Source organism: Elaeis guineensis, chromosome 13, assembly GCF_000442705.2.
Source record: "Elaeis guineensis isolate ETL-2024a chromosome 13, EG11, whole genome shotgun sequence".
NCBI classification, from domain to species: Eukaryota; Viridiplantae; Streptophyta; class Magnoliopsida; order Arecales; family Arecaceae; genus Elaeis; species Elaeis guineensis.
This window is the reverse complement of record NC_026005.2, coordinates 8607957-8752135: the sequence shown is the minus strand read 5'-3', so window position 1 is coordinate 8752135 and position 144179 is coordinate 8607957. Positions and strand designations below refer to the sequence as shown.

The 144179-nt window shown below is 38.0% G+C and overlaps 8 protein-coding genes and 1 long non-coding RNA gene across 16 annotated transcripts; 4 read left to right on the top strand and 5 right to left on the bottom strand.

Annotated features, from left to right (window-relative positions):
- Window positions 1–808: 808 nt before the first annotated feature.
- Window positions 809–9466, top strand: LOC140853354 (uncharacterized). The gene is made up of 3 exons (XR_012136353.1): window positions 809–974; window positions 1042–1151; window positions 9147–9466. It is a non-coding gene; the product is annotated as an uncharacterized lncRNA (long non-coding RNA).
- A 4769-nt stretch (window positions 9467–14235) lies between these two features.
- Window positions 14236–15176, bottom strand: LOC105056518 (nuclear transcription factor Y subunit B-1). The gene has a single exon (XM_010938736.4). It carries the CDS (start codon window positions 15127–15129, stop codon window positions 14419–14421), a length of 711 nt encoding a protein of 236 aa, XP_010937038.1. The 5' UTR covers window positions 15130–15176; the 3' UTR covers window positions 14236–14418.
- A 7500-nt stretch (window positions 15177–22676) lies between these two features.
- Window positions 22677–45233, top strand: LOC105056726 (putative MYST-like histone acetyltransferase 1). The gene is made up of 9 exons (XM_073247180.1): window positions 22677–22971; window positions 23989–24065; window positions 24434–24487; window positions 29687–29896; window positions 33068–33136; window positions 33523–33684; window positions 41842–41935; window positions 42851–42993; window positions 44655–45233. Exons 1-9 carry the CDS (start codon window positions 22743–22745, stop codon window positions 44865–44867), a joined length of 1251 nt encoding a protein of 416 aa, XP_073103281.1. The 5' UTR covers window positions 22677–22742; the 3' UTR covers window positions 44868–45233.
- Window positions 45234–54850: 9617 nt separating this feature from the next.
- Window positions 54851–66299, top strand: LOC105056517 (LRR receptor kinase BAK1). The gene is made up of 11 exons (XM_010938735.4): window positions 54851–55170; window positions 56736–56868; window positions 56972–57043; window positions 60296–60439; window positions 62855–62926; window positions 63042–63113; window positions 63205–63314; window positions 63780–63914; window positions 63990–64331; window positions 64674–65068; window positions 65818–66299. Exons 1-11 carry the CDS (start codon window positions 55092–55094, stop codon window positions 66130–66132), a joined length of 1869 nt encoding a protein of 622 aa, XP_010937037.1. The 5' UTR covers window positions 54851–55091; the 3' UTR covers window positions 66133–66299.
- Window positions 66300–67557: 1258 nt separating this feature from the next.
- LOC105056516 (protein ACTIVITY OF BC1 COMPLEX KINASE 8, chloroplastic) lies at window positions 67558–83271 on the bottom strand. 3 transcript variants are annotated; one of them, XM_010938732.3, is made up of 21 exons: window positions 82655–83270; window positions 82290–82425; window positions 80473–80639; window positions 80030–80150; window positions 79771–79871; window positions 76977–77075; window positions 76401–76511; window positions 76207–76286; window positions 75989–76058; window positions 75338–75411; window positions 75152–75221; window positions 71923–72011; window positions 71720–71844; window positions 71450–71530; window positions 71305–71365; window positions 71126–71180; window positions 70934–71032; window positions 70745–70834; window positions 68441–68500; window positions 68184–68333; window positions 67558–67795 (listed from the first exon to the last, which is right to left on the bottom strand). In XM_010938732.3, exons 1-20 carry the CDS (start codon window positions 83135–83137, stop codon window positions 68217–68219), a joined length of 2289 nt encoding a protein of 762 aa, XP_010937034.1. In that variant the 5' UTR covers window positions 83138–83270; the 3' UTR covers window positions 67558–67795; window positions 68184–68216. The 3 variants fall into 3 exon arrangements, with proteins under 3 accessions (XP_010937034.1, XP_010937033.1, XP_073104185.1); XM_010938731.4 differs by having other exon boundaries at window positions 67558–67762; XM_073248084.1 differs by lacking the exon at window positions 68441–68500 and having other exon boundaries at window positions 67558–67762; window positions 82655–83271.
- Window positions 83272–85172: 1901 nt separating this feature from the next.
- Window positions 85173–91142, top strand: LOC105056515 (CRS2-associated factor 1, mitochondrial). 4 transcript variants are annotated; one of them, XR_833856.3, is made up of 6 exons: window positions 85173–85813; window positions 87050–87177; window positions 89008–89233; window positions 89319–89446; window positions 90159–90251; window positions 90390–90564. XR_833856.3 is itself a non-coding variant. In XM_010938730.3 (5 exons), the coding sequence occupies exons 1-4, from the start codon at window positions 85243–85245 to the stop codon at window positions 89456–89458; spliced, it is 1065 nt and encodes a 354-aa protein (XP_010937032.1). In that variant the 5' UTR covers window positions 85173–85242; the 3' UTR covers window positions 89459–89462; window positions 90390–90527. The 4 variants fall into 4 exon arrangements, 3 of the variants coding, with proteins under 3 accessions (XP_010937032.1, XP_029123801.1, XP_010937031.1); XM_010938730.3 differs by lacking the exon at window positions 90159–90251 and having other exon boundaries at window positions 89319–89462; window positions 90390–90527; XM_029267968.2 differs by lacking the exon at window positions 90159–90251 and having other exon boundaries at window positions 89319–89507; window positions 90390–90519.
- Window positions 91143–99335: 8193 nt separating this feature from the next.
- LOC105056514 (uncharacterized) lies at window positions 99336–105542 on the bottom strand. Its single transcript, XM_010938728.3, has 6 exons — window positions 105270–105542; window positions 104664–104796; window positions 104340–104443; window positions 100903–101074; window positions 100671–100811; window positions 99336–100591 (listed from the first exon to the last, which is right to left on the bottom strand). The coding sequence occupies exons 1-6, from the start codon at window positions 105317–105319 to the stop codon at window positions 99542–99544; spliced, it is 1650 nt and encodes a 549-aa protein (XP_010937030.1). The 5' UTR covers window positions 105320–105542; the 3' UTR covers window positions 99336–99541.
- An 8811-nt stretch (window positions 105543–114353) lies between these two features.
- Window positions 114354–115868, bottom strand: LOC105056513 (transcription termination factor MTERF8, chloroplastic). Its single transcript, XM_010938727.4, has one exon. It carries the CDS (start codon window positions 115711–115713, stop codon window positions 114562–114564), a length of 1152 nt encoding a protein of 383 aa, XP_010937029.1. The 5' UTR covers window positions 115714–115868; the 3' UTR covers window positions 114354–114561.
- A 239-nt stretch (window positions 115869–116107) lies between these two features.
- LOC105056512 (transcription termination factor MTERF8, chloroplastic) lies at window positions 116108–123121 on the bottom strand. Of its 3 annotated transcripts, none has more exons than XR_012136302.1 (2): window positions 121799–123121; window positions 116108–118288 (listed from the first exon to the last, which is right to left on the bottom strand). XR_012136302.1 is itself a non-coding variant. In XM_010938725.4 (1 exon), the coding sequence occupies exon 1, from the start codon at window positions 123000–123002 to the stop codon at window positions 121851–121853; it is 1152 nt and encodes a 383-aa protein (XP_010937027.1). In that variant the 5' UTR covers window positions 123003–123120; the 3' UTR covers window positions 121644–121850. The 3 variants fall into 3 exon arrangements, 1 of the variants encoding a protein (XP_010937027.1); XR_012136303.1 differs by lacking the exon at window positions 116108–118288 and adding an exon at window positions 118332–118350; XM_010938725.4 differs by lacking the exon at window positions 116108–118288 and having other exon boundaries at window positions 121644–123120.
- Window positions 123122–144179: the final 21058 nt, after the last annotated feature.

The following is a 144179-nucleotide window of genomic DNA, read 5'->3' as shown; positions in this document are numbered from 1 at the left end:
ATGGATGATGTTGGCCATAGACTTAGCTATCGAATTATTTTTCATCTTAGTTTATCGGCAGCAGTGGAGCAATATTCATTGTTCAATATAGGGCAAGATAGTACAATTTGAGTTATATCGGGTGAGAGACAGTGAAGGAGTAGGTGAAGGTGTGAGTAGTAGTGAGGGTGAAGAGGAGTTGCTGCCGACATCAACAACTAAGATGAGGGCATATTCGAGGGAGTGGTGGCGTGATGAAAGGGAGGAGAGAGAGAAATTTCATGGAGAGAACAAAATTTGCAAGGACGGATAATTTGGCAGCTATTTGGTGAATATCATTGGTGGAGTTAGAGAGCAAATGAGAGGAAGGATGATGTTGACCCAAATTAAAGTTGAAAAGGATGAAATGGTATCTAAGTAACTTGCATTCACATGCACGGTGATGAAAGTCGAGGCGTTTACATGCAAGTTGTATTTCTATGAAACCCATGCCAGTTGCATTCACATGCACGTAAATAGAGGTTTGGCGGACGGGACATCTTCGCCGTCTGGTAACTTGCAACTTATTTTTAGTGGATAAAACTTTTATAACCGGATCGGCCATGAAAAAATTTACAGTCAGTCCGTCGTTGCTTACCACATCTTCGAATCATATCACGAACGCCTACGCACATATATTAAAATATTAAAAAAATAAAAATAAATAAATTTTAAAAATATTTAAATAATTTTGATAAACATCATATAATTTTTTAAAATTTATCTTTCCATATTTTTTTAAAATTTTAACGCATGCTGGCAGACAAATTTATCTATTCCTATTTTTTTAGGATTTTACCGCGTGCAGCGTGCTTTAGAGATGTGGCAAGCAGTGACGATTCGATCATAATTTTTTCTATGATCGGTCGGAGCATAGAAGATTTATCTATTTTTAATATATTATGGTCCGCGGCAAATCATCTCTCAAATCCACCCTACAGCGTATCTATTTTTAGGTAATTTCCTCTTTTATTTTTTAATAGTCTCCTATAATCTGGTTTCACGTAACATGTGTTACTTTAGTGACAGAGTCTCGTGGACTTCATTTGAACTCAATTGTCTCTGTGAGGTTGCTCTGGGAATCATCTGCGTTGATAGTCTTCGATGGAGTTGTCACGAAGGCTTCGACTCAGGTATAGTTCGTACTTGCTTTGGGGATTCATTGGTATGATCTATATATAAATAAAATTTAAACTCTTATTATCTGATCTAATTTGGATGCCTTGTGATACATCTGTTGAGCTTGTATTTTTTAACTAGCTTTAATTGTTTCTTTAATTGCTAAATAAAATATCAGGCTTCGTCGGTTTGTTACGGTGGCATGGGCATGATTTGTGTCATGCATCATTTGTGTTATGCATAAGACTTTTTTTGACTTTTATCTATATGCTTAGCACTCTGAAGCAAGAGGAAGCATTGGTTAGAATTAATTATTCTATCACGGTGTCTTTGGACCATCTAATAAAATATCATCATACTATCCAGTGAGATTAAAAAAAATCCAATTTTTGATTAATCACGGTTAACTGTGTATTTACTTCTATTCATACTTTTTAACTAAGTGAGAAGTTTTAAAATTTTGAATCACCAAATGAGATGATGATATTGTATTGAATGGTCCAAAATCTACATAGTTGAATAGTTTTAACCAATATTTTTTCCTAAAATAGTGGATACGCATATCTCATGGCAACAGCTAATCTTTAGCATTCACAATTTTATGGTAGATAAAGAATAGTTATCATACACGCATGAGCGCACTCCTAAACTAAAACAATATAAATAGAAGGTAATAAATTTTTTTTTGATAAAGAAGACACTAAATTATTATTTATACTTTATATTTTTAGGTAAAATAAATGCACTATGACAGAAAAAATTATTTACGATATAAAAAAAAATATCGCAAATACTAAATTTTTATTGTAAATACTAATTTGCGACAAAAATTGCGTTGCTAATACTTGATCGCTAAAAATAGGGTCGCAGATAATATTTTACAATGAAAATAAAATTTTCATCGCTAATAGTCAATTATTGATGATTAAATATTTACATTATATTTTTTTATTTTTTAAATTATTTGTGACAAAAAAAATTTCATCGCAGATAATTTATTTTATGACGAAAATGTATTTCCATCGTAAATAAGATTATTTACGATGAAAATTTGTTCATCACAAATAATTTAATAAATAAATTTAATATTTTTTAAAAAATAAAATAAATCACTTTTTTGCATCGAAAAATTTTATCATAAATATTTTCATCGAAAAAAATATTTGTAATGATAATATTCCATCATAAATAATTTTAAAAAATAAATTATTTGCAACAAAATATTTTTGTTGCAAATAAAATTATTTGCGATACATATTACGTCGCAAATAATTATGTTGCTAATAAAAATTTAATTTTTTTTGAAATATAATATATATATATATATTAATTTATATTTTTAATATTTTATATTAATAATCTATAAAATTAAAATAAATAATTCACACAATAAAGCCACAAATAAATTTGATAATTTTATTATATTAAAATATAATTATAAAAAAATAAATTTAATAATTATAATAAATTTAAAATAAAAATATAAAAATATAAAAATAAGTCATTGACTGTCAAGCATCAGCATCTGGAGAAAGAAAATGGATGGAGGAGCTCGGATCGGCTTGCTGCTACCTCATCAGCTTCATTATATACTCCATCTATGCCATCTGCTCCATTATCTGCCTCATCAGCTGTTGATCCTCATCAATCTGCTATCGATCCTCAGTAGTCTGTTTCTGTATCTCAACCAATCGAGCATTGCAGGCAGCATAGACGTCTATCCTGGATGAGTGTGAGGATGGAGGAGCTCTGTCCCATACCCTAGCCTCCTAACACAACAGGATCTCGTACTAAGCACCTAATCACAAATCTCATCATTTGTGGATGTAGTCGAGCCCTCAGGGATCGACTGGATCTAATCCCTATCATATGATCTTGAAAATTAAAATTATACCTATTCTAAGTTTGTATTGAAAATCAAAATGTCAATAAAAAAATAGTTGGAAAAACTTATATAAAGCTCCTGGCTCCTCGCCGTCTACTCTAACCATCGTTGGTGGGTTCGTTGGTAGATTTCGATCCTACCAAAAAGCTCGCCAATCTCTATATCTCTCTATAATTTAAAAATAATTAATAATTTTTTTTTAAATAGTTAAAGATAAAATATGCTAAATAGAAATTACTTATCATCTGCTCTATATGGCAAGCGAATGACCTCGAACCCCCACAATGCGTGATGGTCTGTCTCGCCCAATTGACGATATTTTGGCCACATCGATCCTATATAGTTAACAGTCAAATTAGTAAGTAACTAACTGGATTTAAAAATAAATGATTCAATTATTAAACTCTAAAAAAAAATTTGGATGCTTAATCTGATATGCCAGATCCTCATATTTGCAGCATATGATAGTCCAGTCCTCGATATTGATGCTGTCATATGGCTATTGCCGCACCGCCTCCATCCCCTAGTCCTGCACTATAGCATACTAGTGGCGATGAATGCGATGCCAGTAATTCTTGAAGCGCGAGCATAGATGATCATCCACAGCTCATCGCACGTAATCGTGCTCAAAATCAACAAAATCAAATATAGCCTGTCAATAACAAATATTATAAGAATATAGTGCTAATTAAATATTTTATTAAATATTATTTTACTTATAAGTGGCTATAGAAGACCTCCTTCTGAGCCGGTGTAACATGACGTCAATCGAAGAGTGTCACAGGGATATGGCTGCGGCATATGATGCCTAGCTCAGTCTGCTATGGCTTGCACCATCTCATAATGGGTGTGGTGTAGTCCGATGGAATCTCGATATGGAGACGCTGTCCTTCATGCTCGCATCTCCAACACTTTAAGGTGAGGTTCTTCGATGGATCTTGTCCTTGCCTCACCATCTGCACTGAATGGTCTAAAACAACAATGAATAAATCATTAGTATGATAGCTATCTATAAACTTAATAGATACAATTGAAATCAAATTACATTATATAAAAAATATTAAAATATCACTTGGACCCACCTCTGCAACACCCTCTGGGGGAAGGCTCCTCAAGAGGAGGCTGGAAACTCGAACGTGGTCGTCTCCCTCCTGGTGCCATACTTGCAATACTTAAATCATGCATATAACTAACTTGACATATAAATGAATGTAATAATGAACAATAAAATTTCGAACATGCTCTTGGTATTCAAGCAAGAAAGCATCCCTAGTATTCATCCAACTTTTGTTGATATCCATCTGATAATAAAAAAAATTATTAACAATAAAGAAAATATCCCTGGCATTCATCCAAATCGAAACCCAAACAGGATCTCGAACCAGATCATAGACCAGATCCCGACCCAGATTTCGATCTGGATCCTGGACTGAATCTTGATCCAGATTTGGATCGGATTTCGAACTAAATTCCGATCCAATTCCTGATCTGGATGATCAATTGATCAATGTACATAATTCATCCAACTTTTGTCGATATCCGTCTGACAATAAAAAATAATGCTTAATGAGTCCTAACTCCACCAACTCCTTCCCAATTGGTGTGGCCCTATTCCTTTCAAAAATACATCACTTTTATTATTGCCACAGTTTTGTTCTTTGTTTCATATCCGAAGAAAATTCGACAGCATCTCCCTACAATTCTCCAAGTATACGATATAGATGGATCATATTTTAAATACATCTAATATGTACCTGGAGAATAAATGAGATAACTGCGACAATTTTTCACAATAGAATAAAGAACATTGTGACAATAATAAAAAATTGATGCATTTTTGAACTGCCCAAATGAGACATTCAAGAGCCGTTCACAGAGTCCATTTTGGGGACCCTATGACTGACTCTTGAACAGAAGTCTAAGGTTAAATCAATGCATGCATTAAATCATTATCATGCATTTCTCTATGAAAATAGAGAGATGTAGCTGGATCCGACTCAGACCCCGATTTGGATTCTAATCCAAATCTGGATCCCAACTTGGATCCTGATCGGATTTCGATATGAATTCTGATTGGATCCGATCCGGATCATGATTCGGATCTGAACTAGATCCCGATCAAGATCTCGGATCGAATCCGAGTCGATCCAGATTGGATCCCAGTTAAACAAGTAAAAGCATAACAAGCAAAAGTAAAAGTATTAAATTATTATGATAATTAAATATAGAGACTAAACAAGCAAAATCATTAAATTATAGTAAGCAAAAGTATTAAATTATTTTTTTAGAATAATATTTTATCATTATTTTAAAAAGCTAACTATTTTTGTTAAAAAAATAATTTATTTTAAAATATTTTAAAATATTTTATTTGATTTTATTTATCATTACTATTTTTTAATTGTTATTATTATTATTATTTTTATTACTAAATTATTATTATTATTTTTCTTTCCTCCCACCAACCACTGCCCCTTGCCCCATCACCATTGCCCCCCCACCCCCCGCAGCACCCCTCCGCCTCCCACCCCCCACGGCCCCCACCCCTCGATCCTTCGCCCCACCCCGCATCACCCCCACCCCTTTGGCCCACCTCCGCCCTGTCCCTGACCCACCTCCGTGTGACCAGCCTCCCTGCTTCGCCCCTTGGCCCACCTCCCACCTCTGCGTTGGGTACAAAAAAAAAAGCCCCCGCAGCTCCGCCCAAAACCCCCACCTCCGTCGGTTCCTTCCTCCCCGACCCATCCCCAGGTGTGACCCATCCCCAGGTGTGAACCATCCTTGCCAAACACCCCCCCTCCTGTGACCCACCCTCGCCAAACCCCCCCTCCTTCGGCCCCAGCGTGATCCACCCCAGTCAAAAACCCCCCCTCCCTCTCCGGGCCCCTGCCCTCACGAAACCCCCCTCCCTCTCTGGCCCTCTGCCCTCACAAAACCCCCCTCCTCCGGCCCTGGCATGACCCATCCCCGCTAAACACCCCCCTCCGGCCTGGCATTACCCATCCTCACCAAAAATCCCCCTCCCTCTCCGACCCCTTGCACTCACGAAACCCCCCCTCCTCCGGCCCCGTGTGACCAACCCCCCACCCCTTCCTTCTCCGTGAAGCCAACAAAAAAAAAGGTTGACCTTAAAAGTTAGCATGTTTCCATCGATGGCAGCGCCATCATCGACGACGATGGTGGCATCGACAGCAGCGGAGGGGGGGAGGGGGGCTTGCTTGCTGGTGGAGAGGGTTTCACGGGAGAGGGAGAGGGTTTCAAGAGAGAGAGAGAGGGTTTTGGCATTTCGCGGGAGAACGAGTGGCAGACGAAAGTGACCGACGGTATTTATTTTAATGTACTTTTAGCGACGTAAATTTTTCGTTGCTAATAAAATTAGTAGCAATGCAAAACTTATTTCTACTGCTAATAATTTCTACCAATTTCTTTTTTTGTTTTTAAAAAATATTTTCATCAAAAAAAATTTAACCAAAAAATATTCATAAAAAAAGATATTTACAATAAAAAATAAATTTACACCGTAAATACCTATTATTTGCGACAGAACTTACATTTCCATCGCAAATAATTTTCGTCAAATTTTTTTCTACCTAAAAATTCTTTCCTTTAAAAAAATTAACCAAAAAAATATTTTATAAAAAATTTATTTACGATCGAATATAATGTCTTTTTTTATTTTTCTCTGAAGATGATATAATTTTAAAATTTAAAGCTTATTTTCACCATTCATTATCTAAATAATTATTGTTAAAGTATCGTTATAAAAGACCACCTCGATCCGATAGCTCTAGCTATGTCGATCAATAAAATTCGATTTCGACAGTCACGAACGATCGTATGATGAGCTGATAGATAGAGACCACCAATAAATCTAAAAATTTACAACAATAATCTCGATGATATTTGCAGCATAGGATCAAAATTTTACTTCAATCGGACATCATTATCATAGTCAATTTAGCACGGAATGATTTGAGCCGTTAAATAAAAAATGAATGATCAAAAGGTCAATTGGTGTCCGATTATAAGGTAAGTTTTTAGATAAATAATCTTTACTACTACTTTGATCATTTATACGGTGGTGATCGTAAAATTCAAACCACACGTATATGAACCATCCAAAACTTTATGTCTCTTGATATTTATTCTTAAAGTTTTTAAGTAGTTATACTTATGCTTTTCTAGGATCTACTTAATATGGATGGTTCATATATGCGTAGTTTGGATTTTACGATCACTACTGTATAGATGATTAAAATTATAATAAAGATCATTTATCTAAAAAATTACCTTATAATCGAACGCCGTTTGATCTTTTCATCACTCATTTTTCATTTAACGGTCCAAATCATTCCGTACTAAATTAACCAAGATAATGATGCTTGATTGAAGTAAAATTTTGATCGTATGCTATAAATATCATCGAGATCATCGTTATAAATTTTTGGATCCATCGGTGGTCTCTATCTATCAAATCGTCATACAGTCGTTCACGATTATCAAAATCAAATTTTAAAATTATATCATATTCAGAAAAAAATAAAAAAATAATTATATTCGATTGTAAAATATATCTGCGATCGATTTTTTGATCGTAAAAAATAAAAAAAATTATGATCAAAAAATCGATCATAAAATATATAAATTATTTTTTTAATTTATAAAATATTTTCATCATAAAACTTCTCCTATTTATTTTTTTAATTTTTGATTTTTTAATAATTATTTGCGACAGAAATTTGTGTCGCAAATAACTGAATATTTGTGATAAAAAATTTATTTTGCAGCGCAAATATTGAATTATTTATGATGCAATAGTTTCATCATAAATAATCTGCTATTTATTTTTTTTTAAATTTTTATTTCATCGATTATTTGTGATAGAACTTTGCTTCGCAAATAATAGAATATTTGCGATGCAAAATCAATTTTGCATTGCAAATAATAATTATTTGTGATGCCAAATAATCCATCAAAATGATCTACTATTTATTTTTTTAAAATTTTTAATTTTTATTGGTTATTTACGATAAAAAATTTATTTCGTAAATAATCAAATATTTATGATGAAAATTAATTTTGCATTGCAAATAATTATTATGTGCGATGCAAAATATGTACGTTGCAAATAATCTGCTATTTATTTTTTGAAATTTTTTTTTTATTTTTGTCAGTTATTTGTGACACAAATTTTTCAGCACAAATAATTAATATTTACGGTACAAAATTAATATTGCATCGCAAATACTTTTTATTTACGATGAAAATTTTTTTCTATTGTAAATAATATATTATTTATATTAAAAATATTTTTATATCATAAATAAAATTATTTGCAATGAAAATAGTTGCATCGTAAAAAAATCTATTGTAAAAATTTTATTTTTTTATAATAATGTACTGATAGAAAAAATTAGTAATTTTGAAATACAACTCAAATGTTAAAATAGGAGCAATGAGAATAAATTAGAGTGGAACTACAATATTTTTTTTTTTTTTTGAAGAATTAAAAGTGGAACTACAATCTCACACACAACAAAATTTAGTGGAACAACAAAAAATAAATGGAAATAAAAAATTTAGTGGCACAATAAATGATGGTTTACTTGCAAAATACAGAAATTGATGTAAAAAATACAAATATAATCATCCTGAAACGAGGAAGCTAAAATAATCTAAAAGAAAGTAAGCATCGGATACAATAAATTCAAGAGAAAGAAACATGAATTAAGGTACAAACAAAAATGACTCGGAGATGCAGTCTACAAGACCGATCATATATAGCTTTCAGATTTAATTCATCCTTGTCATGGAAATCAATCTTTTAATTGAACTAATCAGTCTATTACAGCCATCTAGTGTTAAAAACTTCACAAAATAGAAGAAGTACAGCTCCGGCGAGATCCAGACTTTTGTCAGTGGAGGAGTACTCATGACTTCCCATCAACAATAGGATTCAACGGCCAAAGGTTCCAGTACCACCATATAGCTCCTTTTCTTTTATACATCCACATATACCTTCTTTTTTTTTTTTTTTTTTCTGATCTTGTTTACCTTCAAGCATCCACAATTTCTTGTTTAATAGACTTATTCTAGATAGTGATCCTTCGGTTGCTTGTAACAGGTCAAGGGGCTCTAAGGAAGAGACTTTACTAGAAGCATGCTAAAGAAATGTTTTTGCTCTACTGATTCTATGTTTCAATCATGAGCCGATATCTACCAAAAGGCAAATTATGGAATCTTAAGACTGCAGAGCATAATTTTGTAGAATAAGTTGATAGGTCATCCAACACCTGGTAAGCATAATTCATCCACTTGTTCATCATAGATTTGCCAATTTCTCTTGGGGTCAAATTTGTTTCTTTGATCAGCTTTATTCTTTCTTCATGATATCTAACATGTACATTTGTCTCCTTTAGCCTATTAAAGTCTAACATTTGTGCTAGTAATAGAGAATTCCTACAAACTTTGGCCGTAGAAGATCCCTTTAGCAATATTATTCAATAAGATTGAGAAAAATAGTATCATACTAAAGAAAATACTACTATACTAAAGGTAGCGAATCCTCTGGAGCTAAGTTATTTATTATTATGACCTAAGTTACTATGGTAAATCCATTCTATGATAAACTCATAGACTTTCAAAGTAACAAAAGAAGAAAATATTTTTAAACAAGAACAAAAAATTTGAAATATAACCTCTCTTGAAAAAAATGAGCTTGAGGACATGATGTGAGATTTCGGCCGGATCTCTTAGGCTATGTTTGATTGCAGAATAAATTTTGAAAAAATAAGTTATTCAGATAAGTTTGGTGGAATACCGCTATTCCGTGGAAAAAGAGGTTTGTGTATTTGGTTGGATAGTTATGTATAGCATTATTTTATCATGATGTTGTTTAGTTGAAGGATTAAGCTGAGAGAATAAATGGTGGTTTTCTGTTGTATGAACAAAAATAACCTTTCTCAATATGAAAAATTTGATAAGAATTATGGTTTTGGGGTTTGGGATATTAATAACTTCTCTATCCCCCCTATCGTGCCTTACGTTCATTCAATAGATCCCCCGCTCCCTGCTTGTATGAGTAAAGCAAGATAGTTCGGACATGTACATAAAAAAAAGATAACCAACAAATATGAAATATATATAAAAAAAAAATTGCATTCCCATAACAAAGTTAATATTACATTATAAATATATTGCAAATACAAATAACAAGTTCATAATGAGGTCATAGATTCTATATGTCATACTATGCATGCAGATCTCACTTGCTTGTTAATGTGAATGACGACTCGTCTCTGCGATAATTAGTGAGTCAGGTCCATCGTTTGACTGGCAGTTAGCCTTACAAAATAAATAAATAAATAAATAAATTGATGATTTTGGTAATACAAATAATTAATCTATGTTTTGATATGGTAACGTCTTGATCGCATCCACATCGTGCCACCTACCGAATTGTCTAGCCATGGTGCATGACTAAACTAACATTCACTGTCGGTGGTGGATGACTAAACTAGCATTTGCAATGAAGAATAGATATCCATACTTTGTGCCTGAATGATAATGAAAGCAAATTAAAAAATCAAAGCATGAAAAATTTGTTTAAAATTAATTATATGAAAGTTCAAACTATAAAAATATTGTCATCGATTATTTTCCATGTGATGCATGCGATGCCAAGTACAAAAAAAAAAAAAAATCACAACAATGCCATATACATTCCCTATAACAACCCAGAACCTTATCCAATTGAATTTCTCGGTCCTGTATAAATATCCAAAATTTTTTCAATGAATAACCAATATAAAAATAAATACATGTCTCATATGCTCCCTCTAAGTCCCGACATCGTTCATAAACATCATGATCGGTCTGTGACCTGCCCAATGAATCCATACTGCATTATCTCCTAGTCCATATGAGTTATGGGTTAGATATACTTTTATATCATTTGTAATAACCTAAAACATCGCTCAAAAAGGCTAGCTGAAAAGTATTATTTAGGTTCTTTGGCCATGTATGAGTATCCAAGATCTTTCCAATGAATAACTGATGTAGGACTAAGTACATACCCATATAGATCCTTACATTTGTGGCCTGGCATAGTCTTCAAAGACCGGCATTAATCGGTATGCCATCATCACCTCACGAATGCTGGTGCAATAGTTGCCTTTTGGCCATTCACTTGTATTTGAAATATTTTAACAAAAAAATCACAGGAAAGTAAAGAGCAAAATCAAGATCTACACCCCTCTCACAACATGTACGTGAGTAATTAATCAAGAACATCATGCACGTAGGTATAAGATACAAGTGGCCAACTACTGATATAACACGTGGCAAATTATGTTGCTAAGAAATGTTGCTCAATCACCAAGCAGCATCCATCAACAACAACCACAAAGAGCCTCTATCGGATATGTTATGGGCATTGGAGGAAGCCATCCTCAAAAGCATAAAGACCACAAATGTATAGTGCCCAAATATGATAGTCAAATCATCCACTATATGTCTCGTTTCCACCATAAAAATCTACTTCGTGTAGATAATAGCTCACTTCTTATCTTAGTGATGGAGGAAAGTTCAAGGGAATAAATAAATGAGATGGAAGTAGGAACCCAATGCATAATGCTGGACAAAGGGAGGCCGTTGGTCAATAAATTGGGGAGTCACTAAGCCGGACCGGCTTGTTGGTAGTCGTCGAGAATCTTACGAGGGCCTCAAAGCCGTTGCGGCCGGGAACTGTATCACAAGAGGAAGAGGGTTTGGTTCTTTGGAAAGTGATGCTCCCAACTCCAGGGCAACTAATTGGGGTGAAGAACTGATCTAGATTGGTGTGGAAGGGCACGCTACCTAAAATAGATTAATTGTGGCTTAAGATCCAGAATAGGCACTAAACACATAAAAAAATATATATACATATATATATATATAAATAATTGCAAGAAAAAAAATAATTGTGAAAGAAAAAATTTGGATGAGAAAAAAATAAATTTATTTAAAAAATAGGCTAAAACTGTCCAAAGATTTATTATGAAAGTGTCTTTATATGTAAAAATAATTTTTCTTTTTTTTTTCTCTCGCACTCTTTTCTACATTCTTCGATACACAACAAAGACATGAAAGATTCATTTAAATAGAGCATCACATGAATGGGATGTTTGACTCGTACCTGAATTTAAAAAATAAAAAATCTATTGAAAAAAGCACAAACTCAAAGCTAAATAGAATAATTTTAGAAATACAGTCCTATTTGAAATAGAACACAAATAATTAAGTAGAATTTTAACATCAATCATTATAATTAACTAAAAATGAAATCTTAATTGGAATAGGACTCAGTAATGAATCTCAACAATTAGTTCACTTGCAATCGCAGGGGGAATTGACAGGATCCTGAATTTAGTATGGGAGCATCAATGCATGAGAATGGGCATCAAAATTTGGAAAAAATTGATGCTCGCAGTCCTTATGAGTGGCCAATCAAGACATAATCAAATCGGACTGGCTCACCAACAATCCAAGGGCATAGGAGGTGAAGGGCTGAGAAGATTTGAGGAAGACAATGGCTGAGAAAGGCAAAGGATCCAAAGCTCCCAAGCCTAAAGGGCTTGCAGATCAGGATGTCAAGGTACTAAATCAGTTAGTTAGGGGTCGGCTGTGACCTAGGATGGACTCCACATTGATGAGGCAACAACCATACTGGAGATAGAAGTCGGGTTTTGGGAGATCCAAGCTCCCAACCTTGCAAAAGTTGCAAATTGGGGCAACACTAAGCTGGATTAGCCCGCCAGTAGTCGGGTCTAATTATTACTTGGACCAAGTCCAATGTACCACGCCAAATCCCACGGTGGATAACACGCCACATCACCCCATGCATTTCACCAATTCCCGATTGCGCATTATCCACCGTGCATCTGCTCCAAGATTTACGCCGTTCCACTTGGACTTGGTCCATGCAATAATTTCTATAACTAGCATCAAAGCACAAGGGCCGGAAAGCGTAGAGGGCGTGGGAGAGGCTCAAAGGAAGCGGGGAAAAGAAAGGAACTGGCAGAATAACGAGGGCTCGATAACCAGGGGGCATATATAGCTATTCCTATCCCCTTTTCTCTTTCCCTATAGAATTTTCTATTACCCCTGACATGGAGTATAATACATATCAAAGAATAGTTTATTCCGTCCTCAAATATATATATATATATATATATATGTTTGTATGTAGGTATGTATATGTTTATATTTATATTTGGCAAGAATAAGATGAAGTCGGTCCCTCATTCCACCTTTATTTCATCTACCAAAAACACAACTTTAGATGAGATTCTTACAATAATAATGAGTCGACTTCATGTGGTCCAGTGCTCTACCACCTGACAGCCAAAGAAAACCCATGATTTGATTTCTCCAAGTCTTCTGGTAAGTGTGGTATGGGCACCAAAATCCTTGGAGGGGAACATGGTCAGCTGGAGACAGGTTATATCTATTAACAACATGAAATCAAACTGAAACTTGGTCTTGGTTTGCAGTTAGCTAGACATGCATGATGCCTCCATCAGAGAAATATGCCACTGCTACGCCCCTGTATAGAAGCAGCTAGAGAGAAAAAATTGATGCAGGTCTATATCATCTACAAATCTGGCTTAGAGGATGCTTCATGCTCTCACAACTTTAAAACTAGAGGGCTTGTGATTGGTGAGACATGATCAGTTCAACTCTCAAGCTGCCACCTAAGTCAGCAAGATATATAGCATGACATTCTTATGTATACTGATCATGAATCAAGATGGCTTTGAATTAATTGGCTGAATAGCTTACATGTTTGTGTGATTACCACCACCGAAAGCCAAAAAAAAAAAAAAAAGCCCTTCATATTTTCTTTTTCTTTTTAATTTCTAGGAAAAAAAGGAGAGGAAAGACTGACCCGTTTCATCAAGTTAATGGAACAAAATACATCAACAAATGCTCCTTAATCTTGAACTGTAGAAATTTCCTCTATAGTGCAACTAGTTGATCATGTTATGTCTTTCTCTAGAACATCGTTGAGAAATTAAGGAGAGGGAAAAATGTTAATGCATACATGAATCTTGAAAAACCAAAGCACAATAGCGTTTTTAATCATGCAAAGAGCACTCTATATGTTCTTGTAAGACTAAAAGCATCCTTTGCTATAGAATCTCCAAGTACTTCGTTTCTATGAAGTTGAAGAAAACAACTCAAAGTAGGATATATATATATATATATAAAAGATACATAAATACACCTCTCTTCTCCAAGAAACATTCTTCCTCCGATCTCTTTATATGTTGTACTAGAGAGAGACAGATAAAAAAAGATTGCAACTAGCTGCTAGAAAGAGAGTCCTTTTATCATCTCCTAAGGGAGAAATTTTATTACCACTGGACACCATGGATGTGGATAGGAAAAGCTTTGCCATCATTTCCATCCCCACCTCCATTGTCCCTATCCATATCAAAACCACCAATCTTGGAATGATCTCCAAACACCATCCTTCCTCCTCCCCCTCCAAAGCCCTGTGGAGCCACAGGTGGCCTAGCCAAGTAAAACGTGCCATTAAAGCCCATAAGGCTAGCATTGGAAGTAAGAGTATTATTATTAGCCATTGCACCAGCACCACTTGCACCATGGTAAGAACTTGGGTTGTGGCTCCCTTCCTCATTTGCGGACTGGTCACCTTGCCTTGCCATGGAATTCTTCTCGCCTTCGGTCTCCCGATACTTATTGAGGTAGACCTTGAGGGGCCCAACGTAGTTCTCGAATCCTAGGGTGGTCATGGCCCAGAGAAGGTCATCACCATTGATGGTCTTCCTCTTCTCTCTCTGGCACTTGTCGGAGGCCTCGCCGGTGATGAAGCTGATGAACTCCGACACGCACTCCTGCACCGTCTCCTTCGCTTCCTTGGATATCTTGGCGTTGGCAGGGATAGACCGTTTCATGATGCGGCTGACGTTGGCTATGGGGAGGAAGCGGTCTTGCTCCTTTGGGGAGGAGTCTGGGCCATCGCCGAGAGGGACTGCAGCAGACTCGGTGTCGGATGGTGGGCTTCCGACGGGGCTAAGGTGGTGGTTCCTTCTTCCCTTCATGGAGATAGGAGAGTGGAGGGAGCTGGAGAGCAGAGGCAAGAGGTTGATTTGGAGAAGAGGGACTGGGAATGGTGAGCGAATTGGAGCTTGTGGGTTCGGTTTTAAAGGTAGGAAAAGAGAGGGTGGAGGGGAGTGGTGAGGTGGGAAGACGGTATTGATGAAGACATAAAGCAAGCAAAATTCTACCTGGTTTTAAGAAGGAAAACCAAGTCAACCTTTACCAGGGAAAGACCATGGTTAGCCATGCTTGAGATTGAACTTAAATATATTCCATCCATCATATATGTTTTCTCTAGAATAGATGTTAGCGGGCGAAGTAAACTCGAAACATATCCAATCCCAGTTAAGGTTAGATCTTGAACTCTTGGAGTAGATTGAACTCAGAATCTAGGTCTAGATTTCTAAATGGATTGGAAGTGTTATAGAAGTTGAGCTAGCCTGTTTTAGATACAACCTAGAAAAAGAAGACCAACTCCATCGAGGAATTGTTCAAAATATCAGATTGTATATATGAAATTATGATCCGAATCACACTTGACCTGAGAATATTAATTAGACCTAAATGGTTGCAGCTCTCTGTTAGGAATGGAGATTTCGAGAGGAAAACACCAGAAAGTAATTAAACTATATATATATATAACACTAGACAAAAGTGGAACGAGCATATGCAATAATCTCCGTTAAACCCCTTGCCCAAAAGCCAGCTTGTCTAGTCACTTTAAAAGCATCCCACGATAGTTTCGAATTTAACTTCTTGGTTTTTGATCTAGATTATACTAAGATTTACAACAATATGGAAAAAGGTTCTTGCAAACTAAGGCTTAACATTCACATTTGATCAACTATAGTATCCCACCCTCCAACAAGGTATCTTGCATATTTAAAGAAGGAAGGCAAAAAAGCGTCCTAAGATGCTCACTATCCTCTCCTTTTGCATCAAGTGCCTCGAAAAAGATTCCCTCTATCACATCCTGCAAAAATAAAGAATATCATGGGTGATAACCCATTAGCAACATCAACTATACCTTCATAAAACTAATTAATAGCGGATTCTAGTAGATAACTAGGCTAAAATCTCTTGATATGGTTATGCCAAGTGTCAACTTTTGAAACTGATATCACAAGGCACAAATACGTCCTAATTGTTTAGAGGTCAGCCAGAAGCTGTCTTCTCATTAAAAAAAATACTCTTTGGTCTCAACCTTTTACATTAATGATATGATGGGGATGTTGATTAGGATATAAATCCCAAGATTAATAGATAGTTGCTTACAGTTAGAGAAGTTTATTAGAAGAGTTCGAGTTTAAAATTGATAGAAACTTATAAGTCAAACTTAAGGTTATATTATTTCTTTTTGTATGGTTTTTCCTTAAGAGGCATGCTTATACATTGCAAAAACTAGGAAAAATTTCCAATAAAGACAATGATATGGAACCAAACGAAGGCATCAACAGCTTAGGATGTAGCTAGATTCGATTGCCGAGACAACAATAAGGTGACACTTGATACCCCCTTTTTCTTTTCTAGGAGAACATTAGATGCAGATAAGAAAAGGTGACTCCTACGAGGATGGAATTAAGCTTAGAAGGGATACACGTTTAATTTAATAATGATTGAGTTCATCGACAAAATAATCGCTTATGCAACAAGCTTTTTTTCTTTACATGTATTCTATGCCCACTTACTTTCATCATGAGTTATTAGAAAATAATTAGCATATTACTATTATCAAGCACTTGCTTGGATGATATTATATCATCTCTTATAACTGAGCAAGGCTAAAGAGTTTGATTTCAATTAGAGTTAGCTCCTCAAGTATTGGGTGGGAATAGAATATACAAGATGGAGATTAATATCTCTTAGTTAAAAAAAGAAAAAAAAAAATACTTCAAAAAATTTAATTTTTAGCGATGAAATTATAGCGATGAATTTTTTTCATCGTAACTAAATATATTTTTATGATGAAAAAAATTTCATTGTCAAAAATTAAGTATTTACGATGAAAAAAATTTCATCGTAAAAAGTTACATCTTTTATGACGAAATTATAATTTTTATTGTTAGAAGTAAATTTTTAGCGACAAAATTTTTTTCATTGCTAGAGTTTTATTTTTTTGTGATGAAATAATTTTTTCATTGTCAAAAATAAAATTATTTACGATGAAAAAATTTTCATCGCTAAAAATTAGATTATTTGCGACGAAATAGTTTTTGTTGTAAAAAATATAATTTTTGTGATAATTTTTTTTGTATTTAGCGATGAAAATATTTCATCACTAAATATTATTTTGTTGAAAAAAAATTGAATCTTTTACGATGAAATTTTAATTTTTGTTGTTAGAAGTATATTTTTAAAGATAAAATTTTTTTGGTCTCAAGAGTTTTATTTTTTTGCGACGAAATAAATTTTTTATTATCAAAAATAAAATTATTTATGATGAAATAAATTTTTTATGGTAAAAAATTAATCATTTACAATGAAAAAAAAATTATTGTAAAAAAATAATTTTTACGATAAAATTTTTATTTTTGACGATGAAATTATTTCGTCGCTAAAGATTATTTTGTTGGCAAAAAAAATTATTTTAGATCAAAATTTTGCCCCAAAACACGAGAGAGACCCTCTCGGTGTCCCACACCGTCGACATGCCTATCCCTCTCCGGTTGAGCTCGACACCGGCTGTCGTCCTTCCTCCCCAGTCAAGTGCACCATCGGTCGGTCGGCATCTTCCCTCCATGCCACCATGCCGGTCGAGTCACCCTCTCGCTCTCTCTCGCCACTGCCATCGATCCTCTTCCTCCCTCCCTCCTCGATCGAGCTCGGTGCCGGCCATCGTCCTCCCTCTCCGATCGAGTGCACCATCGATCGGGTTGAAGCCCTCCCCGATCGGTGTCCTCCATCCATGCCACTGTGCCGGTCTCTCTTGCTCTCTCACGCTGCTATCGTCGGTCCTCTTCCTCCCTCCCCAGTCAAGATCGGTGCCAACTATTGTCCTCCCTTCCTGGTCGAGCATGCCACCGGTCGGTTTGAAGTCCTCTCCAGTCAGCATCCTCCCTCCACGCCACCATGCCGACCGTCGTACGACCTCCCTCCCCGATCGAGTGTGCCACCGATCGGGTTGAAGCCCTCTTCGGTTGAGGCCACCGCCATCGTCTCCAAAAAAATTATTTACGATGAAATAAATTTTTCGTTACTAAAAATTAATCATTTGCAATGAAAAAAATTTTGTTGCAAAAAATATAATTTTTTGTGATAAAATTTTTATATTTGACGATGAAATTATTTTGTCACTAAAGATTGTTTAGTTTAAAAAAAATATATTATTTTAGGATAAAATTTTGCCCCAAAATGTGAGAACTGATCCCTCTCCTTGCCCACGCCACCGACACCTTGCTCCCTCCCCGATCGAGCTCGGTGCCGACGGTCGTCCTCCCTCCCCGATCGTCGTCCTCCCTCCACTCCACTGTGCCGGCCGTCCCCTGTCTCTCTCTCACTCTCTCACACCGCCACCGGTTGTGTTCCTCCCTCCCCGGTCGAGCTCAGTGCCGGGTGTCATCCTCCCTCCTCGATTGAGCGCGCCACCGGCTAGGTTGAAGCCCTTTCCGATTGGCGTCCTCCCTCCAAGCCACCGTGCTGGCCGTCGCCCCTCTCTCTCAATCGCTCTCTCACACCGCCGCCACCGTATCGATCCTCTTCCTCCCTTCTCGATCGAGCTTGACACCGTCATCCTCCCTCCCGGGTCGGGCGCACCACCGCCGTCACCCTCCCTTCACCACCGCCGGCATCTGCTTCCTCGATTTCTCCCTCTCCCTCCCTCACTTTCTCTCTCTCTCTCTCCCCCTCCCTCTCTTACAGTTGTTCCTTCCCCTAGGGCCGTCGAGGTTGCCGCGCCACCCTCGCCATCACCGCATCGCCGTCGTCGGGCCGCTATCACCGTCGTCGTCGCTGCACAGCAGTCGATACCCATCTCTCTCTCTCTCTGGGATTCACGGGAGAGTTGAAGATCGGTATGATGGAGGATGACAGCACCGAGCTCGACTGGGAAGGGAGGAAGAGGACCGGTATGATGGCGGTGGCATGAGAGAGCGATTGAGAGAAAGGGGCGACGGCCGGCACGATGGTGTGGAGGGAGGACGTCGATCGGAGAGGGCTTCAACCCGACCGGTGGCGCGCTCGACCGAGGAGGGAGGATAACGTCCGACGCCGAGCTCGATTGGAGAGGGAGGAACATGGCCGATGGTGGTGGCATGAGAGAGCGAGAGAGACACGGGCGATGATCGGCACGGTGGCATGGAGGGAGGACGGCGATCGGGGAGGGACCAAGGAGGGAGGACGACTGTCGGCACCGAGCTCTACCGGGGAGGGACCAAGGTGTCGACGATATGGGCAAGGAGAGGGATCAGTTCTCGCATTTTGAGGCAAAATTTTATCCTAAAATAATAATTTTTTCAAACTAAATAATCTTTAGCGACAAAATAATTTCATTGCCAAATATAAAAATTTTGTCGCAAAAAATTATATTTTTTGCAATGAATTTTTTTTCATCACAAATGATTAATTTTTAGCAAAGAAAAATTTATTTCGTCGCAAAATAATTTTTTTGCAGACGATGGCAGTGGCGAAGGGAGGACGACAGTGGTGGCCTCGATCGAAGAGGACTTTAACTCGATCGGTGGCACGCTCGATTGGAGAGGGAGGATGACGACCAACATGATGGCGTGGAGAGAGGACGACTACTGGCACGGTGGCATGGAGGAAGGATGTCGATCGAGGAGGGCTTCAAACCGGCCGGTGGCACGCTCAACCGGGGAGGGAGGATGACGACCGGCACCGAGCTTGATCGGGGAGGGAGGAAGAGGACCGACAGCGACGATGTGAGAGAGCGAGAGAGACCGGTACGATGGCATGGAGGAAGGATGCCGATCGGGGAGGGCTTCAACCCGATCGATGGCGCACTCGATCGGAGAGGGAGGACAATGGCTGGCGTCGAGCTCGATCGGAGAGGGTGAGAGAAAGAGGACCAATGGCGGCAGCGAGAGAGCGAGAGGGCGACTTGATCGGTAGAGTGGCATGGAGGGAGGATGCCAACTGGCCAATGGTGCGCTCGACTGAGGAGGGAGGATGATGGCCAGTGCAGAGCTCGATCGGGGAGAAATAGGCGTGTCGGTGGTATGGGACACTGAGAGGGTCTCTCTCTTATTTTGGGGCAAAATTTTGTCCTAAAACAAATTTTTTTTTACCAACAAAACAATCTTTAGTGATAAAATAATTTCATCGTCAAAAATAAAAATTTTATCACAAAAATTATTTTTTTACAACAAATTTTTTTTTCATCGTAAATGATTAATTTTTATCGAAAAAAAATTATTTCATCATAAATAATTTTATTTTTGATGATGAAAAATTTATTTCATCGCAAAAAAATAAAACTGTAGTGAAAAAAATTTCACCGTTAAAAATATACTTCTAGCAATAAAAATTAAAATTTCATCATAAAAGATTCATTTTTTTTAAACAAAATAATATTTAGTGATGAAATATTTTTATCGTCAAAAATAAAAAAATTTATCGCAAAAATTATATTTTTTGCAATGAAAACTATTTCATCACAAATAATCTAATTTTTAGCGATAAATTTTTTTATCATAAATAATTTTATTTTTGATGATAAAAAAATTATTTCATTGTAAAAAAATAAAACTCTAGCGATGAAAAAAAATTTCGTCACTAAAAATTTACTTCTAGTAATGAAAATTATAATTTCATCCCAAAGATGTAATTTTTTATGACGAAAATTTTTTTCATCATAAATACTTAATTTTTGACAATGAAATTTTTTTTCATCATAAAAACTTATTTATTTATGATGAAAAAATTTTTATCTCTAAAAATTAGATTTCTTATTGTGTTATCATTTAAAATGTCATAGAGCTCCTTTGATTTTAGTATATTGTGGAGATAGAGTAGTCTATTGTCATGGTTCTCTTTATGGAGGCTTCACATATATTATTAAGTAAAAAAACCATTATATTCAAGAGCAAGATATGCTATTTGGAAAATAAAAATTACTAAAATATTGGCTTGTTCAAAAAATTTACTTAATTGTGGATCTAGGACTTTGTAGTTTAATATGTTTTTTTTCTTTCAATTGACTTTATAGGTTATCAATTTGCCTGACATGTTTCCTTAGATGAACAAGGTATGAAATCAATCGACTTAGTTAGCTTTAGGCTCTATGGCCAAATAGATAGTAGATTTGGACCAGTGGAAAAGACACCTTTAAAGGCCGGCCATAATGCATTTTATATGAATCATTTTCCATGCTTGTTTTGCGGGGATCTCAATTTTTTATCATTCTAAATAAGGATCCATGGTATGTTGTTTGCATTTTTTTTTTTTTTAAACTAAGCCTTGGCCAATATTCCTAAGAATGTGTTGGTATCAGACTAATGTATGATAAATAAATAAATAATATTTTTTAGGGTCATATTGTAGTATGTTTGTGATGCTACCTCCATCAAACATGTTCTTCATTCATTCCTTTTTTTTTTTTCCATTGGCCATTAGGTCTTGTTGGACTTTCCTTGAACTTTGACTATGTGCAAAGAGAGCAAGATTTGGATAGCATCTACATCCTACATATTCCAACTCATGTTCACAATAAGGCATTATTCTTTTTCAATTTGAACCTTAAATTATGCACTTTGACTGCTAATAGATGAAGATAAGTAGAGAGGCCTTCTACTCTAAGGCGGCATGTTTTTTTCAAAATATACACATTATATAACAATCCTCTTTAATTATTATTTTTTATCTATGCAGCAAACCCTATGCGACAAATGAATTTTGACATATTAAGACCTAGCATGCATTACTTTTGCTGAAAAAATTAAAAGTAAACCATTACCTAGGATTAATAAATATTGCATCATGGAAAAGAATAGTGCATAGTATGCTTAATTAAAATATATTTTCTTATTAATAAATTTAGCATTCTTGGCCAATCTAAAGCTAGTAATAAACTGGTGTAAAGGGGCAAAATAGATTTAATTTGAATTTTATGGTGCAATACAATGAACCATAGGGCCATTGTAATTGGTTAGCCAATTATATGACAACAACAACGCAATACTTCATAATGCAGTTTTCTTGGCTAAAATACTTGAAGAATTCAAATGCTTATATAAATTAAAAAAATATATTTTTTTCAATATTTCAAATAATTCTTGTATTTGCATGAGCATGATATCTTATTGAATTGAAATGAGTAATCTTTAGCTTGATTTTGAGATATGTGACTCAATATACAAACTTCGTAAATCGTAATAGGACAAAACATTGTACTTGTTAAGTCATGCATATATTAGACCTAAACTTACATTTACACAAAATTATCAGAATGTCATTGCAACAAGGTTCCACCCATAATGCATAGGAGGCAAAAGGAAACAGCTAACATTTGCTAGAGATTTTTTATTTGGTAATGACCAAAGCCATTGGACTTGTATATAAATGTCTAAACGTACAGGGAGTTCTTGACAAAATTCCCCCAACTCCTCACGCGCGAACCGGTTTGTTGGATTCGAACCGTTTCTTGGACCGACCCCATCCCATGGACCCGCCCAAAGATAGGAACGATCGGAGGAAGAGGAAGGCTACCGCCGGCGGCAACGCGGCGTCGTCGACGTCCGGGCCGTCGGTGACGCTGCCTCTGAAGGTGGGGACGCTGCTGAAGTGCCGGTGGAAGGACGGGACGCTCCATCCCGCCGAGATCATCGAGCGCCGGCAGACGCCCTCCGGCGACCCCCACGGCTACGAGTACTACGTCCACTACACCGAGTGTGAGTCCATCGTCCGGCTACTCCTTCGTAATATAGGGTTAACGTTAGGGTTAGGGTAAAAGTTCGTTTCTTTCGTTCTTTCTCTCTTTCTTGGAAGAAATTTGGCATACGATTAGTGGGATAACAAAGTGATTAAACAGAAGGAATGCTTTCAATTGTTTTTTAGAGATGTTTTTTTGACTTTCTATAAAAGATATGTTCTTGGTTTGATTTCTTGGATTTAGTGGAGATTATCTTGATCTGGTTTGAGTATCATGTTCTCTAGCTCTCTCTTAGTTTTTCTTTTGAATTTTTTAAATCTCTCGAAGTTTTTATTTTGCCTATTTCATGGCGAGGTTGGATTTCTATTCTGAGAAATGGTTCCTTTTGAATTTAAATTGGTTAATCACATTCTCTTGTGGACCAGGATATTTTAGCTCGGGTTGCTGGAGATAAGCTTCAAAATTGGTTTTAGATATGTGAATAATTATGGAATACGGGAGAAATAAGCTTTTAGATGGCGCATACAGAGGTTTTCTTGAATCTGCTATGAAAAAGAAAGATGCTGGTTTTTTAGTTTTAAGGGAATTTATGCCAGAGTAGTTGGATAAAACGGAAAATTAATTGTTCTTCTTGCTAAGGTAGCTTCATGTTGCTCAAAACCTTGCACTTGGCATCCCTGATTTTATTCTTGGATGTATCAAAAATCTTTGCATTGCTGAATTAGTGAATGGGAACTCTTTAAAGCGGTGAACCAAATCAGTTGTGGAATGCCCTTTTACCCAGAGAAGATATTTAAACCATTTTGAGGCCAACAAAAGAAAGTTGTTCTGGCACCATAATTGTAGTGTAGAAACTAGTAAAATTTTCCTTGAAATTTTATCAAGCATATTGCAGTGTCTCACTCTTCCAGGTGTATCCTTTACAGCCTTTTACATGGTTTCATGTCATACATCTTTGTTGAAAAATATTATGAGAAATGTTCCCATTCAGTTTTGCTTGGCAATTGTTTGTGCATAACATTATTCCATTTTGCAGTTGATAGGAGGCTTGATCAATGGGTTAATCTTGAACAGCTAGATCTTAATTCAAAGGACACTGATGTGTATGCAGAGGTATCGCATCATCTTAGCATTAATTTTAGTAACAACAAAAAGTCATTGCCTGCAGGCTGTCACATGCTGCAGCTCCTTGGTCTTTTGAACTTGATATACAAATGTTTCTTCTTGAGGGCTTTCAGTATTCCCTTGAGGAATATTTGAAACTCCATGGATTGATGATTTTTTTAATGCTTCAACATGTTTTCCATGTTTAATTTGTTATGCAGGGTCCAGTTTCTTATCATCTCATGTTGAAGTTCTGTCCTCTTTTGCTAAAAATAACTGTCCTAGATTATTCATATTTGTGACATTTCACACATCTAAGAGAAGAACATCTAAACATAGTCCAAATTTATTTAAGTTTCTTATATGATGTTTTATAGGCCCAAAAGATGATGACACGGCACCAGAAACGGAAGATGAAGGCAAGCAAAGAGGTATGATTAACTGAAAATGAAGTTTCAACCAGTTCACATTTTGGTAACACAATGGTCTTGGGAGCATGTAAATATAAATTGCTGCCTTTCATTGGCTTAGATAATGCCGATGATATTAATTATTGTATTTATTATTGTATACCTTCATGAACTCTGTTAGTGAACAACAATTTTTTTTTTTTAAATAGACTTGATTAATGCTGAAGTTTTTGGAAGTGTATAAGGTTGTCCAGTCATCTTGAAGTTTTTGTGTTGATGAGAAACAAAACAATCATTCACTTCTCATGAGTTTACTATATTTTCTAGCTACTTTCAGTCACAGCACATCTTACTAGGGTAGCAAATCTCTGTTGCAGCTGTAGATTCAGTTTTTGTGTGCTAGAATTTTCCCCTCTTTTAGTTGGTTGTCAAGTCTATTTCAGCTTCATAAAGCAGTACCCTTCATATCAGAGCACATTGGGATTGCTATTCTACTTAACCAAAACTGCGATTTACTATATACTAGAAAATACTATGTGATCAAATTATTAAAGTTATTAAGGAAAACTAGGAAAAGTAGGATTAGAAAGTATGCTAAATCTAAAGTCTCCTTGGAAATTATTACTGAATGCTTACTTGAATTGCACTTGAACTATCTTAAAATTATATAATGATAGGTAACATGAATAAATCCAACAGCAATTAAAAGCATGTGTTTTTTGACCTACAATAAAAGAAAATCATGTATCCTATGTTATATAAGTCCCTTTATATAATGAGAAAGGCTTCAGAGTCCAATTATGCATCTGGACTACGGAGCCTCCCAAAGTTATTTTAAAAGAACCCTGAGCCCCATCCTTTAGGTTGGTTTCTCTGATTTGCACATGTCGTGTTTCTCTTGACATGAAGGGCACATGCTCTGTTCTAGTACTATCTATTTGAAAAGACTGAAGTATTTAAAATTTTGAATCAGACAGATGCAAGTCTAACTTTCCATTGACATAATCATTGTCCGATAACAAAACAAGTAATTCTCAAATGATATTTATGTATTGAATGAAAGCCTTTCCCTTTTACTCAAGGATTAAGGTACGTAAGATGGATCACAATAAAGATGTCCATGGAAAGTGACTGGTGTATGCTCTTAGACAGGTGAAAGAAAAAGTGTTTTAGGCTTATGCTTATCTCTACAATTTTTTCTTCATGATATTGAGAACACCGAAATCATAATAATTTGACATACAAACCAGTGAATTTTTTGATACTGCCCTTCACAGCCTTACAGATTGTTATTTGTTTCAAAGATTGATAGATGCCCCTTGGAACAATTTGAATGACCATTGTGTGCATGTGTTTCTGTATGTCTATTGTAATTGGCATGCTAGATCTATGCAGGACTATGATTCAAATTATGTTTTCAATAAATATCATTTGTATATTATAGAATATAATTTCTTGCAAAAGTAGATTTCTTGCTAATTTTGCTGTTGGGAAAAACCAGCTCTTAGGTTATTGGCTGATTCTTTTACATTTCTAGCCAGTCCAGACATGACAAAGAGGTCCATTAGCAGTAGATGAAAGCTTTCTTGCGGTACTTGAGATTCAAACTCTGGTTGTCATTTTTCAGCTGAAACATTATTAACTCGAGTCTGTTCCTCTGTAGTTAAAGGAGCATCTATTGGCTGTCACATTGTGCATCAAACGTCAGTCATGAAGTCATGGTCTTTTAATCATTGTATAGCTGGCATAGGATCCATAATTCCATATCATGCCTCGTATCGTTCATCATAGTTTTTCTCTAGGGACACTTGTGCAGGCACTGTGTTTCCTCTACATTCTTATTATATTATCATTACAAAGATTCTCTATATGCCTTTGGACTGAATCTGTTTAAAGGTTCTTTGCCTATGTTTCTTTTTTCAGAGCAATGGGGTTTTTAACACGTCAGAGGAAGAATAATGTACTTTTTTTAACTCTTGAATAATCGATGTTTTGCTATCTTCCCAATGGAGTATATGGAAAGGTGATTTAAATTGCATCCAATTGAGTCATAGTGGTTAGCCTTCACCTTAGTAACTAAATAAGGCTTACCCGAACTTGGTACATCTTACTCTTTTGACAAGGTCATGAGTTTGAGGTGCTGTGAGCAATTTTTCTCTGGTATGATTTGCAGGATTTGTGGTCTTGGTTTACCTTAGTTCCTGGTGATTTGGCATGATTGAATGCAGTCCTCCCTTTGTTCATTATTAATTTAGTGCACTTCTGAATAAGGTTTTATATCCCGATGGGATAAGGGGGTGTCTTGGCCGTCCCATCCTGTTTTGTGAGAAAACAGGACCAGGACAGAGTTAGGACTCCGAAACCTATCCATTGGGGAGAGAAGAAGAATGAGGAAAGAAGGAAAGAAAGGAAGGGAATATGAAGAAAAGGAGAAAGCAAAAGGAAAGAAGAAGAAGAAGAAAAATGAAAGAAAAAAAGAAAGAAAGGAAGGGAGAAGAAAAAGAAAAGAAGGAAAGAAGGAAGAAAAGAAAGACAAAGAAGAGCAAAAAGGGAAAAAAAGAAAGAAAGGAAATGATAAGAAAAGAAAGAAAAAAATAAAGAAAAGAAAGGAAGGTAGAAGAATAGGAAGAAAAAGAAAAGGAAAGAAAGAAAGGTAGAAGAAAGGAAAAAAGAGAAGGAAAGAAAAAAGAAAGAAAGAAATAAAAGAATAAGAGGAGAGAGATGGAGAATCTCTATCTGGATACATGACTGGAACCATTATTAGGATGGGATGGGATAGTTGGGCATCATGTTTCATAGAGAAATTGGGACACTACCATCCCACGGGATTTAAAACATTGCTTCTGAGTACTTTTATCACTTGCGTTAGGGATGCTTTAGTAGGGGATGAGAAATCCCTGTTGTGTGGTCCATAAAGAACAACAAAGAATAGAAAATTATATTCTTACCATTATGGTTTCTCATGCCAGTCGGCACCGTTGCGTACTAACCATACCATGTCGTACCGGTGTGGAAGGTGTATCGAGTATCAGTACGCCGAACCATCTCGATATCAGACGTATCAACATGGTAATAGGATGATACTAGTATGGTGTATAGTATTGAGAAAACAAACTTTGCTTATTGTTAATCAACAGGCATGATCATCCATACATTACCATTGTTAGGTATCAAGGAATCCATTTGTCTTTTAACCTGAGATCAACACTCAAAATTGATGTACTGGTATTCCCAGTCAAGACACCTTTGGGAAGGAGGGGCCTGAAAGAAGCTTGAAGGACTCATTAAAGGGCAAAAGGCCTACCTTTTTAGCTAGATAGTTTGAGGTTGTTGAATTGAGAAGAATTTGTCCAAGGTGAAGAAAGAAATATTTGACATGGTGCACTTCATCAATAAAGGGTTTTTCTCAGGTGGATGAAGTTTGGGATGGGTTAGATTGGGAAGGTAAGTATATTTAAATCTCACCTCTCTTATGAAGGATTTTAACTTGCCAGGTAGATTCTCAAAATTTTCAATTATAAGGGGAAAAGCTGAGATAAAGGTACAAGAAAGATAGTGAAGAAGCAAACAGAATTCAAACTTCTAGAAGAGGAAAAGGAGAAAGGAATTCTTAAAATCCAGAAACATAGTTACAATATAAAAAAGATTCTCCACAAGTTCCTACAACCTTTTTCTTGGTGACTTGAATGCCCTCCAACAACTTGAAGTTATAGTTCTAGCTTGTATCATGAACTCCTAAAGGACTTGTATTATAATTAAGCATCAATAGCAATTTTGCTTTATTAGAAAATAAATTAAGTTTTTTAGAAATGTATTCATCTAGTCTTAAACCCTTAAAGTGTCAACACTTGATCAAGGGTCATGACAAATTATTTATATAACTCAATGAGGATCAAGGACTTTCCACCATCTATCTTATTTTTTTCTGAAAAAAGAAATCTTAAATCTCAATGAAATGGTACACATTGAAAACTTTATCTGTTTCTTAGGTTTCTACTGGTTCTAATACACCCTCATTTTGTGCTACATCAAAACCAATTCAAATGCTAAAAGATCTAGTAAATAATATCAGTTTTGGATTTGTTATTTGATTCTGTTAATCTAGTAGTAATTTGCTAGTAGCTGATGAAGCTCTGTTACTGTTTCAAGATTTTTAATTGTATTATACTATATCCATTGAAGTGCATGTGCTTGTTAAAGCTAGAAATTAGATAAAACATGAAGCAATATTCTGTTCTTTAATGAATACCAGCTTACATTTTGGGTCTTATTTATTCTAGTTCTCTGATCAATGAAAATCAACTTGCAGGAAACTGAAAGAAAGAATTAGGGGAATTCGTAAACAGGGTTGATGTTAGGATTTGTGCAAGTTTAGCCTTGTAGAGCAGGTTTGACATAATCATTTATTTTCAAAATAATTTTGATTCATAAATTCTCAATGAAAATGTATGATGCATATATGCAGTAAAATCAAATTAAAGTTCTTCTACAGCATCCAGCATTTGAAGAGTGAAGTGGCTCATCTAAATATGACAATCAAGTAACTGATGATTCTACCTTTTTGGTCTAATTTGAAGTCCCATCAATAAACCAATAAGTCTTAACCCACTGAATAGAGTCAAATCAGTCAATAGACTATATAGTTTTTAGTCAATTTTGAAATTATATATCTGCAGCTATGAACCAGTTAACTTTAATCTATGTAGTTATGTACTGATTTAGATTTTTCATAGTTGATCTTCAATGCATTATGTGTCAATTAAAATTGACTCATTCCATGGTGTACCCATCATGTTTAGCATTGGAGTTGAATTATCATATTCTACTGCACTAATGGTTTGACATTTTCAAGGACATTACAACTTGTTTCTCAATCATTGATAAAAATAATAAAATAATCTCTCATGATCTCTTTTTCTGTTGAGAATTAAGTTATAAATCCAATATATTTCTGTTATCTTGCATATTTTATCATCTTTCTGAACTGCATTTTTTGGATTTTATTACTGGGCATTATTTAAATAAAGGAAAAAAAAAGCTATTATGTAATTAAAGGAATTCTTATTTCTTTTCTTTCTGGATAGCTTTCATATTGACTTTCTTTTTTGCAGTGTTTGACAATCATGTATCTGCTCCTTTTCTGCTGCATGTTGACATTAGATTATTGCAGTTTATGCTTATTGATAAAAGGTTAACCACCACCTTTTTCATCATCATCAGGGCTATGAGCGGTTTGATGCTGCCAGTTTGCAGGAACACCAGGCCTTGACTAAAGTTAAAAATATAGAAAAAATAGTACTTGGAAGATATGAGATTGAGACGTGGTATTTCTCCCCTTTACCATCAGAGTACAAGAACTCTAAGAAATTGTACTTTTGTGAATTTTGCCTCAATATTTTAGAGACGAAAGAACAGCTTCAGAGGCATATGGTGAGCTGCATATGGATCTCTAATAGTTGGACTCTTTGGAAGATGAAGAACCATTAAATCCATTTACATATTTGAAATGATGAGTCATCTATGTATTTATCTTAGAGCACTTTGTTCTGTTTACTCATTTAGAATTCTCCCTCAGCTGCATTTTTTCACTTTTCAAAGTAAGTTATATTACTTGTAATCAGACATAACAAATGCACCACTTAAGACGGAGGCATAATCAAGGTTTGCCGTACTGGTCGTTATCGGACCGTACCATACTGGTTTGAACAGTATGATGTCTTGTACCACGCCAACACTTGGTACACCTCGCTGTCTCATACTATCTCATGTACCAACATTGTAATTGGATGGAACCTGTACATGGTCCAGTACCGAGATGGAGAAACTTGGGTATAATCATATTGCTTTGTTGAAAAGCAATTTCATGGTGATATTCTGTTTTGTGCTTTAAACTGATCATGGTCATTTGGGAGCTCATATGTGCATGAAGAATGCAAGGGTTATCTGAATTAGAAGATGTACAAGATTAAAAGTTCATTACAGCATAATGAGGTGATAATCTTCCTTTAGGGATTTGGTTGAAGCCTTCCCTATTTGGAATTGAATAGTATCTTTTCTCTTTAAGGGGTGAGTGCAAAGATGCAGAAAGAGTTCTTCCTAAGTCAGCGGATTAAGCATCTCCAAGGGGGCTGGCATTTCTGGGATCCATTTAAGTTGGAGAAAATTGATATCATTATCACCAAAAAAAAATTTACTCTAAGTTCTTCATAAGCATTTGCCTTAATCCTGTTAGACATTCACTCTTGGTTATTTACATTTTGCACCACAATGATATGATATCTGAAACAGTAGAATCTCAGAGATTAATAAGCTTAGATTTGCAAGATCACAAAGAGTACTTGTGGAGTTCATGTTTGCTGTTGCACTTGTAAATGTGGCAGGCCAATCTGATTTTTCTGAAATTGCTTGAAAAGAGAAAAGGACCACGGGTAATGATCAGCACTAGAGAAAATTCTAAGGCTCTAGGATTTTCTGTTAAGGAATTCGGGGCCTTTGAGTAAGCTTTTCATATCGAGACAACCACACAGATATTAGACTTTGCCTGAATTTTGGTGAAGTTTGAGTCCCTGTTTTTGGATGCACAGCATCCTTTAGACACTTCTCCTGAACTAATGATAGGAATCATAGGATAATTTGCTCTTTCTTTTTCTTTTCTTTTCTTCCTTTTTTTTTTTTTTTTGGTGGTTGGGGTGGGGTGGGGGTTGGGGGGGAGGTGTGGAGGGGTTTGGGGGTGGTGTAAAATGGGGGATGTTGTCATGTTTGGCAGCACTTGTGGTTAGTCAGACTTCAGCAAACTCCATGGACCTACATCTGAAACACTGCCAATACCTGGAAACGTTGTTATAGATCAAAATTTAGCTTCAAGGCACCGCTGTTAGGGAAATGCATCAGTTCTGGGATAGTAGTTCACTCCAAGGTCACTGAATTAACTTGTCAAATACATCATCTGCCTCCAAGAACAAGGTAAGCCTACTCCAAACTAATATTTTTAGTCACAAAAGAGTTGGATTCCAGGAAGCCATAAGAAAATTGGTTGAAAAAATGCAGTTGTATCATGCTATAGAGCTAAAATGAAAACATTCCAAGGAACCATGGGAAGGGGCCAGAAATAAGGAGATGACTTACTTATGTACCGTGGTTAAGTGAAATGTTATTTGCTAGCTTTCTTTTGCTTCTGGTCATCCATAGCACCTTAATCATTAGATATTTGCCAGAACCACATAGTTATGACCATATATGGCATTATAACCATTTGAATGACTGGACTAATATTGAAGCCTACACAAAAGCAGCAATCAATATTTGTTGCATGGTGTGAAACGTATCTTAAGATTGGGGCCCAACAGAGAATAGGAGAGTAAACTAGTTGACCCACTCAATCCAAATTACTAGATCTTGTGAGCTAAAGCTATGCTCTGTTGATGTCATAAATTTAACAAGTTAATCAATAACAATGTTGCAGATGACATAAGAACATTTTTGGCAAACATTGTGAAACTCAAAGATGTATGGTGGGATAAAGACTAAAATTTGTGCAATAACGAATCTACCATTGTCCAATAATGGTTAACAGTAGGATTCTTAAATAATAAGCATATTTCCTGAGAAATGCACCCAAGTTAAAAGAGAATGCAGAAAGGTCACTGCAAATTCTTGAGCATGTCATTGGGAACATAGCTGAAACCCCTCTCTTGCTCATAAGAGCTTTTCCTTTGTTTCTTTTTCTACAGAAACCTTCTACCATGAGCAATATACAGAGCACTTGCTACTCAAATATTTTGATTAGCACCAAATTTATTAGCTCACATGTTTTGTATTTCCTGAGTCATGACTATAGGTTTTAAATAGGAGTCAATGAATCATGAAGGAAGAACATATTCAGACTGTATTTATGGAACATTCCATAGACTCTTATTTTTAGGTTTTGTTATGGCTATTTGTGATATAGCTTGCAGGCTAGTCAAGTATTAGGGTGCAAATGTAATCGAGCTGAGTTGAGTCGAATAGCTGGAAACTCGAGCTTGACTCGACTTAAAATACTCGAACTCAAAATTCGGCTCGATATTGATTGAGCCTTAATATTCTAAGCTCGAGCTTGGCTTGATAAAAAATAGACAAAACTTAAGATCGATTCGATTCGACTTGAATATCAATCGAACCATACTCGAGCTTGAGTTTGAGCTCAAAATCGAACTTTAGCCTACTAATAATATATGTATTAATATATATTATAAATAAAATTAATATTATTAAATATATATGTAAGCTTGAGTAGGCTCACGAGCTTTCGAGTTGAGTATCCTACTACTCGAGCTCGATAATAACCGAGTTGAGTTGAGCTCAGACTTGCATCGAGCTCGAGTAGCTCGTAAGCAGCTCGACTCGTTTGCACCCCTATCAAGTATAAATACTTTTTTTATTTATTTTGCATTAAAATAATGGTGAATAAACTTTTTTCTGAAGGATCTTTTTCTATTCATGGTATTTGTCATGCATGCATCAATGTTACTCTTGTTTTTCCTTTCCTGGCTTTCAAATATTTGTTTGTGTCGATTCAGTTATGTGATTAACAAATCTTCTTCTTTTTTTAATACCAAAAAGAGAAAATGTGACCTGAAGTATCCCCCAGGCGATGAGATCTACCGCAGTGGTGTCCTGTCTCTATTTGAGGCAAGATTTTTTATTTATTGAACTTCTTTCTGTTTATTGATTTCAATTGTTTCCTAGTTTGTATCTTTTTAGTGAGTGAAGATTTATGGTTACTTAGAAAGTTAATTTACTCCTTACCATTTATTTTATAGCTGGTTATTTTGTATTCACAATTTTCCTGATATCTTCATCCATAGTAGTCATCTTATAAGCTTCCCAACTATCTCATTTGTCTTTGATAACAACTAAATATATAATGATTAGTTTTTGGTTTGATTATTCTTAATCACTTCTTCTCTTTCTTGTTTCACATTGTTCATTCTCTTCCATCTTAAGTGTGATGACCATGATGTATTCAGTTATATTTTTGTGTTTCAGCTTTTTCCTGACAGGAAAGTATTTAATAGGTTGATGGCAGGAAGAACAAAGGTTACACAACAAATCTCTGCATTTTGGCAAAATTTTTTCTTGATCACAAGGCAATACCCTGTGAGGTTGCTTCCTTTTTGTTTTACATTCTTTGCGAATGTGATGATCGAGGTTGCCACATGGTTGCATATTTTTCTAAGGTAAACTTCTTAATGGAATCTTTGATTTGATACTTATCGTAATTAAGTTTTACTATGATGAGGTTTCAAATTTATTTGAGTTTCCTTCTGAATTTGATGATAAGGGTATAACATGATAATGACTGATTAGTTGTACAAAGTGGTTTTCTTCAGAAAATCTTTTCATTTAACTTGTTCATATGATTAGGTGAATAAAGAATTGTGCCACATGACTTGGCATAATGTTTCTGTTTCCTTATTGTTTTTTGTTCATGGCCAAGCCATCTCAACTGGAAAATTTCTTTGAACTTGAAATATCTTTTATTATAACTCTATCCAAGCCTTATTTTCCTTATCCCTTCTTTTATGTAACCATTCAACTCAAACCACTTTCTTGTGCTATACACTCATATAACTTTGAATTCCTAGATCCACCCCACTTCATGATTTGGTTTGACAAATTTGTAGTGCTGGCAATAGGTGTGCACAATGTGGCACCAGCCATGGCCTTCATGTACAGGATGGGCGACGGCTGATGGCACTGGCCATAGCTCATGCTGGTCCTATGTCCCAGCCACATGGAACACAAGACTAGGGCGTGCGGGATGCATGTGTCGACTGATGGCGCCGTTCATAGCTCATGCTGGTCCCATGTCCCAGCCACACGGGACATGAGACTAGAGTGTGCGGGATGCACGTGTTGGCCACCTATGCACATGGGACCTGAGTTGATTTTTGAAGTACAAATGTTTTTTGCCTCATTAGGAAAGTATGTGGTAAGGTGTTATGGGGTTAGGGTTTTGTTGAGAGGCAGCTCTGTTCTTATACTTCATCTTTTTTGTTTATAGTGGAATCTCTTCTTCATGCTCATCTGTGGATGTAAGATTGTGGCCAAACCACATAAATCAATATCCGCCATGTTTTTTCTTCCTCTCTATCTTCTCATCTCTCTCTATTTGTTCTTTGGTTTCATGCAGTTCAATCACAACAGTCTCAAACATTTTGTACCAACTTATTAGCTTATTTCTACTCTTTTCATTATCATAGTATTAATTTTGAACTTCATCTTTCTCATTTACCATAGTCCACTTCAACATTCTTAAATGTTTTTACACAAGTGCATATCCCCTCTTATCTGCCTAACATTTTGCTCTATGCTCAAGCTTAGTCATTTCTTTTTCATTCTCGTAGGAACTTTTTTCAGATTTTAATTGCATATGAGAAGTTTGTAACTTTATAGAAGTACATCTCCACTTTACCTTTCCTGCTTACAATCTATCTGAGACATTTTTATCTGTTTGCATTTTTTGGTGGAAAATAAATGCAGTGAAGATGACCTTTGTGGGTGTTGGAGTCCCATGATTATAGGAATCCCAAATTATGGTATCTGTTGGAATCCCATGATTATAGGAATCCCAAATTATTAGAAATTAATTTTAGTTTCTGCATATAGCTGATTCCTCTAATTATTTCTATTTTCTTTTGTAATTATTTAGCTTCCTATTCTTGGACTAATGGATGTATATAAATAGGAGCTATGTAAAGAGCATTATTATTCAGAAATATATAAAGAAATTCTCTCCAAATTTCTGTTTTCTTCATGGTATCAGAACCTTGTCAGTTTTTTACGGCATAATTTTATAGAGCCATATTAGGGTTTTTTGGGTCAAGCTTCCAGTGACTTATTATCGAGGGGCGGGGAGGGGGTTGAGTGTCACCGCCTGCCCCAGGAGAAAGCCTAGCCATCGATCAGCCCACTGTTAGAAAATCATCGCCGTCCGGTGAAGCATGTGGCTCCACGCGCTGTCACAAGCCACAGCCTCCTTTCCATGTGCCAGTGCGTAGACCTCTTTTCAAATAGCTTTTTCTGGCTGTTTCTTTTCCTGCATCCTTCCTCGTGTGTCGTGCCTCTGCCCAGCCTGTGTTTTTGACCTGGTTTGCTTTTCTTTTTACCGATTGTAAGTGTTTTGTTTCTTCAGTGCTTTTTCTCCTATTTGCTAAAACATGACTGAGAAAAAGAGGACTGTGATTAAAACAAAAATGGGCTTTGTGAGTGATAACCCATCTTTACAAATCAGTCCTGTTAAGCTCGATGGAACTAATTATCTAGCATGGTCTAGATCCTATCTTTTGTTCGTTCAAGCTAGGGGACTACAAGGGTATATTACTGGGGATAGTCCAAAATCAGAAATTATCAGTTCTAATTATACTTAGTGGGAATCAGAAAATTCATTTGTGATGTCTTGGCTTATCAATTCTATGCAACCTCATATTGCTCAGGGGTATTTGTTGTTGAACAGTGCAATCACTATTTGAAATGCAGTTTCTCAAACCTACTCTCAAAATGGCAATGATGCACATATTTACAAGCTCTATAACAAAGTTCATGGAACGAAACAAGGTTAGATGACTATTACATAGTACTTTGCTTAATTAAATAGTTTATGGCAGGAACTAGATTACTATCAGGACTTTCAAGCCACATGTACTGCTGATACTGTTAAGTTTCAGAAATTGATTGAAAAAGAATGCATATATGATTTTCTTGCTAGCTTGAATATAGAGTATGATCAGATATGGGTCCAAGTATTTGGAAAGGATCCTATGCCTTCCTTAAGGTGAACATACTCATATGTCCAATAGGAGGAGAATTGAAGGAGTGTCATGATTCATTCATCCTTTGTTGACAAGGCAGGGTTAGTAGCTACCTCTTTATGCGAGCAATCACACGTTCCTCATTAAGGTCCTCCAGACAAGGATCAGTTACACTGTGACTACTGTGGCAAGTCTCGACATATTAAAGAACATTATTGAAAACTGCATGGTCGCCCAACCAAAGGGCGTGGTGGCAAGCGGATGGGTTCATCAAGACCACAAGCGAATGTGTTTGAAATAGTGGATTTCTCTGAGGAAACAAATAATATCGGGATTTTTTCTAATGAAGAAGTTCAATCCTTAAGGCATTTGTTATCTCAGCTTAAATCTCAATCTACTACCGCCGTCTCTTCTAATTTTATCAAATCAGGTAATGCTTTTCTTGCAAATCTGGAAAAATCTTTTTGGATTATAGATTCTGGAGCAAAAAAACACATGACAGGCTCTCCAAATAAATTTTTAACCTATTCTTCATGTTCGGGAAAAAAAAAGTCCGCATAGTGGATGGGTCCTTAGCCACTATTTTTGGAACAAGTTCTGTTAAATGTACTACCACCATAAATCTAGTTTCAGTTCTTCATGTTTTTAGCATTCCTATTAATCTTTTGTCCGTTAGTTCTATTACTAAAGCCCTTGCAAAATTAAAATTTTTCCTACTCATTGCATATTTCAGGAGTTGAAAACAGAGAGAACGATTGACAGTGGTAGATTGCAAGACGGCCTGTATCTTCTGGATGACAGTTGTGGTCTCTCAAATCTTGGTCCCAACCAAGCTTTGTTAGGACATTCTATGAGTGCTAAACAAGAGATCATCCAGTGGCATAGACGATTAGGACATCCTTTTTTTTCTGCTTTAAAAGGGTTATATCCTATTTTGTTTGGACAATACAAACCAGAATTGCTAGTTTGTGATGCTTGTGAATTTGCTAAACACACAAGACATTCTTATCCTTCAATAAATAATAAGAGTTTGGTTCTTTTTATGACTATTCATTTTAATGTATGGGGATCTACCCAAACAGATTTTTTGTCTACTTATAGATGGTTTGTCACTTTTATTGATTGTTGCACTAGATTGACTTGGGTTTACTTGATGAAAGCAAAAACTGAAGTGTTTTTTTGCTTTCAACAGTTTCACAAGATCTGTACACAATTTGATGCTCAGGTTAAGATTCTAAGAACTGATAATGGTACTGAATATATAGATGGAGTCTTTCGTGCCTATTTAGATTCAAGTGGAATTGTGTATCAGACTAGTTGTGTAAATACTAGTACATAAAATGGAGTGTCAGAGAGAAAGAATAGACATTTACTTGAGGTGGCTTGATCCCTTATGTTTACCATGAACCTTCCTACACCTTACTGGGGGGATGCTATTCTTTCCACAGCATATCTTATCATTAGAATGCCTCTTAAAATACTGAACTTTAAGAGTTCTTTAGAGGTTTTACAGGATAGTAATTCTTATACTATTTCCTTAAAGATCTTTGGTTGTATTTGTTTTGTTCACAAGACAAATGTTGGAAAGTTAGAACCTAGAGCTCTTAAATATGTGTTTATGGGTTACTCTGGTACTCAAAAGGGATATAAATGTTACCACCCACCTTCAAGTAAATATTTTGTTGGTATGGATGTCACATTTAGGGAATCTAAGCCCTATTTCTCCACTCAATCACATCTTCAGGGGGGCATAAGAATGAAGAGGTGTTCTCCTCATGTTATCCTCTTCAGCGAGAGATTCTTAGGCTTGGGACAGACCTTAATGAGGATAATAAGGACCAACCACCTTAACCCTTAGGGAGATTGGATAGACTGGATTTGAGAACTTACATATGTCGGAACAAGACAGATACAGCTATTGAGCATAATACACTTGATCAACCGGCATCTTTGAATTCAGTTCCTGAACATTATGAAGATTTATGTGGTGAGTTTCCTTTGATCCTTGATGATTCTAATTCTGATTTTAATCCTAATTCTTCTACTGATGATCTTGATATTCCCATTGCTATTAGAAAAGGAGTCAGAACTTGTACTAAACATCCCATTTCCAATTTTATTTCCTACGATTCTTTGTCTCCTTCCAATAGAACCTTTGTCTTGTCTGTTTCTTCTGTTTCTATCTCACAGGGTTGGAAGGAAGCATATGTTGATCCAAAATGGAAGGCAGTTATGGTTGAGGAGATGAGGGCTTTGGCAAAAAATGAGATATGGGATCTTGTTACTCTTTCATTGGGAAAGAGACCAGTGGGATGCAAGTGGGTGTTCACAGTAAAACATAGGACAGATGGTTCAATTGAAAGGTACAAGATCAGATTAGTGGCAAAAGGCTTCACATAGGCCTATGGAGTGGATTATTAGGAGACCTTTGCCCCTGTTGCAAAGATGAATACTATCAGAATCCTGTTATCCTATGCAGCAAGTCTTAAGTGGGACTTATGGCAGTTTGATGTCAAGAATGCTTTTTTGCATGGAGATTTAGAAGAAGAAGTGTACATGGAGATTCCTCCAGGGTTTGATGATGAGAAAATCAAAAGGAAGGTTTGCAGATTGAAGAAGGTATTATATGGCCTGAAGCAGTCATCAGGAGCATGGTTTGACAGATTTAGCAAAGCCATGATTTCTTTAGGCTACCATCAAAGCAATGCTGATCATACCTTATTTATAAAATATTGTAGAGATAAGATCACATTACTTATTGTTTATGTTGATGATATAGTTATGACTGGAGATGATAAGAAGGAGAATGCCCATCTAAAAAGGCTCTTAGCCTAAGAATTTGAAATTAAAGATTTGGATAAGCTGCGGTATTTTCTTGGAATAGAGGTTGCCGGGTCAGATAAAGGGATCTTTGTTTCTCAGAGAAAATATATTCTGGATCTCTTGAAAAAAACTGGCATGTTGGGATGTAAACCTGCAGATGCTTCTATTGAGGCTAATTATAGATTGCAAGCAGGAGTTGGGGACTCGATTGACTTAGGAAGATATCAAAGGTTAGTTGGGAGATTGATTTATCTCTCACACACTAGACCAGATATAGCTTATGTTGTTAGTCTGATAAGTCAATATATGCATGATCCTCGTGAATTCCACTTAGAAGTTGTGTTTCACATTTTGAGATACCTGAAATCTGCATTGGGGAAAAGACTATTTTTCTCAAAGCATGGCCACCTAAAGATAAAAACTTTTACTAATGCAGATTGGGCTGGATCTCTTGATAATAGAAGGTCAACATCTCGTTATTGTACATTTATTGGAGGTAACCTGGTTATCTGGAGAAGTAAGAAACATAATGTGACAGCAAGATCAAGTGCAGAAGCAGAATATAGAGCTATGGCTCAGGATATCTATGAATTGTTGTGGTTGCGGAAATTGATGGAAGAGTTGAAGTTGTCAGAAACAAATAGTTTATCCTTGTTCTGTGAGAACAAGACTGCTATTAGTATTGTCCACAATCCAGTTCAGTATGATCGGACCAAACACATAGAGATTGATCGACAGTTCATAAAGGAGAAGATAGTGGATGGCTCATTAACTGTTTCTTATGTGACTTCGAAGGAGCAGTTGGCTGATGTATTTACTAAGGGACTAAGCAGTAGAGTATTCCACACTTTAGTTTGTAAGTTGGGCATGTGTAATATTCATAGACCAACTTGAGGGAGAGTGTTGGAATTCCATGATTATAGGAATCCCAAATTATGGTATCTGTTGAAATCCCATGATTATAGGAATCTCAAATTATTAGGAATTAATTTCAGTTTCTGTATATAGCTAATTCCCCTGCTTATTTTTGTTTTCTTTTGTAATTATTTAGCTTCCTATTCTAGGACTAGTGGATGTATATAAATAGGACCTATGTAAAGAGCATTATTATTCAGAAATATACAAAGAAATTCTCTCCAAATTTCTGTTTTCTTCAGTGAGGAATCAATTTTTTCCTATGGGAAAATGCATAACTCTATAGAAGTACTTTTCCACTTTATACTTCCTTCTTGTAGCCTATCTGAGAAATTTTTGTCCATCTACCTCTTTGTTTGGTGGACTTCCTTTAATAGTCCTCTCTATGTATTCCAATTTTCCTATCCGGATGATTTTTCTCTATCTTTTATACTTCTGTAATTTCTCATTTAGTGTAGAGGCCAAGATTATGGGATGTCCTATACTACCATAAAGATTGTCTGCTTTCTCAACATGGGGGAGCGCATATACTACTTATACTAATGATTAAGATATTATTTAAAGTGGAAGAAGATCCATTTTCTCACGATTGTGAAATAAGAGAATGATTATGGATCTATCTCAATACCTTATACTTTATAATATCCTTAAAAGTATATTGAAACTTCATCACCATCTGTTATTAGTGCTCATTTTCAGAACATATTGCGCAAAAAGCTGATTATTGAAACCGTAGGCTTGAGGGGTGCACTTAGAGATACTTGTATCCAAGGTTTTACGTTTGGGCGGATAGGAGGCGCCCTAGCCATCCCATCCCATTCTTGTGAGAAAACGGGATCAGAATGGGGTCGAGACTCTGAAACCCATCTATGTAAGGAAAGATGAAGAAAGAGGAAAGAAAGAAAGAATGATGAAAAAATGAGAAAATTGAAAGGAAAGAAGAAGAAAAATGAAAGAAAGAAAGGAAGGACAGAAGGAAGAAAAGAAAGAGAGAAGAAGAAAAAGAAAAAAAAAAGAAAGGAAGGAAGGGATTACAAAAGGAAAGAAAAAAAGAAAGAAAGGTAGAAGGAAAAGAAAGAAAAGAAGGAAGAAGAAGGAAAAAAGAAAGAAAGAAAGAAAAAAAGAAGGGGAGAGAGAAGGAGGATATCTACTAAGTTGCATGACCGAGACGACTGTCGGGATAGGATGGGATAGCGGGGCATCCTGTTCCATAGAAATATTGGGACACCTTCATCCCACGGGATTTAAAACTTTGCTTGTATCTTTCTTAATACTAGTTCACTAATTTCTGCACACACACACATAGTACTTTCATACTCTATAAAAAGACCATACCATATAAATTTTATTTATTTAGGGTCATTGCTCTGCATGCATTTCTTACAATACATCTAATGTTGCTCCTTAGTTCTAATTTCATTACAACACTTTTTTTGAACAATAGAACTTTTTTTTCAATTCTAGCTGGAAAAATACGTATACTATATAGTCTCAAATTACATATAGAATTGTTTAGCATGTTTTTTTTTCAGAAGTTCTTTGATCAGTTTTTGGCTGCCATAAACATTATGAATTTTATTGAGAAGCTAGAATGGAGGAAAAGAAGGAGGAATGAGGTGGTGGTCCAAAAATAAGTAAATTTATTAGGAAGGCAACAGAGTGGAACTAGAATTGGAGTTGACAAGAAAATGAAGTTAATTGAACTGCTTCCAAACACTCTTGTCTTATGTGGCTTTGTATCCTGATTTCCATTTAGTAGCTTTTTATCTCTTCAAATGGATAGGCTTTCATTTTGCACGCTCACCAATCTATATGTTTTCGTTCTACTCATATCCTGTAATGCAGGAAAAATACTCAGAAGATTCCTACAATTTGTCCTGCATTCTCACCCTTCCTCCATACCAGCAAAAAGGCTATGGAAAGTTTCTTATTGCATTTTGTAAGCTTCCTACCATGTTCTCTTGATGCTTGTTGGTTCTCCTTCTGATAATTATAATAGCTACAATATCTAGATATTGATAGATATATAATGGCCTAGGGCACAAATTGTAGTTTTCTGTAGTTGCTTTGAGAAAGTACATATCAGTCAAAAGCAAGCTCCATCTTCTGCATTCAGCAAGCTCCTCTTCTGCATTCCGATTATTATGAGGCCAAATTCCAGTGTTCAGAACTTCAGATCATATGCATAATGCATCATTTTAAGTATTCTTAAAAGATTAGAATGGAATCCTGAGTCTGAATATTGGACATTTGACTGATGAACTAATCTATGATCTTAACTCTGCTTATCTCATATGTGAACAGTTTCTTCCAGTTTAATGCAGTTTGGGTAGCTGAAATGTATTTTTTGTACTGTTTGCCATTTTCAAGCATTTGAATTGGTAGCTTTTTCAACACTTGCATCCAAGAGTGCGTGTGTTTGGCAGTCCAAGTTTCTTGTAGCTAAAGGTGAAAACTATAAACAAAACTGAATAGTTATAGCCCTTTCCATCATGAACTTGTTTTTCAATATCTGAAATAGAACTTCTCTGGGAACAATATGCTATGGAACTATGGAATAAACATTACCTTCATCCATGGTCCTTGAGATGATAATGTCAGTGAACTGTGGGATAACTCAGGGCCATTGAATGTAATGCATAACTTGTGGATGATACTGCATGCATAGAAACATTTCTTCTATTCTTCTGTTTATAGTCTCAAATGCACTTTTGCAATGCTAATTCAGTGCTGCTTATGAACTTTAAAGAAGGAAAGGCATCCATGTATTGCGTTCATATATGTTCCTCTTTTCTCTGTTGGTTAGTTTCTTCTGAGTATATGGTCTAAATTGCATCTTAGCAATTCTGCACAGCCTACGAACTTTCAAAGAGGGAGGGTGTAGTGGGGACACCAGAGAAGCCACTTTCTGATCTGGGATGGAGAAGCTACCAATCATACTGGACTAGGGTTCTTTTGAATGCCATCAAAGAGCACAAAAATGATATCTCCTTCAAGGTTAGCATCCCTTTGCACTTCTCTCATGCTAGGTTGTCAAAAAGGAATTACTGTTTGTCCCTTTTTGTGGAGTTAATTTTAAAAGCAATGGTTTGACTGTATTAGGATATTCTATGCATACTATAGCAATGATAACTAGTATTGGATTTTGTCAACATTACTGCTATATTCATATTCAAACTATAGCAATGATAACTAGTATTGGATTTTGTCAACATTACTGCTATATTCATATTCAAACTATGCAAATACATTAGTAATCCTATGGGATATATCTATAGGTTGCTTGCCGCATTGAGTGTAGTATGTTAGTCAAAAAGTCAAGATCAGTCACACCTAGTTATTCTGCCAGCCCTTTCCACCAAATTGGAAGGCTTAAGTTGTGCGTGGAACATGCAAACCATAGGCTTCTTCCTTTTCATTTTTACTTGTGGAAGTAACATTTATCATAGAAATCATAAACAGGTACCAAGTGTGTTGCTGTATTTATTTTTTAACTTTTGCCATCACAATCACATCAACCTAGAAAGTAAAGGGGAGACTGATGCAGAAAACTAGGAAAAGTATTAATCCTGCAGATAACTTTGTGAAGAATGTATAGGAAAAAAGGATATGAAAGTTTGTTCTCTTTTAAAAAAAAAAAAAAAAAAGTTGAATGATCCTTTGGTATTCTTACACAAAACTAACCAATATTTGCCTAAATAGCATTATATCTGGTATGTATATCTCTATCACAGACAGTTCCCAAGGCCTAATTGCTTGTCAAGTTGAGGCTGGTTGGTTTAATAGTTCTTCAGTAAATGATTGGACAGCATGACCAAAACTTTCATAATGTCTTAGTTAAGGGTGTATTTGGATAGTATCCTTTTTTGTCATTTGATCTGCATCCAGAGATATATAAATTCTGTGGAGGTATTACATGACCATAAAAATTGAATTGTACCAATGCTTGGGATATAATCAAAATGCAGCTTCAATTTAAATGGAAATGAAATTGAGTCCTTCATCAATATTGATGGACAAGAGACACCACGTCGTGCCCAGTTTCAATATTTTATTATATTATAGAAAAGAATTGATAGATAGATGAAAGACATTTAAAAGGAGCTGAGGAATTTATGCAGGGAGGTGTTTTGGGGTGTTAATCTTGCCGATGCATCCCTTGACAACTTGAATTTTATTAAAAACAATAAAGGTGCACTATGTTGTATGGTTCAGAGTGATGGGCAAGACTGTCCAAGCTAATGAGAAGGATGCAGTAAAACCATCAATGCTGATCATTAATTGATGATCAAATGATTGGAAACCAATAGCATTTTATGAGCATGTGCAACAACAATCTGATAAGGCAATCATGGGGTGAGACTTTTGAATGTATATTGAACGTTTTAGAAAGGGAAGTAGAAGATATAAGCAAACATGCATAGAGTCATGAAGAAGGATCTAAAAAGGCTAGAAGTATTACTAGAGATAGCCTGTAAAAGGAATAATTACTGAATGATGATTTATGAAACCACCTCTAATAGTTGAGATGGGGCTTGATGGTCGTAACCGTGCTTGTGGCTTGGCCTTATTGGCATGTATGATTTTGAATGAAATCTGTGACTGCCATGTTAGATATCACAATCCCATGGAAATGAGTCTCTCTCATTCATTTGTAGAAACTCAGCAAAATGACTGCCATAAGACCTTTTGACGTTTTTAATACACTACGGACGCTGAAGCTGGTACAATACAAGAAAGGGGGACGGCCGGTCATATGTAGAGACCCCAAGATCCTTGATCACCACCTGAAAGCTGCTGGCAGTGGAGGTCTCGAGGTTGATGCTAGCAAATTGATTTGGACTCCTTATGTCGATGATCTTAGCGAATAATTACCACCTGGTCAGAGGTAATAAGCTGTGTCCTGGTTGACGTCTCTGCTTCCTAGTTTTGAAGGGAATCCTACATAGTGCAAGCTACAAAATCAACTATTCTTTGGTCATACTTTTAGCATCGCATTGCCTAATATAGCCAAATATAATGGAATATTCTGAAATGAGCAATGCCCGATGCGGGTCCAAAAGAGATTTTCACAAACTAAGGGCCAGTGGTGGTCCTTATTGCATATTCAGACGTCACCTTATGATTCTTGTATGGATTTTGAGAGGTTTATGATTCTTATTGATGGCCATTGAGAAAACTTGGTGCTGGATTTTGATTTTGAGATTATTTCTTGTTGGAGATCTTGATTGACATTTACCAGTCGTCAGATTGTGTTTGAACAAATTAATGTCAATCTCAATTTTGTTTCAGTCATCAGATTGTACATGGCTTGTCACTGGTATTGTTTTGATTTTAGAGGTAGCTACTCAAGAGTCGTTTACCTTCTTGGTAGAAAATATTGGCAGACTGGTTGAATGGATGTTGGCTACGGGTGAAATCTGAGCTTATTCTTGATGCCATCCTTCCTGAAAGCAGTGTTTGGTGCTTCATTTGCCTGCCAAGCTTTTCAGCATTGAACCCTCCTGTGCAGGAAACCTAATGATGCATGGAATCTTTTGTTCACGTAGATGATAAATCTGTCGCTGTGTACTCGGTCTTATGCTGTCACTCTCATCATAATTTCATGCATGAGGCATATTCTGCATGTTCAAAGGCATGCAATCATGAATATTGGATACAACCTACTGGCCAAGAGTGAGAATTATATTTATGGGTGTGTTTTGTCTTTGATGACAGCCCAAATAACCCTATCAAAAGGGTTTATGATGCTCTGGGGCATCACCATCACTCATAACAACAACTTTCATTCTTGAGTTTTTATTGGTATAGGAAAATCTTGAAAAGATGTTTTCGCAGTCTTCACACTGAAATATCTCAAATTAAGATGATAAACGACAGCTACTAACATTGTACATACCCATTGAAGCAAATAGATTAGCATTCAAATGATCACATTGATTCACATTTTCTTATCATATAATGATGGTCAACTGAAGAACCGAGCGGAGCCAATCTTGTTGGGTTAGTTTGGGTTGGGTTTTAGATAAGACTGGTCAATTGTGATTCTAATTGTCCCAAACCTGGTAGGATCGAGTTAGATTTTTGTTTAGGAGTTAGGTGACCCAAACTCAATTCAAACCGAACCATTTACTCATCGCTCAGACACTATTTGTTAGATAGGAGCTGGATATTAGTGATTTTCCATCATTATTGTTAGCTTTTTTTTTTTTTCTATTTTTAATGGAAAGCCTTAAATGAACTTTTGCTTATACATGTATTATTGTATTTGAGTAATTTTAATATCATCTATAAATATCTTCCCATATCTATCTCTTTAAATTTTCTATTGGCTTTTTATATGTATAAATAAATTTGTGGTTAAGTTGATAGATATGGCATTTGTGTTCATTTGTTAGTTTGTAATCTGTGTTAGACATAGTTTATAACTTTATATTTTTCTATTTTTTGTATAAACTATTAGGTCATTTTGGTTGAGTTGTTTTTTTTTTCCTTCCTACTAAATATCTTCTATAATATCTTTATTATTATATACATTGTGGCCCAAGGTATTACATCTTTTTCTCGAATAAAATTAGTAATTGTTTTTCTAAAAAAATGGAATAACTTAAGAACAAGTGAGTTGTGCTTCGCTTTTTATTGATCCGTTCCAAAAATTGATGATCAATTGAGATCAGATTGATTTTGGTTTGGCCTCCAACCTGAGCCAACTAGATGACCAATTTAGATCACATTGACTCTGGTTTAGCCTCTAACTTGAACCAACCCGATTCATATGCACCCCTAGAAAAACTAATGCAGGGATCTGGTATTTTGGCATCTCCGCTAGATTGTAAAGCTTTGGTACGATTGAATTGGTCGGGACGCAACGTGTCACAAGATCATTTTAAGATTTTAGCGTTTCATGTTCCTATGCGGGTACAACGAATCAAAATCGAGGGGACCATCTTCCTCTCCTATTTCAAAATTTCTTCCAGCGGACGCGTAGAACGGTCAAGCTGTGGCAGTACCGGGCTTCCACCAAAGGAGCCGTTTGAACTTTGAATTGGATGGTCCCCCTCCGGGAAATCGATTCCTTCCGTCGCCACGTGGTCTTTCCGTAAACAACGACTGGATCAGGCAACAGACGGCGCTTGATGCTGCCACGTTTCATGCGGACGACTGGCGCACTTTCGTAGCATCTCCTTCTGCGCGTGGACCCACTTACCACGACGAAATGTCTTCTACATTGACGAATGGGTCGCAATATCCCGTCGCCCTCTAGTGTGGAACAATTTTCTCTAGCCAAAATATTTTTTTCTGAAATATAATATCTAAATAAATAATTTTGATATATCTAATTGGCTATTAAAAAAAAACCATTTTATAGAATGCATATGTATTATATCTTTAATAAAAAAATTTATTCTATGTTATTCATGATTTTGAATTTTCAGTTTGTAGAAAACTAAAAATTTATGTTCCGTATAGATTTTTGTTTCTATTTTTATATTATTTTTAATTTTTTTTAAAAAAATTAATTAAATAAAAAAGATTTTTTATTTTTTTATTGACTACATTTTTCATCCTTTTTCCGCAAACTAAAAAAATTCTTACGAAATGCTTTTCTATATAGAGTTAGTGGCTCCAAGCTAAAGCACATCATCTAATTTGTTCGTTAGATATTAATTTAACAAACATTTTGAGCAGTAATATGATGGCAAGAGATAAAAGAAAAAAAAAAAATTTACTTATTTTTGGTGTTTATTTGCATTTATGTGTGAGCCAATTTTTGTACATGCATGTATGTTCTTATCTCTTGGTCTTGTACGCTCCTCCTCCTCTCTCTCTCTCTCTCTCACTTAGTAGAATTTCCTGACAAAACAATATTAGAGCATATCTGATTTAGATTAAAAAATAGATGCCTTGGAAAAATGGCCATGTCCAATCTAGGCTATGGCTTCCTAGTTGCATCATCTGTTCGCACGAGTGGGAGGTTCTATTTTGGTATTTACCGTTTTAGCTCTAAGTAGAAGATTTAGGGTTTAGATGAGGTCTCATATTCATTCAAATAAAGGTGTCAAAATATTGATTAGAATTTGTTGTGGTCAACTCTCTCGTCATCTATCGTCAGAAATGAGCATCTGTAAAATGAAATTCACACTGATCGGAGTTATCTCCGACGAAAATCCTCCGATGATTAAGTCGGAGAGAGAGATCGGGCAACAGCAATTAGAATAAAGATGGTGGCAGAGCACAGCGTAAAACTGGCTTACCGAAACTATTATTTTACCCCCTTCCTTTTTTATAGAGTAAACGGTTGTAACTATCGGATATGGTCCCGCATTTGATGGCATAGAATCACAGGACGGTAATCTCGTAGTGGGTTATTAATCCCCATGGATTACGCCATGATATCAGTGGAGTAACCATCCGTGACGGTTATGATATATTTGAATGAGTCGGCTGACTATACGTCGGGGGTCGACCGTCAGTTAGTAACTCTGAAATATCGACGGTCGAAGTAGTCTGTTGTCTGTAGAGTCCGAACATTGGCCGCTTACTGATCTAGAGTCGGTAAGGGGTGTTCGGTTGGTCGATTGAGGATAGCGTCGGCCTATTTAATCGATACTCGGTTGGTAGTCGCTTTCAAGATCGTCTGTTTATGAGACCAGAGTCAGGTATCGGTCGATCTACGCTGGAGATTGATCGGTTTATGGAGGTCGGTCAGTTTATCCCAACAGTTGCCCCCCCCACTCCTGAGTCCAATGGTGAGTTACCGCATGCGTAGCCACGTGGTTAGTTGTCTTGGACGAAAGGAGTTGTTATCTGTTATGTCGAATTCTGACTCTGCCGTCATATTCTTTGAAGTATGGCCAGTCAATCACTTTGTCGTCTTTGAGCTGTCGTATCAGTAGGAAGATCTGGTGTCAGGCATCATCGATTTAACTCTGGCTTGTAGATTTTTGCCATGTGTCAAAGCGTCATTGGGTCGGAGTTGTTCACTTGGATGGAGGTGACGTGGTTCAATCTGGTACAGGTGCGTTGAATCGTCAGGTCGATGACGGATCTAGATGCTTCCACGTGTCATCATCCGGCATGGTCTCAATCTAACCGCTTTCATTTGGCCCGTCGTGCATTCCTCTATATAAAGGGGCCGTTGTCAGTCAGGTACCCACCTCTCATTTTGTCTTTTTTGATGGAGAGAGCTGTCCTCGTGCGAAAACTATCTCTTATCGCTTTCTTCCTAGTCTCGAGTCCTTGAATAGTTTTCTTGATGGGTGAGGTTCTTATAGGGGGTGGTTGGTCGGAGCTTTCGGCCAACGACTCCCCATCAGGCCCGAAAGTTTTTCATTATTGGATCCATCCATTGGTCGGTTTCAGAAGCAGCATCGTGCTTCGGGTCGATGTCAGCTTTTCACTTCTGGTGCCGATAGTGGGGTCAACGATCCATTACCGTATATCCCGCATCCTCGTCTCAACTGAACGATCAAGGTCATCTTCGTCGGTGGCCGAAAAACTGAAGCCCGCCTCTAGCTCCTCTTTCGAGGAATGTGCGATCATCGCCCGAGCTTCGACGAGGAGGGTGCGATCGTCATGCGGTCGACAATCGCACCCTTGTAGAAGTGGATCAGGCTGTTGATGGGGTTGGCCGGGCAGTGTGATCGGTCAATTATCTTCGTGGCTTAACTCGAGTGGTATCATCTTCGAGTTGGAAAGTGAAGTTTATTGGAGAAGCTGATCCAAGATGGACATGTCGATTCTTCAGTGGATCAAAGGGCGGCGATGAAGATTAGTCGGTGCTTCTGATTTTTCTTTTGTAAAGAAAGATGTGTAATCAGACTTCGGTCTAATTTTGTAATCCTTCTTTTTGATAATGAAAATACCTTTTTTTTTTTGAAATGCTTTTCTGCGTCGTCGAATTTGTAGTGTCTGCTTGTAGAACAATCTCTGAATGTAGATTGTAGATCCGACTATTTCGCAGACTTTGTGAAATCTGCTGGTCGTGTAGTATCCGACGTATTTAGTTAGGATAATGATGGTAAGTCGAATATCCATTACCCGAAGCTTGATCGGGTTTATTCGTCGTATTGTTTGATAATTGGTGGCAAACCGAATATCCCTCGACTGACCGTGGTCATGTCGGTATAGTTCCAATCCGACCTTGGTCGTCTTGGTATTTTGCCTTTCTTAGTTAATACTAAATCGATAAATTAGCCAACTGCTTCAATGGAGAGCTGATTATGAGAGCAGTGCGGCTTTTGTGGAGAAAGTCTGCATCGCCGGTACTGGCCTCCAGTTGAAGTCGATAAGTTGGTTCTGTAAGAGAATCGGAATGTAGTCGGTGTCGAAATAGTCGATCTTCTGACTTTTACAGTGAAAGTCGAAGTATATTCGGTATCGAGATGGTCGATCTTCTGATTTTTACAGTGAAAGTCGAAGTATACTTGATGTCACTTTAAAATCACAGTCGGAACGTCGATTTTTATAAGAGGACCGAACTATAGTCGATATTAAAGCAGTTGATTCTCCGAGTAATTGCATTCGGAAGGAAGTCGAGTAGAATAAAACATCCATCATGCTTTTATTAGCTACTTGTCAAAATAACAATAGCATCGCCATGAGGAGTTTGAATTTCTCGAACATCCTCTTCCGAGAAAGTTATTACATTGAGATGTTGTCGTTTCGCCGACTCTTCTTTGGGAGTTATCCCTTTGTTTAGTCGTCCAGAGATCATATTGATGATTCCCGCAGTCGGCTAATTATTTACAGCTTCCTCAGTCGGCTGGAGGTTGAGTCGGCGGATTCCTTCGATACTTTTCGAGATAGCCTCGTCGTATCAGGACCTCTATTTCATCCCTGAGCTGGATGCATTGTTCGGTATCGTGGTCGTGGTCACGGTGAAACCGGCAATACTTTCTTCGATCGCGGTTCCTCATTTTCATCGGTGGAGGGTGCCGTAGATATTCCGTCCCTTCAATCTCCATGAGGATCCGTACACGAGGAGCAGAAAGAGGGGTATAGGAGTCATATCTGTTATACGTCGGCTTTGGACTCCGTCGTCAGGGTGAGGCTTGCTTATTAGTTGGGGGCCTACTTGATTCGGCTGGAGCCCCACTTTTCTTCTGCTTCTTCTTCTGACCTTTGCTTTCGGTTTAGCGTTGGTCAGAGACTTCTTCGTCTGCGCGCATGCATTTGTATGCACGCTCCAGAAGTTCGGCATACGTCCTAGGGAGAGTCTTGTCTAGTGAATACGTGAATCGAGACCCTCTCAGATCTCTTTTCATGGAAGATATCGCCATATCTTCATTGAGGTCCCTGACCTCAAGTGTGGCCGCGTTGAATTGAGCCACAAAATCTCGGAGTGTTTCGGTCTCTCCTTGTTTGATCGAGAAGAGACTATCCGAGATTCGTGGCGACCTCCGACTGGTACTGAAGTGGACCACGAAGGAATATTCCAGCTGTCCGAAAGAGTGGATGCTTTCCGATCGAAGTTCGGAGTACCAGGCTCGAGTAGCTTTCCGAAGTGTGGCCAAAAAGCCGATGCATAGAAGGGCGTCGGTTGCCCCTTGGATTGTCATGAAAGCCTTGTAGCTCTCAAGATGGTCAACTGGATCGGTGGAACCATCGTAGGACTCCATGTGCGGCATCTTGAACTGACTCGAGATCGGTTCATCCAAGATAAGTCGGGAAAGAGGTTGGGCGGTTCGGAAGTCGAAGTCATTCGAAGACTTCTGACTGTCCATCTGAAGCTGGACGAGTCGGCGATCGATTTTTTCGAACTTACGTTTGTAGTCATCGAGTCACTGGTGGTGGGAGACTCCAGGGGTTGAACCTCCCGATGAATTAAAGGGAGAGGCAGACGGTGTTCGCGATCGTTTTCCTTTCCTGGCCCGATCCAATTGGGAAGGAGAGGGGCACCGTGAATGGTGGGTGGCGCGTCGAGAACGCCGTGAGTGCCGCTGCTCGTCCTGATGAGAGAGCCGAGACGGTCGCTCTGGTGGAGGAGACGGAGATTGCCGCGGATGGCGGCGACTATGTCTGGATGGCACTGAATGCGCCACCGGTTGCTCCACCGGCGACTGTGGTGGCTGGATCTGCTGTTGTTGGAGGTTTCTGACCGCCTCTGTGAGAAGGTTCATTTGCTGCACTATCACGGCAATCTGAGCATCCGTGGTGACCACAGAGCGTAGAGAATTGGGCTCTGCTATCGGAGAGAGAGAAGGAGCCTCTTTCCGATGGGAAGAGTGTCTCGTCGATCCGATCACTGTTGATCATTAAGCTCTGATTTTCATCATCACGAGTTGTCTTTCTCCCCTACCTGGTGTGCCAATCTGTTGTGGCCAACTTCCTCATCGCCTGTCGTCGAGAACGAGCACCTGCAAAATGAAGTCCACGCTGATCGGAGTTGTCTCCGGCGGGAACCCTCCGATGCTTAAGTCAGAGAGGGAGATCGGACAACAGCAATTAGAATGAAGATGGTGACAGAGCACAGCGTAAAAGTAGCTTATCGAAACTATTGCCTTACCCTCCTTTTTATAGAGTAGATGGTCATAACCATCGGATATGGTTCCGCATTTGGTGGCATAGAATCATAGGATGGTAATCTCGTAGTGGGTTATTAATTCTCACGAATTATGCCGCGATATCAGTGGAGTAACCGTCTATGATGGTTATGATATATTTGAATGAGTCGGCCGACTATGCGTTGGGGGTCGACCGTCGGTTAGTAACTCTGAAATACCGACGTCCGAAGTAGTCTGTTGTATGTAGAGTCCGAACATCGGCCGTTTACTGATCCTGAGTCGGTGAGGGGTGCTCGATTGGTCGGTTGAGGGTAGCGTCAGCCTATTTAATCGATACTCGATTGATAGTCGCTTTCAAGGTTGTCTGTTTGTGGGATCAGAGTCGGGTGTCGGTCGGTCTGTGTTGGAGATTGGTCGGTTTATGGAGATCGATCGGTTTATCTCAACAGGATCATAGTTAGAAAAATTATTATGTGCACTGGATGCATGATCAAATTGGTGTATATGACCAATCACCATGGTATATTATAGTGAACTATCACTGAGACGAGTACACAATGAATGGGATCTATGTTTGTGCATCTTGATGATTGAAGGCATGCACAAATGTAGCCTTGCTCGTGGTAACGGTGTTTCTCTTATAGCTGATCTCATACCATTTCTAAACGCCGTCAACCCAGCAATGGTGATGGTGTTGAGCAGCCGGGCTCTAGCAGGAAGGACAAAGTCGTCTGAATTTTCAAGCAGAAATAGAATATTTCACTCCATAGAAAGCGTTATCCAATGAATTTTAGACCATCTCATGAATACTAAATTGTGGTAGATTGACTTAGTCATGTTGTAGTTGACTAATCAAGGTCGTGGAACGATGTGATTTTCATGCTTTCCGATTACTTAGCATGCCAGCTATCATTTTCTTGGTAAACTTTTTTTGTTTTGGCGAAGAATTTTCTTGGTAGACTTTGGGTGGACTTGGAGGGCCTTTGTCACTGCTAACGACGTGCTGTTTACAAGTTGAAAATGACCTGTGTAACATATATGGGTTAAGCTCCATAGGGTAAATAGTCCGTAACAAACATATGTAGAAGGTGTAATTCGTAAAACAAATATCTCAGTATATGTTACGTATTGCATCGATCTTCCTCTGGTGCACATAAGCAACCGTTATGTTTTATTTGGATTGAGAAATTCAGAAAGAAGTGGGAGGGAGGAATTTTTTTTCTCTATTTAAATATTAATTAAAAAAAGAAAAAAAGAAAATTTTTTTTATTAAATTAATTTTTTAATTTTCTCAATTTAGAAGAATTGGGGAGGGAAGAGACTCAGAAGAATTGGGGAAGGAAGAGACACGTGACAGATAAAAAAATAAAAATATTTATAAATTTTTAAATAAAATTAAAATATAATAATTTTTTTGATTTAGAATATTTATTTATTTTTTTCCTCTTATAAGGACTATTCAAATAAAAATAATGTTTTCCCTTTCTTTTCCTCTCCTACTCCTTTTTTTTTTTTTTTTTTTTTTCATTTATTGCGTTGATTCCTGTCCAGTGCAAGTATGCAACCATTAGTCAATGCAATGATGACTATTAAATATCGAATAATACTATTACTAATACCGCTGGCCGGAAAAGAGAGAAATTGCGGCACGTGGCTTCGACCTTATCCGACGTGGCATGGTGGACCACCGGGTGTCCTTGACCGTAGGCACTTCCCGGTTCCGTCCCTTCCGCTCGGGGCTCCTTGTTCTCCTAGGTCCTCTCCGCCATCTCCTTCCAAACACCAAAGAGCAGTTTCACCCGTACGTGTCACACGCCAACTTGCTTCAGTGTGTTGACGCGCACTACATTTCTGCAGCTATAGGTTTGGATGGCTGTATCCTGTTTGAGTGGAGACAGCAGGGCCGCTCCAATGGAACGGAGACGTTTTGACTAGTCCCGGGCAGCGGGCAGCTCATCCCGGGTAGCTGCAAGAACCCGCACGGGCTGCTCCGCAGCTCTCGTTTCTGACAAGCGAACACCATTTGTTGATAACGTGGCAGGTCTGCACCGATTGATACTATATGGGTCCCATATTAGAAGCTTTCCAGATCACCTGTAAAGCCTGTTTCATGCACGAGAGAAGACAGCGGAAACGCTCCCCCCCTGGCCTCCGCATGCCAGGCCCCTCCCGTTCTAAGCCCTCGCTTAAGCCGACCAGAAAAACAACAAAAGGATATCAACTATTTTTCTCAGAGAAGGGAGCGAGCGAGCGAGCGTGCGAGAGAGAGAGAGAGAGAGAGAGAGATTCGTGATGGTTTAAAGAGAAGAAAGAAGGGGAAGAGAAGAGAAGAGAAGAGAGAGAGAGAGAGAGAGAGGGGTGGTGGGGAAGGGAATAAAGGGTGAGGGACTCGAATCTTCTTGGGATCGCTTTCGAATCTCCAATCAGTTGGGCGTTGCTAGATTCGAGCTCCGAATCGGATCGGATCGGAGGTCTTCTGGGCGGAAATGATGGGGGATAGGGGCGGGTGTGTCTGCTGAGAGGGGTGGGATTTCGATGGATCTAGTGGAGTAGCGGTGAGTTTTGGGAGGAAGGATTGCGGCAGTTGAAATGGACTCGATTGTGCCGTGGTTTCTATGGCTGGTCCTGGTGTTCCACCCCTTCGACAGGGTGTTTGCCAACACCGAAGGTACGGTCTTGGCCTTTTGATGTTCCGATGCTGTCTTCTGCTGTGATCGTTGCCTTTAATCATTTGATTGGTTGACACGATGGATGGAAAAGGATCTGCAAATTTTTCGTAGTTTAAATTGTGCTAGGAGTTAGATATCTATATGTATATCTGTTTTGCTAGAGAGGTTTTGAGCTGAGTGGATATTGTGAGAAAGATGGTATTTGATCCATTTAACTAGAGGCGCTTTGGTTTTACCATGAATTTCTAAGCTGATAGTTTAGATACTTCTATGTTTTCTTTTTTTCCTATGGTTCAGTGTCCTAATTTTCCTTAGGCGTCAAATTGGTAAGCTAGGACATTGAAAGCTAAGGGCTTTGACCGAGTTGTTCGCTGTTGGAACTTAAGACCCTGGTTCATGTCAAGGCTAGCAGTTGGCTTCGTTTTCGAAGTTGTGCTATTAGACTTGTAAAAGAACTTGATTTATAGGTTTTTAAGCTTCAGTAAGGGGAATTTATTCCCCTTTTCCTCCTTGCAAAACGAGTCATGCCATTGATAATTCTTTAACTGGATATTGTAATTTTATGCGACGTATACATTTGTCCTGCAAGAATTTCCTTTGTGCCCCCTCAGATCATATGTTAACATATGACATATATTAGATTGTATAATTCAGTTCCTAGATCTCTTTAAATGGTTCTTATTGATAAAGATGCTATTTGTTAGACCTGTTGATGATCGCATAACTTCATGTGAAACTTATCCAATTTGGAACTTTCAGAAACTTGACGGGTGTTGGAGACTGTATGAATTTGGAGTAGCCGTAGAGAAACATTAGGCATGAAGTAATGACCTCAAAGTCACACTTTTCTTTGTGGTGTTATGTGATTGATTCATCCCTTGAGTGATGTAAAGAAACTTTTATATGAAATAACGAAAAGGCATGAAATTTTGTATGGTCAAGGATGTTGCACAGTAAGAGTCTAGTCAAGCAAGATGAGCCTGGTGTACATGAAAACAACTAAGTGGGTCTGTTGTAAAACTAGGACCGGTAGGGCGAAGCATGGGTCTATTAGAGGTTGCATATTAGAGATCTAGGAGTTTCATCAATTTAAAATAGAACAATTGGAAGTATGGGGAAGATTTCGTCATGCATTGGGAACGACTGGTGCTTATATTTGTGGAAAGAGCAGAAAAGAAATGGGAAGACCAAAAATTGCATAATGGAGATAAAGAAATGAAAAATCCTGCAGTGATGCAAGATGTATTCCTTATGGAAGTGATAGCCAAAGAAGTTTGCACTAAGCTGACTCCATATACTTGAGACAAGGCTCAGTATTAGTTATAGTTATGGCTTATAATTTCGTTATATCCTTTTGTCCAGTCATTCTTCAGATGCATTTTTTTTTTATTATGATTACATTTTTTTTTTATTTCAGCAGTGCATTGTCTACTTAAAAAAGGTGTATTCATTTTCTTTACTAGTTAACCTGTTTGGGGTATACTTCTACATGCATATATTTTTCTTATAATTCATAACATTTTTTATTAGTTCCTGATGGTTATTGCTTTTTCCCCCTCAACAGGTGATGCATTGCATACTTTACGGTCCAACCTCATTGATCCCAATAATGTGCTGCAAAGTTGGGATCCAACCCTGGTCAATCCATGCACATGGTTCCATGTTACATGTAACAATGACAATAGTGTTATTAGAGTGTAAGTGGATGCATCTCTATCTGCACATCATATAACATTTGTGAGAGTTTTTTTATTTGTTCAATGCTTATTGTAATTATTGCTTTCTTTGTTTTTACCCCAGTGATCTTGGGAATGCAGAGTTATCTGGTACATTAGTCCCCCAGCTTGGTCAGCTGAAAAACCTGCAATACCTGTAAGTTCTAGATTGCAGTGGGGAATCTGCTGTTCTTCGTTGATTGTTGAATAATACATGAAGCATTGATTGTTGAATAACACATGAAGCATTGGTTGTTGAATAACACATGAAGCAGTTTAGTTAGATTGCATTTGCATTCTTGCATAATTCAAGATAACCCTGGACCATATATTCTGCAAATGATGTACCGATATATATAAGGCAACCTTTGGCATGCAGCTTCTTTTTTCCTTTTTTTTTTTTTTGTGGACAATATTATTCAATGGTGAAAAGAATGAAAAGAAGAGATGGAGCTGCAAATCTAGTTCTGATTGTCAAGAGTCAACAATGTTGTTTTCCTTCTGCCTGGCATCCTACGAGGGCATTTACCATCTTGTTTCATATGGGAAGGCATTGCTCAAACTAATAGCATGGTTTTAGTATATATCTCTTATTTCAACAAATAGCACTAGCTAAACTCCTTGGTCCTTTTGGACCACTGATCCAACATAATATTCAACATATGTGTTATGTACAATGGGTCAAAGAGATGTTTCTTGCATTTTTAAGTCACTACCATTATCGTTTAGGAGCCATTCTGCTGGGTAAATGAAAACTGATACATCTTATGGTGATACAGTAATATGTTTTTTTTTATGTGCTTTTATTGTAACATATCTTGAATTCTTGATAACATATTAGGATATATGAGTTTAATGGTCCAAAATAAGATCATCTTGATTTTTTGATATATTTATTTCTGCAGTTATTTCATGCAAATAATTTACATTTCTATGACAAGATGCATTCTGTAACCATGCTTGTTCCTGTTTTCATAATGCAAGTTAGTTAGTTTTACATGCATAACTGGAAACCATTGTATGCAAGCATGTGAGACTATAGAATGGCAGGATATCCATCATTCATGGGCCTTTGAAATATCAAGCAAAAGATAGAGAAGAAAAAATAGTATTCCCCATAAGGGTTCATGCTATTCCGCCTACAGGGAATCTCATAAAATAATATATAACTTATGTTTGTGTTATCCCCTTATAAAATAATTTGTTTGTATTCTAATCAAGATATTTGTTATGGAAATTTAATTAGCAGTCCTCCTCCTTTCTAACATAAAGCAAATTGGCCCAATTCCTGGTGTTGTCCTGTTACAATAGTCGGCACAATGTATCTATGGAAAAGAAAGTTTTTAAGACCCAAACCCATTTAATTTACAAGCATAAAGCAATGTATATTAAGTTATGTGAAAATACTTCGAAAATTATATGCTGCTTTCTGCTAATCCTGGGACATGTTTATTGTTGCTTAAAAAGTGCTTTTACTGCTTTTAAAGCAACAAAGCACTTCTCAACAAAATACGTGTTTGACAACATTATATGAAAAGTGCTTCTACAAGAAGAAAAGTTAAAAACATCACTTTTTAGGAGAAGCTAGAAAAACTTGCTTCTATCTTTTCCTCTTCTTGTAAAGCAGAAACAACATAGCCATGGCCCCTAGAGTGCTTGGAAGTACAGAAACAAGGACATAATCGAAGATGGATTAAACTTATGTTTGTATGTGTATATATATGCATACATATTGCATATCTTTACCTTGGATAATATCAACTTAATTTTCAAAATGTGCCTGTGTCGATTGACTCAATCATAAAATGCAATTTTGGGCTCTATCCATAACCTTTGGTGAAAACTGGCTATGTTATATCTTGCAATGATGCAACTACTCCTTTATATTTTGCTTTGAAGGTTTATGATATTTTGTTTGTGTAGTACTAATACCTCCACTAAATCCAACATGTTGAGTCCTTTGCGACTCTATGTTCAAGCAGGAGATTAAATATATATTGTCTTATTTGTTATTGGTGCATGTTGGCATCATAACTTGTAGGAGGATCAATTGCTTTACTAACTATTGGAAAGTTCCAGCAGCAGAGCATGAATGATTTCAATTGACTCTTTGAAAAGCTAGTAGAGGAAGAAGGAAAGGCAGGAACTAAAGAATCCAATCTAACTTTTCATGGAACAAAATAGAGCTGAATTTCATGGTTCTCACAAATTCTGCATCATTTTATGTACATATTAGACCATAGTAACAATTCTTTAAACAATTCTATGACATCCAATCGTATCAGTAACAAATGATTTTAATCATATTTCCAACAGTAGAGCGTGAATGATTTCAATTGACTCTTCGAAAAGTTAGTAGAGGAAGAAGGAAAGGCAGGGAAAAAGCAAAAGGAAAACTAAGGAATCCAATTAAACTTTTCGTGGAACAAAATAGAACTGAATTTTTCTTGGTTCTGACAAATTCTGCATCATTTCAGGTACATTTTAGACCATTAAAACAATTCTTTAAACAATTCTATGGCATCTGATCATATCAATAATGAGGTAAGCCCACAAAAACAACACCTAGGCACATGTAGACACACACACACACACGCACGTGTGTGTGTCTATCCTGAACTCGTTACCTGATCTATTAACCAATCTTTGACCCACTGTTGAGGATCAGAATGACAAAATTGGTTGTAGCTTGAATCCATTCTTGGAACTGATATGTTAAAATCTGGGCACAGGAATGAGATCTACATAGTAAAAGATAAACATAATACTGCTCACAGGATGGCACCAGCGAAGAGAGTGGTAGAATGATTGAGATTTCAATGTGGGAATTGGATCAACACTGTAATATTCTTGCTTCTAAGCTAAATACATGTTTAGAGAGTGCACTGACATGGCATAGCAATGAACATTTCATTATGATGATATGGCAGAACAAAGAATGTGGGTGGGAATCATGATTCTGTATTGGCATGTTGCTTGAGGCAAGTTTCTTTTGCACACTACATGACAAATTTGCATTTTTTAAAAAATTATTGAATTTTTAGGAACTAGAGATGTGATGCCATGCATGTTGCGCATATACAATAGCATGAATAGGCATGCCAGTTGTCCTATGTTATTCACACCTGTGTGCACCTGATGAGTTTAGGACTTTAGAAGAAAGTGTGAGAGCTTTGCACATGATAAATTGTATATAGCTGTCTTGCTGTTCTCCAACTTTGGTTCTTCTGTATTTATCAAAGATGTCTTTTTTTTATTGTAAGGCATCTATTAAGACAAATTCCTCTTCTCATTAGAACTATAAATTTCCTAGATTTTGTTAGAACCTAAAGATCAGAGTCTCTTAAAATTTTCCTCATCCTATTATTTTCAATTTAAGTAGTTGAGCTCACAATATTTTTCATGACAGGGAACTTTATAGCAATAACATTAGTGGAATAATTCCTAGTGACCTGGGGAATCTGACGAATCTGGTGAGTTTGGATCTGTACTTAAACAAGTTCACCGGGGAAATACCTGACTCACTGGGAGATCTTTCAAAACTCCGTTTCCTGTAAGAATCCCATCCTTTATGTTTCTGTTCTACAATCATTGTAGTTTTTTTTTTTAAATTATAATGTTGGATTTAAAAGCTTAATTACAGCCATGTCATTTGATCATCTTGCTTTTTAGGATTTATTATAGAGAAGTATTAATGAGCATCAACTGCCTAGTCTGGGTCCATGTTACCCTTTAATTACTGCAAATGTTCTTTGTAGATCATGATATTCAGAAGACAAACTACTTGCTATACCAAATTGATATTGATTACAAAGTGCATTGCCATCTGCTTGTTTGAGCTTAGTTTTTGTGGGATTAGCCTACAATTTATTCTACTGCTGGTTGAGAAAAGTTCATTTAAATGGGCCTTGATTAATGCACCATAACAATTGGTCCTTATGCTGAGATGTGTATAAATTCCAAACCTTTTTTCTTTGTTCTTCTAGAAGCATCCCATTTTAATATCTGGTTACTTATGTCCTATATTGACAATGCATTAACCAATTTATGTGGGAATATTTTCATATAAAAAACCTTATGTCATATGAGGTTTGCACTGTAGCTGGATGTCACAACCAGTTGCTGTATCTTCAGTCTTGTTTCCCAGCTTCACTGGCAGTCTTGCTCTACCTCTGTGTTCTGTAGAAGGCTTATTAATGCTGATTTATTTTTCGTTCCTTGGTGGTTGGGATGATTTTTTTCGTTTTTTTTTTTTTTTTTTGGAGGGCGGGGTGCGGTGGCAGGGGGCGGGGGGTTTGTTGGTCAGGGGAGGGTGGGGGCTAGTGGTGGGGGTGCTGGCATCTGATGACATTCTCATGAATGCAAAACTTAATTGCTAGTTGATCATACGATAAAAATAAATATTGTCATGTGCTATTCTTTGCACATTTTTTGTTGTGATCACCAAGGACATGCCTTAAGGTGTTTATCAAATGAGGTTTGTCACATGTTGGCCTTCCTAAATGGTTAGCCCAAAGCCTTTATGGGCCTTATCTCTATAAATATCCGATAAATGAATTACTTAAAATTTAATAGGAGTACAGTGATCTGTCATATTTGTCAATAACTTAGTGTTGCCAATATTTTATCAGATGATTATAGGTTTAACATCAAATCCAAGATTATGGAGAAAGCTTTGTGAATAGGGGTTAAAATTGATACAACTAAAGAAAGTTAATAAAATGCAATTTTATTGAATTTAGAGAAATTAGATTAGTCAAAAATCATGCTCGAAGATACCCTAAGGTGGTCATCTTTTCAATTTCAGATTTATTTTACCAAAAGGAAAGATGCTCAAGACATATAAAATGATTTTTTTTTCTTTTGTTGGGGGTGGGGTGGGGGTTGTGGTTTGGGTTTGGGGGTGATGGTGGTGGTGGTTGGGATTGGGGTTGGATTGCCCTTGGGGTGATATATGATTGGCACATGCCATCATGGCAGGAGGGAAGATTTTTACAGTACCACGATAGGGAAATCTATGTTGCATGGTCAAAGGTCTAAGGCAATAAAGATGGTGTTTATGAGAACTTCACAGAGATGAGAATGTTGCAGCTGTTGCATTTCTAAATCAAGAAGAAGTCTTTGAAACAGTATGGTATGCTTATGCTGTGTTTGGACATATTGAATTTCATTGTCATGTTACTGTCTTATTGCTTAGCTTTATTTTAGATTCTAATAGTTTGAGTTTTTATGATAGGTATTTTGATGGTTAAACGGAGAAGTTTAAAAATAAAGTTATGAGATGAAAGTGAGGAAAAAATGACCTCAGAGCATTTTATTTAAATTTAGAACTTTCTAGGTCCATGATTTAGGGACCTTGTAAAACTTTTATCTTACTTCAAATGTCCAGTTATTTAAAATAACTTGTAGTTTCAGAAATCAGAAATGGTCGCATAATATTATTTTTTCCTATTACATCAGACAGACAGTTAAGGTAGCATAGGAGTTACCAACAACGTGGATAAGCAAAGAAGTTGAAAAAGGAGGAAAAGTCAAAGCAAGATTTGACTAAAGTTTCCTTTGAGAAACAGCTTTGACTAAAGTTGTATCAAAGGATTTGAAAAGGTTGTGTTAATAGAAGAATGGCTTTTTGTGTGGATAATTAGCAAGAGCATCTTTCACAAGGGGGAAAATAAGTAGTTTGAGAGAAGCATAACTGTTATGTTTATAATTATAAATAAATTTATATTATTTTCTCTATGTAGTTTAAAAGTATTTTCTTTATTCAATTTCATAGTTTCCTTCTCTGCAAAGGACTTCTTTTTTATGAATCAAAAACAGGAAAAATCATAAAATTAATGATAAAATGATAAAATGATAATAGTCATGGTGTTTGCAGATCAATTATATATTCATTGTTCTTTGAATATATGTGTTGAACATCCACATTTATAATTTCTTGATCCTTGAATTTTTTCTGGAAGGATAGCCGGCTTAACAACAATAGTCTGTCAGGTCACATCCCTCAATCGTTAACTACTATTGGTGCTCTCCAAGTTCTGTATGTCACTCTCTCCTTTTATCACTCAATAGTCTATCCCATTATTTTTCTTTTGCAGAAGTGTTCTTTTTTAATACATGAACTAGAATGAATAATTTTTATGATAAACATGTAGGGATCTGTCAAACAACCATCTATCAGGAGAAGTTCCATCAAATGGCTCTTTTTCACTGTTCACTCCCATCAGGTTTGTCACAGATAAATCTTGTCAACTAATCGGGCTTTCTGTGGCTGAGTGGGATTACTCCAACACTGACCATGGAGACCTAATCTTGCAGTTTTGCTAACAACCCTCAATTGTGTGGCCCGGCTACCACAAAGCCTTGTCCGGGTCAACCTCCATTTTCTCCACCGCCTCCATATAATCCTCCATCAGTCTCATCACCAGGTTTAACTTTAATATGATTATTCTGTTTATGATGTGAAATTCTTACAAGAAAGTTCTGGTTAACTCTTTTTTCTGCTGTGAAACTTTTGTTTTTAATGATCATGCAAGACAAGAATCCACATTATTGTAATCCTAAATGCTCTATCAGCATAAATTGGCCTACAAAATAATTTAATTTATAATCAGATCTTGATGGGAGTCGCACAAAGTAAGAGTTAATGCATCTCTGCCATTGGGCAAGCTCCTATATCTTTTAGTTTTGATTATTACAATGGGCATATTGGGTGTTCAAAATGAGCTATTGGGCCCTCACATTTATTCCCTTTAATTTTGACTTAATTCAGCGTTGGAAGCCTCCTTACTACACTGCTTTCTGATATTTTATTTTACTGACATTTGGACTGGCTAAACGATAGAAAACTATGAAGTGACTTAATGATACATCTGCTTCTGTCATTTCAACAGGAAGTAGTGTCTCTAGCACAGGAGCACTCGCTGGGGGAGTTGCTGCAGGTGCTGCTTTGCTGTTTGCTGCACCAGCAATTGGATTTGCATGGTGGCGTCGCCGTAAACCACAAGAACATTTCTTTGATGTACCCGGTTAGTACTATCATGAATGTTAATATATTTATACATAAAAATGTGATATGATTTTCTTAATTTTTTCTTGTACAGCTGAGGAGGACCCCGAAGTTCATCTGGGCCAGCTTAAAAGGTTTACTTTGCGAGATCTGCAAGTTGCAACTGATGGTTTTAGCAGTAAGAACATTCTGGGCAGAGGAGGGTTTGGAAAGGTCTATAAGGGACGACTTACAGATGGTTCATTAGTGGCAGTAAAAAGACTAAAAGAAGAGCGAACACCAGGTGGGGAACTTCAGTTTCAGACAGAAGTTGAGATGATTAGCATGGCTGTACATCGAAACTTGCTCCGCCTACGTGGGTTTTGCATGACACCAACAGAGCGGTTGCTTGTCTATCCCTACATGGCTAACGGAAGTGTTGCGTCATGCTTGAGGGGTATTTTGTTATCCTTCTATTGTTTATCTATTTTATGCCATGCATGCCTTTGGGACTTCCTGCACTTATTTACTTTTTTCGCAGTCACTGGTGGAGGCAAATGAGCACTCAAGGAACTCTCCTTTTTCACTTTTATTGAATGCTTTATAGAAACTATTTCTACTTATTTGTGCTCACACACATATGCACAAGCAACAAGCATGTGTGTGTTTGCTCATAGCTCCTGACATGCACACACTTGGACATATACACATCTAAGGGTCTGTATTCAGTGTTGGTTTCATCAGTTCTGGTGTTTTCAGTCATCCAAAGTGTCCCAAGTCTTTCACTGGTAATCTGCAGAGAGGCCTCCATCTGAACCACCACTTCCTTGGGCAACTCGAAGAAGAATTGCACTGGGTTCTGCAAGAGGGCTGTCTTACTTGCATGATCATTGCGATCCAAAGATTATTCATCGTGATGTCAAAGCTGCAAATATTTTATTGGATGAAGAGTATGAAGCAGTTGTTGGAGACTTCGGCTTGGCCAAACTTATGGACTACAAGGATACCCATGTAACAACAGCAGTCCGTGGAACAATTGGGCACATTGCTCCAGAGTATCTATCCACAGGAAAGTCTTCAGAGAAGACTGATGTTTTTGGGTATGGAATCATGCTTCTCGAGCTTATTACAGGACAAAGGGCATTTGATCTCGCTCGTCTTGCAAATGATGATGACGTGATGTTGCTTGACTGGGTAAGCACTGTTCTTGCATATGATCTAGTAGCTACTTGAATGCTTTTCCTGAATTTATTTCGATGAATTTCTTCAAGGATTATGTTTTAAAAGTTTGAGCAATTATTGGTAACTATGACAAGTTGTATATCAATTTTGATTTCAACCAGTTTTTCCACTGGATTTTCTATGGTTAGCATGTGACGTTTGAGATTTGGGAGTTCATTTAGAAACTTTTGAAAGCATATTTTGTTAGGTTCTGAAGTGAACACTGTTAAGATTAAATCACCTATTATTTATTTAATTGTTGATTGAAATTTTGTGGAGCAATGCCTCAATCTTCGAACTCGGTTGCAGAGTATTGTGAGGGGGAAAAAAATCCCATTTTAACTGAGGTATATAATGCATTATCTTTTTCTGTCTGAAAAAGTTGTGAAATGAATGCCTGAATGTCAAAGTTCATACATTTCGACTGTCCTGAGGATCCGAGATTTGTAGATTTATCTTGGGGAATAAGTAGATTATGCAGATGTTCTATGGTGCTTATATTCTAAGAGTGGAAGTGGTGCTCACAGGAGGGCATGAAGCTCCAGATACTGAGAATGGACTCCATATCTCTGCAATAAAAATCTCTGAGAACTTGATGCATTACTCACGTTTTATATTGTGGTTGACTACAAGGAAAATATAAGCGTTAATCATGCTTAATCTTTATGAAACTGCAGTTGGTGGTCCACTTGATTTACTTGTCTTTTATCTTCCGCTCGCAGGTGAAAGGACTTCTGAAGGAGAGAAGGCTGGAAACATTGGTTGACCCTGATCTACATAACAATTATGTAGAATCTGAGGTGGAGTCACTCATACAGGTTGCTCTGCTCTGCACACAGGGCTCCCCAATGGACCGGCCAAAAATGTCAGAGGTGGTGAGAATGCTCGAAGGGGATGGCCTTGCTGAGAGATGGGAGGAATGGCAGCAAGTGGAGGTGGTACGCCACGAGATGGAGATGACCCCAACCCGTGGCTCTGAATGGATTGTCGACTCTACTGACAACCTTCATGCAGTTGAATTGTCAGGTCCAAGGTGATCATCAAAATGGATTCAAAAGAAATTGTTTACAGCTTCTTCCCCCCTTGTTTCTTCTATAAGCTCATTCTGTATCCAAGTGAAATTCATGTATATGCATATGAATCTATGGGGCCAATGTATCATCTTCAGCAATTTATTGATTGTGTGGTGCTTTCTTTTCTCTTATGATTCTGCGTTGCGAGCAACCTTCTTGCAGGAGGCAAATTGGCGGCCCTGCAAGAAGATACCACTTTTCTGTTTATGCTGCACCACCAATCTCCGTATTAACAAAGTTCCTGTTAGTGACGCATATTGAGAGCATTTTGTACTCCAATGGGTAATGAATGTTTACTAACAAAGTTCCTGTTAGTGATGCATATTGAGAGCATTTTGTACTCCGATGGGTAATGAATGTTTACTTACGCTGATGCCTAACAAATTGGTTCATAAGTTATGAGTACTGAGCACCGTCGTAGGATGGCCTCTGGTGATAATATTGGTGGACCGATCGCACGGTAACTCGCATTTACCAGAAACTGGATTGTTGTGCATCTCTAGTACTTGATATGTATGCTTTCATAAGATATTATGTCTATCAGCTTCCAGACAAAACTTTTGTGCTGGAAAAGAGGGCTAATTCACTGTAGCCATCTAAAGTGCATCGTTCTAGTAACGAGAGAATGCATCAATGGTTGGATATCTTAGCTTATTGGCAGTGGACCAAGTCACTTGTAAATACTGCCTTCGCAGGTTTTGAGAGGTTACGGATATCTTGGGGAAGGGCAACTCCTGTTGTATTCATGAGGGAAGGTGTTACTAGAATTATACACCTACCTGGAAACAACTCTAATTTTGCTCGTGTTCAAGTCAAAAGGGCAAAAGGGAATTTCGGAGATTTTCTTCGGTTACCCATCCAAAAATAAAATTCCAACACCTCAGATGTCATCTGGAAATTTTTGAAATTTTGCATAGAAGATCAATTTTAAAAGACTAAGTTTCATCAAATGTGGCACCTGCTGGCATACAATGGTGTAACTCACATTCAAAGGAACTCCCTGGAACAACGCTTATTTAAAAACACTATCAATTGTAATCTTTTCCATCTTATCTTGATCCAGGTTCAAGAATAATTTTAAGCCCCACTTAAGTCGCCTTCCATCAGCTCCATTTACTCTTAATAACTTTGACTCACAGCCCACCAAAAATATACCCTTTGGATTTCATGTAAACTGGACATTAAAGAAATTTTACAAGTTCATTCAACTTTAAAAGAAAATTTCATAAATTTGGGATCTTCTGGTATACAACCGTGTAACTCACATTAACATGTGTTCCTCACGCAACATTTGGGAATGCATGGATTGTAACCTGCTCCATCTGATATTGCTTCAGCTTCAAGAAATAATTTATTTTCAGGTTACTTGGCGTCTCCAAGTAATCTAAACACTGTCCTGAAAAAATAGAGGTCTCCCGTGCGTCAAACCATTCATCCAGTCTCCCGTGCGTCAAACCATTCATCCATGGTCCAATGACCACCTTCCCGAGAGAATCCAATTGACAACAATGACAGAGACATGGCGATTTTGCTAGGTTGGAGATTTTTTAAGAACAAGAGCTCCAAGGCTCAGCAGATCAGCAATAAGATGTAACTGAAGAACATTAAAGACTAATCAGTAGGATTTCTGCTCCAAAAAGAAACATTATAGGATCTTGTTAGTACTTTCCCTCTCAGCAAACAAATAACAATTCAAAAATAGGGAGCAGTTAAAAAGGGAGGTATTGGTTTCTTAACTCTTTCAAAATCATGCAAGAAAATATAGAGATTTGACACCAAAATATATGAAAAATTAATCTTAACATAATATTTCACATACAGCAACAGGAGAGAGCCATGGCATAATCTCTATAATCATAAATATTGAAATAATATATACATCTTCAACATGGCATATACAAATTTCCACTTTAATATGAGGTAATACCTAGAATATGAAATGAGAAAAAGAACTTAAAAAAGAAGAGCAAAAATGGAAATAATAGTATAAATAGATACAATGGGACAAAACTTACAAGAGAACTACAGCATCAGTTAACCACTCTATGTCAAGCAGTGCCTGTTATCAATCTCTCCTGCTGATCTAGCCTTTTGACCTTGAGAATACCAAAGAGAACTTGCATTCCGAAAAAAGCACAGAGCATGTACGCAGTCATCGCAGGCACCTACACACATGAAGAATTTATTACAGAGAAAAAGTAAAAATGGCACTGGGCAAATGAAAGATTGGTGCATATTATAAAGCAATTATTCTCTTGATAGATTTGCTTACTCGAATTGAATTAAGATATAAAATTGTAGCAAGGTTTATTAAACTTCCTGCAACAACCGCCTGCCAATAATAAAGAGAACTTTTCAGATGGAAGAAATTGTTGAAAAGGAAAAAAACAAAGAACGATATACAACAAATCAAATTTCAGGTGCAAGTCCTGAGATTGCATGGTGCATGTTCAATCATAGTTTAAGACTTGGAGCTGGGAAAAGAAGTCGACTTAAAATTATAAAAGAAGCATTTTTCAAAGAAAGAGTAAGATGCCAGTATAACAATTCTTTCTAGTCCAGATATCAAGCCACGTTTGTTTGTAAAGATTCTTGGATGCTACTAATGAATGGAAATCCAATCAGCGAAACACTAAATTCAGATGCATCGCCATACTGATGGAACTGATACCACCATTTCATAGTTCACATTATACTGCAAGAAACCTACTTTCATTTCTATTATACATCTGCAGACAATCTGGATTGATTTTCAGCACCATCTTCTTTTCCTTTTTCTTCTTCTGAATTCCTTGTATTCCTATAATGCACTCTCTCAAACAGTATCCAAGTTCTATTGCATCCTCTCTCAAATTCTGATCTCCCACCCCAACACCCCCCCCACCGCCCCGCCCCCTCCCCCCCCCACCCACCCCTCTCTCACACACATACACACAAAAATATCTCTATCCATCCAACTTCCCTACTCATACTATGTGCATGAATCCTCACAACTGTTCAACAATGTAGACCATACAACATTTTTGTCTTGTCCAGGTGCTCTGTTAATTCTATCCACAACACTCTGAAACGCATCAGTGCCACCTGTCTCAGCAGTCAGTCATCTAGTCCCCCATCAAACAAAAGAGCAGATCTCTATAACCAAGAGCACTTCTGAAAAATTTTCTTCATATCAAGGATCATCCTTGTAATGTTTTTCCAAATAAAGGATTGATTTTGTACGGAACCTAGGAGTTTCATATAAAATTTTCAGTTGTAAGGCCATCCCTGAAGGTCAAGGGTTGTAAAACAACCTTTCAGAGAAAGATTACTTAGGCTCCCATCTTCATATTCCAAAAATTGTGAACCGAATATATCCTGACAAAAAGCAAGCACTGGCAGGAGCCTGCCAGATCGAGAATCTTTAATTAGAGAATGCTGTTCAAGACAACTGTGCACCAAGAAAAAGCATATCTGGCAGAACGTTTATCCTGTTTACTACTGCTTACGAGTGTCTGCATATAGGCACACTTTCTTCCGAAGACCTGGTAGAAGAAAATTTATCGAAGAAAACTTCCAGATGAGTTTCCAACTTATCAAAGAAACTTCATGATTCCTAACTTTAAAAATGCCCCTTTTCACCTGTTACAACCATGGGAAAAAATTAAAACTGTTTTCATGGAAAGAGGGTAAGCTAGGTCACTTCAGCTGCTATTACACCAGGCAGACACCAGAAATAGGCCATGAAGACTGACCTGCTTTGAAATCCCACCAACAAGCTGCATGTGCAAAGAATTCTCAGCAACCGATACCACGGCACTCCTACAGAATCTCAGGCACATAGGAAATCCTTCATGATGACCCTACAATATGCCCCCTCCTTTGTCTAGATTTAATTATATAATAATAAGCCACCTAGCTCAAATAATCAATGTCATTCATGTTCCTAAAAAGCATGCCCTCCCAATGTTTAACTTTAACCTTCATCCAAAGCTCAATGATTGTTTGATCTTGTTTCATTCAATTGGTTCCATCACTCTCTCTACTTGTTATAATTTGTTCATCTCAACTTTAAAAGCTATTTAAGAGTTTTGATATGGATATTTACTCCATAATAGATTGTGTTTTAGGATCATTATGATCATCTTTTTCTCCTATAATTATCGCATGCTCCATTGAAAGTATGCAATATAAGCTCAGCATGCTATGTTGGAAGTATGCAATATAAACTCCAATTCATACTGTTCATTTAATTCCACATCTGCAACCTTACTTTATATCATCAAATTTTTCCTCCTATAACTATAGCATGCTATACTGAACATATGCAATATAAACTCCAAGTCATGCCACTCATTTAACTTAACATTCATGACCTTACTATATTTATTTCACATATGTGATTCCCATTAGTTTCCAACAATAGATCCGTAAAACATTTTCTGACCTTACTGAGATAGTAACCTAAGACTCCATAAGGGCATCTCACCCTCATATATGATTCTAACACAAACATTATCTGTTTATTCAACAGATGAAAATGCAACAAGAAAATTTAAAGCTCGGATATACAAGGTGAAATTTTAGGTTGTCTCACATTTCCAATAGTTTTTTGGACAGCTGCAACACGTTGGAATGCTCTTTCAGATTCCAAAGTTCGCACCCGGAGCTTAAGATCACCTTTCTCCTGTATGACATTGCAACCAAGTCATAAGATATCAAAAGTGATGCTGCATCAAAGCAAACTTAGAAAATGGTGAATGCACAATGTTAACTTCAATCATACCAGACGCTCAATTATTTCTGCAAGTTTTTCAACTCTGTCCGCTTGTCTAAACAGGTTATAGAATGCACGAGACTGTCGTTCCAATCTTTTCTTGACATCCTGTATAACAAAAAAGTTGATTAATGAAAATGTGAAATAGCATCATTCTTTAGCACAGACCAGAGTACATAAAAAGTACTGCAAGAAACTTGCCTTGACAACAACTTCAAAACCAGCTTCTCGGAATCTTAACAATTCCAAAGCATAGCTACAAACATGGGGAGTGTAATTCAAGTTAGACACAAAAGACACACACATGTAAAAGAGAAAAAGGAGCAATTGTTGCAGCCTGTAGTTAACAAAAGACATTTAAGAAAATCATTAAACCATACGGTTTGGCAATCTCTGTAATATCAAATCTTGGGTCAAGTCCCTTCCCTATCCCATCCAATACTGCACAGAGAGATTCACCATTTTAAAAAAGATAATAGAATAAAATGAAACACCATTTATCAATCAGTTTCCTTAAGTTTAGACCTGAAAATGCTCTAACAACAAATGTGAAAGTGGCTGGAAAGCGGAAAGGTTGATCAGCAGCAATTGCCAAAAGATCCTCTCCTGCAAAATTAGATGATACTTGAGCACTGAATAATTGAGGATTATAAACCGCAGATCACATAAGTTGCATAAATTTTGGTGTGTATCCAACCTAAAGTTGTGTTTGTGATTGTTTGGAAATAGTTCAAGCAATTCAGGGTGTAGAAAAGTCAAAGTCCAGGTTACATGAATGAAGATCAAATGCATTACCTATAGCAGCTAGCCTTTGCTTCTTCTTTTCTAATCTTTCCTCTCTGCTTAATGGTTTCTTGAATCCAAGTTCAGTGGTTGCCATTTCTCTCTCTTTCCTTTGTGCTGCAAGACGCTCTTCAAAGCTGCAAGCATACATCAATCAGAAAGGATGATTTTAGAATTACAGTTTATATAGTTTCACTTGGATTATGAAAAATCACCTATTAAGAAAGAACTGTGCGGTTCTTCTGACAGCAGTCATATCTCCAGTAGGAACAAGGACACCCATTTGAATCATTGCTTGCAGCACCTGCATGTACAACATGTTTGTGAGTGAGGTTGGATATTCAATATCCCAGTTAATTATCAAGAATATTGCCCCAAAGACCCACTACGATGAAGTGCTAAGGCACAAGGTGCTAAATAGTGCATCCAGAAAGCAATCTTCTGAATGGTTTACCCAAATCTAGACTATCATCCAGAGTCTAAATACACAAGAAGAGTCCAATATGAAGCAAGAACAAAACTAGAAGCATCCTTACAATCATCCACTTGGAGAGAATCTATCTTCTTTCTTTAAAGAAACAGACTTCTAATCAATGTTCTAAGTCTCACTATCACCTCCTCTATCAGTATCTCATTGGTATGCTAAATCCCCATACCATCACATGTTCCACTGTTGGAATTAGCAAAGCACCCATGTGTTAATACACCAGGTTGGTATGGTTGGATCGGGACTTTACAGAAAAATATCCAGTTGAGGAGGCACTTTGAAGATCTCCAAATTAAACACACCTGAGGAGACAACTTCCTACCTTCTTATTGTTGTATCCTTCTTTCTTTAGCATCACTTTTTCTAATTTCTGTCTAAAGATTTAACCTATCCTATATTAAACCCTAAACTTTCTTATAATTTAGTCTTCTTCCTGCATGAATCTCCTTGAAGAACCCCAATCTAGCCACTAGCTTCATTCTTGGACCTATTAGCATGCAGGCCCTTGAGATCATCTTGAACATGAGATCTACAAGCTTTGCACTGCTGCCACTGTAACTTGGGCACTGAAGCATTGTCAGCAGTCATTCTAGGATTTAGAGTTTGAACCACCCTACTCACTAATGTCAACATTTAAGAAAGTCCCCTATCAATCATGGGAATATCAACTGGTCCTCTCTGAAATAAGCTTCTTAGGATTCCTTTGCAAACTATTGTTGATTTACTAAGTTCAGCCTCGGACTCCCTACATCCACTCAAAGATGACTTCTTGGTCTCATACATAATTCACCTAATCAACCATAGGCAACCAAATTCCAAAACTTTCACTAAATAGAAATCTCATATTCAATTTCAACTTGCTTCCACTTGGAATTGCACTGGCACATATGGATTGATGAAAAACTCACGAGCATCCACTTCTCTGCATAGAGATAAAAGATACAATGAGAACACGATGCTAGACAAGATTTTCACATATTTAGATGAGATCAAGTTATGTCTCCAATTTAAGACACCAAGAGAATCTAGTACATAGAAAGAATACAACAAGAAAGCACCTCCCATTCCTTTATTCCTTTGATGCACTAAATCATCTCCTTTAGAAGTAATGCTCTTGCCTTAGCCAAGAAATCAAGAAATAAAATTATAGTTTACCAATGTACAAGACTTCTTGAAGAAGATCTCCCAAAAATAATACCACTACGAAGAGAACATTCTTCCTATTCATCATCACATCCTTTTTCATATCATAGCTCTTTGATCTCTAACAAATCAAGCCATTGCCTCTAGGATTTCGGGTTCTCTTTTATAGTTTGTTTTAGTTGCACGTAAACTTTCATAAAACTCTCATCAAGTAATCTACTAATCTAGCTTCATGCAAGGGTTTCTTAACATGTAAGCCACTGTATCACAAAACCAAATGGTCTCTAAAGTCAACATTGCCTTAGCTGTAGCAAGGCAGTCGACATAACTAAATTGTTTAATCCAGTGGGTTCCACATGCACATACACCAAGATAAAAAGGTGTACTGTTCAACACTCTGGCAAACCACCATACCTAGAAGAAGTATTCTTGATGATAAAGCAGTAAATAAGAGAGCCCATAGGACTAGTCTCACGAAAGTAAAAACCCAATGAGTTTAGAAATATGATCCTCCCTTGATGAAATTGTTTTGCTGTCAATGGAACATGCAGTATATGTAATCCAGCTATGTGATGAATGGCAGTAGCTTGGCTTTTTCTCTTAGGATCTCAAGACAAGTCCAGTATGTGTATAACCATATAGCTTATGTGCCTTATATATATAGGTCATACATCCAGAGTTTATAGATCTAATACAAGTTACTATAATAACTATAAAGGATAATTATAAATAAAAAGATAATGAAAATATCAATTAAGAATCAGGTTTAAACAAAACTAGAAAGACTTTCATTTATTAGAAAGAGGTAGAGGATATATCATGACCATGGACTGCCATAATGTCCCAAACTGCCCTGTATAGAGTCTACCATACCATACGGCGTCAAAGACAATACAAAACTCTTGTGCAGGTTGATACAGGCCTCGTACTGACCCGTATCGAGGCATATCAGCCCATATAGAGACATGCCAAAACAAACCAAGACAAAAAGTAAGAAAAATGGCTCGAGAGCTGTTTGGGTACAGGGTGCATACCGTACCATATTGAACTAGTAACGTACCAATATGGTACCTACTAACGAGATAGCAGACCTTGACCAAGGCCATGCTATGCAAAGTAGTACAAAAATTATACTGAGCTTGACAGATTATACAGGGTGCAACGGGTTAACGAGCAACCAAAACCATAACCATCGAGCCTTATTATTTAGGATCAGCTTTATGGATCCTCATTTGCCAAGTATTCTTATTTAGGACCATCTCTGATGTTATATTGACCCAAGCTGCTCTTTTGCAATCTTCTAGGAGATGCATGTCATTCACCTGCTGCAGAGCTCATCCCTCCAATGTTCATGAGACACAGTAAAGCTTACTGCCACCTGGTTGCCTTAACTTCCAGTTATTTTGTGGTCTATCGGTTGCTGAAATATTGTGGAATGCCAAATTCTGCATTTGTGTCTCCATTTTGGGGTACTCTTCTCAAAGGAACCATTTGCCATGTTCTGTAATAGGAAATATCCAACAAGTAGAAAAAATGTAGACTAAACAATCTCAATTTGAAACCAAGAAAAGATAATCCCAACCACAAACTATAATATCGTACGAATAAAGCTTCAGGATCATCTAACACCAGAGTTTCTACAAGCTAATTATATCAAGAAGAATTTACTGTTCAAATTGTAATTGCGAAAGCAAAGTTCCTCCATTTTTTTTTCATTTTTCGTATCTGTAGTATGAAGTTCAGTGAGAAAATATTGGTCAAACGAGTTATACATTATATATTATATATTCTATACAAGGTTCAAGGAAACTAACCTTCTCTGGGTCTTTCTCATAAATTCCATAGAATGCTTCAAGCAATCCTTCCCTGATATTGGAACTTATACTGCAAAATTGTTGATACAGATAATTATTACAAGATGCAAAGACATCACAACATTCAACATCTTGGAAAAGAACATTAGTAGATTATATATTCACAACAAAAGTATCAAAAACAACCTTCCCATCATTCCAAAGTCATAAAAGATGAGCCTTCCACCATTGACATCATCCACAGCAATATTTCCAGGATGCTGTAATGACAAACATATTTGCTGAATAATTTAGCCAGTTGCTCAAATTTAAATAAGAAAATATTGATCTGCCATCCCAACTTTTTCTTTTCTCCCTTAATGCTCCAGAAAGAAGCAGAACCTTTTTTTCTAGTTCATGTCTAGATATTTGTCAATTACATGCAATGTGCTGTCATACAACAGAATTTTCTCTAAAAATCTTACAGTTGATTCATAGACCTTATCCAATATGAAACAAATAAGTAAACAATCCTCTTAGGAGATGGATAGACCAGAATTAAATGCTGTATGTATTCCAGAACTAGTTTAATAGAAAGTGAAGGAAGAAATGATTGTATTAGCAGCTAACTTCCTTACAGAGGACTGATCATTTACAAATTTATTTATAAATTATTATTGAAGAGGTTCCAGCTCATCCAGTTTTTATTCAATGCTAAGCATCAATTTTTCTTTTTGTTTTCACATAATTTCATAATAGCTTTTATCTGATTACCTTCTCATTTAAATATAAAGGAATCTATAAGAAACATGTACTGATTATGAATTATGATGAATCTATGAAATGAAAACTACTCACTGGGTCAGCATGGAAAAATCCATGAGATAAAATCTGTTCCAGGTAAGACTCAACAGCATATCGGCCCAACCTGCAAAGAAAGGATGCCAAGACCAACTTCAACTCCTTATGGGAAGCAGATCAAGCAATCATATTAGTCACTAATACCCAAAGAATGTTGGGTACTACATTATGCCTCTATATATCCCACTGGAACAAATGTATCCTGTGCCTAATACCTCTGTCGATCAACACCCAGCTGATCTAATTGTTTTATCCTGTTTATTTTAATTCCTGGAACATATTCCATTGTCAGTACCTGCAATGAAGTTAAAAACTGTTTAACTACCATATGGAGTGGATGGCCTCTTTTTTATTTGTTTAGTTGGTACTGTGTCTCCTCAAGAATACTTAAAGGTCTGAAGAGAAGAACCTGCGGTGTGGTATACTCCCAGTATACATTTGGCACCTTCACATAATCCATATCTTTAAAGTTCTCGGCAAACTTTTCTGCATTAGCTGCTTCTCTGGTATAGTCTATCTCCTGAAAACAGCCATCAGATTATAAGATATATAAACTGGCTGATATAGCATCCAATATTTGAAAACAAATCAAACAGGCATGTAAAGGAGATAATTTTAGCACTTTACAGGCTCTGGTGAAGAAAGCGTAAAGGCTAAATACAGAGATGACACATGCCAACATGCACCAGCATAGAAAATCCAATTACTTTTGTTGGTTGAACTAGTCTCAGTATATATGCAACTGATCTGGTAATGTGGATGGAGTTCTACATGAACTAAAACCTCAGTCAAATATTAATTTACAGATAGATATTTAAGCTATATACAGCTTTCTGAATCTCTAGACTCTCAGTTAAGGTGATCGAGCTGATCAATCTAATAATTAAAGGGAATGATTTGCGCAAATGGCAAAGATATTGTAGCTATAGTCAGCACAATAAAGGTTATGAGGCATTACAATGACAAAGACAAGGAGAAAAGTAACCTGATATAGCACACTGGCACACTCATCATAGATAGCAACCCAGTCTCTCTTTGCTCCATCCGACTTTGGATCCACCTTCTGAAGGTATTCGGCTATTACCTGGAATAACCACATTTATTACATATGGAACAAGAAAGCTGGTTGCAGCTGCATACCCTAAAAACATCTGATTTTATTTATAGCCATGATCCACTAATGAATGCATAAACTTCTGATTCCTTATTATAAAATTTAAACAGGAAATATAGCAAAAGAAAAAAGGTGAAAAAGGTAGCTCATGGAAAATTTTGGTTAGAAATTGCAGCACTAAATTGCGATTAATTGATTAAAGCTGCATTTTATTTTACTTGAGTATACTTTGCTTGTCATATCAAGCATAATGTTTAATTTCAATGCCAACAAAAACAAACATGTAGTCCACAGACATTAGATTGCCTGTGATGTACCTGCCAAAAAAAAATGATAACTTGTGGATGGCATACATGCAACAAAGAAAGTCCATTTTATTACAAATTTACAATTAGATAGTTTCTCAGCATATCTATGCTTTCAGTTTCTGACATCTATAATTTATCAGACATTGAGAGCCATGCCCATGGCCTGTAGAAGTAAGCTGCCACTGTGATTGGAAAAGCATTAGACACTGTCAATTCAACTCTCTTAATAATATGATTTAGATATTAAAGTTTAGCACGACCACAATAGTATAACAACATATCAATAAAAAGATAATTTTCTTTCCTATGGCAATGTAATGAAATATCTGAACTTTTCAGGGGATTTTTAAAAAAAAAAAGAATTACTAAGACCTCATAATTGTTCATGATCGTGATGTTCTATAAAAGTTATATACCATGTTTTACAAGATTAAAAAAAAAAAAAAGAATTTAAGTGTCACTTGCATCAGGTATGTCAGCCAGTGGCTTGCATGGTCAAGGAAACTGAGTTAAAAAAAAAAAAGGATGAATAAGACTTAAAATCCCTTTTCATTAAAATAGTCATAAGAAAAAGGACTCAATAGGTGCCCAGTGCAGGTTCTAGCATGACACAGTATTACCAGCTAGCATAGCCTGGCACAGGAATGGCTCCTCAAACCATGTGAAAAACAAGTTATAACTCCTGTGATCTATTACTAGATTGTAATCATCAAAATTTTGTGCAGAATGTGTAAGCATTTTCTATTCAAAAAGAAAGTTCTGTGATATGTACGAATACGGGAAAACAACAATATATGCATCAAACCAATCTCAACTAGCTAGATCTACTTAATAAATTCACACTGGATCTAGTAAATGACAAGTTGTTTGGGTAATAACTATTAAGATAAAGCTCAAATCTAAAAATCTATGTCTTCCATGGCTATGATCTCAACATATATTGGATTGATTAGCCATTGTATTTTCCAATAGAAAAGCGAAATCAAGTCAAAACATGTTTTGAGCTTCTTACCATAAAGTGAATGTTAAACACTGTCCAGGGTACCATAGGTCTCCACCTTTATGGCCCTTGCTTGCAAAATCTTCACTTTTCCTTACTAACAGGACCCTGTAATCACTATAACACCCAACCACCACCCGGATTGTACTGAACTTCATTTTTCTTTCCAGGCAAATCATAAGCTAGCAATAATATACTCATATTTTACTCTATCACTCCAGGTAATCATCCACATTCTCACTTCAATCATGCTCTTATATGTGAGGAACAATTGGAAAAATTAAATCATATTTTGATCCACATTAATGTTAGGTCTTTCCTCGTATCATCCAATCCTTCCATACATTTAGAACCTCCATCATTATGTCCTCTGTCCTTGCAATCTCAAGTCTCCACTATGAAAGTCACTTGTATATTCCATCAGTTATGTAAATACCTGCCTGTCCTGGTATTACGACAAATCCAACTTAGGGACTGTTTGGGAGAAACCTGGCTGATTCGGAGGTATCAACCAGGGAAGGGGAGCCAGAGAAGAACAGATGGCATCCAAGAGAGCCATCGTGGGGTTGTGGGGCCCAATCTACATGGGATGAAAAACAACTCAAGGTATTTTTCCTTTTATCCTACAGGGATCCAGCCCCATGACCCATAATGGCTCTCTTGAATGCCATCTCTTCTTCCCCTGCTCTTGTTTCTTCCAATAAGACCCTTAATATTAATATGGACCAAGAATGCAGTTTAAGAACTCAATTGTGTCAACTCAATAAAAAATAGAAACTTGCATCACACACAATGGGACTTCTAAACACCTATCAAGAATTGGAAAATGAACAAAATAACTCTGGTTGTACATACCACATTAGTAAAGAATAACACTGTTGAAAGAATAAGCTCATACTAAAAGCAAGATTGAGGTGATGTAAAACACAAGCAATAATGTTTTAATGAATGACCATCTAAGTTATAAGAAGGAATCACTGTTCAACATTTTAGAGATACCTAACATGGTTTGGATTTGCAAAGGACAAAATATTTCTAAGACATTCATCAATAAAGTTGTGTATGTTTGTGAGACACTGAGTGCCAAGGACCAGAACAGCATGTTTATTCAGTCCAGCACAACTAATATGAGCAGAAATGCAACACCTTATACCTTGGTTTATGTATTGTTTTAATAGAACAAAGGGAACCAACAAGAAATGACCTAAAAGATACAGCCATGAAGGACATGGCTTTCATTATATGCAATTTATAATATAAACTTCAAATAGGCAGGGTTGGTAAAACTGTAGTGAAATATGAACAAAAGAGTATATCAGGGAGGAAATAAGCATCTTGCAACACTTAGATTACTAACACGTAGATTTTTCAGATCAATATCAAAAAGTTCCTTTAGACCAGGTCTTTGTACTTTAATCACAACTTCCTGCCCCTTCAAGCTTGCACGATGCACCTGGCCTGCCAGAAAGAAATACATTATGACTACTGCTCAATATTTTTGTATGACCTATATAACTATGTAACCATACTAATTTTCAAAATAAATGAAGAGTATTTTTTAGTTCAAAGCCTGATGCTTGTTCACTATGTTAGCCAAAAACTACACATGAAATTACCAAGACTTGCAGCAGCTATAGGTTCATAATCAAAGCGGTCAAAAATATCATCCAAAGAGGCTCCAAGTTCTTCTTCAATTATTGACACAGACGTTTCCGAGGGGAATGGAGGAACTTGATCCTGTATAATTGTGTGTATACAATTAGCATTGAGCATTGATAAAGATTTTTTTTTTTTTATTCAACAAATTGTTCTAAGCTGACCTTATCTTCAACTTATAGTTTCTTTTTTTTTGTCACTCTATTGTAGATTATATTTTTCTTATTTTTACATAATATAATAAATAGGCAAAATTAAGTTGAAAATAAGGTTAACATACAATGGTGCATATGGAAAATTAATAACATAAGAGTATATATTCTAATGTGTCAGAAGCAGGTCATGCAAAGCCATGTTATGGTATAAAAAGTGCACAAAGAGAATGGTCATTTAAAATATTGACCTGAAGCTCAGACAATTGCTCCACATATTCCTGTGCCAAAATGTCCACCCTTGTAGAAAATTGCTGCCCTATTTTAATAAATGTGGGGCCTAACCTTAAAATACTTTCCTTTAGCCACTTAGCAAGGGCTTTCCGCCTTATAACTTTTTTCTCCTCTGTCATTCCTCCTGCACATTGAAAACTCGTATATTTAGACACATGCAACAATTAATTGCATTGTTTAAGATGATGATACTTTCACATTATCATATAATCAAAAATAATCAAAAATCATATAAGTATATAACCATTAGTTCAGTATGGACTAATTTTAACTATTTTCCAGTATGGAATAATTTTAACTATTTTATGTATAAACATTAGTTCATTATGGAATAATTTTGACCATTTTATGTAAAAAAGATTTTAAAAAATGGTCATTGTATCTACAAAAATGATGACATGTAGCATAACATTGTGAAGCATTCAAAAAATAACTGAGCCTACAGAACATACATGTTCTTCACCATCTAATGGCCGCAAAAAAATATTCAAAGTACCGATCTATTGAACTTCACTTTCTATGGTAATTTTATTATCACTGTCAAATATTCCATTATCTGCACTACTCATATAGTTCATTTTGCAAATATTTCTTGTCCTGCTTGGAAGAGAGCTTGTGGTTATGATTTTGTCTATGCATCTTATCGAAATGGAACTGATTACAAGAACAGTTCTTCCCCATTCTAATGATATTAATGTTTATAATATCATGATCACAAAGACCATCACAGCACTGGCTCCTAATGCAGTGTACCACTTCAACGTTTCTACTGCATGTTTCCTTTTGCTACCTTACTGATCTAACATTACAGATAGACCTAAAATAGGCATGCTTCAAGATGAGGATTTACAAAGCAGCCCCAAATAATTGGAACAAGGCTTCATGGTTATGGTTATGCTTACCTCACACATCTTAGAAATGCATGGGCATGCCTTCCTCTCAGTCATTGGTTTTAGTGCTGCATACCATATAAAATGACAAGAAGCATGTCACGTATATCTAAGGTTTGTATGAGCACTTTGAATACAGTATGTCCGATCGAATAAATGGAAATTACTATCAACCTAGAAGCCTACACACATCTCATCTCCTCTAAAAGTTCTCTTCCCTTTCTAAACATCCTTGGCAATGAACTTTCTCATTCCATGGTTAAATCCCTAATAACATGTTGGCATGCTATCCATTAGTAAATTATAGTGAGCAGCATCATGCTAATCTTGTTATGCGAGACTTAACCTCATGCCAGTGGAGGCAATTATTTGTTTCATCACGATTCAATAAACTAAAATCTCGTTAGTTGAGATGCATTCCATGTTCAAAGCTGCACCTTCTTGACACTTCTACATGATTCCTAGCTTCTTTTGTCTATACCACTTACTATTGTCGACATGATTCTATCTAGATTGCCTCAACATACTAAGTGTAATACCTGTCCTCATTTTGCCTGTTTTCAGTCATAGGTTAACTTTAAAGCAAAAGAGTAGGGAGAAGGAAAGCGGCACAAAAAGCTGTGCTCTGTAATCATATTTTACTTTGTAATCACACTTCGTGTATGTTCTTTACCAGTTGCCTGGCACCTGCTCTCACATTTGCATCTAATCCCACACCCACATCAAACAAGTAATGCTAATAAAAGCATGAATAATCAAAAGGTCAATAGTCACATGAATTACAATTTCCATTCCAGCATCAAAGCATAAGATCTTTGCTGTATCAAAAGATTTATCCTGAAATCCTATGGTAAAGCTTTTCAACTATGACTTAAGAAACCTACCTCGGTAAGCGAATTTCTGATTGTTAAGCCAAGCCCTAAAAAGAAATGTGAAAACAAAACCCCAAATTTCCAAAGTTCTTTGGATTGTAGAATATGTTTTGAATCTGTTCCACCGTCCACCAGGTGCAACAGAGACCTGCAAAAGACAACAAAAGTAACTGTATTTAAAGAGGTGAGAAAAAGGAAGTAGCTTGAAAAGAAATGTGAAAACAAACCAGAGGCAACAGAACATGATGACGAACATTGTTTTCAGGTAATTCAAATGATAGTTCACCATTTTGTTTCTTCTTGATGAAGCAATAAATTTTATGTCAAGAAAAAATCAAGAAGAGAAAACACCAGCAATTAATAACAAAAGAGTCTACCTGGGGTTCCTGTCCAGCCTTCTTAAACCAAGCTTCCTCCTTCCCAATATCTTCAACCCTCTTCTTCCTCTTCCTCTCCTCCGAAACGTCATCCACCACCTCCCCGATGGTTCCATTCCCGCCAGTATACTTCACCAAGCTCCCATTACCCGCTCCATTCCCCTCCAAATACGCATCCAAACTCCCATTCGTACTCGTGGACACAACCTCGTACCCGAAACCACCTCCATTCCCATTCCAGCTAGACCCATCCAACTCCTTGTCCACCGAAATCTCTCCCTTCTCCTCCGCCGAGACCTCAGTAACCGCAACCCTCTCCTCAGAGACCGATCGGAGAACAATCCATGACGGCGCCAGGCGGCGGCGGCGGCGGCTCTGGAACTGATACCTTAGAAGCGGAACATGGAGTCTCCGACCGGATTCTGGCCGGAAAAAGAGAAGCTCTCGGACGGCGGGAGGCGAGGTGGCAAGAAAGACCGCCATTGCTAGGGTTTTAGACGGTGTGGCGGGGATCCGGCTAGGGTATCGATCGGTTCTTAGACCAAAAACCCTAGAAATTGGCTTTCATGGCGGTGGAGTGGGATGAAGGAGCGAGAGAGTTGGGGGGGAAGCGGGGAGGGAAGTAAAAGGCCGGAAGAAGAAAAGTGGTTGGTTTTCGGCCACGTGGCAGCATGGAGGGATGAGAGTTTCTTGGTGTCGTGCTTCCCATTGGCTCTTGGGGTTCGATGGTGGCGGACGCCGCCGCCGTGGCCACAAGTTCGGAGGTCGTTCGTCCCGGTGGAGAGAAACGTACGCCAACCAAACAAATCACCAAACTTCCGCTCCTTGATGTGGCGATTGATTAATGGTCCAAATTCTGCGCATAATATCGACTCCCTCGAGTTACACCAATTCATTAATACCACATTAGATTGGGTCGGCTTTCCCAATTGGGCCGCGTAATTTTGTCGTCAATGACGCGGACACAATTCGATCCAGCCGTTCTGCGTCCTGCCGCGGGACCACGTCTGTAGGAGACCATCCCGAAGACGCCGTCGAGAGTCGAGAGAATCCGACCGCTGCCCTCCGGAGAGTGGTATACACGGAGAATGCTTCCTCACAGCTTGCACGCCACGTGGAATATGAAAATTGGTCGTTTATATCGCTACTCCATCATATACAAACCTAGTCGCAGCGAAAATTGATGGTATGCATGATCATATGGTACATATTGAGAACAAATTTTCTATTAGAGCCCCCACTTTATGCTGCATGTGAGTAAAACATAATTTGGCATGGCAACATAATTTGTCACCAAGAATGGATCCTATAGTACTGCCAGAGCCGTTAAAGTGTTTCAGGTTTGGTAGGTGGCAAATCGAGTTTGTACATTGGACTTTTCTATGCCAGAGCTTGAGCAAACTTGCCACGGTTGAAGGCCGTCCCCAATCTGTGGTCCCGATTATGATGGATATACATCCCACTTGTTTGTGTTCATGCTGCGTGTTTCATGCCTGTGAGTCAAGTTGAAAATGGTCCGGTACTTGTAAGCACGGTCCATGTGAATCAATCAGTGAGATTTATGAATCTTTTATATGTGGTTGTGGCCAGCAAGATTTTCATTCATGTAGCTAGATTAGATGAAAAGTATTTTGCATCCACACTTATCCTCTGTTTGGTACAAAGGACAGATCGAAAGAATGATGGATAGAGAAGGAAAGATGAATGGAGGAAACCATGAATGAATTTTTTATTTATCTTTTTATCTGTTTGATAAAATATAAAAAAATAGATGAAAATGATTTCCTCCTCTATTTGATATAGGAAGAATGAAAAGAAAGATGGATGATATTTATATAATATTTTATTAAATTATTTTTTTGATAAAAATATTATTATTATCAATTTATAATACTTATTTATATTAAAGAAGTGAACAACATATAAATTTATAATCTTTATAATATATAATTATATTAAAAATTATATAAATATTTAATTTAAGATATAATTTTATAAATTAATTATATAAATAATTAATTAATTTATAATTTAATTTAAGTAGTTAATTAATATTATAGAAATAATTAATTAAAAATAGTAAATATAACATAAAAATAAGAGATAATCTAATTTTTAATTATAATTATAAAAATTATATATAAAAATTAAAATAATGACTAATAAAAATTAATAATATATAATTAATAGTATATATAAAAATATATATAAATATTAATAAAAAATAAAAAAAAATTATATTTTTATCAAAAAAATTAATAAAAAATAATTTTATCAATATTAAAATCTATTCTTCAATCCTTTATCCCTTCTTTCTTCATCTTTTCAATTTAAAAATATACAAAATAATAAATTAAAATAATAAATAATTTATTTTTTTATTCATCTCTTTTATAATTTTTTGAATCTAGGTAAAAATCATCCATTCCGTCAATCACATTCATCTATCCAAACACAGCATCAGACCAGCGTACCAAGTGTACACCCAAACCCGATCCATTTAAAAATTAGTAGCCAGCCAGACAAACCGAACGGTAACCCTAACCGGCAAATCTGTGTGTGTGTGTCTCTCTCTCTCTCTCTCGCTCATGGTCTTCGAACTGTTCTTTCGCCAGAACCGAACCCTAGCCTCCGTCCTCGTCTCTCGCCGCCTCCTCTCATCCTCCTCTCCTTCCCTCTCGATCCTCCGAGACCGCTACGGCTTCGTCGCCCCCCCGTCTCTCCTCCCTGAAAACCCTAAAGCTATCCCCGGCGACCGCGGTGGAGACCAGGCCAAGAAGAAGAAGAAGAAGCCTCCATACAGGCCGCCGTCGTCGCTTGACCGTGCGGGCCAGAAACCACTCCACTCCGACCTCCCCTTCGACTTCCGCTTCAGCTACACGGAGAGCAAGCCCAATGTGAAGCCTATCGGGCTCCGCGAGCCCAAGTATTCTCCCTTCGGCCCCGGGCGCCTCAATCGGCCATGGACAGGGGTTTGCGCTCCGGCGGTTGATCCTACTGTGAGGTCTGTGGATGGGGAGGGACCGAGCAACGTGGAGTTGGAGGAGAAGTGGGAGAAGACGAGGGAGACGATTCTTGGGGAGCCGCTCACACCGGCGGAGAGGGCGTTTCTGGTCGAAAAATGCCAAAAGAATCGGACCAAGCGCCAGGTTAATTTGGGTACATTTCCCCCCCCCTCATTTGATGATTTGTTTGGTAAATTTGGGTCTTTTCTAATGTACTTTAGCTGTATCTAATTTAATCTATCGCTTTGATGTTCCTATCTGTACTCAATCAGAATAAAGGAGGGGACTTGCAAAACTGGGTATGATTTCAAAAAAAATCTTAAATTTTGCCGCTTTGGGGGCATATTTCTAGTATCACTTATTTTTTTAGTACTCATAAACACTAGAAATGCTTTTGATGAAGTTACAAATAATATCAGACCATATGACATTGACTTAAATAAGTGACGGGATTGGGTTCAATGAAATGATTTAGGAGGCACCTTTCTGTTTTCAAGAAATTGTGTTACTAATGCCAGATATGCATATCACCTAGGATAAAGCAGAACAAAATCTATCTATCACTAGAGCAGCAACTTATAGCAGCATTCTGGCAGCTTAACAGCCAATTAACTAAATTTTAGGATAATATTATAATGGCTTGACAGATTATACAAAGACGAGACCATGGAATATGATAATTGTTGCATGTATGTATATCATATTTTTTAGTTTATATGCTATATGGTGAATTGCTTGAATCTTATGCTTTTGCTGAAGCACTTCGCATAAGGCAAGACTGATATGAACTTTGAAGCAATGCTATATATGTTGTGGCCATATGTGCATGCAAAGAGCACCAATTGACCTGATATTGGCCAATGTATCATGCTTCCGAATGTATCCAAAGTCATGGCCTTCTGTTTTAGTGAGCAGGGGTGCTAGTGGGTAGGCTTGGATCTAGGTCCAAGTTGAATTTAATCTGGGAGAACTGGGCCAAGATTTGGATTCACTTGCAGATACTATTCATTTGATGGGTCATGTCAGGTTGCTGCATTGTTTGATGCATGTCTTGTTAATATTTAGGGGCTAGGCTTTGGATTTTTATATTTTGCCCTTCAGGCATATCATATTGAATTGGAGCAAGTTCAGTTTAAATTTAGTGCCTACAATGAAGGTTCGAGTCTTAGTGATGGACAGATATCTGACTCATGGATCCAGATTTAGAATATATATAACTGAATCAAGTTGAGTCAGCATGAGTCCAGGTCTATCTTACTTTTTTACTGATAATTAGTTCTTTCCAATCCTTAATGGTGCGTGGTACATGTTTTTCTTTTTGTTTTGATGCTTTTTATGTCTATTTTTAAAACATGTTTGTACTTGACAAGGCTTTTTTTTTAATAAATAGGGAGAGATGGCCTTACCCATAACATGTTGAATGATATTCACAATAACTGGAAGCATGCTGAGGCTGTTAGAATAAAGTGTCTTGGTGTGCCCACTGTTGATATGCAAAATGTTTGCACACAGCTTGAGGTATATCTCTTTTCCTAGACATGTATAATTTACTGCTAGCGTTCTTTCCTTTTTAATCTTTTTAAGGGAATTACATAGACCAAGGATCTGAATGATGACATTTCTTACCATGTCATTGCAATTGAAATTATGAATCGTATTGGAGTTTCATGCCAACCTTTCTTAAGCACCCATATCAAAATTTCTGATAAAGATTGAATGGTATATCCATGATTATGGGGAGATCTGTTACTAATCTATTTTAGCTTTACCTCAAAAGTTAGTTTCTCACTTAGAACATTGTCATATAAAACATCTTTTGCATGATTTTTTTTGATCTGCAGGTGGCTTTTCCCCTTTTGGATAGAGTGATGATGAAGATGTGCAATATATTATGCAGGCCATATCAAAATGGAAGTAGTCTTAAGTTACCCCTTGTTTTTGATTCTTGAAGAAAATTACTGATAACTTTAGAAAATTATACTTGTGGATTCATTAGTGAAGAAGGCATAAAAATCTAAGAGATGCTTCTGCACATGGCAGTATAAATTGCGTTATTTAGCATCTTATAAGCTGGTTTTTAAGTATCTTCGTGAATTAATCAGGACGAAATAACAAGTGAAAACATAATTCACCTAACAGAATACTAGAGTAAGTTTTGTAATAGATTTGTGATTAAATATGTAAAAGTAGAAGAATCTCTTCTAAATGAGTTTATGTTTACTTCTTGTGGTTCTTACAAGTTATAAAACCAAGAACTAGCTTGAGGGAAAAAAAGCTCTAGATGTTTCATAGAGTTTGATAATCAACTGGCCCAGATTAAAACTGGTCTTAGTGTGTTATAAATGACCTAATTCTATGTTACATTGTTGAAGCAGCTCAAGAATGTTCTTAACCTTAAACACTTATAGTCTTCACTGACTTTACTATCATTTTCAGAATGAGATAATTTGAGCAGAATTGGACACAAAATTGTTTGCAATGTTCTTATTTTAAATGTAGATTCCTTGAACTTGTTGCTATAGTTGCAAAATGCAAGCAGACCTTTCCAAATAAGGTAATCAATTTTTCCTACATTGTTTTCCTTTTGAATTGTTAGATGTTTTAGCTTCCAAAAAACAAGAAAGCTTTAACTTGCTTAAAAGAAAAAGAGGAAGATCTTTTGGAAGTTATATCTGATACTGTTCTTTTTTATTTTAATGATTTTTTTGAGTGAATATTGTAATAAATTTTTAATGGATCCGGGAAGGAAATTGGATTTAGTATCATTCTATTTATTGGTTTTGCATGTTTCATTGGCTGTTTCCCTTTTCTAGGAGGCAATCATAATTGTCATGCTTCGCATAAATGGGTTATCTAAGCAACCCCTTTTTTCTATCACTATCCTTTTATTTTCCTTTGCTTTCGGTTATTTCAATTATTCTTTCAGGCTTGCTATGGAACTATAGCTTGGTTTGGAATTGAGACCAGGTCTTCAATTTTCCTTGCATTTGTCCCCCCCCCCCCCTCTCTCATTACTTAGCGCACTGAGCACCTCAAACTGATGGAAGTGGCGGTTAGTTGTATGATTGTTTGGCTTTTCCTTATCCCTTGAAGGGCCAAATTGCCCCACCCGCCTTTCCAGGTTGTTGTGGAGCTAGTGTGAGGCTTATGACCAACATTGAGCTAGCTTCTTTTTATGGCATTCTGTGGATTCATGCAATATCTATCCAAGCATGTGAACAACAAATTCTCTCCCTCTTCCAGTTAATACCTTTGACTATTTTTCATTATTATTTTACTGAATTAACTTTGCCATCCAACTACTATTTCCTCTAAGTCATTTGAGACGTTTGATGTAAATATTTTCAGGAAAAGACTGGTGGTCTGATCATCCACAGGCATGGTGGTCAGATCATTTTGTACAGAGGAAGACACTATAATCCCAAGAAAAAGCCTGTAATACCATTAATGTTGTGGAAACCTCATGAACCAGTTTATCCAAGGTTGATTAAAACAGTGATTGATGGACTAACCGTTGAGGAAACAAAGGAAATGCGGAAAAGAGGACTTGCTGTTCCTGCCTTGACAAAGCTTGGTAATGCTGTAATGCTTCTTCCGAAACAATAATTTTTAGCATTTCAACCGTATGTACGTTTTACCATTTGTTGCAATTTTTGCAGCTAAAAATGGTTATTATGCTAGCCTTGTGCCGATGGTCCGAGATGCTTTTCTGACTGATGAGCTAGTTCGAATAGACTGCAAGGGCCTGAACAAAAGTGACTACAAGAAAATAGGGGTTAAGCTTAGGGTAAGAATATAATGTGGTAATCCAACTTCCCTCCCAGCTTACAGAAAGTAAATAAAGCTTGGTAAAGTTTTTAATCTGTTCATCCAAAATTTTGTCTTCTATTTTTGAAAGAGTTTATTGATTAATACCTCACTCATGGCCTTCTATATCTTCCTTCATGTCTAGATTTTTTCTAGCAGACATTCATATATAGATAAGCATATGTTTGTTCATCTTCTAAAAAATATTTATGTAATGTTTCTCTGGAAATTGACTCTTGTAATAGTTAAACAAGACTTCAGTTTTCCTTGGATAGATCATATATGTACATGCTAATTTTGTTCTTAGGTTAGCTGTCTATACGGTGCTTTACTATCAACTGTTTGCTCATTTTGGTTATAGATCTTGATTTTGTTGCCTTTGATATTTTAGATGAACTCATTTTATTTGCTCATTATATATGTTGCCTTACATAGCATGGCTAGTGTTCTTTAGCAATGATGATAACGTATAAATAACAATATCAGCATTCTATGAAATAAAATCTATCTGTTTCTTGGCAATTCTTCAATTCATAGACATTGCCTATTAAGCAACTATGTGATGCATCACATGGATCATTGATCTTTAAGGATCTAACAGGACTGTTAGAATCATTCTTGCAGTTCCCTGCTTCACTAAATATTTATTTACATGTAAGAGGTGGGAGACTAAAAGTGGCCGCTCCTTTCAGATGATCAAATGTGGTTGAGGGATCAGACTAGATGATTAGTCGAGTGATTTCTTGTTTGATGCTGATGATTGCATAGTGATCAAGGGATGATTGGTAGGAATATAGTCTACTTGATTATGAGCTAGCTATTTTTAACATGGGTGTTTACTTTGTTGTTATATTTATGATGTCTCTTCTGGTGTCAGATAATGTTTTAAGATTTGACTGGCATTCATTGGTATTTGGACGTAGGACTTGGTTCCTTGTGTTCTTGTCACTTTCGAGAAGGAGCAAATTGTGGTTAGGAGGGGAAACAACTACAACAGTGTTGCCCACTGTAACTCCGAAGAAAAATCATTCTCTATGGCTAATGAATCAGGCTTGGGTGCGGAGAAGAGCAATGATAGTATTCCTGGTAAAAACACGGATGGCTGTATTCCTGATCGAAGCTCAGATAGCTATACCATCAATCAAAGTTTAGATGATGAATCAGTTGTTTCGGGAATGTGGTTCCAGCCAATTGCGTAAACAGGATATCTGAACTTTTGATGCCCCTGGCCCACACAGTCAGTCAGTAATTAAGAGCCAAAAGAAGGGTTTCATGATGGGGTCCTGTTGCTGCTCCTATCCATTCATATTTTCCAGAATGACTGCCATCGCTGAGATCACCTCGGTGAATGTGAGACACAATGCTGTTTGATTCCAGATCCTGCCACAGTAATGGAAGAGCATCAGTCTCTTAAGATTTGTCACGCAAGGGAATGTCATGACTCGATGGTTGACTGGGATGAAGATGACTGAAAAGCCACTTCAGAAACTGAGGATTTTACATTTTGGCATCTTCAGCATTGGAACTACATTGTAGTGGATTCTTTCAGAAACATTTCATGATGTATGGTGCAGCTCAGCCATCAAAGCTTTCTTCAGTACCATGTTTATATTTGTATTTAGGGTGATACTGAACTTAAACAATTTGACCATAATTTTTGTTGCCAATTTTTTCAACTTCTTTGTTCAATTCAATGACATAATTTGAACAAATAAGGGTTTGTCATATCCATAAAGAAGGGGATATTGGAGCAAGTTGGTTGTCAAATGAGGGAAGGATGAAAGTTCCAGTGCGTGTGTTGGACAACGAGTAGATCTAAATGCAGATTATACAAGGAGATTTGGGATGTGTTCTTCTAAGAGATCTTTTCTTTTACTTTTTCTTTTTTCCTTTTTTTTCCCTTGAGAAAAGTTGTGCCCCCCACCTTGCTGACTGAACTTAACCCAAAAATGGAAATGATGTTATCAGTGCATGTATGGCCTAGATAATCTGCAAGGCATGCTCATTTTTGTTACATCCCTTTGGATCTCAGCCCTAGGAAAAAATAAAAAATCAATCCAGAATATATGAATTTACATAAATGATCTTAATTATTTCACCAAGTCATGCGTTCATTGACATCCATCCAATAATCCAGATCAATCACCTATGTTTGTTGCAATGCCATTTAACATTTTCTCCCGCCAATAGAAATCTTTTAGCTTTACATGTGCGGGAGAATCTTGTTATTTCCATCTTTGCATTATTTAAATACACCTTTGTATTATTTAAATACTCCTTTGTATTGATCAATAGGGTTACTACTTTTATCAAATACACTCTGGATTCTGGAGCCAGGGATGTATATACATCATGTGCATCACAGATTTGCAGTAATAAAAAGACATTAAAATTTCCAAATTTAAAAGTAATTATAGGTACGAAAATTGACTGTGGAACGAGTTTCATATATTTGTTCGTTCTTCAAAGCCAGTCATTCTCGCGAATGACCATTCATAACTAGCGTCACCATTGGAACAACTGGATCCATTTTATATAGAAATTGAGAATGTAAGATATACTTAGAAAATCAGATGACCTTAATTTCACAAGATCACTATCCATTTAAAGTCACTATATGTATAATTGAGTTGGCATGACAATTAAAATTGTATAGAAAATAATAAGACATTTTTTAGCGCTTTGTGCAGTGAGCCATGGTGACATGGCCATGATCTCGAACATTTTTACATAAAATGATATACTTATTTTACAAAGAACTACATAAAAATTTGATTGCTCATGTATGTTCATTGGGATATGTTGCTTAGCTTTCAATATATATGCCTCCTGTTTTGGCTCTGAATTTTCTTACATATTACTTGGTCTAATGACTGGAAGATGTGAAGGTTTAAATTTGCAGGCTGGGCAGCTTATCCCTATTGTAGATACCATATCCCCCTTGGTGTTAATGTCAAGTTGTTTCCCCCTTGGTGTTAATATCCCGTTATCCACCATGCAAAATTGTGCGTCGTAGCAATCCGGATTCATGCTGCATTATCGGTCCTTGGGGATATCGTCAGACGGCTGGTTGGGTTGTCTACAAGTTGCCACGACAGACTGCTTGCCTAGGTTGCTGCTTCGGCTGAAGGCTCGCAAGTGTGGGACACGTGTGCCACAGTAAGTGCTAATAGATATGGTTGTGTATACCACAGTGATAAATTTCCTTCTTTAGCAAAAGGAGGAAAAAAAACTGCTGCGGAATTTTAGACCCAAGATAGAAATTTAGGTCCATGGCAAAACACACAGACACATACATTTATATATATATATATATATATATATATATATATATATATATATATATATATATATATATATATATATTTGTTGGGTGGATGTCTGGCCAAAACACCACCTCCCAAGATCCTTTCAGTACCACGCGATGCAGCAGGAAGAAAGAAGAAACAAAACAAAAGGAAAAACAATCAAAATACGTGGATCAGCCACAAAAGGGCTCGCCTCCACGGGGCATGCAAACTTCACTATGAAAAGAAAATTTTACAAGAGGAGACCTCACCCTCAACCCTTGTACATCCAATTCTCTCTCACATAAAGTTTCCCTCACAAAAGCTCTCTCTCTCTTGGAGACCCCCCTGAACCCCTGAAGAGCCTGGCGACCGCTGTCCAGGAGCCTCCTGCTCCTTCTCTCACAGCGCCCTCGTCTCTCTCTCTCTCCACGGTTCGTACGGCGGCGAGAAACCGAAAAACCACTTCTCTCTGTTTCGTTCTCAGGCCTTTTAAAGGCTTAAACAGATCTTAAACCTTGATTAGAAAGGGATTAGGACTCCTTAACAAAGCCAAGAAACCCTCCTGACCGTCGGATCAAGACCGGGAATCACCTGAGCCCTCCGATCGCGCTCCGGTCCACGAAATAGGGCCGTGGACCGCGAGAAACGCGTGGGAAACGCCCACGCGGTCCACAGACCGCACCGTGGACCACCCGGTCCACGGTGGACCGGGGATGGGCCAGCAGGCCGCTGGGTCGCGCGTCCCGCGCAGGCCTGGGCCTGGGACGCGCGTCCCGCGCAGGCCTGGGTCGCGCGTCCCGCGCGGGCCTGGGTCCCGCGTCCCACGCGGGCCTGGGACGCGCGTCCCGCGCGCCGCCGCCTGCGGCCGCGCTGCTGCCGTCCGCCGCCGGTCGCCGGCGGTCCTCCGCCGCCTCGATTTTCGTTCCATCTTCGAAAGCTCGTATCTTCTTCATCCGAGCTCCGATTCAGGTGATCTTGGTCTCGTTGGACTCCATTTTTCGCCGCGAACCTCTCTGTGGGCTCAATGTGGGCTGAATCTCGAGGCGTCAAATCCTAACAATCTCCACCTCGACTCGATATTCGGCCTCCTCCAAACTCCGAGAGCTTCTGGATCTCCTCGCCCCCATGCCCTGGGGCAATCGCCTGCTGATCATGGATTGGCAAACATGGGAGTCGAGCCAGGCTGCTCGATCCCATCTCCGTCGTATGCTGTGCTCCTCCTGACCTGAGACCTGCTCGGGGCATCATCCTGCGGCAATAGGAATCTTACCTTGCGACGTCGCCTCTCGTCCTCCCGAGTCTCTTGTCTCGTGCCCGATCCGCCTCCTGGAGCTCCACCTCGCTCTGGGCTCCACCTGGCTCCCGATGCTCCACCTCGCACTGGGCTCCCTGCCAGGTAATAATGTCCTCTGCTCCCCTTCTTCCCCTCCAGCACAATCCTATCGCCGCGTAGCACCCTCAGGATTCCTCCACCAGCTACCGTCCTGTAGCCTCTCGAATCCAGTCTGCTAAGTGAGATAAGATTCCGCCTGAAATTGGGTATGTATCGGACCTCCCCCAATCTCCTCACCGCACCGTCATGTGTCCTCCAGCTGACCGTCCCAATGCCTCTGATCGCACAGCTCGATCCATTTGGCAGATATACAGTGCTCTCACTGTTCTCCAGGGAGTCAAACTGCTCCTCTCTGCAACACACATGATAGGGGCATGCAGAATCTAATATCCACTGCTGGGAAGAAGTAGATACCTCGTCAGATATCTCCAGGACATCTCCATCTGAATCGCTGCCGGCCGTCGCTACAGCAGCCACCGTCCGATTTTTCAGTTGAGGGCAATCTTTGGCTAGATGCCCCAACTCCTCACACCGGTAACACCTGGTTTTGCTCAAGTCCCTCCTAGACTTAGACCGCCCTCGATGCGATCTCCTGTCGCTCCGTCTACCGCCTCCTGCATCTCCAGAAGCCACCAAAGCTGAGCTATCGACACCTGAGCTCGAAGCTGGGTTCTCCCTCCTGAGAACCTCGTTCTGGAGTATTGCCGCGGTGACCTCGTCCATCTTGATAGTACTCTTCCCCACTAGAAGAGCAGTCACCAAGGACTCGTACGAAGAAGGAAGCGACGCCAGCAAAACCAGCGCCCTGGTCTTCTCCTCAACGTTCTCGCCAACGCTGAGAAGGTCGGTGAGGATCTTCTGGAAGTGGCTCAGATGCTCCTGCACGCTCTGTCCCTCAGTCATCCGCAGTTGGTAAAACTGCCTCCAGAGGAAAAGAGTGTTGGTGAGAGACTTCGCCATGTACAACTCCTCGAGCTTCGACCACAGCACCGTCGGGGAAGTCTCGCTCAGCACATGGATCACCACCTCATCCGCCAGGTACATACGGATGGTACTCACCGCCTGCATCTGTAGCCGTTTCCAATCCCGCACCTCCATGGTGGTCGGTTTCTCATCGCACAAGAGAGCATCGATCAACCCCTGTTGGATGAGCACGTCCTTCACCCTTGCCTGCCACAAGGAGAAATTGCTCTTACCATCAAACTTGTTGATCTCCATCCTGATTGTTCCTGTTTTCTCCATCTTCAGTCTTGCTCACCACCACTGCAATCTGCGTCCTTGTACCGCCTTGCTCTGATACCACTAGTTGGGTGGATGTCTGGCCAAAACACCACCTCCCAAGATCCTTTCAGTACCACGCGATGCAGCAGGAAGAAAGAAGAAACAAAACAAAAGGAAAAACAATCAAAATACGTGGATCAGCCACAAAAGGGCTCGCCTCCACGGGGCATGCAAACTTCACTATGAAAAAAAAATTTTACAAGAGGAGACCTCACCCTCAACCCTTGTACACCCAATTCTCTCTCACATAAAGTTTCCCTCACAAAAGCTCTCTCTCTCTTGGAGACCCCCCTGAACCCCTGAAGAGCCTGGCGACCGCTGTCCAGGAGCCTCCTGCTCCTTCTCTCACAGCGCCCTCGCCTCTCTCTCTCTCCACGGTTCGTACGGCGGCGAGAAACCGAAAAACCACTTCTCTCTGTTTCGTTCTCAGGCCTTTTAAAGGCTTAAACAGATCTTAAACCTTGATTAGAAAGGGATTAGGACTCCTTAACAAAGCCAAGAAACCCTCCTGACCGTCGGATCAAGACCGGGAATCACCTGAGCCCTCCGATCGCGCTCCGGTCCACGAAATAGGGCCGTGGACCGCGAGAAACGCGTGGGAAACGCCCACGAGGTCCACAGACCGCTCCGTGGACCACCCGGTCCACGGTGGACCGGGGATGGGCCAGCAGGCCGCTGGGTCGCGCGTCCCGCGCGGGCCTGGGCCTGGGTCGCGCGTCCCGCGCGGGCCTGGGCCTGGGACGCGCGTCCCGCGCAGGCCTGGGTCGCGCGTCCCACGCGGGCCTGGGTCCCGCGTCCCACGCGGGCCTGGGACGCGCGTCCCGCGCGCCGCCGCCTGCGGCCGCGCTGCTGCCGTCCGCCGCCGGTCGCCGGCGGTCCTCCGCCGCCTCGATTTTCGTGCCATCTTCGAAAGCTCGTATCTTCTTCATCCGAGCTCCGATTCAGGTGATCTTGGTCTCGTTGGACTCCATTTTTCGCCGCGAACCTCTCTGTGGGCTCAATGTGGGCTGAATCTCGAGGCGTCAAATCCTAACAATATTATAAAAAAATATTGAAATATTGCCAATTCAGTATCTCAAATAAATTTTATTGTGCCATCTGAAAAGAACATCTCTTCATATTAAATTATATTATTAATGTATGATATTATTATATTTTTACAATTAAAGCTTAATGCATCTTCACATCAAATTATGTTATTAATGTATGGTATGATTATATTCTTACAATTAAAACCTATTTATATAGGTAGTTAAGAATATGTAGTGATTCTAAAAGTTTGAATAAATATTATTTTATTATTTATATGTAATTTTTTTTTAATCTGATCAGATCTAGAAGAAAAATTATTTTCGTGCATCTAGTCCCGTGTAACACGCGGGTCTTCGACTAGTTTGTATATAAATAGAGAGAGAGAAAGAACATACACATCGCGCGCACGCACGTGAGAGAGAGAGCACATGCATGTGTCTATATATAGAGAGAGAGAGAGCACACATATGTGTGCGCCTATATAGAGAGAGAGAAAGAGAGAGAGAGAGAAAGAGAGAGAGAAGATGTAGCGAGAGCGAGGACACAAACATATGTGTATGGGTAGGGAGACACAGATCACATATGTAGGTGGACAGAACTAGAACAATCCAGTAACACACGCATGTATAACAATTATAACAATAGTTTTTATATACAAGAAGAAAAATGATAGTCACTGTTGTGGGTCATCACTTTGGCTTTGGCCGACTATATGATCGAGATAAGCAAGAGTCAACCATAATCACTTTTAAGACTCGGCTCGAACCTCAGCCAGAACTATGGTACTCTCAAGTCGGCATGAGCCTACCTCCGACTATGATGCACAATAGTATCCGTTGACTGATCTCGCATCTCCTTCAATTCAGGAAAGTTCAGATAAGGAAGAATATCTTCGTGATCGGATCATATCCCGAATGAAAATAACTCTCCGTCAATCTAATCTATGCGCAATAATCGAAAACTAGTCAAACTCCATGACGTGTACGACTCTTAACTCCTCTATAAATAGAGGGGCATCAGGACTTCCAAGGTAAGCTCTCGAAAGGCCTCGAAATGCTCCCTCTTACTGTTCTTTAATTTCAAACTAACTTAAGCATCAGAGGGTCCCCACCAAAAAATCTTTCGATCAAGGACTTGTTTTGCTGGTCCAGTCTGGCACCTAGAAGGGCTCTACTTCATCTCCAGATGAGGACATTTCCACCTTATCCTCAGATGAGGAAACTTCTACCTCATCCTCAGATGAGGACAGTTTCACCTCATCTCTAGATGAGGATACTTCTACCTCATCCCCAGATCAAGACATTTTCATCTCATCCTCAGTTGAGGATACTTCCACCTCATTCTCAGATGAGGACATTTCCACCTCATCTCCAATTGAGGATACTTCCACCTCATCTCGAGCTGAAGACACTTTCATTGAGGATACTTCCACCTCATCTCGAGCTGAAGATACTTTCACCTCATCTCCAACCGAGGATACTTCCATCTCATCTCCAACCAAGAATCATTTCATCTCATTTCCATCCGAGAACACTTCCATCTCATCCCTAGCCGAGAACTCCACCTCATCTTCGGACAAAGATCCCTTCGCCACATCTTCTTCTGAGGAGATAAAGTCCGACCTCATCGGCTTAAGTTTTGGCCACAATAGATTAGCGCTAGAGGAAAGAGCCCCTAATCCTTACTTGGGGCTTATTTCAAGAGAGTGTTTCATCATGATGCCATGAAGAGGAGCATCACATGTGTCTCACCACTCAAATGGTGCACAACCTAATAATGTTCAGCAGGAAGCTGTGGTATCTAAATCAATTCAGGCACCGCCACCACCTCCTCAGTCTACACTAGCGGTCGTAAACGACCAATTATTCAGCAGATGTAGATCTGGACCGCTGCGATATAATGTATGCAGCAGACCATTATAGCTCAACCAACAATGAATCCTCCTCCTCCTACCGAGATCAAGTTAGACCGGCAATCCAACGATCATCTCCTCATACTCCAAGGTAGAGGCACAATCGACATAACTGACTTGAGGGCCCCGACCAAAGACAGCATACGTGCTCACCGACTCTGCAATTAGAAAGAGACTCCCACAACTCAAAAACTAGCATGATAAGAGCTTTTAAGTCCTCATTTATTATTCTAGTTTCTTCTCCTTACATATCGACAGACCCATAAGCACCTCAGACTGAGGCCGAGCTACTAAGCCAAAGGTCGAGGTGAAAATCAAGACTGATCTGAGGTAAAGAAAGAGACTGAGTTATCAAGCCCAACGCATTTCATCAAGCCGAGGTGAAGATCAAGACCAAACCCGAGCTCCCAAAGACTGAGCTTTCAAAAATTCGAGCTCCTAAATCAATACGGTATTACTTTATAATAGTACAATATAATTTTATAATAATATAATATTATTTTATAATAATATAATATTACTTTACAACTGCAAGAATAATTGGATCATTTCATCTTCATTTAAATAGTTGCTTCTAAATTATATTTTAAATAGATAGCTACTTTTATTTGAAACTCAAGTGGATAACTATTTTTATCTGAAACTCAAGTGAATAATTTTTTTAATTTATCCGATACAATATACTTCTTTTCAGAATCCAAATTTTTGTACACTCCAAAAATTAATAAGTTTATTAAATAAAAACAATTTAAATATAATATCATTCTTTTTCATTATTTTCTGTTATAATGCCATTATAGCTATCATAACGGTTATTATTTTAGTACTAAAATTTAGGAATCACCCATTGTAGCGCAAGTAATAGCAGTTTTAACCACCTCGACCGATAGTGGTTTTTGTGGGGTCCCTGAAATAAGAAAAAGCGCCTGCCTCCAGCAGCGTGAGGGAATACAAGAAAAAGCAAAGCATTTAAAATACAACAGTCGGAAGCCACTCAAAGAATATACATCAAACGCACCAGTTCTTAAAACAAACAACTTTTATTCACTATACATAAAAGTTACCTGCAAATCCTAAAATTGAAATCAATTTGAAGAACCAATAAGCCTTAAAACATGGGGGACAAAGAGGCAGTCTCTAGAAACAACACTTTAGTTGCTTTAGTGTAGAGCATAAGCAAAACTAGCTATACTTCTGATATCACACTCAAAACCCATGAGCAGATCTCTAATTATCTACCGAAGTATGAATACTCAATTTTTGATTTGAGTCCTGTGAGGTGAACAAATTGGGGTATGAAAAATATGGATCGTCCTCCAAAGAGGTCAATCGCTGAGGCGCATGAGCAGGTTGATGCTCGGGCATTTGTTCCTTTGAAACAGGTGACCCATCTTCCATTCTGGGCACTTCATTAGAAGAAAGAGACGGTGCATCAAATCCCCATTTTGACTCATGAATGTTGTTCATATGATCAAATGAATCTTGATGATCAAATATTGGGTTTTCCATCACATCCTGTTGACCAGAACCCTCCCCCTCGAATTCATTTTCATCACTCTCAGAGGCCATGCTGTTCCTTTTCGTTACACGATCTGTGATTCTAACCTGTGCAAGGTTCGCAGCAGCACGTGCAGCCGCTGCAGCCAGTTCAGCAGTTTCGGCAGCAGACTGAGCAGCTGCCAGTACATCCTGCAAGTCTACATTGCCCTCATTGTTGCCCTTGGAAAAGGAGGAAGCTGACTCACTTTTCTTTGCAGATAATGAGGATGAAGGAGCTCTCTCACTTTGCCCCGCTGATACTGGAACAGATGAAAATAATGGGGGAGAGGGTGCCAACTCAGTTTGCTTGGCAGACACTTGATCAGAAGGCAATGGAGAAGAAACAAATGAGATGAACTGTTCGTCTTCCCCCAATGCAACTGAAACATCGGACTGGGCGTAGGGGGGAGCAATTGATGGCTCTGGGTTATTTACCCCAGGCTCCACATGAGGAAAGTGGGACATCTCACTTGAAGCAGATTTGTTGACCTTCTGATCAACTTCGTAGTCATGCGGCGGAGAGGATGGTACATTTGGAACAATTCCTGGAGCTGAAGGGATATTGGATGTTGAATGGACAGAAATTTTTGGAACTTCAGGAAGATCTAAGGAAGCAAAGCCCGCATCTGAATCCAACTCTTCATGAGACTCTTCTACAAGGTTGGAAGATAGTGCTTCATTGTGTTTCTCTTTGGGAAGAGGCAACGCAGACCCATTGGTGAAGTGGTTTGGTCCATTCTAAAGAAAAGATTGTGACATTTATATTAGTCAGTGCAGAAATATTAAGTAACAACAGAATATAATCGCTCCAACCCACCAACAAATCATCGTGTGGTTTTAGAAACTCGGTTTCAGAGGCAGATGGATCCCAATCTAACTCATGCTCTTCAGCAATTTCCTTCAGCAACTTCAGTTTTGCTTCCACTGAAGGAGCCCGAACTGACAATAGTTCAATTATCTATAAAAGTAACTTGTTAGGGAAAAGACTAACACCAAATAAAAAAGGAAGAATCAAAATTCATTTACTGCCACTCAAAAGTTCATATAACCTGGCGGTTGACTCCACAATCTGGCATGAGCTCCGTGGCAGCTGCAACAAATTCCTTTCCATATTTGGCTGCAAACAACATCTGAACTTGCTGCAATTCAGGTAAATCTGCACATCTTGGTGCAGCGAAACAAATGCTGGAAATTGCTTCTTTAAGGTCAAGAGGACATTCCCTGAACAATTTTATGGCAGGTTAGACCAGGAGCTCTATACAGAACAGGCAATATAAAACATAAAAATAAACCAAACTATATAAATAATTGAAGGAAATATTTACCGGATATACAGATGGTACATTTGTATTAACTCAATGAAATCAACCAGAAAAGAATTTTGTCTCTCAACGAATGGAATTAAGAGTTTTAAATAGAAGCAACTTCGTATTTGTACAGCAGATTAGTTTGACTCCTATATCACATACAACATACAACTACAACCTCTAACTCTGGGTAACTAGGGAAAATGAAGTATCGCATGTTACCTTTTTCTCTCTCTTTTTTTTTTTTTTTGGCATGGTGGGTTTTTTTTTTTTTTTTTTCGCATGGGGGGAGTGGGATGCAAAGTGAAAGCAAGACCTATGACTGTGTTTAAACAATGGTTTCAAGTGGTGGCAGAGCAATGATGGCAGAGCACCAGCTGCTGGCATAGATGACTCTATTTTTAATTAAAAAAATTAATCCTTCTATTTTCATTTTGCATGGCACAGCATGTATTATGCCAGTGGATCACTCGCATGCCTACCGGGACATCAATGCTTAAAACCTTGGTTTAAACATGTGATGGTTCCCATGAAGATCCACCAACCATGTATTGGAACAAGCAAGATTTGATCCTTTAACACTAAAGGAAACAATCCTTGTAAGTGGGCATTACTATCAATCAAAATTTGCAATTTTTAAAGTGAATATGATAATATGATGTCGAATATGCAAAACTTTTGTCATCAGAATATAGCAAATAATATAGAAATGCAAAAGATGCCAAATTGAACCATTTTAAAAGTTCCAAGGAACCTTATTTGTTGGTCGCTCGACCAAAACAACTAAAGTAACTTTGCTTCAGGTTCTATTATATTTCATACTTCTTATATTTCACAATATGATCATTTTGATATGAATGTCAGTTATATCACATGTACCATGGCAATGTTCCATGTGCTGAAGTTGAGAGAACTTGTTACAGGTTGGCAACATCAGCATATATCTTGGAACTATATTTGTTAGTTACTAAAGCAAAAGGTTTATATATTTCATATTTCTTCAATTTCACAATATCTGCATTTTGATATGAACGTCAGTTATATCACACATAGTATGTCAACATTCCATGTGTTAAAGTTGAGAAAACCTGTATGGATACATATAGCAATTACTGCCAGCTTTCTACCTTGTTATAGGTAGTCAACATCAGCAGGTCTCAATTTTCATCAAAAAGGTTCTAATAATACTTAAAAAGCCATCAATTTCTATTATTTAATAGTGATAAAATATTTTACCAGAGTTAAAAAAGCAACAACAAGTTGTTATTAATATCATACATAGCACAGTGTCATGCAAAATAAACACTTGAAACTACTAATGTCAGAACAAGTTCTGCAAGATATTTAGGAACTCAGCATACACTGATGAATAGCTCAATCTAGAGTTCTAACAGTTCCATAAATATATCTCCAATATAACATACAGTCGTTGAGTTTATAGCCAGTTTATCATATGTTCTAACTCCAACAAATAATATCCCAAATAATAGCAACCAAAAATAAATATCTAATTTGTACGGTCTGATCTGCTTCATTATTCAATACCATCAAAACTTACGATCTTGAGCTTCTTCACCTCCCATATTTCTTCCTTTTCCTAGGGCCATCTTATCTTTTTTGGCCATCTTATCTGTCTTGTACATGAATATACCATCATCATCTTCCTAAGTCACTTCTGTAGTACTGAAGCTAATGTATTTTCTTTAATTAAAAAAGGGCACCACATTATACTAGGCTCCCACCAGTACAAGGTCTGAGGAGGATCAGATGTATGCAGCCATAACCTTGCATGTGGAGAGGCTGTTTCCATGGTTTGAACCCATGATCTTAAGGTCACAGTGGACCAATGTTAAGAACTTTTGTTAATTGTACTCCATTTATTTATTTATTTATTTACTGGAGAACTAGGACAGGAGAAATCCTAGATGAAACTGTGGTGAGGATAGGACTCGAACCTAGATCCTTGCTAACAATCCCCAAAGATTTTACCAACAGCACTAGTTAGGACTCTCAACTACATGCCATTTTAACCATGCAGATCCAACAAATTATCAGCTTAAACATCCTCAACTGCTGACACATGTTTATTCTTACATGATCGCATGTATCCTCCTATGGGCCAACATCTTTGTCTAAAACACTGTTGACCACATTAATGGACGTCAATAGGAGCATTAGTCCTCATCAATTTGGGGGATTCTACTCTGCTAGTTATGATCCAAGTCTGATTCCCCCAGAATTGGGGTGATGTCATGCTAATCTTCCTGCAGTCTGTTAATAAAAAATAATAAAAGACATACTAGATATACAACTTTGGTTCATCTACCTTGACATTCCTACAGAAATTCAATTTGTTTATCCATATCAGAAACAAGAAAATAATACATTCACATTAAAATATATCATACAATTGATTCTGATGGAAGCCCCCTTGTCAAAACAACTCCCACTACAATTGCATATTCAAAAACAAGTATCACATTGAACCTACCTTTTCAGTAACTCATACACTGAATTCCACAAACATAAGCAATGAGCACCAATTATAATTAATCAGATAACAAGACTACATAGAAAGTTCCTGGTGGTATATATATTCAACTATAGGTACAGTATTGTCTTCTAATAAGCAAAATATAGATCATGATATGCAAGATGCAAATCGAAACCTCCCAGCTGAGCAACCTGGAAACATAAATGAAGCCCTTTGTGATAAATCCATGATGACAAAATTGCTTGGTGTGTATCAAAGTTTTATCATTACTAGAAAAATAATGCTTCTTTTAAGGTGTGGCATAACAGTGCATGATACCAGAATCCTACTCATTGTTATTCACAAAAGACTGAGCTGAGAAAAATATTCTTTCAATTTTATATTATTTTAATCAAAGTCATACACTCAGACTTCATGAATACCAAATGCAACTCTTCAAGAAAAGAAACTGCCAAAAAATCAACAGAATTTACTATCAGTTACATGACCTAGGATTGTAAATTGCAAATCCCAAAGAATGAAACTTGTTCAGAAATTTAGTAAGTTTTCATTAAGTTAAAAGAGATGTCAACTAGAGAATATCAAAACCAATATAATTCCTAGCAATATGACATGGAAGCATAAGTAGAAGAAATACATGCATAACTATGAGGGATAAAAAGAAATCAGGAATCAAATAGCCAACCTCTGGGTCTCAATTATGGGAAGACGGACAGCAATTAGCTCACAGAATAACTCAATAATCTCCTGTGCTGCCATCATGTTTTCCTCCCGAATAATATGCTCCACCTGTAAACAACACCAACTAATCGTTCATCAAAAATGCTACTGACAACTCCTCTCGAACAAGGAAAAAGAATAGTCCCGACAGCAAAAAACTATTTCTCATTTGTTCTGTTTTTTGGGTTTATCCCTGTCGCTTAGTGAACGACACCCCGACCATCAAAAGAGTAAAGATTAGTTTGTTTTTCATTAGTAAACCAAAAAAAAAAAAAAAAATCAAATATACCCGGATCCGGGCAGTGGCCTCCTGTCCATTCTCAAGAAGCTTTGCAATGTCTCTTCGCATCTGCTTCAGTTGAATCTCCCTCCGATTCCGCAGTAACTTTATTCTTGGAATCGTTAGCTTCAGCAGTGTTTTGCTGATCACCCCAACAAAATTAACATAAAAATAAACGATCAAACCCCGCATCACAAGGGGGGACATAACTTCATCAAAATCAAGCTTTTCATGAAACTATCTAAATACTAACCAATCAAAAAAACAATGAGATCAAAAGCACAGCATAAGTCCCTAAAATTTTAATCTTTATATCAAAAAACACAATTTCATCAAATTACGAATTTGATGCCCTAATCTGAAAAACCCTTCAATCAAAAGCACCAGAAACGGCAAACCCTCCCACCCCCCCTTAAAAAAAAAAACTTCGGCATCTAAAAAGACGATTTCTCCAGAAACTATGAAAACCCCATAAAACCAGAAAATCGAAAACGTGCAAAACAACCCCAAGAATCCCAAGTTCCCATCAACAACCAAAGAAGGGGATAAATCCGATCCAAACAACAAGACAATTATATACGATTGAAATAAAGAAAGTAAATACTTTTAGCATACCATTTGGTTCCTTGGAATCCCTTATTGAAGAAGGCATCAAACATCGACATCGCTCGTCCGTTTTCTATGGATCAAACCTCCCAAACTTCTTCCAGAACCGAGCTTATCGACGCGAAATCGATTTTACACTTCTTCCAAGACCTAAACAAATCTATATATATACGTGAGAGAGAGTGAGAGAGAGAGCGCGCGCCCTTTCCTTCGTCGTGGTACCTTAGTTTTCTCTTATCGAGGAAGGCTATTGAGGAAGGAGGGAGGAAGCAGGCGATGGCTTGTCGCATAGAGGTGTTGATAAGGACTTATTTATCCGCCGTTCGTATTGTTACTCGAGGCGATCCCGTTTACGGCGCCACGATGCCGGGCAATAATTTACGTGAACCGCGACGGAGGGGTGGGATGGAGATGTGGACGGCGGATGATGCATCAGCACGGGACTTTTAACAAGGTATACACGAACACACGATTTTTTTCCTCCGACGGACGCGTTCCTTGGGATCGAAGGTTCGCATCCTTTTCGTTTCCCCGAGGAACGATTCGCGAACCACGTCCTTGTGCCCACAAACCGTACATAAGATGACGTAATTCTCTGAGCCGTCTATTCTAATTAATTTACTTATACGTATGTACGTACGTATGCATGTATACTATTAAATAGTATATGTGTACGTATATACTTAATTTACTTATACATACGTACGTACGTATGTATATATTATTAGCATACAGCTGCGTATCGTGGCGGATTGAAAAATCTAACTAGAATGGATTGGATAGGGTAGGGGGATGTTGAGGTCCAGTTTGATTAGGCTTAAACCTTAAACCTCGTATGCTCGGGCTGTAGCTTTTGCATTTGATATTTTAACGTTGGTTTGGTTGCTCATAACTGGGCATCTGAACATGGTTTTTAGCTTCCAGGGGGGCTCCCTCTTAGCTTTTAGTTGGCCCAATTTGAGGCGAAATTACCTGAAGTGGCTTCGACCCAAAGAAATTGGAGCATACAAGCTTAATGGGTTTTTAATAAAAAATAAAATGAGGATGGTAGGTGTTGTGGTTCTAATAATATGGAGAACATCGTTCTACATCGATTGTGAGTCAATGGAGACTCGTATTTATAAGAAGGGGATCATCCTTCCCACGCAAAATATTGCCGAGAGATAGCAGCCCAAAAGAGGGAGAGAGAGGGCGGTGAATTCGGTTTTCTTAAAAAAAATTAAGCCAAATTAAACACTAAGCGAATATATACTTCAAATTAACTTAACTTAGTGATTATGAGGTATATGCAATAATGTTGACAAAAACAAAGTATAAATATAAAGCAAGGATTTAAAGCAATAAGTAAAGCAAGAATGCAAGCAAGGCAATCGCACCACAAACACATAAAATTTTGAAGTGGTTTGGAGCAACCCGCTCTTATGTCCACTTTCCAAGCTTTCTTTGAGAATTCTACTATAATTCTCTCTTGATTATAGTGTATTTATTTTTCTGGGCTCACAAACAAAACTCAATTAATTTTTTGGGATCACCAACTAAAATCTTATACTGTTAGTTTTTCGCACTCACTAACCAACCAAATCTTTACAACGTCCAATTATGGGCTTAGATGGCCTTAATCCCCATGTTTCTTTTTTTTCAAAGAAACTTGTAAAAAAATAAAAATACAAGTAAAAATAAATTCAGCACAAAATAAAAAAACAGAAAGAACTCTTTATATCCGAAGAAGATGTTGAATAATCGGCTCTTTTGAAGCTTGAACACTCTTCTTTGAAAGCTGAGAGGATACTTGAGAAATCATGGAAGATCTCTCGTGAATGCATTCTGAATTTGAAGCTTGGTTCCTCTCTTTTACTCTTCTTTTTTTGAATATTCAATAGAGCTCACTCAATCTGAATTTTTTCTCTTTTAATCTACTTAAGCTTACTTTCCAAATGATTCTCTAGCTTTTTACAACCTCGAAAGAAGTTTGAGAGTGTATTTTAGCCGTTGAAGAGCTTGAAATAGCCATTAGACATAAAAAATAACCATTGAAAAAGTATAAAAAATTAGCCATTATTGTTGTCCCCGTGCAGTCAAGCTGACTCGAGTTGCAGCTCGAGCAAGCATTCTGAAAATATAGTTTTCTGTCTTTCTAAGAGAGCCGGCTCGGCTGCATACCAAGCCAAAGTTTTAATCCTATTTCGTGTCAGAGTCGGCTCAATTTCTTTTGGAGTCAGCTCTAAACTTTTCAACTTTATATTTTTTCATTGCTTGATCTTCCAAACTTAAATTTTCTTGATCCTAATGCTTTCAAATGATATTTATTTCTTTTACTTTTATTATTTTTTTCTTTCAATTTATTTTCTTCACAATGAACCATCCAAACTTGTGTAAACTTATTCTTTTAAGTGCTTTGGCGTGGTATCTTGAGAGGATTTATCCTTAAGATAAATTCTTTATTTTGAATGCTTGAAAGATCCTATATTTAATCTTGAAATATATGATTAGAATCATAATTACTCAAAATTTGACAATCATCAAAATTAATCACGGGACCAACAAGCTCTCTCTTTTTGATGATGGCAAAATTTTGAGTATATGCATAAAAATAAATATAATGTGTTCCAATGCTATTTATCAATATATACCATGAAGTAATAAATTAAATACATGAATGCACACTCCATAAATATTCTCAATTCAAATCAATGAATATTAAAGTTTTAAGCATCAAATTGATGAGTATCATAAGAATTAATTTATTAAGCATATATTCAATATTCCTCTCTCCTTTTTTGATATCATCAAAAAAAACTCATGGGAAGGATTAAAAAATATCATCAAAATCAATAAAAATGTATCAATACGAGAGATGTATCAAATTCAAAAAAATCAATTCAAATGAATCATCTCTCCTTTAAAAAAAATATCTTTCGATTCAAAATAAGTTTAAAATATTTCTTCCTTCTTAAAATTAGCTTGAATTCAGAAACCAAAAAGCTCTCCCTCCCCCCACCTTTTTTTTTTTGAATGAATTTGACTCTATAATCAGATTTTCAATCAAATAAGTAATCACTTTGAGCTTATAAAGAGAATAAAACTTTCTAAAAGATTTTAGCAGCGAAATCAAATATAGCATTTACTTCAATGTTTATTCTTTTTTTTTCTTAATAAAAATCTATCATTTAAATTCAGAAAAGATATATATCGAAAATATATCAGAGTAAAAATAATTTTACAAAGATTTTTTCATGCATATAAAAAATTTTATGTTATATTCATACTTTTAAATGAGTTTCAAGCTTGGATTTAGAAATACATTTCTTAGAGTAAAAATATGTTTCCAATTCAATTTAACTCCTATTAATTTTCAAGAGTGATCATGCAAATCAAATTTATAAGGTTAGCACAAAGAAAGATTCAGTATCTTAAGTTTCAAAGTTGGAAGTATGTATCAAAATCAATTTATTTGGAGTAAAAAAAAGTTTCAAATTCAATTTAACTCCGATTAATTGTCAAAAATAATTTAGCAATTAAATCAATTAAATCAAATAAATCAAATAGAATAAGCACATGAAAGTTCAATATGAAAATCAAAGCTCAAATAAGCACATGAAAGCACATTAAAGCATTCGATTTAGAGTTTAAGATCAAAATTAATTTTTCTTAATTTAAACTAATTTATATTTTCAATCAAATTAATGACATAAGAAGGCTCAAATCAAGAATTTAAGATCAAATTCCATTTTCTCAATATAGATTGAATTTTTAATCAAGGCTAGATTACTTTTCAACTTTTCTCCCCCTATTTTTTATAACAAATGCTAGAAAGTTAATATCTTTGTGTCTCTCCCCCTTTCTCTTTCAAATTGTGCATATTTAAGCATAACATTTTTCTCCCCCTTTGTTTTACAAGTCAAGGCATTTTCAATCAAATAGTCTTTTAAGAACATATTTTCTTCTTAAATGTTTTCTCTCCCTTTTGCAAAAATACAATATGGGTTTAACTTATAAATTCAAATCAAGACTTCTTTTTTTCCTCAAAAACATAGATGCAAACATACTTCTCAATTCAAAAATTTGAATAATATAGTCTTGAAAATACTTCTCTTCCTTTTCGATATTAAAATAGATTATTCAAAAACATATCATAAAAATTTATCCCAAACAATAACAAGAATATAGCCATAAAAATTTAGATTTGAGATATAGCATATTTTTCTTTTGCCAAAAGATAATGCGATGGAATTCATGGCAAAAATTAGACTGCTTGATACCAATTGTGAGAAGTATGATACTAATTGTGTTTAGCTTTAGTAAATGATAACTTAAGAAGTTCAATTTCATACCAATTTCAAAAGATGCAAAAGGAATATTTCTCAAATTCATCTTTTAAAAATAATCAATCGAAGTAAAAGCAGTAAAAGTGATGATTCTCAAAATAATAGATGATAATCAAAGTATGCAAAATATAAAACAAATCAAATAAATGAAATCATTAAAATATTCAAATAAATTCAATAAATCAAGACAAGCATGATGCAAATATTCACCAATAATTTTTTTTTTAAATTTATAATAATTTCTATTATCATGCTCAAATAATGTTTGCTCCCAAGTAAGTCAGAAAAAAATAACATGAGTGCTCAAACAAATTTATATAATTAAATAATTTCTCTTATTAGATTTAGAAGTAGTTTCTTTTATTAACATCATTTCACTTAATGATTGATAAGAATTTTTTCTTTAGAAACAATAATAATATATTTTTTTTATTTTTTAACTTTTATTTGAATTTAACTTTTAAATTCAGATTTCATAATTTGTTTCCACCTTTTGAAGGTTAGCAGTAATTTTAAATTAAATTTCTTTCTTTATTTTTGAAATAATATTGATTTAGAAACCTTCCTCCTCTTTTTTGAATGAATCAAAGATTTGTATCAAATTCAATTTAAGTTTGGCTAGTTTTAGAAAATATATTTCAACTTGTTGAATCATTAATTTTGAAATAAGATAAACTCTGTAGCACTACTTTTTTTCTAAAAAAGTCAGAAAAATGCTTTGAGCTTTGAAGATTTAATAGAATTTTTCAATATTAAGGATTCAAATCATCAAAAGCCAAGTACAAGATATGTTTTACTTTTTCAAAGATATCTCTTCCTTTTCTTTAAGAGGTATCCATCCATTAAGTTCAGAAAAGATATAAACTTTTTGGATTTGTCTCAAATGACGTAATATCAAGAATATAGCATTGCAAAATTAGATTTGAGATAAAGACATCTTTCTATCTTTGTCAAAAGGTAAATCAATGAGATATAAGCAGGCAAAAAATAAGCTATTTATACCAATTGATTAAAGCTAACTTTTTTTTTAAATATTTAGCTTTAAAGATAAAATGATAGCTTTTTTGAAATATTTTGCATAATAGCTTTAAGAGGAGAATTTTTAAATTTATTTTTCGATATCGATCAATCAAAACAAAATATGAGTGTTCATTAATAAATTCTCTTTTAAAATCAAAAATAATTTTTTAATATCAATTAATTATTAAAAATTGATAATCAAAGCATGTAAAGTATGCACATTTGCTCAAAATGAATTAAGTGAATTCAAGGGGGAAACTAGATAAAGGCTCTATAGTTAAGTTTTAATTAGGAGAATATTTAATCTTTAAGAGTTAAACTAAAATCCATTGCAAATCATCAAGTATGTAATCTTTTATGATTTAATAACTTATCTTGATGTTCTTTAAATCATGATTAAATCTTTTATAAGAATGCCAAAGATTTCGTTGAGAGTTTTATACTTAAATATTTTACATGCAATCAAGCTCATTTTAATTTAAGTTTCACAAATAGTGTCATTTTATGAAGGATTTGAGAGTATGTTATATTTAAAACTTAAGCTTCTATCAATATGATATTAGGATTAAGAGAGTATGCAAATAAACAATATATTCAAACAAGCAACAATAATTCATCATGATAACATGCATATGCATGAAGCATCAAAATCAATTATTTTAAAAAAATTATATCAGAAATTAGTAATGGTATAATGTGAGAAAAATTTAGTTTTTACCTAGCGATATCATCCATTCAACTTAAGTCTTAAGCATCCATTTTTAGAATTTTCACCTTCAATGCCCTTGGATGCTTCATATACCTATAAAATTATTTCATAATTTTTGGTACTCAAGCCATCTTGGATCCATAGGAGTTAGAACATATGATTCTTTTTGGAACCTAAATTTATTTAATCAAAATTTGGCTAATTCTTTTAAAATTGTATTTCAAAATTTTGTGATTTACTTTATTACATTTGAAGCAAACAATAGAATCATTTTTAAGTGAAGCTCTTTGTAAACATATTTTCGGTATATTATTATTTTTTTTTGAAGAATTGAAATCAGTTTTTGTCTTATTGACAATAGCTTTACTATTATTTACCATTGATTGAAGATTTTGAAAACTAAGAGTAAAATTTTCAGCTATAGGATTCAAAATCTCAATATCTTTTCTTAGCTTCTCATTTTCTACCATAAGCCCTTTCTTTTCTTTTAGAAGATTTTCATTTTCTTTTAGAGAGAATTCTATATTTTCATATTTTTCTTTCAGCTCAATATTTTCTTTAGCCAATGATTTTTTAGATTTCAACCATTCTTCCTTTTCATTAGCTAAAGTATTCTTTTCTTCCATTAAGCTAAAATTTGACTTTTTTAGTTTCTTATTTTTCAGCCTTAATTTATTGAATTCATCCATTAATTCATTGAAAATCTCAAATAATTCATCAAAAGTAAAATTGGAAGAGTTTTCGTAACTTATCTCATCCTCCATAGCCATGAGGCAAAGATTTACATTTTTTTCTTCCTCTTCCGAGCTTGATATGTCACTATCTCTCCAAATCCTTAGTAATGTACTCTTCTTGATCTTTTTGGGATGATTTTCGATTCTATAGGGATGTCTGCTTCTAATCATAGGAATATCTAAACCCTACAGATATCATATCTGCAACTAAATCTACACATGCAAGACCAGTTTGTATAATTCTGAGACCAGTATCTTGGCAATTATTTGCTACAGCATCTCTCACTCACTATTTATGAGGCATAAAGTAATTAAATGTTTCTTTAACTTCAGCAACCACATCCTTTTTGAGACTCAATATTTTCCAAAAGAAAGTTGGTGCAAGTTGGGAAGAAAAACCTATTTTGCCAACAATGGGGGATGCTTGAACTTCCTTATAGCCCAGTAAATACTTCATCCATGAGGATAATTACGGAAACAAGATCTTGAGGTGTCTTCAAGTGGACATAGAAGACCAATGACTTGATCACTTACAATATTTGCACTGCACAACCTCTGATCGCATCTTGATTATTCATACCTCCTTGACTTCGTTTGAAGCACTAGAGGGAACTAAGCAAGGGATTCTGTTCCCATACTTTGCAACTTCAACACTCAAGCCAATTCCTCCCTGCTCGAAAGATGCTTCACCTACCAAGTAATAGCCAACTATTGTCCTAACATGGAAAACCCTGGAATCAGTGAATTTATGTAACTGAATAATATCTTTATTGCCACCAAAGATAACAGCAATGAGAGCCACACTTTCCAAAGATTTGCTTGAAAATCACCAAGCCAACTTGAATATCAAAAACCAGAAATCCTCTCTTAAGTTGTCTTGAGTGCTCTTTTCTAAGCAGCAAAATGAAATACTTTTGAAAAGTCTTGACATATCCATTGAAACATTAGAAACATGCATATAAAAAATGGCAGATTCCTACGTAGATAGGATCAGAAAAGTGATACCCAGGATGCCAGGCAATTGCTAAAGGGGCCGACAGTAATACCCGAGTTGATGGAGGTCAATGAGAAAGCAAGCAAGTGACAGTTATCCCCTTTCTATATCTGCAAACCAAAGATTAGATGGCACCTTCCCAGCCACAGCCAGCAATATACATCTCTCGCAGTCCTGAAAATTTATCCTTATGTGGGATAACATACCTCTCCATAACCAACTTATCTGTATGATGCATAATACTTGATAGCATATTTTCTTTGTTACGCAGCCCTCTCAACTTTAATATCATCATGACATGATACTGAGGAAGGCCCCATTTGACATTGCTGTAGTTAGGAGAGCTTTTATCTATAGAACTTTAGGCAGTTGAGCTTTTGCTAGCAAAGCCTTAAAAAGTTGGGAGATAATCCTTTTTTCTTTTTTTTTCTTTTTTTGTGCTGTGCACTAACATCTCCAAGAATAAAGCACTATCAATCTGATCCTTGGGCTGAAGTCACCATCTCACATCTGCCTATTCTAAGATTGAGTTGACTAGGATACATCTCTGTGTTGCAATAGATAAGATCCTCAAAGCAAACATGGTTTGCCATACCGCTCCAAACCAATGGGGAATCAGGACGGTTCCCAGTTAGTGGGGTACAAAGGTCAGCTGAATTAACATCCCTCCCCGGTTCAATTAAAATCCATCAGCTGGCTCGATTCCCTCATCCAGCTCCTCCAAGAGCAGTATGTCCCTCCCTCCCTCTCCCTCTCTCTCACTCTGGTTAGGGTCAGGATTTCCCAGGCCTCCCCCTTCCTCCCTCCTGCCACCCCCCCTCCTCTCTCTCCCACTCAGGTTTGGATCAGGTTTTCCCGGCCCTCCCCTATCCTCCATCCCTCTCTCCTATTCTTCCTCTCCCACCCTCCAGCTCTCCCTGTTTCAGTACGTGTCGGAATGGCACAGTATCGACTCGTATCGTACCGAACCAGTTGCCAGCAGATATGCCCTTAGGTACTAGTTTGGTGAACCTTGATCTATGAGATATTTTCAATTAGCAAAGCACGGTGTATCAAGCTCTGTGGTGACATACTTGTCAACAATTCAACTGGTCCTGAGTTTCATCCATAACTAGCAAATAGCCAATGATAAGATCAAGCAAGCAAGAATCCACTCTCTTGCATCAGAAATAAACACAACCATGGACCCATATGCATAAATCCTTCAGTTCACAATTATGACTAAAACGATTCAAGTTCAATTGTAGGCCTCACATTGCCTGTTAGATTCATGAATAACATAATGCTCCACAAACAATGACTCTACATACATTCTGGAAGAATTATTTGAGATTTTATCTATTCTTTTCAAAAGTTATTTATAGCAACAAACTTGCAAAACAATATACAATTACTAGAAATTGTATCAATTCACTTAGAGGTTCACACGCATTCTTTATGTTCCAAGAGTAAAGAAGTGATAGATACCTAAGAACATGATAGGAGGAAAATGTCAAGCTGCCTGTTTTATAGCACAGAACTACAGAGCATTTCTCCCTTCAAAACTCGCAGCATATAATTCATTGAGCTCTGGGAACTTATTTATGTGTTGGAGGACATAATACTGCGAGAACTTCTTCTCTGAACACGCCATGGCCGTATACACATCATACTCTCCACCACGCAACTCTTTTGACTTCAAAGCCTCCAAGTATCGATTTCTTGGAATCAGCCTCTTTGCCAAGCTCAGTGTCAGAAGCACCGGGCGGCGTGCAACATAGGACGGGGCACAACCTACCTCCCGCACCAAGAAATCCATCTTCTCCCGCATACTGCTCACTGAACCTGTCAAGAAAGGAGGAGCCTTTCGGAATGCAGCAAGGAACTCAGCCTCTGACCAACCAAAGCCCCTCAAGACCTCCAATTTGGCATTGAACTTCTCCTTGCCGACAATGAACAGGACCCAGAGAGCCCAGTGGAACATCGACGAGCCCGGGAGAACTCCCAATTCCTTGGCACGATCAATCAATGCCCTTAATGAATCAGGCTTCTGGACGATGAGCCTCGGATTCTTCTTCAAGACCAGCGTGATCCTCTGGTCTGAGATGCCGCAGTCCTTCAAAACCGAGAGATTGGGCTGGATTGTCCTCTCGATGCTGCGGCCGAGAAGCCACTGATCTCCTTTGAGGAATTTCTTCAAACATTCATCAGAACCAAGAAGGTCTCTCCAGATCTTGATCTTAGAGACGACGTGGTGGAGGTTCTGGTTGATGACGACGGGGTTCGACAGAACAATGCGGGCCAGGTCGGGGCCGGTGAATCCGAGGTCGTGCAAAGCTCGGAACTTTGGGGCAAGAGTTTTCTCCACGTCGGAGGCGAGCCATTTGGGGTACCAAGTTACGAGCTTTTTGAGATGGGAGTCATCAAAACCGTGTTTTTTGAAGAAATCCAAAACGGAATCGGGTTGTTGACGGGATTTGATGCGGCGGAGGCTCTTCGAAGCTTCAGCCGCCTTCTCCGGGGAGAGGCCACAGGAGGCGACGAGGTAGTCGGCCATGAAATGAGGCTCGGCAGATAGCTTTCCGGCAGCTGCGGCGACGGCGGTGGTGAAGGTGGGCGGAAAGTGGACCGCTCCGAGGAGGTAGGGGAGATAGAAGGAGGGAAAGGTGAGGGAGGAGGTGAGCTTCGGCATCGTTCCGTAGTCACCTTTGGAGGCAAAGCAGGTGAAAACGGAGGAGGCGGTGACCGCACCACGCCGGCTTATACTTCCGGCTGAAACCCTAACTATATATTTTATTTTATTTTATTCTTTTTGGTCTCAGCCTCTCCAGCTACTGACGGTACATGAAAGGAAAGCTCCACCACTTTCAAAGAATCAAATTTTAGAAAGAAGCTTTAAAAACTTATAAAAAATCAAATATATTACATCATAAATTTCAAATTAACTTGGCTCTGCTTCTTTTCTTTCTTTCTTTCTTTTTTTTTCTTTTTTTTTTTTTTTTTTTTTCCAGTAGGACAGCTCTGCTTCCTTTATTCCATCAGATTTTTACTTAAAAAGGTTTTCTTATTTACCTTTCCTTAATTTTCACTTTTCCAAAACTCTTTTTATTAGAACAAAACTTTTATAATAAAAAAGATCATAAATTAAAAATATAAATTAATATATCATTTTTCAAATAAAAATGAAAAATAAATACTAGTTATTTTGTTTTAAAATTTTTAATTTATATTAAATTTTTGATATTATCAATTTTATTAATTAAATTTTAAAAATTAATCAAGATTGTAGAAAGGCATAAATACCAATGCGGTTTGGAAACTGGTCTCTTCCTGCTCGAGCTGAACCAGGTCGCGTCAGACCAGGCCCCCTTCTACCAAGCCCTGCCCAAAAATTTTTCCGGCTAATGCCAGGGTTTAGCCTGAAATTTTTGTTCAAAATCATGACCCAAGCCTGACCTAACACAAAACACAATATAGTTAACCCGAATTAGACCGTTTGGACCAAAAAATTGGACCAAACCGAGTTGGCCCGGGAAAGAATAAGGTATCAATTTAGGTCATAAGCTTGTCTTCTTCTCGATGAAGTTAAAATGCCAAATTTTTGGTACAAATTGAAAGAAACAAAATCATGTAATACTCATGACAATGGCACAAGGTAGGAAAATTATAGCTTAAATGGAGACTGCACTGCTTACCTTAAAAAACTCATCATGCCACAGCCAATAGTAACCTTCATAAACACTTGATCAACACCCTCACTCCAATGGGTTTCAGACAGTAAGCAGAAAAGATATTCTCAGTGCATCATAAATAGCAACAGGCATTATGTTGGAATCAATTTATATTTGCTCGACATATATGAATTGAGCAAAGAACTGATGAAAAGTATTTTCCACGAATCAATCTTTAGTGAAGGATGCCACCCTGCAGCTCTCCAAGTGAAACTAAAGAGGATGTTTTACTACCTAAGCTTAAGAACCCTGACAATGATGATCTCCAAGGCATATCTACAAAGATTTAGTAATGTTTATGAAGAGAATCTTATTTCTGATGTGACAAGTACTCTCCTACTGTAGTCAAAATTCATCTTCACCCATCTTGTCACTTTCAGGGGTAAACTCAGAGAGTTTATGGACAACCAGTACAGTGTTTCGTATAAAAATCATCTCAAAGCTTCTCACTAAGAGTTCCTGCTGTTCTGCTCCCATTCTTAATAAGATTTCCAGTTAAGAAGAAAGACCTACTTCGCCGACAAGGAAGGATGCTAGAACTTCCTTATAGCCTAGTAAATCTTTCAACCATTAGGATACCTATGGAACGAAGATCTTGTGGTGTCTTAAAGCGGACACAGAAGACCAGTGACTAGATCGCTGGCAATATTTGCACTGCACCACCTCTGATCACATCTTGATCATCCATAACTCCTTGGCTTCAAGCACAACAAGGAACTAAGCAACGGATTCTGTCCCCATACTTTTGCAACTTTTAACTCTCAAGCCAATGTCTCCCTACCCGAACGATGCTTCACCTAGTACCCAATAGCCAACAATTGTCCTAACATGGAAAACCCTAGAATCAGTGAACTTGTGTGATTGAATAATATCCTTATCGCCACCAAAGCCAACAGCATTGAGTGCCTTGCTTTCTAAAGATTTTCTTGAAAATCACCAAGCAAAATTGAATATCAGAAACCAGAAATCCTCTCTTAAGTTGTCCTACAGTGTCCGTTTCCAAGCAGGAAAAAGAAATCCTCTTGAAAATTCTCGACATAGCCATTAAACATTAGAAACTTGGATATAAGAATGGCATAGTCCTACTTAGATGGGATCAGAAAAGTGATGCTCAGGCCATTGCTAAAGCGGTTGACAGTAACACCCAAGTTGATGGAGGTTAATGAGAGAGAGCAAGAGACAGTTGTCTCACTTCTATACCTGAAAACCAAAGATTAGATGACATCTTCCCTGCCAGAGAAAGCAATATACATCTCTTGCAGTCTTGGAACTTTGTCCTTGTGTGGGATAACATACCTCTCCATAACCAATTTATCTGCATGATGCATAATAAATTGATAGCTTTTTTTCTTTGTTATGCAACCTTCTCGACTTTAATATCTTCATGACATGATGCCAAGGAAGTCTCTGTTCGTTATTGCTGCAGGAAGTGGACTTCTGTCTATAGAGCTCTCTTTACAGTAGAGTTTTTGCTAACAGAACTTGGAACTCGCCTCCTACTCTAAAATTGATTTGATTAGGATACAAGTCTCTGTACTGCAGCAGACAAGGTCCAGATTATAGCAAAAACAAATGGGAAGCCGCAATGTAGGAGTTGTCTGGATTTGCAAGAATCCATATCAAAAGAGGATCCAATATATCATACTCATTTCTCAAATTTATACTGGAAGTCTACCAAATACACACACACACACTTTAAAACAAATAAATCTCTGCACAACTAATTATAAGATGATAAGTGGCTAGAAAACAAATAATTTGCAAAATCATCTTCTAAGAAGAGCTCAACTCTTTCCAAGTGGAGAAGAAAGACTCAGAAAGATAAACAAGTTAGTCAAGTTAGTCGATTGCTCTTTAACACAATAATGCAAATTTAAATAAATTAGAACCGAGTCACACAAGCTTATAAAGTATTTTAGATCCTCAGAGTTGGACTTTATCAAATCATATTTTATCCATATTATACATTCATTGTCAGAAATCTGATCCTTGACATTAGCTATATAATATTCCAGAGGAAGCATTTACTTGACTTGATTTGGTATTAGCATAAACCGTATATTACTTGATGTCCTTGTGTTTCCATCTAAAAAAAGAATTATGGGTACAGTTGGTCTGAGCAAGGACATTGCAAATACAACTACAAGGCCTACGAAGGTTTGGTGAATGATTAATGATGAATAACAGCAAATCTTGGTGCAGGAACCAATTGTGATACACATTACATTCAGAGCAGATGCTCTTTGACACTCCAACTTGTGTCAAGATACATTTGTAATCTAAAATATAGCAATACATTTTATATTCAGAATTATAGATAGCAAAACCATAACAACCTAATCCTGCTTATATTATATACTACATGATGGTCCAGTTACATAAACTACAAAAAAAATCAGTTATGATCAGGACTGCCGAACAGGAACCGGAGCCCATGCAGGCCAGCCGGTGGTATGGTTTGGATCCATACCATTCCATGCCAGGCCGATCCAATAGGGCAGAGAAGGGGAGAGGGAGAAGAAAGAGACGAAGAGAGAGAGAGAGAGAGAGAGAGAGAGAGAGATAGGAGAGGGAGAGGAAGAGAGGGCCTCCGGTGGCCACCAGAGGCTACTGGAGGATCTAAGGGCAGTCAAGGTTGGAGGAGGGCCTCCGCCCTCCTCTCGTATGAAACAAGGGTTCGCTCCTATTGCGCAAATTTTTTTTTTGATTTTTATCGTGTAAAGTCGGCAATTAGGTTGCCTCCGACGGCTTTCTCTTCCTCTTCCTCTCCTTTGCTCCCCCCTCTCTCTCTTCTCCCTCTCTCCGAGATGGCCGCTGTGCCATTTTGTATGTCGGAACCAAACCGGTTTCCTACCGGTATAGTTCGGCATGGCCTAAACCATCCGGTTCGGGACGGTTCAAAAAATGGTAGTTATGATGAATATTTAATATTAGTTCGACTATAGATTCAACCATTCCTTATTAAATTTAAGAACAAGCTAGGACAAAACAAAAAGCAGCAACTGGAAAAAGTAAAACACAAACTTCTACAAATAATGCTAGGGAAAACAATCGACTCTATCTTGATGTTGGAGATTATTGCTTCTACAAATAACTCTTCAGTATGTGTATTTTGGCATTCAGATTATTGCTTGGCCTGGTACAATAGAATCTCAGATGACCCCACAAATATCCATGGAAGAATTATCAGTATCAGGAAATTAAAACATATAATGGAAACCCTGCTTGGATATATTATAAAAATTGTGATATTTTGTGACACCATGTGTTCTCTCAAACATTGAACTTTTGACTTTGTATAGTAGGTGTTTGGGTATGTTTTGAATTCTCGGAAAATCACGTACAGAATTATGCCCTGATGTTCAAAAGGCCTATTTTTTAGTAGAGTTTTTCAAGTACAGAATTATGCCCTGATTTTCAAAATATGATTTTGCCTTCATTCTCAGAAATGTCTCTTGAAGAAACAAATACCCACTTTCCATTAACTTTCCATTAAAACACAGTCATTAATTTCAAAACTGCAATATTATGGATAATTGAAAAATTATGATTTACACATAAAAGCCCCAAAAATCAGTCAGTAGCAACAAAGTTTATCGAAGACATGTAAACTACTCTAAATTCACATGTGCAAAATGGACATATGATTCTCCATCAGGTATGCATGCACAAAGATAGCAATGAAGAATAAAAATGATCATGATTCTCAATGTCTCATGTAGCATAAGTTGCTCAAGGAGTGAAGAATAACACCTGAGTTCTCATAAAAGGGCTCAGAACCTAGGGTGTGCAGAAAACCAGCCAAACTGCAAAAACAACCCAAATTGGTTTGAGAAAGGCTTGAACCAGAAAAATTCGGTTCCATTTTTGTTAGGGTTTTTAAAAGATCAATTCACACTGAACTGACACGACCCCATAAATATATACATATATATTCCAATTTTTTAACTTTTTTCTTGTATTTCTTCTGTATATAAAATAAAATCTTTATGTTTGGAGTTAGCCTAGCATATCGAACATCAACCTTATATAACATGGAATTTTTATGTTTAGATTTACCCCTCCCATTTTACCCAAACCATTGAACATTAACTTGATAAACCAAACTGAATTTCTTTGGCTTGTTTCAAGTAGTTTTATAGATGGTCGGTTTGGTTTCAATTTCAATTTTAGGAAACCAATTTAAATCGATTTGGTTTCAGTATATCTCCAAACTGACCATCCCACCCTGTGCACGGCCTATCAAAACCTAGACTAGGCAGCACCTGTCTTGGCTAGTAATACACATCTCCAGAAGCTTGGAACTTTTTCCTTGTTCGGACAACATACTCCTCATCGGACACCTCTAAACAAACTCATGATCAAGATTGGCTTATGATCTCTGATAGGGAACTCTTCTTGGCTTCAATGTCTGCTTCAATGTCTGCATGACCTGATGCCAAGGAAACAACCTCTTCTCCATGCTATACATCAAAACTCAATATTGTCCAAAATACTTATTTACAAGTCTAGGTTTTTAATTAAAGCACTAATAAAAACACCTACATACAATGTAATTATGGATCTGCATATGATTCTAATAGTGAACAATAGCAATTTCAAATGGAGAGATCTATGAGATAGTTTCAATTACCAAAGAAGGATGTGTCAAGCTCTGTAGTAAGATACTTGTCGACAATTCAACATGCTTCGAGTTTCATCCAAAACTAACAAACAGCTAAAGATAACATTCTGTAAGCAAGAATCCACTCTCATGCATCAGAAATAAACACAACCATGGACCCATATTCACAAGTATGACTCAAATGATTCAAGTTCAATTGTAGGCTCACATTGCTTGTTAGATTCATGAATAACATAATGCTCCACAAAACAACTGACTCTACCTATATTCTGGAAGATTGATTTGAGATTTTATTTTTTCTTTCAAAAGTTGGACATTATATTATAATTGAAAAGGAACAAACAATTACAACAAATTGTATCAATCCAGTTACAGGTTCACAAGCATTCTTCATGTTCAAAGAGTAAAGAAGTGATAGATACCTAAGAACATGATAGGAGGAAAACGTCAGGCTGCTGGTTTTATAGTACAGAACTACAGGGCATCTTTCCGTTCAAAACTCTCAGCATATAATTCATTGAGCTCGGGGAATTTATCTACATGTCGGAGCACATAATACTGCAAGAACCTCTTCTCTGAACTCACCATGGCCGTGCGCACATCGTATTGTCCACCATGCAAAACTTTTGACTTCAAAGCCTCCAAGTATCGATTTCTTGGAATCAGCCTCTTTGCCAAGCTCAGCGTCAGAAGCACCGGGTTGCGTGCAACATAGGACGGCGTGCAGCCTGCCTCCCGCACCAAGAAATCTATCTTGTCCCGCAGCGTGCTCACTGAAATTGTCAAGAAAACAGGGGCCTTTCGGAATGCAGCAAGGAACTCGGCCTCTGACCAACCAAAGCCCCTCATGGCCTCCAATTTGGCATCAAACTTCTCCTGCCTGACCTTGTACAGAACCCAGAGAGCCCAGTGAAACATCGTCGAGCCCGGGTGAACTCCCAACCCCTTGGCACGATCAATCAATGCCCTTAATGCATCAGGCTTCTGGACGATAAACCCCGGACGGTCCTTCAACAGTAGTGTGATCCTCTGATCTGAGATGCCGCAGTCTTTCAACACCGAGAGGTTGGGCTGGATCGTCTTCTCGATGCTGGGGCCGAGAAGCCACCGATTTCCTTTGAAAAATTTCTTCAAATGCTCATCGGAACCCAGAAGACCTCTCCACACCTGGATCTTAGAGACGATGTGGTGGAGGGTGTGGTCGATGATGACGGGGTTCGACATAACGATGTGGGTCAGGTCGGGACCGGTGAAGCCGAGGTCATGCAATACCCGGAACTTTGGGACAAGGGTCTTCTCCACGTTGAAGGCGAGCCATCTGGGGTTCCAATATACAAGCTTTTTGAGGTGGGAGTCATCAAAACCGTGTTTTTTGAAGAAATCCAAAACCGAGTCGGGTTGTTGGCGGGATGTGATGCGGCGGAGGCTCTTCGAGGCTTTCGCCGCCTTCTCCGGGGAGAGGCCACAGGAGGCGACGAGGTAGTCGGCCATGAAATGAGGTTCGGCAGATAGCTTTCCGGCAGCGGCTGCGACGGCGGTGGTGAAGGTGGAGGGGCAGTGGACCGCTCCGACGAGGTAGGGGAGATAGAAGGAGGGGATGGAGAGGGAGGAGGAGAGCTTCAGCATCGTTCCGTACTTCAACTTTGGAGGCGACGCAGGTAAAAACGGAGGAGGTGGTGACCGCACCTTGCCGACTTATATTTCCCGCTGAAACCCTAGCTATATGTATTTAAGTTTTTTTTTTTTCCTTTTTTCCCCTGAACTTCATCTCTCCACCTGTTGAAGGGTTAGGAAAAAGAATGTCCTACCCTTTCTAAAATTTAGTAAAAAAATAAAAAAAAATTAAAAAAAAAATCAGGCATGTCATGTCCTGAACTCGACTCTTTTTTTCTAACGCCGAAAAGCATGTATTTTCTTTAAAATTCTACCTAAATAAATTTTTTTCAATTTATCTTTCTTAGACAGAAGGTTCGGTTATCTATCTTTTTATTTTCTTTAGATTGCAAATAAGTTTCTACAGTAAAAAAAGTTTAATATATTAAAAATATAAATTAATTTATATTATTTTTAAATAATATTATTTTATATGAAAAATTTTATCATTGCACCTGCAAAAATGCTAGTTATTCTTTACAATATTTCATATTTATGTTTTTATAAATTTTTTTGACATAAATATTTTTTGTTAATTTTTATTAATTAAGTTTGAAAATTAATCCAGACTATAGAAGGTTCAAAAAAAAAAAATCAATTAGGCTTGAAATTTGTCCCTTCTTTTTTTTTTTTTTTTGTACAAACATAATTTGATCGTTTTTTTGCTCAAGCTAGCATTAGGTTGGACCAAAAGCGATGAAAATTTTTTTTCAGACTTTAAACCTGGCTTAGGCTTGAAAATTTTTGTAAAATACTGGATGAGCCCGACTTGAGCCGGGACTGGCCGACAACCTGGTCCGACAGGAGTTGGGGCTATGGGATCTTCACCAAAGGAAAAATTTATATAGATACTTGTCTTCATTTAATATGACAACATTATAAAAGTCCCGTCCTCCCATGGGCAACTAAGTCAGCTTCAGAATCCGTAGGACATGGTATCTAAGAATCAACCTGCGATCCAAGCCGTATGCGAGGAGTTCTGGTCTTTGGTCAATGCTCAACGGCGCAAACTGGACTTCATCAAGAAATCGATTGTGCCACGTAGCTTCTTCTCTCTGCAATCCTACATAAACTGACCTTGGCAATTAAGGTGGTAGCCTCGGCTTCAGTCCGCTGTGGCACTGGCTTTTGAATGAAGTAGCCACAAAATAACGGCAAAGTAGCCAGTCAATTGGATGGCCACAGGATATAAACGCAACATTAGGGTTACATAAATTATAGATCAATGCTCAATAATCTCTTCAGAGATTTAAAGTTGCCATCTTATGGTAAGAGAAATATTATCTTATTTTTTTTAAAGAATATATTGGATCTTGTCTTATTTCAGTTTACATGTACTTCATCTGATGGCAGAGTGTAAGAATCCAAGCGTTCAAACTTCAAGCAGTTTTTTACTTCTATTTCTCCCAAGTCTCATGCTCATAAATGCTAATTCATTAGAGAATTTAACCTACAGCCTGATTCACAAATTAACACTAAAGTGTATCGTCAAGGAAAATAATGAAACCTCATCAAAAAACCATTCCCCATGACACAATGTCTCGACCTAAGTAATGTTTCCAACCGAACATGCCTCTTTTGAATAAAGTTATCAAGTGCACCCAAGTAGATACTTCGGCAATTTTGCTTCTATATTCATTATATCGCTTATGGGTTGCTTGACATAATGAATATGGTTAGAAAGTTCTCTCATTAGTAATGAAATTATAAGATGTTTTCATCTTTCAGTTTCATGAAAATGTCTGATAAGATCCAAATAGATAAATGAGCAATGCTAAAAGGGCACTGAGCATGAAGATCCCCATTGCTAAACTTCATTTCTGTAATAAAATGTTACTTTGACAGTTAATAAAATTAAGAACAACATGGAGAAACAAGAAATTTCAGTCACAGCAGTATGGAGGAAAAGGAGAAGATTACCAAAGATGCACAATCTAGATTTAGTGACCAGAGCAGTAACTACTGCAAAATAGAAGATAAAGGCAGCTCAAGAAATAAGCATTCTTAAAAAAATTGTCTACATTCAAAATCATCCATAATTTCATTTGCCCTACAATTTTTGTATAGTGCTGAATTTGTCTGGACTCTTTGATTGGGGCTTCTAGCAGTGTCTTGAATCACTAAAACATATAGGTGACTTCAATAGCTCATATATTGTGGGTCAAGGAGAAAGTTTACAATCTATGATGAAACAACCAGCAAGCAATAATGAAAAAGTTTTTCTTGAGCTACATACTTAACCAACAAGCTGAGATACATCCATTGCAAAGAACTTTGCAATCTGCAAATAGTAGACCTATCAAAACTCCACACCAAAGTTTACTATCTCGGTATCAGGACCCATATCGGTGCCAATCTATTACTATGTCAATACAGGACTAGTTCGATGTATCAAACAGTAGTACCCTCTCCATACTGCATATCAGTACCACATCGTCCGATTCAGTATACCTCGTATCATCCAATTCGGTACAATATGACAAATCTTGCTCCACACAATCACTTACAAACTATAGACTAATCACACAACATTCATAGTGATGAAAATACACAAATTATTATGAGAAAACTTTTACCCACTCTTTTAGAAACAAAGGCATCATTTTAGAGGAGGTGTGTGGGCAATTTGGATGATTTGATTTCTCTGTATCATAAAAAGCTATATGGGAAGCGAGAACTTATTCCTAACCTGAACAAGGTGGCCCACACTACCCTTCTTTTTTGAACTTTCCACTCTGCTCCTGAAATTCAATTTTTCCGAAGATGTACAGACAAGACATAGTCAATATGCTCAAAGCGAGTCAATTGCTCAATCATCCTTGCATGATGGAACAAGAAATGATATGTGATCAGTTTGCCCATCATTTACATCAAAAGAAAAAGAAAGAAAATCAACTAAAGAAACAAGCACCTTCAGCTTGATGGAGTAGTCTACTCTTGAATTATGCTTCAAATGTGAACTCTCCAAATACTGTGGCCAAGCATCAGCCAATAAATATTATGATGGGCTATTGTGTAGGTACAAAATTGAAATCAAGGAAAATGGATTTAACAAGTTCATAGCAAACTTTAAGGCATGCAAAGATGTAGATAAGAAATGTGGACGATGTAAAGGATAAATTAAGTGTCCATTTTCTATTGGAAGACCAAAAAAAAATATCGAACCACCTCCTCTTCATGATATGGTCCTCCCTTAGACCATTCATAATCTACTAGTGCTCTCATGCATTGGTGTTTTCTTGCAATCCTCCATAGAAATTGCAATACTCTATTATGCAGACATGAAGTCTAACACCAAATGAACATCAAATCTTAAGAAGACAGATAAACACCCAGCCACATGAAAGCCTCAAATTAGTTTTACTTGCTAAGATTGAGCATTGGACTGGAGTCACAGGCTTTAGTCAGATGGAGCTAATATGCGCCTCACATGAAATTTGTGATTTTTAACAGAGTGCCACCTTTATTAACAAATTAAATAGTATGAACTAATAAATCATCTGAAACAACAACCAGATAGTTTCTTATTTGAATCTCCTTACAACTTAATTTGGACAAAATCTTGAGTGGCATTTTCTCAAGATTTCTGACAAGAAAATTGTGAGTCAGGGTCCTCTCAAGTTCAGGAGTGAATTGGAAAGCACCAGTTTAGCAATCATGCCCATCTGTGAATTATGCAACAGTCTGTGAATCCATGAGTATATTGAGCACTCATGATAATCAGTACTTTGAAAGTTGATAGCCCATTGCTTACCTCTACAGAAAATAAACACTTTAATGAGTAAGTCTGTCTCAGTCTTGTTGGCTGTTGGTGGTGGTTGCATATAGTCTTCTGGGCAGAAATCCAGAGCTTGCTGTTGTTGCTGGAACCTTGGACAAAAAGGACAGTTCTTCATATTTATTGATCTCCCTGACTTATCCTTTAATAATATCATAAAGCAAAGACCCAACTCAGTACAACCCAGCTTTGATATTCAAACATCCCCACCTCCCAGCCAGCAGTTTTCCAAATACATTCCTTACTAAATGGCCCTTTCTTGGTTGGTCTTTCTCCCATCTTTTTGTTCAAAAGACAGACAAGGATAATGCATCCATCCAAAGTAGGGGTTGCACCAATCGAGTTATATAAAGAATGAAAATCAATCAAGTTATATAAAGAATCAAGATCCTTAATCAGATTTTTTTTTTTTGGGTTTGGGGTTGTGGGGGGGGGGGGGGGGGGGGGTGCGAGTGTTGTGTGGGATTGACAGCCACCCACTCTAATCAGGCGTTTCTCATTGTCATTGAGATCATCCCTGTGGACAAGTAACATGACATGAAGCACATTATGTTTCTAGGAGATGACATGACTTAACGGTTAGAGATGATATGAGAATTAATTTGACTAAGTTCATGGCAAAGATAAAAGCCAGAGAAAATTCAAACACATGAGAATTGAAGAACATAGCCTAAGAGTCCTCTGCTAAAATGTTCGAACTAAAAAAGCAGCTACATCCAGCGGCATCCACAAATAAATGGATTTAACTGAGTTCAGTAACTACGTAGCCGTAGCCATATACGTACCAAACTGCAGTCACAGTGTTGATCACCAAAACAAATGATGATGAGTTAGCTCATAGACATGGTGTCAAACTGTCCATAGAAAATCCCACAGCTTGAGAATATGAACTAAGAAAATCCAAATTATACTTAGCACCACCCTAGATTTTCATTACCTTTTAGAGGATCAACCATAAAAGCAACCATCACAACTTCCTAGTCTCATCTCAAAAGATCATGAGAATGGATGAACTTAAAACTTTTTATTAGGATTTGATGCCTCGAGATTCAGCCCACATTGAGCTCACAGCGAGGTTCGTAGCGAAAAATGGAGTCCAACGAGACCAAGATCACCTGAAACGGAGCTCGGATGGAGGAAATACGTGTTGGGAATAGTGTCCCAAAGCCAATCGTCAGCCTGTTGACGGTTGTGCTCCTTTTGTATTAGTACATGAATTATAAATAAATAAAAATTATTTTAATATTTTTTCATCACAAATGTTTCATCTTCTAATGAACTCCTGTGTTGTGGTGAAGTCCTTAGGACTATTTAGACTCGACAAAGGAGGATTTGTCGCTTAGTCCTTAAACATGTTCGCGATCAAATGATACGTTGTTACCAAAGACGACAACGTTTATCGAGCATAGGTCGTTGTATGCCATATGGGTTGGTTGTCCTCATAACCAAAGAGTGTGGAGACACTGGTATGGCATACAGGTGAGATGTAATGGTACATTTGCACTGAACGTGACCAACTCCGGAGCTATTTCTGCTATCAAGATTTGCTCCGATGGGATATAAGTATAAATGTCCCTCCGACCTGAGACCGCCACGGTGACTTGCAAGCAACTCACTGCACTTAGGCACTGGACTACCTAAATTTCTAATTCAATGACGGAAGGCTGCCGGATGTAGTCAAGTACTTGACTTGTCGGTGCGTGTGTCAAGATGGGATTGACCACTCCAGTTTAGGAGCTGTGTACAGTCGTGTTTCAATTTAGCAAAACCTTGGCCAGAGTAGTCCTAGTGAGGAGTCACAGGACTAATTGAGTTGAGCACGATTCGGATGATAACATCAGGGTTGACAGTTTAACCCTGAGTCGTCCTAAACACAGGGGTCAAAAGGGATGAATTATACGGTAACCATATTCACGTAGGTTCTGAATGTTGCGATTGCGATTATTCGACCTATCCGGTCGTCGGGTACCATTGCTAGATGGTCACTTCGATTAGTACAGGAATTGGTTCCTGTGCTACCGGCTTAGGTTTGAACCTGCAGGGTCACACACATTAGTGGTTCCTTTCTGATCAGATGGCTGATTATGAGTCTTATGTGTCTGGGACTCTATGATTGAGAATTAGGATTCTCTGATCATGAGTTTCACACATTTTGGGTATCGGGGTCAAAATTTTGAATTTTAAATTTTGAATTTGAAATTTGAACTCTTTGATCGGGGTTTTATATCGATGGTCTCTGATGTCTGATTGCCCATCGAATTTGGACTCAATATTTATGAGAGGTTTAATTAGTGATTTGATCGCTAATTAACTCAGTTTGATTGAGTAATTATTTTTGGATCAAGTCCAATTGAATTGGATTCAGTTTGGATTGACCCGATTAGGTTAAATGTTGACCTAATCGCTAAGGTGGTTTAGTCCCTGATTTGATCAGGGATTAGGTTTAGTTAATTCCTGATTTGATTAGGATTTTATTGAGCCTAATTAAGCCTAATTAAGTTGGATTTAATTTATTCTAATTGTGCTTAACCTATTTAGATTAGGTTGGCTCAATTAGGTTCAAACCGCCTTGACTTTTCTCCCTGCGCCACCTCACTTCTTCTGTGCATATTTAAATTCACGAGAAGCAACTTCTCGTGAATTTTCTCCACGCAGAAGCCATCCCATGCCCACCCTTGTGCGCCAAATATCTGGATAAAAATAAGTTGGTTGGCCATTCAAATTCAAAAGAAAGTTTGAATTTGAATGAGCAACCAACTAATCCATGCGTCATGGTCTTATCTTGTGCGCCCCATATTTTACACGAGAAAATATTTCTCGTGTAAACTCTCCACACACAAATCAACTCACGCCCCTTCTCTTCTCACGCACAAGTGGATAGGGATGAGTTGGTTTTGCATTTGAATTCAAATTTGATTTGAATTCAAATGTGCAACCACTTATCTTTATCCTCTCACGTGGATAAGACACGTTCGATGTTGTTTTAAAAAGAGGAAAAAGGTGGGACGTGCGTAGAAATTTTAGGAGAGAAACTTTGGGGCGTGAGGAAAGTTTGTGCACAAGGTGAAGGTCCAAAACCTTCCGAGAGAAAAAGAAAAAAAAGAAAGAAAATTGAGCGCAGGATTTCTAGTGTGTACCCTAAGGTTTCTACCTAGGGTTTGAGAAGTGAGATTGGTGTGCCACGAGTGTCGTGAGTCCACCAAATTTCAGAGAGAGATCCATCAGCCTCTCAAGCAATCGTGCAAATGATCTGAAGCATCCGAAGAGTCAGCACACATTGATCGAAGGAGTTCGATCAACATCTGCCATCAAAAGGGTGAAATCACGAACTAGCATTCATGAGGAGCTGATCAGACGGGAGCTTCGTGTGGATGATCCGCAGAGGTCAGACATTTGTGTGGCTATGATGTGACGATCAGAGCCCCCTGACGGTGATCAGATTGCGATGATCGACTACCTGCAAAAGGTGATGTGTTCTGAACACAGTACTGTAAAAGGTTTACTGATTCAAATTTGAATTTCAAATTTAAATGCATGCTGTTGTATCATATTTAGATCCTAGTGTAGGGTTAATTAGTATTAATTAATGAGATTAATTAATAATTTTACTGTAAAATAGTAATTTTGAAAAAGTTTTAAAATTATCATTTTGCCCCTGCACTAAATTTTCGCTACAAATGGTATCAGAGCATGGTTCTAGAATATGATATACATATGCATGCGTAGATTAAGGTGTAATCTATAAGTTTAAATTTAAAATTCAAAATTTAAAATTTAAAATTTAAAAAAAATTGAAATTTGAAATTTGAAATTTGTTAGAAGTTTCAAATTTGAAATTCAAAATTTAAAATTTGAAATTTGGTTGAAATCTCAAATTTGAAATTCAAAATTTAAAATTCAAAATTTGAAATTCAAAATTCAAAATTTAAAATTCAAAGATTGAAAATTCAAAATTTGAAATTCGGTTGAAATCTCAAATTTGAAATTTAAAATTTGAAATTTAAATTTTAAAATTTGAAATTCAAAATTTAAATTTTGAAATTGATATATTTAGATATACTTGATCCAAGTAGCAAGTAATCTAATTGGGTTGGTTGCCATGGCCATCCGGTCATAGGAGAAAAGTAGGGTTTAAAGGCCCTCTTTTCCCATTCGATGGGGTCTCCTATGGCGGTAGGGGTGTCGATGCAATTATATCCCATACCGATGAAGCAGCGAAAGGACTTAATTATAAAATTTATCATGAATGTGTTAGATTAGATCTAAAAAAAAATTATGATTTATTTTGAGTTATTTTCTGTTATGAAATGAGCAATAGGATTGCTGTTTATGAATTGTGCTGACCCGTTTGTGAAATGAGTCAACACATTTGGTGAACAAAAAATAAAATCTTTTAAAATTTAAAAATTTATTTTCAAAATGCCAAACCCTGACCCATCAGCCCAAGTACTTAATTAAAAGAATTAAGTATTGTCTAGTAGGTCTAGAATTGTAAATTAAGACCTAAGTCAATTGCATAAACTTGTGGGTCAATGGGTTAGATGAATTAGGTCCATAATTGGGTTAGACCTAAGGTTAGCTTAAAAAATGAACTAAATGGAGTAATTGGTCAAATCTAATCAAAAGTTGAATTAGATTAGGTCAAGGATACTCTAGACTCAACTTCAATAGTTGTAGTTGAATGGGTCCATGTCTTTAACTAGACCAAGATGGACTTAATTCATGGCTACGTGGTGGAGCCCTATTTACTAAGTTGATCAAAATTAAAACTAATGAACCGATTGGTGTCTAAGGTAAGTTCGGCAGTTTTGACCAGTGGTTCTTAAGCGGGAGCTACTCGCATTAATTCGATCATTGACGAGTTAATGGCAAATCTCCACCACTGATCTCACTTACCTGGCCAATCTAGTAAGTTAGATTTTGATTAGATCACTTGGTGATTAGAGCTCACCCATGTCATTAGGTAAATCAGTGTGACTGATTTAGGTGCTCCTAATGTCAGCTTTAATTAAATCTTTTTTTAATCTGACTTGGTGAAGTCAGTGGGAGGATTGAAATTGACTGGATGATTTCTTCTCTACTATTCTTTAATAAAATCCTCAAAATTATTAGGTTCCTAAAATGATTAAGTTATAATGATAACTAAGTCATAGCCTCCCATTAAGTGAGTGATAATGAGTTCATTAGTTCAATGATCATTGGAGGCCCAAAGGCCTGGTGCTCATTGGCTAATGGAATTATTATTCATAATATGATAATTTGATTGAGTCTTTCTGATGGTGGTTAGGTTGGCCGGCCAAAGTCGGGCCTGATCATTTATTGGTCCGATTCACTAAATTAAGTCATGTTAATGGTTGGACCTAACCAGATCTTTTCAGTGGAGGCCAAAGCCTACTGATTGGTTTTGGGGCAAAATCAATTACTAGAAGTTGTTTAGAGAAACAACTGGTTAAGAACGTACCCATAGATGCACATGGGTTGACCAACCAAAGTTGGGCTCGTGTGTAGTCTATGTGGATTCTAGTACCCATTAAGGAATTAAAGTAATTCCTCGAATTGGAGGATGAGGCTATCAGTTCGTAAAAATATTGGAAAAAACTTTAGACTAAAGTCCAAGTCTTTAGTATTAATTTATGTACTAATAGAGGTCTCGTTTTCCTTTATGCAGCTATGGCCACTACCCTGTCGCTCCGGTCATTATTAGATAATGACTAGCTCATGAGACCCAATTTCGATAGCTGGTATCAAAAATTGAAAATCATCCTTGAGCATGAGCGGATCCTTTATGTAGTAACGGATCCAGCACCTGAGGAGCCAGCTCCGAACGCTAGTAAGACGATCCGAGACACTTACTTGAAGTGGCTCAATGACCGCACCACCGTTCGATGTATTATGCTGGCAGCAATGAATGACGAGTTCAGCCGAAGGTTTGAGAATGCCCAGCCACAGGAGATGCTTCAAATGTTGAACGACTCCTTTGGCACGCCTGACGATGTTGAAAGGCACAAAACTAGTTGTGCCATTTTCAATGCTCGGATGAGGGATGGGGCCTCAGTCACTGATCATGTACTGTACATGATCGAGATGATTGAGCGCCTAAGCAAATTGGGCTTTCCTCTGCACGAGCAGCTCAGTAAGGATGCGATCCTTAATTCCTTGCCCAAGTCCTTCCTCCCATTCCTTACTCATTTTCGAATGACAAAGCCTGCAGTAAACTACCACGGATTGTTGGGGTTGCTGCAGAACTTTGAGAAGGATCACCAACTCCATAAGGAGTCGGTGAATGTAGTGGGAGGGTCTTCTTCTCATCGTCAACCCTTTGGGAAGGGGAAGAAGAACAAGAAGAAGAAAAATAAGAAGGTGCAATCTCATGCTGGGACAGTAGCACAGGGTCAGACCAAGAAGCGCAAGCACGATCAGAGCCAGGCGGAGTGCTTCTTTTGCAAGAAGCACGGGCATTGGAAGAGGAACTGTCCTCAATACATTGCCTCTCTGGACCCGAACAGGCCAAAGAAGAAGCAAGGTAATTATATGATAACACCTTGCAACTTTTCGATTTGTGATACTACTGCCTGGGTATTGGATACCGGAAGCCCTTATCATATTTGTAATTCGATGCAGGGTCTGCAGGTCAGTAGGAGATTTGATGAAGGCGAGAGCTTCCTGAACGTTGGAGATGGAAGCAAAATTCCAGTTCTAGCTTTAGGAATCATGAGTCTTGTAATCAATTCTCGTAATGTAATTCTGAGTGAATGTCACTATTGTCCAAATTTTTTATTAAATATTATTTCTGTAGGCCTTTTGACCATGTACGGTTATGATTTTTTAATAAAAAAAAATATTTACAATATCATTTTGAATGGTGTTACAATATTTGTTGGATAATTAACTAATAGAATTTACTTACTATCACAGCCTGTTAATGTGGTTCAAAACTTCGGTAAACGCTCTAGAATAGATAATATGTCAGAAGTCTACCTTTGGCACTGTAGACTAGGTCATATCAATAAGAACAGGATAAACAGGTTGGCTCAAGAAGGAATTCTTGAAGTTAGTGATTGTGAATCACTTCCAACCTGTGAGTCCTGTCTTCTTGGGAAGATGACCAAGTCACCTTTTACTGAAAAAGGTGAGCGAGCCAGTGAACTCTTAGGTCTGGTACATTCTGATGTATGTGGACCTATGAGCTCAAGTGCAAGAGGTGAATTTTTCTACTTCATAACCTTCACAGACGACCTATCTAGGTATGGGTATGTCTATTTAATGAAGCATAAGTCGGAATCATTTGAAATGTTCAAACTATTCCGAAATGAGGTAGAAAAACAAACTGGGAAGTGTATTAAAACTCTTCGATCTGATCGAGGAGGTGAATACCTTTCCAATGAGTTTCTGACGTATCTAGGAAAGAATGGGATTCTCTCTTAGTGGACTCCTCCTGAAACACCACAGCATAATGGTGTGTCTGAAAGGAGGAATCGTACCCTGTTAGACATGGTTCGATCCATGATGGGGTTTGCTGGTCTGCCGATCTCCCTCTGGGGATATGCGCTCGAATCGGCTTGTTACCTTCTAAATAGAGTTCCGAGTAAGTCTGTAGCCAAAACGCCATATGAGATATGGATAGGACGTAAGCCAGTACTCTCGCACCTTAGGGTTTGGGGGTGTTCGGCTTATGTTAAACGTTTAATTACAGATAAGCTTGGACCTAGGTCTGACAAGTGTAATTTTATAGGGTACCCAAAAGAGACCAAAGGGTATTATTTCTACCTTGCTGATGAGCAAAAGGTGTTTGTCAACCTTAAGATAATTTTTTTAGAAAAGAAGTTCCTTAGTGAAAAAACTGTTGCCTCTAAGGTCGAACTTGACGAAGTTCGACAGGTGAAAAAACCGACACATGTTACTGAACCTGAACCGGATTTGATTAGATCAGATCCGGAGCCCATTGATTATGCACCCTTAAGGCGGTCTGGTAGAGTACCACATCAACCGGACAGATACTATGATTTCTTGGTCCGGGATGGTGATCCTGTCGAACTTGATGAAAACGATGAGGATCCGATCATCTACATGGATGCAATGCAGAGACCTGACTCTGAGAAATGGCTAGAGGCCATGAAATCCGAAATGGAGTCCATGAAGATCAATGATGTATGGACATTGGTTGACCCACCCGAAGGAGTAAAACCCATAGGGTGTAAGTGGGTCTTCAAAAGGAAGAGGGGCGCAGACGGAAAGGTGGAGACCTATAAAGCCCGTCTGGTTGCCAAGAGATATCGTCAACGTTATGGTATAGACTATGACGAGACATTTTCTCCTGTGGCAATGCTCAAATCCATTCGGATTATGCTTGCGATAGCTGCCCATCTGGACTATGAAATTTGGCAGATGGATGTGAAGACAGCTTTCCTAAACGGAGAGCTGGACGAAGAGGTGTATATGATACAACCTGAAGGGTTCACATCCACAGATGAGTCTAAGGTGTGCAAGCTACAGAGGTCCATTTATGGACTTAAGCAGGCATCTCGGAGTTGGAACATACGTTTTGATAGGACGATCAAAACGTATGGCTTCGTTAAGAACGGAGAAGAGCCCTGCATTTATAAGTGAACTAATGGTCCAGTAGTAGTATTTTTTGTATTGTATGTGGATGATATTCTCTTAATCGAGAATGATGTCCCTGCATTATAGGGAATAAAGATTTGACTATCGTCACAGTTCTCCATAAAGGATCTGGGAGAAGCTTCCTACATCCTAGGGATGAGGATCTATAGGGATAGATCCAAAAAATTGCTTGGCTTATCCCAGTCCACGTACATTGATACTATGCTAAAAAGGTTCAGCATGGAAAATTCCAAGAAAAGCTATCTACCGATAGGCCATGAAATTTCTCTCTCGAAGAGGGATTGTCCGACAACACCTCAAGAGAGAGAGCGTATGGGTAGGATTCTATATGCTTCGATAGTGGGATCTATCATGTACGCCATGACATGTACACGACCAGATGTGGCATACTCACAAGGGGTAGTGAGTAGATACCAATCTGATCCAGGAGAGAATCACTGGAAGGTTGTTAAAACCATCCTGAAGTATTTAAGAAATACTAAGGACCAGTGGCTTATATATGGTGAATCGGACTTGAGACTTATAGGGTTTACAGACTCTAGTTTTCAGTCTGATCGCGATGATAGCAAGAGTGTGTCAGGATTTATTTTTACCCTTAATGGTGGGGCTGTCTGCTGGAAGAGTTCCAAGCAGCACACTGTGGCTGATTCAGTATGCGAGGCAGAGTATATTGCTGCATCAGATGCTGCCAAAGAAGCGGTGTGGCTGAGGAAATTCATCACCGAGCTTGGAGTAGCACCCTCCCTTGTTGGTCCAGTTCTGCTCTACTGCGACAGCTCTGGAGCCATTGCTCAGGCAAAGGAACCAAAGGCACACCAGCGGACGAAGTATATTCTGCACCGCTACCATCTCATCCGGGAGATCGTGGATCGAGGTGACGTCGACCTTCAGAAGATCGACGGAAAGGAGAACCTGGCCGACCCATTCACTAAAGCCATTGCGGTGAAGGAGTTCAACGACTACAAGTCGAAGATGGGTATTAGATACTGCACCGATAGGCTTTAGGCCAAGTGGGAGATTGTTGGGAATAGTATCCCAAAGCCAATCGTCAGCCTGTTGACGGTTGTGCTCTTTTTGTATTAGTACATGAATTATAAATAAATAAAAGTTATTTTGATATTTTTTCATCACAAATGTTTCATCTTCTAATGAACTCTTGTGTTGTGGTGAAGTCCTTAGGACTATTTAGACTCGACAAAGGAGGATTTGTCGCTTAGTCCTTAAACATGTTCGCGATCAAATGATACGTTGTTACCAAGGACGATAACGTTTATCGAGCATAGGTCGTTGTGTGCCATATGGGTTGGTTGTCCTCATAACCAAAGAGTGTGGAGACACTGGTATGGCATACAGGTGAGATGTAATGGTACATCTGCACTGAACGTGACCAACTCCGGAGCTATTTCTGCCGTCAAAATTTGCTCCGATGGGATATGGGTATAAATGTCCCTCCGACCTGAGACCGTCACGGTGACTTGCAAGCAACTCACTGCACTTAGGCACTGGACTACCTGAATTTCTAATTCAATGACGGAAGGCTGCTGGGTGTAGTCAAATACTTGACTTGTTGGTGCGTGTGTCAAGATGGGATTGACCACTCCAGTTTAAGAGCTATGTACAGTCGTGTTTCAATTTAGCAAAACCTTGGCCAGGGTAGTCCTAGTGAGGAGTCAGAGGACTAATTGAGTTCAGCACGATTCGGATGATATCATCAGGGTTGACAGTTTAACCCTGAGTCATCCTAAACACAGAGGTCAAAAGGGATGAATTATACGGTAACCATATTCACGTAGGTTCTTAATATTGCGATTGTGATTATTCGACCTATCCGATCGTCGAGTACCATTACTAGATGGTCACTTCGATTAGTACAAGAATTGGTTTCTGTGCTACTGGCTTAGGTTCGAACCTGCGGGGTCACACACATTAGTGGTTCCTTTGTGATCAGATGGCTGATTATGAGTCTTATGTGTCTGGGACTCTATGATTGAGAATTAGGATTCTCTGATCATGAGTTCCACACATTTTGGGTATCGAGATCAAAATTTTAAATTTTAAATTTTGAATTTGAAATTTGAACTCTTTGATCAGGGTTTCATATCGATGGTCTTTGATGCCTGATTGCCCATCGGATTTGGACTCAATATTTATGAGAGGTTTTATTAGTGATTTGATCACTAATTAACTCAATTTGATTGAGTAATTATTTTTGGATCAAGTTCAATTGAATTGGATTCAGTTTGGATTGACCCGATTAGGTTAAATGTTGACCTAATCGCTAAGGTGGTTTAGTCCCTGATTTGATCAGGGGTTTGGTTTAGTTAATTCCAGATTTGATTAGGATTTTATTGGGCCTAATTAAGCCTAATTAAGTTGGATTTAATTTATTCTAATTGTGCTTAACCTATTTAGATTAGGTTGGCTCAATTAGGTTCAAACCACCTTGACTTTTCTCCCTGCGCCACCTCACTTCTTCTGTGCATATTTAAATTCACGAGAAGCAACTTCTCGTGAATTTTCTCCACACAGAAGCCATCCCATGCCCACCCTTGTGCGCCAAATATCTGGATAAAAATAAGTTGGTTGGCCATTCAAATTCAAAAGAAAGTTTGAATTTGAATGAGCAACTAACTAATCCATGCGCCATGGTCTTATCTTGTGCGCCCCATATTTTACACGAGAAAATGTTTCTCGTGTAAACTCTCCATGCACAAATCAACTCACGCCCCTTCTCTTCTCACGCACAAGTGGATAGGAATGAGTTGGTTTTGCATTTAAATTCAAATTTGATTTGAATTCAAATGTGCAACCACTTATCTTTATCCTCTCATGCGGATAAGACACGTTCGACGTTGTTTTAAAAAGAGGAGAAAGGTGGGACGTCCGTAAAAATTTTAGGAGAGAAACTTTGGGGCGTGAGAAAAGTTTGTGCGCAAGGTGAAGGTCCAAAACCTTCCGAGAGAAAAAGAAAGAAAAGAAAGAAAATTGAGTGCAGGATTTCTAGTGTGTATCCTAGGGTTTCTACCTAGGGTTTGGGAAGTGAGATTGGTGTGCCACGAGTGTCGTGAGTCCACCAAATTTCAGGGAGAGATCCATCAGCCTCTCAAGCAATCGTGCAAATGATCCGGAGCATCCGAGGAGTCGGCACACATTGATCGAAGAAGTTCGATCAACATCTGCCATCAAAAGGGTGAAATCACGAACTAGCATTCGTGAGGAGCTGATCAGACGGGAGCTTCGTGTGGACGATCCGCAGAGGCCAGACATTTGTGTGGCTGCGACGTGACGATCAGAGCCCCTCGACGGTGATCAGATTGCGGTGATCGACTACCCGCAAAAGGTGATGTGTTCTGAACACAGTCACGTAAAAGGTTTACTGATTCAAATTTGAATTTCAAATTTAAATGCATGCTGTTGTATCATATTTAGATCCTAGTGTAGGGTTAATTAGTATTAATTAATGAGATTAATTAATAATTCCACTGTAAAATAGTAATTTTGAAAAAATTTTAAAATTATCATTTTGCCTCTGCACTAAATTTTCGCTACAATATGAGCTTTTGAAGTTGGCACGAGAATCGAGGCGGTGGAGGACTGCCGGCGACCGGCGGCGGGTGGCAGCCACGCGGCCGCAGGCGGCGGCCCGCGGGATGCGCGACCCAGGCCGGTGCGGGAAGCGCGACCCAAGCCCGTGCGGGGGGCCCGTGGCCCAGGTGGGCGCGCGGCCCAGGCACGTGCAGGCCCGCGCGCAGGCGCGGCCTAGGCCCGCGCGCGCGGGCCGGCCCAGGCCAGCGACCTGCTGGCCCCCTTGCCCCGGTCCACGGCGTGGCCTGTGGACCGCATGGGCGTTTCCCACACATTTCACGCGGTCCATGGTACTATTCCGTGGACCGGAGTGCGATCGGACGGCCCAGAGAGATTGCGGTCTTGATCCAATGGTTCAGGGAGTTTTTTTGCTTTGTTTAGGACTCCTAATCCCTCTCTAATCAAGTTTAAACCCTGTTTAACCCTTTAAAAAGGTCCTGTGACGAAACAGAGGGGTGTGGATCAGTTTTTGCACCGTACGAAGTCCGTACGAACCCGAGAAGAGAGAGGGAGGCGAGAGTACTGTGAGAGATAGAGCAGGAGCCTTCTGGACAGCGGTCGCCAGGCACTTCAGGGGTTCAGGGGGGTCTTCAAGAGAGCGAGAGCTTTTGTGAGAGAAATTTCAGGTGAGAGAGAATTGGGTGTATAAGGGTTGAGGATGAGGTCTCCTCTTGTAAAATTTCTTTTTCATAGTGAAGTTTGCATGCCCCGTGGAGGCGAGCCCTTTTGTGGCTGATCCACGTATTTTGATTATTTTTTCTTTTATTTTGTTTCTTCTTTCTTCCTGCTGCATCGCGTGGTACTGAAAGGATCTTTGGAGGTGGTGTCTTGGCCAGACATCCACCCAACAAGTGGTATCAGAGCAAGGCGGTACAGGAACGCAGATTGCAGTGGTGGTGAGCAAGACTGAAGATGGAGAAAACAGGAACAATCAAGATGGAGATCAACAAGTTCGATGGTAAGAGCAATTTCTCCTTGTGGCAGGAAAGGGTGAAGGATGTACGTGCTCATCCAACAGGGGTTGATCGATGCTCTCTTGTGCGATGAGAAGCCGACCACCGTGGAGGTGCGGGATTGGAAACCGCTACAGATGCAGGCGGTGAGTACCATCCTAATGTACCTGACGGATGAGGTGGTGATCCATGTGCTGAGCGAGACTTCCCCGACGGTATTGTGGTCGAAGCTCGAGGAGTTGTACATGGCGAAGTCTCTCACCAACACTCTTTTCCTCTGGAGGCAGTTTTACCAACTGCGGATGACTGAGGGACAGAGCGTGCAGGAGCATCTGAGCCACTTCCAGAAAATCCTCACCGACCTTCTCAGCGTTGGCGAGAACGTTGAGGAGAAGACCAGGGCGCTGGTTTTGCTGGCGTCGCTTCCCCCTTCGTACGAGTCCTTGGTGACTGCTCTTCTAGTGGAGAAGAGCACTATCAAGATGGACGAGGTCACCGCGGCGATACTCCATAACGAGGTTCTCAAGAGGGAGAACCCAACTTCGAGCTCAGGTGGCGGTAGCTCAGCTTTGGTGGCTTCTGGATGTGCAGGAGGCAGTAGACGGAGTGACAGAAGATCGCAACGAGGGCGGTCTAAGTCCAAGAGGGACTTGAGCAAAATCAGATGTTACCGGTGTGAGGAGTTGGGGCATCTAACCAGAGATTGCCCTCAACTGAAAAATCGGACGGTGGCTGCTGTAGCGACGGCCGGCAGCGATTCAGATGGAGATGTCCTGGAGATATCTGATGAGGTATCTACTTCTTCCCAGCAGTGGATATTAGATTCTGCATGCCCGTATCATGTATGTTGCAGAGAGGAGCAGTTTGACTCCCTGGAGAACAGTGAGAGCACTGTATATCTACCGAATGGATCGAGCTGTGCGATCAGAGGCATTGGGACGGTCAGCTGGAGGACACATGACGGTGCAGTGAGGAGATTGGGGGAGGTCCGATACATACCCGATTTCAGGCGAAATCTTATCTCACTTAGCATACTGGATTCGAGAGGCTACAGGACGGTAGCTAGTGGAGGAATCCTGAGGGTGCTACGCGACGATAGGACTGTGCTGGAGGGGAAGAAGGGGAGCAGAGGACATTATTACCTGGCAGGGAGCCCAGTGCGAGGTAGAGTATCAGGAGCCAGGTGGAGCCCAGAGCGAGGTGGAGCTCCAAGAGGCGGATCGGGCACGAGACAGGAGACTCGGGAGGACGAGAGGCGATGTCGCAAGGTAAGATTCCTATTGCCGCAGGATGATGCCCCGAGCAGGTCTCAGGTCAGAAGGAGCACAGCATACGATGGAGATGGGATCGAGCAGCCTAGCTCGACTCCCATGTTTGCCCATCCATGATCAGCAGGCGATTACCCCAGGGTATGGAGGCGAGGAGATCCAGAAGCTCTCGAAGTTTGGAGGAGGCCGAATATCGAGTCGAGGGGGAGATTGTTAGAATTTGATGCCTCGAGATTCAGCCCACATTGAGCCTATGGTGAGGTTCGTGGTGAAAAATGGAGTCCAACGAGACCAAGATCACCTGAAACGGAGCTCGGATGGAGGGGATACGAGCTTTTGAAGTTGGCACGAAAATCGAGGCGGTGGAGGACCGGCGGCGGGCAGCAGCGGCGCGGCCGCAGGCGACGGCGCTCGGGACGCGCGACCCAGGCCCATGCGGGGGGGGGCGCGCGGCCCAGGCGCGCGCAGGCGCGGCCCAGGCCCTTGCGCGCGGGCCGGCCCAGGCCAGCGGCCTGCTGGCCCCCTTGCCCCGGTCCACCGTGGACCGGGCGGTCCACGGTGGGGCCTATGATCCGCGTGGGCATTTCCCACGCGTTTCACGCGGTCCACGATACTATTCCGTGGACCGGAGCACGATCGGACGGCCCAAAAAGATTGCGGTCTTGATCCAACGGTTCAGGGGGTTTTTTGGCTTTGTTTAGGACTCCTAATCCCTCTCTAATCAAGTTTAAACCATGTTTAACCCTTTAAAAGGGTCCTGTGATGAAACAGAGAGGTGTGGATCAGTTTTTGCGCCGTACGAAGTCCGTACGAACCCGAGAAGAGAGAGGGAGGCGAGAGTGCTGTGAGAGAAGGAGCAGGAGGCTCCTAGACAGCGGACGCCAGGCACTTCAGGGGTTCAAGGGGGGTCTTCAAGAGAGAGAGAGCTTTTGTGAGGGAAACTTCAGGTGAGAGAGAATTGGGTGTACAAGAGTTGAGGATGAGGTCTCCTCTTGTAAATTTTTTTTTCATAGTGAAGTTTGCATGCCCCGTGGAGGCGAGCCCTTTTGTGGCTGATCCACGTATTTTGATTGTTTTTCCTTTTATTTTGTTTCTTCTTTCTTTCTGCTGCATCGCGTGGTACTGAAAGGATCTTGGGAGGTGGTGTCCTGGTCAGACATCCACCCAACACTTTTCTTAATAAGAAACTATCTCACTTGTAATTGGAGTGGTTGGATAATAATAGTAAAGTTAGTGGATTTAGGACATGAGTTGAACACCAAAACATAACTTTTAATAAGATGTTATCCCCATGTCTCCTAGGAGGCTATAGTAAAAAGAGGTTTTTCCTCTTTTATCCACCATTCACATTGCTAATAAATCACGCTCTTCTTACAAGATGTATGTCTTTTGTTCCCGAGAAATAAGAAGTCAAAGATGTTAGGATCATCATGACATTTCAAAGTCATTAATAGAAGCATGCCACCAAACAAGTGAAAATGATGTTAAACTGTATGAATGGTTAAATCAACCAAAGAAAGATAAGGAGCCCACTAGATTCTTCCTCGTTTCTATTCAAGATTTGCAAGAAAATAGAAACTTTCCCAGCATAAGCAGCAAAATAAGCTTCACAAAGAACTGCCTGAACTGAAAATACTAAATCAATTGATTAGACCTCGTGGAGATGATATTAAACTGCTTGAATTTAAATCAATTGATTGAAGATATATGATAGTGATGAAACCTGTGTCCATGATTTGCTAACTACAAAATCAATAAAACGAAGCTGAGATAAACTATGAAGAAAGAAAAATCAATTTTTCCATGCACATTTAAACAAATCCTCATTCACAGGATATAACTTAATGCCCCGAAGCAACAAAAATTGCACTACTTAGGATGACAGAATTCACTTGAATTTTGTACTAGTTATGAACCGGATACATCTTGGCTTGATCATCACAATCATTCAACTCATTTGGCGAAGCATGAGATCAACTATCTCCACCATCGACATGCACCGGAACCAGTGAAAAAGATATTAAATTGTATATATTGATAAACAAATTCTGAAAAAAAAAAATACTCTACTTTCTTCACTGAATCTCCTCAAAACTTGCAATCAATTGGAACTTTTCCAACAGTAAAAGCAACATAAGTTTCATATAGCCCTGAAATTCTATCTTTATGAGGAAGAACGAACTTATTTAGGAACTTGTCCTCTGAAATTATAACAGCAGAATAAAAGTCCAGATCTCCCTCGGCCAACTCATTTGCTTTTAGATTCTTTAGGACACCATACCTAGGAATCATCCTCCCTTCCTCTCAATAGCTTTTAGTAGCTGCTCATTAGTCTCAAACAATCGCCTCTAGAACTCGATCCTGCGCTGCAGTTCACCGCAAACAAGGGCTGAGGGGCTCAACGAAACCAGCTGAACAATCTCTGTCTCGAAAAATCCCAGTTCCTGTAACACCTTCATCCTTGGCTTAAGATTATTGTCCACACTAGCGCAGAGAACTTTGGGTTTCAAAGATACGATCTTTCTGATATGTTCATCGTCAAAACCGGACTGACCCATTTAATAAATAAGTCAACCGATCTGATGTATTTAACCTATTTAATTTATAATTTAATTAATAAAAAATTTATTTGTGAATTACAATCTGTTTAAAAAAATAAAAAAATAAAAATCAACTCCTCACCTCTATCTTCGATCTCTGCGGCTCACCAGTCATCATGCTATTGGCCTGACCGCAGCCCACCTCTCCGCCCTCATCGCCGTGCGCTCGCCCCTCCCCCTTGCCAGCGTCACCGCACGCTCGTCCCTCCATCCTCGCCAGCATCGTCATGTGCTCGCCCCTCCACTCGACCTCTCTCTACCCTCGCCTACATCGTCGTGCTCCAGCAAGCCCACAACGGTGCAAACAAGAAGGAAAAGGGAGGGCCGAGGGAAAGAGAAAAAAA

What these genes read in the sequence shown, in the direction of transcription:
- LOC105056518 (XM_010938736.4), bottom strand. Translation starts at nt 15,129, where the DNA reads ATGAAGGGAAGAAGGAACCACCACCTTAGCCCCGTCGGAAGCCCACCA.
- LOC105056513 (XM_010938727.4), bottom strand. Translation starts at nt 115,713, where the DNA reads ATGCCGAAGCTCACCTCCTCCCTCACCTTTCCCTCCTTCTATCTCCCC.
- LOC105056512 (XM_010938725.4), bottom strand. Translation starts at nt 123,002, where the DNA reads ATGCTGAAGCTCTCCTCCTCCCTCTCCATCCCCTCCTTCTATCTCCCC.
- LOC105056515 (XM_010938729.3), top strand. Translation starts at nt 85,243, where the DNA reads ATGGTCTTCGAACTGTTCTTTCGCCAGAACCGAACCCTAGCCTCCGTC. An exon ending in ATGTTTGCACACAGCTTGAG is followed by an intron (nt 87,178 to 89,007) that starts GTATATCTCTTT and finishes AAATATTTTCAG; the next exon opens with GAAAAGACTGGTGGTCTGAT. An exon ending in AAATAGGGGTTAAGCTTAGG is followed by an intron (nt 89,447 to 90,389) that starts GTAAGAATATAA and finishes ATTTGGACGTAG; the next exon opens with GACTTGGTTCCTTGTGTTCT.
- LOC105056726 (XM_073247180.1), top strand. Translation starts at nt 22,743, where the DNA reads ATGGACCCGCCCAAAGATAGGAACGATCGGAGGAAGAGGAAGGCTACC. An exon ending in ACACTGATGTGTATGCAGAG is followed by an intron (nt 24,066 to 24,433) that starts GTATCGCATCAT and finishes GATGTTTTATAG; the next exon opens with GCCCAAAAGATGATGACACG. An exon ending in AGATGAAGGCAAGCAAAGAG is followed by an intron (nt 24,488 to 29,686) that starts GTATGATTAACT and finishes CATCATCATCAG; the next exon opens with GGCTATGAGCGGTTTGATGC.
- LOC105056517 (XM_010938735.4), top strand. Translation starts at nt 55,092, where the DNA reads ATGGACTCGATTGTGCCGTGGTTTCTATGGCTGGTCCTGGTGTTCCAC. An exon ending in GGTGTTTGCCAACACCGAAG is followed by an intron (nt 55,171 to 56,735) that starts GTACGGTCTTGG and finishes CCCCCTCAACAG; the next exon opens with GTGATGCATTGCATACTTTA. An exon ending in CTGAAAAACCTGCAATACCT is followed by an intron (nt 57,044 to 60,295) that starts GTAAGTTCTAGA and finishes TTTTCATGACAG; the next exon opens with GGAACTTTATAGCAATAACA.
- LOC105056514 (XM_010938728.3), bottom strand. Translation starts at nt 105,319, where the DNA reads ATGTCGATGTTTGATGCCTTCTTCAATAAGGGATTCCAAGGAACCAAA. An exon ending in GGATTCCAAGGAACCAAATG is followed by an intron (nt 104,797 to 105,269) that starts GTATGCTAAAAG and finishes TGGGGTGATCAG; the next exon opens with CAAAACACTGCTGAAGCTAA. An exon ending in CCCATAATTGAGACCCAGAG is followed by an intron (nt 101,075 to 104,339) that starts GTTGGCTATTTG and finishes AAAATTGTTCAG; the next exon opens with GGAATGTCCTCTTGACCTTA.
- LOC105056516 (XM_010938732.3), bottom strand. Translation starts at nt 83,137, where the DNA reads ATGGCGGTCTTTCTTGCCACCTCGCCTCCCGCCGTCCGAGAGCTTCTC. An exon ending in GTGCCAGTGTGCTATATCAG is followed by an intron (nt 76,512 to 76,976) that starts GTTACTTTTCTC and finishes GGCTGTTTTCAG; the next exon opens with GAGATAGACTATACCAGAGA. An exon ending in GATTTTTCCATGCTGACCCA is followed by an intron (nt 75,412 to 75,988) that starts GTGAGTAGTTTT and finishes TTGTCATTACAG; the next exon opens with CATCCTGGAAATATTGCTGT.